The 129,262-nt window shown below is 33.3% G+C and overlaps 25 protein-coding genes across 25 annotated transcripts; 14 read left to right on the top strand and 11 right to left on the bottom strand.

Annotated features, from left to right (window-relative positions):
- Window positions 1-17,680: 17,680 nt before the first annotated feature.
- Window positions 17,681-17,884, top strand: CORC01_03051 (uncharacterized protein; the record flags this gene model as incomplete). Its single annotated transcript, XM_022614701.1, has 1 exon — window positions 17,681-17,884. A coding segment is annotated over one exon (204 nt), but the record flags the coding sequence as incomplete, so codon positions are not given.
- A 1,486-nt stretch (window positions 17,885-19,370) lies between these two features.
- On the top strand, window positions 19,371-19,520 carry CORC01_03050 (uncharacterized protein; the record flags this gene model as incomplete). Its single annotated transcript, XM_022614700.1, has 1 exon — window positions 19,371-19,520. A coding segment is annotated over one exon (150 nt), but the record flags the coding sequence as incomplete, so codon positions are not given.
- An 8,154-nt stretch (window positions 19,521-27,674) lies between these two features.
- CORC01_03049 (uncharacterized protein) lies at window positions 27,675-28,043 on the top strand (the record flags this gene model as incomplete). Its single annotated transcript, XM_022614699.1, has 2 exons — window positions 27,675-27,789; window positions 27,865-28,043. The coding sequence occupies 2 exons, from the start codon at window positions 27,675-27,677 to the stop codon at window positions 28,041-28,043; spliced, it is 294 nt and encodes a 97-aa protein (XP_022478701.1).
- A 12,497-nt stretch (window positions 28,044-40,540) lies between these two features.
- Window positions 40,541-43,567, bottom strand: CORC01_03048 (uncharacterized protein; the record flags this gene model as incomplete). The annotated part of the gene is made up of 6 exons (XM_022614698.1): window positions 40,541-41,363; window positions 41,448-41,798; window positions 41,878-42,241; window positions 42,329-42,486; window positions 42,554-43,289; window positions 43,357-43,567. The coding sequence occupies 6 exons, from the start codon at window positions 43,565-43,567 to the stop codon at window positions 40,541-40,543; spliced, it is 2,643 nt and encodes an 880-aa protein (XP_022478700.1).
- Window positions 43,568-44,700: 1,133 nt separating this feature from the next.
- Window positions 44,701-45,655, top strand: CORC01_03047 (C6 zinc finger protein; the record flags this gene model as incomplete). Its single annotated transcript, XM_022614697.1, has 2 exons — window positions 44,701-45,031; window positions 45,123-45,655. The coding sequence occupies 2 exons, from the start codon at window positions 44,701-44,703 to the stop codon at window positions 45,653-45,655; spliced, it is 864 nt and encodes a 287-aa protein (XP_022478699.1).
- Window positions 45,656-47,026: 1,371 nt separating this feature from the next.
- CORC01_03046 (RTA1 like protein) lies at window positions 47,027-48,015 on the top strand (the record flags this gene model as incomplete). The annotated part of the gene is made up of 2 exons (XM_022614696.1): window positions 47,027-47,216; window positions 47,336-48,015. 2 exons carry the CDS (start codon window positions 47,027-47,029, stop codon window positions 48,013-48,015), a joined length of 870 nt encoding a protein of 289 aa, XP_022478698.1.
- A 14,254-nt stretch (window positions 48,016-62,269) lies between these two features.
- On the top strand, window positions 62,270-65,715 carry CORC01_03045 (uncharacterized protein; the record flags this gene model as incomplete). The annotated part of the gene is made up of 5 exons (XM_022614695.1): window positions 62,270-62,388; window positions 62,448-62,730; window positions 62,846-63,341; window positions 63,417-63,739; window positions 63,814-65,715. The coding sequence occupies 5 exons, from the start codon at window positions 62,270-62,272 to the stop codon at window positions 65,713-65,715; spliced, it is 3,123 nt and encodes a 1,040-aa protein (XP_022478697.1).
- Window positions 65,716-67,939: 2,224 nt separating this feature from the next.
- Window positions 67,940-69,331, top strand: CORC01_03044 (uncharacterized protein; the record flags this gene model as incomplete). The annotated part of the gene is made up of 2 exons (XM_022614694.1): window positions 67,940-68,026; window positions 68,114-69,331. 2 exons carry the CDS (start codon window positions 67,940-67,942, stop codon window positions 69,329-69,331), a joined length of 1,305 nt encoding a protein of 434 aa, XP_022478696.1.
- Window positions 69,332-69,575: 244 nt separating this feature from the next.
- On the bottom strand, window positions 69,576-70,680 carry CORC01_03043 (RTA1 protein; the record flags this gene model as incomplete). The annotated part of the gene is made up of 3 exons (XM_022614693.1): window positions 69,576-70,024; window positions 70,136-70,384; window positions 70,485-70,680. 3 exons carry the CDS (start codon window positions 70,678-70,680, stop codon window positions 69,576-69,578), a joined length of 894 nt encoding a protein of 297 aa, XP_022478695.1.
- Window positions 70,681-90,396: 19,716 nt separating this feature from the next.
- Window positions 90,397-92,089, bottom strand: CORC01_03042 (uncharacterized protein; the record flags this gene model as incomplete). Its single annotated transcript, XM_022614692.1, has 5 exons — window positions 90,397-90,718; window positions 90,788-91,134; window positions 91,197-91,260; window positions 91,318-91,864; window positions 91,921-92,089. 5 exons carry the CDS (start codon window positions 92,087-92,089, stop codon window positions 90,397-90,399), a joined length of 1,449 nt encoding a protein of 482 aa, XP_022478694.1.
- A 2,074-nt stretch (window positions 92,090-94,163) lies between these two features.
- Window positions 94,164-95,193, top strand: CORC01_03041 (glutathione S-transferase; the record flags this gene model as incomplete). Its single annotated transcript, XM_022614691.1, has 4 exons — window positions 94,164-94,412; window positions 94,482-94,747; window positions 94,800-94,824; window positions 94,927-95,193. 4 exons carry the CDS (start codon window positions 94,164-94,166, stop codon window positions 95,191-95,193), a joined length of 807 nt encoding a protein of 268 aa, XP_022478693.1.
- Window positions 95,194-96,107: 914 nt separating this feature from the next.
- CORC01_03040 (UMTA protein) lies at window positions 96,108-97,627 on the bottom strand (the record flags this gene model as incomplete). Its single annotated transcript, XM_022614690.1, has 7 exons — window positions 96,108-96,165; window positions 96,220-96,858; window positions 96,918-96,958; window positions 97,017-97,101; window positions 97,178-97,312; window positions 97,386-97,438; window positions 97,547-97,627. 7 exons carry the CDS (start codon window positions 97,625-97,627, stop codon window positions 96,108-96,110), a joined length of 1,092 nt encoding a protein of 363 aa, XP_022478692.1.
- An 833-nt stretch (window positions 97,628-98,460) lies between these two features.
- On the bottom strand, window positions 98,461-99,244 carry CORC01_03039 (uncharacterized protein; the record flags this gene model as incomplete). The annotated part of the gene is made up of 4 exons (XM_022614689.1): window positions 98,461-98,541; window positions 98,627-99,003; window positions 99,053-99,174; window positions 99,234-99,244. 4 exons carry the CDS (start codon window positions 99,242-99,244, stop codon window positions 98,461-98,463), a joined length of 591 nt encoding a protein of 196 aa, XP_022478691.1.
- Window positions 99,245-100,274: 1,030 nt separating this feature from the next.
- Window positions 100,275-101,144, top strand: CORC01_03038 (bacterial extracellular solute-binding protein, family 3; the record flags this gene model as incomplete). The annotated part of the gene is made up of 1 exon (XM_022614688.1): window positions 100,275-101,144. One exon carries the CDS (start codon window positions 100,275-100,277, stop codon window positions 101,142-101,144), a length of 870 nt encoding a protein of 289 aa, XP_022478690.1.
- A 267-nt stretch (window positions 101,145-101,411) lies between these two features.
- Window positions 101,412-102,473, bottom strand: CORC01_03037 (FAD dependent oxidoreductase; the record flags this gene model as incomplete). The annotated part of the gene is made up of 2 exons (XM_022614687.1): window positions 101,412-101,952; window positions 102,004-102,473. 2 exons carry the CDS (start codon window positions 102,471-102,473, stop codon window positions 101,412-101,414), a joined length of 1,011 nt encoding a protein of 336 aa, XP_022478689.1.
- Window positions 102,474-103,086: 613 nt separating this feature from the next.
- Window positions 103,087-105,467, bottom strand: CORC01_03036 (GDSL-like Lipase/Acylhydrolase; the record flags this gene model as incomplete). Its single annotated transcript, XM_022614686.1, has 5 exons — window positions 103,087-103,209; window positions 103,264-103,368; window positions 104,442-105,038; window positions 105,101-105,159; window positions 105,257-105,467. The coding sequence occupies 5 exons, from the start codon at window positions 105,465-105,467 to the stop codon at window positions 103,087-103,089; spliced, it is 1,095 nt and encodes a 364-aa protein (XP_022478688.1).
- A 1,942-nt stretch (window positions 105,468-107,409) lies between these two features.
- CORC01_03035 (uncharacterized protein) lies at window positions 107,410-107,943 on the bottom strand (the record flags this gene model as incomplete). The annotated part of the gene is made up of 2 exons (XM_022614685.1): window positions 107,410-107,450; window positions 107,502-107,943. 2 exons carry the CDS (start codon window positions 107,941-107,943, stop codon window positions 107,410-107,412), a joined length of 483 nt encoding a protein of 160 aa, XP_022478687.1.
- Window positions 107,944-108,594: 651 nt separating this feature from the next.
- On the bottom strand, window positions 108,595-110,508 carry CORC01_03034 (uncharacterized protein; the record flags this gene model as incomplete). The annotated part of the gene is made up of 8 exons (XM_022614684.1): window positions 108,595-108,741; window positions 108,799-108,968; window positions 109,031-109,531; window positions 109,593-109,751; window positions 109,827-109,983; window positions 110,042-110,060; window positions 110,117-110,287; window positions 110,345-110,508. The coding sequence occupies 8 exons, from the start codon at window positions 110,506-110,508 to the stop codon at window positions 108,595-108,597; spliced, it is 1,488 nt and encodes a 495-aa protein (XP_022478686.1).
- Window positions 110,509-111,087: 579 nt separating this feature from the next.
- Window positions 111,088-112,997, top strand: CORC01_03033 (uncharacterized protein; the record flags this gene model as incomplete). Its single annotated transcript, XM_022614683.1, has 2 exons — window positions 111,088-111,268; window positions 111,454-112,997. 2 exons carry the CDS (start codon window positions 111,088-111,090, stop codon window positions 112,995-112,997), a joined length of 1,725 nt encoding a protein of 574 aa, XP_022478685.1.
- Window positions 112,998-113,120: 123 nt separating this feature from the next.
- CORC01_03032 (uncharacterized protein) lies at window positions 113,121-114,743 on the bottom strand (the record flags this gene model as incomplete). The annotated part of the gene is made up of 3 exons (XM_022614682.1): window positions 113,121-113,568; window positions 113,641-113,688; window positions 113,746-114,743. The coding sequence occupies 3 exons, from the start codon at window positions 114,741-114,743 to the stop codon at window positions 113,121-113,123; spliced, it is 1,494 nt and encodes a 497-aa protein (XP_022478684.1).
- A 3,590-nt stretch (window positions 114,744-118,333) lies between these two features.
- CORC01_03031 (uncharacterized protein) lies at window positions 118,334-119,808 on the top strand (the record flags this gene model as incomplete). The annotated part of the gene is made up of 2 exons (XM_022614681.1): window positions 118,334-118,565; window positions 118,619-119,808. The coding sequence occupies 2 exons, from the start codon at window positions 118,334-118,336 to the stop codon at window positions 119,806-119,808; spliced, it is 1,422 nt and encodes a 473-aa protein (XP_022478683.1).
- A 1,714-nt stretch (window positions 119,809-121,522) lies between these two features.
- CORC01_03030 (uncharacterized protein) lies at window positions 121,523-123,051 on the top strand (the record flags this gene model as incomplete). The annotated part of the gene is made up of 4 exons (XM_022614680.1): window positions 121,523-121,791; window positions 121,850-122,626; window positions 122,683-122,755; window positions 122,809-123,051. 4 exons carry the CDS (start codon window positions 121,523-121,525, stop codon window positions 123,049-123,051), a joined length of 1,362 nt encoding a protein of 453 aa, XP_022478682.1.
- Window positions 123,052-123,863: 812 nt separating this feature from the next.
- On the top strand, window positions 123,864-125,816 carry CORC01_03029 (uncharacterized protein; the record flags this gene model as incomplete). The annotated part of the gene is made up of 10 exons (XM_022614679.1): window positions 123,864-124,081; window positions 124,141-124,251; window positions 124,310-124,440; window positions 124,497-124,552; window positions 124,608-124,647; window positions 124,700-124,762; window positions 124,818-124,971; window positions 125,044-125,382; window positions 125,440-125,584; window positions 125,679-125,816. 10 exons carry the CDS (start codon window positions 123,864-123,866, stop codon window positions 125,814-125,816), a joined length of 1,395 nt encoding a protein of 464 aa, XP_022478681.1.
- Window positions 125,817-126,388: 572 nt separating this feature from the next.
- Window positions 126,389-127,327, top strand: CORC01_03028 (phytanoyl-CoA dioxygenase; the record flags this gene model as incomplete). The annotated part of the gene is made up of 1 exon (XM_022614678.1): window positions 126,389-127,327. One exon carries the CDS (start codon window positions 126,389-126,391, stop codon window positions 127,325-127,327), a length of 939 nt encoding a protein of 312 aa, XP_022478680.1.
- Window positions 127,328-128,225: 898 nt separating this feature from the next.
- Window positions 128,226-129,122, bottom strand: CORC01_03027 (uncharacterized protein; the record flags this gene model as incomplete). Its single annotated transcript, XM_022614677.1, has 2 exons — window positions 128,226-128,750; window positions 128,802-129,122. Coding segments are annotated over 2 exons (846 nt in total), but the record flags the coding sequence as incomplete, so codon positions are not given.
- Window positions 129,123-129,262: the final 140 nt, after the last annotated feature.

Genomic DNA, 129,262 nt, shown 5'->3' with positions numbered 1-129,262 from the left:
AATCTTTTTAATTCAAAAGAAAATCTATATAAAAAGCTATAATAATTTTAAAATATTAATAATAATTTTTATTAATAATTGTTTTAAAACTTACGTTAAGAAAATAATTTAAACCTAAATTATTTTTTTAACGCTTTTATATTAATACAAATAATAAAAAGTTTGAAATAGATTTATTATTATTTAAGTTTAATTACTATATTAAAATACATTATGTAATATTTTATTGATTAATAATATATATTAAAAACTGTTTATTTTATTTTTTAAAACTTTATTATAATTAATAACTTAGTTTTTTTAATAAATAAAAGCCGATATTATAATTAAACAAATTAAAAAAGTATTACGGCTAGCTAGTCGTAATAAGGTTTATATTAATAGAAGTCGGGGCTATAATACTTATAAATAATAATCGTTATAAGAATAACTTTAATAAAACTATTATTTATAAATTATAAAGTAAATAAGGCTTCGGTAATTAATTATAATCTTATTAAATAAATTCTTAATAAAAATAACTAAAAACGATTATAAGATTTAATACGAAATTAATTATTAAAAAAGTTATAAAAATTATAAACGTAAGCCCAGCTTAAATCTATATTATATATAAATCCTATATATTATTAAATAGTTTTTTTATATTTAAAACCAATATTATAAAATTAGTTTTTTAAAAATAAACCGATTTTTATTTTATTAATTTATATTTAAAAACCGCTTATCGTCCGTCGGTCTTTTTTATTATTACGTAACTTCCTTATAATTCTTCCGATTTATTAAAGTAATATATATATTTTTATTATTCGATTATATATATAGCGAGGTAGCCGCCGTAGAGCAGCGGGGCAGGTCCTTAGTCTATTATATATATTAAGTCGTAATAAATAATAGCACTCTTTTAATAATAAAAATATATTTATTAATAATAAAAAATATAAAGTCTTTAAATTAACCTATTATTTTATTTACTTTTATATTAATCCTCTTTTTAAAATAAAACGTTTTTCTAAATTATAACTTTTTATTATATTTTAAATAACCGATTCTCTTTTTTTTTAAATAATTAAAATCCTAAACTTATTAATTCTTAACGATTTAAAATAAACTTATAATACCCTTTTCGACTAAGTTAATATTTTTATAAAAGTTAATAAATTTAATATTATAAAACGGAATAAATATAAAATTCAAAGCCGAATTATTTAATATATTTTTTAATATAATAGGTTTAATAAGCTTAGGTTTATATAAAATATTAATATTTAATAATATAAGTTTTATAAATACGGTTATAAATAGTAAATTATTACTAAGGCTTAAAAGAAAATAAATAGTTTTTATATTATTATTTAAATTTTTAATATAGTTAATATAACTATAACTTTAATTTTAAAGTTTTTATATACCTTTTATATCGTAAGCTTATTTAAATAGTTTAGGATATTATTAAAATTATAAGCCGATAAGTTAAGATTTGGGCTTATAATATACGTATTATTATTTAAAAATAGTTTTTAAAATCCTTATTTATTTAGCGAGATATTTATAACGCTAGGGCTTATATAAGTTAAAAGAAATTAATTAAATATTTACTAATTATAACGTTAATTAAATTATTTAATAAGTAAAACATTTTATACGTAGTGAAATAAGTAAACGACGAGCTAAATCGTTTTATTAGCTTTATTTAGACTTTTTTTTATTATCTTTAAATATAAAAGCGATTCTTTAAAATAATTAGTTTTAATAATATTTATAATATTAATCGTTTTAAACTCCTTTTTTTTTAAATTATTAAATAAACTTATTTTAAATTTATTTATAACGCTACGTTTAGTTTTATTAATAATAAAAAATTAAAAAGTTTTAATTTTTTTTGATAAATATCCGCTAATTTATAAACTAATGTTTAGTCCGTTATTTTATTATTATTATTATAAATTACAATAAGTAAATAAAAGCTATACTAAATAAATAGTTCCTAAACGTTTAGTAATAATTTTATATTTACTATATTAATTTTAACGTTATATTTAAAATTAAATAAAAATAAGTTAAAAAATATAACTATAATAATAATAATAATAAGTTTAATAATAAAAGATATTAACTATTAATATAAATAATAACTATATTAAATAATAAGGATAAGGCTTATATTAATATACTTATTAATAAGCCCCCTTTTTACATATATCGTAAGGTCTTTATAATATAAAAGTTTATTATTTTTATTAAAATTAAATATGCTTTTAAAAAACTTTAAACTAAGCTTTATAAAAAGTTTAATAATTAACGTTTAATTTTTTAATATTTTTATATAATATACTTATTTTTAAAAGTATAATAAGCCCGTTATTTTATTTACAATTATTAAAATTTTAATATTCGTATTATTTTTAATATTAAATTAAATAATAATAATATTAAAAGTTATTTTTTAAACGGTTTTAATTATTTATATTAATTTATCGAGATTATATAAGATATAATTAATAAATAAAAAATATATTTTAAATAAGTTTATATTAAAAATAAAGTATTTATAAGCCGGGAGTATATAAATATTTATTTTAAATATTTAAATGAACTTTTAATAATACTTTTTTTTAAAATATTTTATATTAATTAAAAAGTAATACCGGTTAATAAAAAAAATAATACTATTTAATAAAAAGCTATTTTTAATTTTTTTTAGAAATTATAATTTAAACTATATTATTTTAATTAAACTAAGTATTTTATATTATTATAAAATCTATTTTAAAATAGTAAATTTAATTATTTTTAATAAATAAAAAGTATATTTTCGATAGCGTTTTTAAAAAACGTTTTTTTTAAATTTATACCGGCGGATTTTTAATTTTAAGATTATTATATTTTTTTATAATAAATTAAAGAATATAATATAGCTTATTTTATTATAACTAGCCTTATTTAAAAAGGGCTAGTTAGTTAATTAAACTTATATTATTTATAATAACTAAGGCGTAAATAATAAGTAACGAGGTCGCTTATTTAAAAATAAAAATAAGTCGATGTTAATTAAGTTTATATAAAAAATATATTAATTAAATGAAAATTAAATATTAAGCTTATTTTAATAATAAATAAAAAGCTAATTCAGTATTTTTAATAAAAGGAAGATAATAAAGGATTATATAAATAAATAGTTAATATAGCTTAATATTTAAAAGAAACGGAATTAATAAAAAATAGTTTATAATAATAATAAATCTTTATAACTATATCATAAAAAATAATTAAATAATAAGCCTTTTAAAAAGTTATATAGTATTTATTTAAAATTCATAAGATTATAATATAAATAAATTATAATATATATTTTTAAAAATCTTAAATAAAAGCTTTAGTTAAAAAAAAAGTAAAAATAGCTATATTAATATAATTATTTTTACCGTTTTTATAAAAAAGTATCGTTTTTTTAAATTAATTAAAAAGCCGAATAGCGACGTCGGTATAAGAGCGACGTTGGTGTATTAATTTACGACGTTAGTATATTAATTCCTTTATTTAAATAAGCTTATAATATAAAAAGTATATAAAAGTTTTAAAGTTAAAGCTATAATTATACTAACCATATTAAAAGTTTAAATAATAATATAAAAGCTATTTACTCTTTTTTTAAACCTTAATAATAGTTTATTATTTATAACCGTATATTACGACCTAATTGTTACGACCCAATACGTATTGCTAGACCAGGGCCCTGCCCCACATGACCTACGGCGGCTACCACACTATATATACAATAATAAAAACCTAGACGGCCCCCCTCAAGATAAAAGAATTATAAATAAGTTACGTAATTACGATTATATAATAAAATAAAAAATAAATATTTATAAATAAATAAAACGGACGATTATAAAAATATAAAATAGATAACCGTTTAATAAACGGTTAGATAATAGTAAATAAGATATTATAAAGGATATATTTATAATTAAGACTTATATATAAAAAAGCTCGAGCTGGGCTCGAGGATAGATTTCTATAGCTTCTTTAGTAATTAATTTCGTATTAGATCTCACGATTACTTTTAACTATCTTTATTAAAAACTTATTAATAAGATTACGATTAATTACCGAAGCCTTATTTACTTTACGACTTATAAATAATAGCTTCTTTAAAGTTATTCTTACGACGATTACTGTTTACGAGTATCGTAGCCCCGACTTTTATTAACACAAACCTCACTACGACTAGCCGATCGTAATATTAATACGTATTGCTAGACTAGGGCCTTACCTTATAAAACCTATGGCGGCTATTATATTATATATATAATAATAAAAACTTAAATAGCTCTCTTTAAAACAAAAAAATTATAAATAAGTTATATAACTACGATTATATAATAAAATAAAAAACAAATACCTTTAAATAAATAAAATAAACGATTATAAAAATATAAAATAAACGATTCTTTAGTAAATAATCGAATAATAATAAATAAAATATTATAAAAAATATATTTATAATTAGGATTTATATATAAAATAGCTTTAAGTTAGGCTTAAGGATAAATTTCTATAGCTTTTTTAATAATTAATTTCTTATTAAATTTTATAATTATTTTTAATTATTTTTATTAAAAACTTGTTTAATAAAATTACGATTAATTATTAAAATTTTATTTATTTTACAATTTATAAATAATAGTTTTTTTAAAATTATTTTTATGACGATTATGATTTATAAATATCGTAGCCTTAACTTTTATTAATATAAACCTTATTATAATTAGCCGATCGTAATATTTTAATTATTTTTATTTAATAAATTAACTTTATAGAAACTTGTTAAATAATATAAACAATATTTACTTAATTCTTTTAATAAAAATAAATAGCTTTAAGTTTTAAATACTAAGCTCTCCTAAATTAAAAGAGATTTTAAAATACTTAATATTAAATACGACTCTGATAAAAATATAGTTTTTAATAAAATAATATATATTTAAATACGTAAAACTAATAAAAAAAACATTAAATATAATAAAAAACTAAATAAACTTTTTAATATTAATACCGCTCGATTAATAAAAGCTTAAATTAAAAACAATTATAATATCGCTTATATATAAAAACTATTTAATATTATATTTAAAAAACTTAATATTAAATATAATAAAGCCTTAGAACTTACTAAATAAATAAATACGCTCTAAAATACTATTAATATTATTATTACCCTTTTTAATAAAAAATAATAAAAACTTAAATTTAATATATTTATTATTTTTAATAATACTTTTAAAATTTTAAAAAGATTTTTAATTTAAATTAAAAACTTTTAAAACTTTTATTAAAAAAATTCTAATAACAAAATTAAAAAAGTTATATATATTATTAGTTTTTTTAAAAAACGAATTTTTAAATAATTTAAACTTTTTTAAAAAAAGAATTTTAATAAAAAAACTTTTAACGAATATTTTATTAAAATACGAGATATTTATTATAATTTTAAAAGATTTAAAAAGATTTTTAAATTATTTTTTTAAAGTTTAAATAAGAAATAATAAGTTAAATATAATATATTATAATTTTGATAAATTAAGGTAATAAAGGACTATTTAATTAAGTTTAAACGACTTAATACTTAATTTAATTTTATTAATAAAATTAAAATCTTTATATTTTATTAAAAATTAAAAAATAAAATTAAAAACGAAATTATTAAATTTAATAAACTAAAAAATGTTTTTAAATATATTAAACTCGTAATTAAAATCGATAACCGCTTTTATAAAAAAAAAAGAATAATAATAAAAACTATTAGAATAATAATAACTGGGACTAAACGTACGGTATATTAAGAGTAACTAAACCTCTATTTAGTCACGTAGATATTCCGATACGTAACTAGCTCTAATTACGTATATAAATATATTCCGAAACGCCTTCCTTATTATATAAACTTAGGAAGATTATTATAAAATAAAATCACTTTTTTAATTACTAACTTATTACCGGGATTTATATATATATCCCCCCTTAGTCCGTTTAATATTAATTAGTAAATTATATCGGATAATTTATAAATTAGCTAATACGAAAAGATAAGATTTAAGTTTGTAAATTAAGCCGTACGAGCTTTTTATACTTTATCCTTAAATTAAAATTATATTATCTTATTAATAAAATTAGGTAAAGGAAGTTCAGGACGATTTTTAATCTTAATTTTTATATAAAGAGAACTTTTTATTATCGCCTTAAAATAGAATTAAATAGAGAATTATTTTTATATAATTAATAGAATTAATAATATGCGCTATTATATGACAAATTTAATAAGATATTATACGATTCGATACGATTACTACCTATTAAGATTATATCGGTATTATTTTTAGACCCCTAATTATTAAAAAAAAAAAAGATAGAACTAGCCTAACTAAAGATTAAAATTAACACCCTAATAAACGAATTTTTAACTAAATTAGACTCTAAATTATAAGCGATATAAACGTATGAAGACGTTAGCGATAGGAGTGTAATCCTTTTAAAAAACTAAATTAATATTATTAATTTAATATTTTAAAATAACTCCGTCGACCTCTATATAAACCTATTAAACTTATAGATAATTACCTATTTCGTACGAGCTTTAATAGACATTATCTAATTTAATTTAATAAAAGGATTATTATGAACTTTATTCCTTAAGGATTTTAAAGGATAGATAAGGGATTACTTCTTTTAAATAAACCGTATTTTTTTAAAAAAACTCGTATGAATTTTTAAAAATAATGATTTTTTTATGCTAATAAGTAGGAACTATATTAATCGATTTATATAATTTATAAGTACCCTTAAGGAAAAGCTAAAAGAGGCTTTACGATAATAAAATATGTAGAGATTAATCTTTTATATATCGATAATCTTTATACCTACTCCTTTACTGTTATAAACTATAGCTCGAAAAGGAACCGAATAGATATATAAATTAAAACCTATTAGGTTAAATATGATTAACTAATTAACCTTAAGCGAGTTTTTTAAACGAGTCGTATGATAAACCCTATTAGGAGTAAGGTTTTCTTAAAAAGTTAAAACTTTTTTATAAATATTTTATCGTATAACCTTAGATTAAGAAAAATTTATATTTATATACGATTTTTTATTAAAACGACCGATTTAAAATAGCCTATATAATCTTATTATAATTATTTTATTTTAAAAAGGATAAAAAAAAGAGAGGAACTATACTAAGAAACCGTATGATATTTTTTATAATAAAGTTTAGGTATTTATTAGCTTTTACTATCGCTTTAAAATTATAAAGGATTAATACTATATAGTTTTCCCAAACATATTTGCCGATCGTACGGAAGAGTTCTATTTATATTATATTAGACCAGATAAGAGATAAGATTAGATTTATAATATGCTGGACAGCCACTTTAATACTAATATTAATTATAATTTTTATTAAACCGATTAGATAATATTTATATTCGTACGAGTAAAAAAGGAAAACTTAAATAAAACACTTATAGAGGTCTTAAAGATACTTTTAAATAAACTTTAAATCGTATAACGTACTTTAAGAAAAGGATATTAAAAAGAAATTATATTTTATATAATAATAATTAGAGTATATTGCGGTATTTTAAAACTAAAATTAACGATAATTTCTTAAAAGCTAATATATAAAGCGTTTTTTTTAGACTTATAGGTATCTATTTAAGTAGCTATAGATAAGATTTTTATATCGTACGATATTAATTATATTAACCGCTGCTATATTTTAAATTTTCGCTGCTTTTAAAAGCTATTATATAATTATTTAAAACTACTTTTTTTAAGGAAGTTATTTTAGGAATTAAGGAATAATACGAAACCTTTTATACGATTATCTAGTTTAACGCTTTAATACTAAGGGTTTTTAAATAAGAAGTGCTTTGTATATAAGAAGGTAGGGTGCTAGTCTCGGAATTACTTTATAAAAAAACGTAATTAAACTAAAGAATAATTCTTTTAAGATTATTTATGAATATAATAAAATTCGTATAACGAGTTCGAAATATACTTATTAGAATATAAAGGCTAATTAAAAGACGCCTTGTATAATAAGGAAAAAAAAAGTAGTAATAAATTTATTTTAGTATATTTTACGATATTAATATTTTTATATCGTACGACGGGATAAGATATGTTTATTATTTTTAAAATTATCGATATTTAACTTTTTTTATTATATGATATATATTTTATGATATATTAAGGGGAACTATAGGATATAAGAATAGTTAAGTTTTTAATAATAAAGAAACCTTAGTTTTAAATATATTTAAAAGAATACCCCCGTACGAAAGTTAATTAGAATTTAGGATTTATAAATATACGATTTGATATAATTAAAAGTGTATTATTTATAGGGTTGGTTGAAATTAAAAACCTTATCGAACGAGTTATTTATTATATTTTAAATATTTTAACGCCCTTTTTATTTTTATTATAAAATATAGACCGTTTAAGGGCGTATTTTAATAATATAAATAATGTTATTATACGACGAGACGGTATAATAATCCTAGTCCTAAGGAAATAGGGATATCTATTTTTTAACCTTAATCGTACGGAAATAAGAGTGTTTTTTATAAAGGGTTAGTTCTAAAGATTATATCGATGTTTTAAGCACCTTCGTACGAATCGACTATACCGACTTCTAAAAGATATTAAGTATAATAATATAAACGAATTAATCTTTTAAAAAATTTAAACCTTTTATTATTATTACTAGTTGTACGACTTAGTATTAAAAAGATTTAAGTTTTTTTTGAAGGATAATTATTATTTTAATTACGAAATTGTTATAGATATCGTACGATTAAAAGATAAGAATATCCTATATATTATCGATATTAAAACTAGCTTTTAAAAGGTAATATTTTTAAAATTATTTTCCGTACGAGATATTTAGAATATATTATATAAGTACTAGATTTATATATATATAAGACTATTAGACTATATTTCGTACGACTTTGGGATAAATTTTATGTTAACGGAGTTTAGGATATAAGTAAAGATTATAAGTATATTATACGAAGAGATATTAATCAAAATATATTAAGTAATAGGAAAAGTAGAAAAGGTATATATACTTTTACGACAAGCGTACGAAATCTTATTTAAAGAACTTAGTTATAATACGGATAAGGAAACGATTTTTTAAATAGTAATTAAAGTTTTAAACGATATTACTAGACCTAATAGAATTATATTAACCTTATTAGTTTTTAGAATATACTTAAGGATTAACTTCGACTCATTACCCTTACTAGATATTATATAATAGGTAGAAGTAATTTAAAAGGTTATAAAGATACTTAGAGTAATTAAAATAGATATTAAAATTAATCGTACGATTAATATTTAAAATAGACCTAATATTTAAAAAGTTTTTTCGCTATTTTTTTAAAACGACGTCTTTATTTAGAAAGAAAACTAAAAGTAAATAGGACTTTATAAGGTTATAAGTATTGATTGTACGATAATTACGGTGGATATAGTTAATAGCCTTATTTAATTTCGTATAATATATATTAAGCTATATTATTAAGAAGAGGCTATATATAAAAACTAGGACTTAGACTAAAGAGAAGTTTAACTATTATAATTATTAATTTAATTAAGGCTAAGAAGGAGGTTAAAAAAGAAAATAATATAATAAGGCCTTATATGATAATCGGTACGACTTTATTTAATTTAAAAAAAAAATAATTACGATTTAACTATTAAATTATAATAAAATAATATTATTACGATTTTTAAAGGACCGTACAAAGAATTTAATATTATTAAAATCGACGCCCTTATTATTTAAAAGGTTTTTACTTTCGTACGATATAACTAAAAATAATATAAATCTTTTTATATTTATAAAATTAAAATAATATAAAAGATTAAAAATAAATTTATAAAATTAATTAAAAAATCGAGACTGGTTATTTAAAGGTATAGGGATAAGGAGAAGGAAAATATTTTTACGTAAGTACTTACCGTTTAGAGAATAAGCTAAAGATTAGTTTTAGCTTTTAGTCCTACCCTTGTACGAGATTTTAAGGCGTAAAGCGAATTACGAGATATTACTTAAGCTTATATATAATCGTATAATAAGCTTAGTAGGACTATCGTTACTTAACTCCTTAAGGAACTTTAAGATAAATATTTTAAAGGAATGTTATTATATATCTTTAAACCCCTATACGGATTAGTAAAGTTAGGGCTATATTAATATAAAACTTATTACGCTTATTATATTAATAATCTCGATATAATATAATTATTATACGACCTATATTTATTTTATACGACAAAGAACTTAAAGGATTTTAGGCTTATAATAATATAAATTAATAATACTTTTAATTTTATTACCGTACGATTTTTAAAAAAGGAGGAGGAATAGCTTAAACTTTATAACCTTTATATAAAGCCTAAGATAATTCTAGCTTAGGACTAACCGATTGAATTTAATAAAGGCCGTATTTTAATTTTAGATAAGGATATTTTATTTAGTTAAAAAGGATAGATTAAATAGTTTTATACGATTAATAAAATAGTACTTAATATTTTTTAATAATATGTTATATAGCGAGTAAAAGGGGTATATGTATTTTTTATATATTAGCCCGAAGTTATATACGACTTTTTAATAGCGGCCTAGTTTAAAAAACTAACGCCGGAAAATATAAACGATTTAAATATACGATTATAATAGTAAATTAATAATTTAGACCGAGGGTTAAAATATGTGCTATTAGATATATTTCGTACGAGTATTTATGTCTTTATTGATAGATTATTTATTAATAATTTTAACTTTTTTTTTTAATTTAGATTTTTAATTATTTTTAGCGAGGAAACTTTTTATACGACGATAAAGTTTAAAATTAAAAGGAATATTATTTATTAGAGCTTTATAAAATATAAACGTGTTATATAAAGCGTTTTAGTAAATAAGTTTTATAGAATAGTAGCTGGGTTCGATAGTATTATTATTATTCGTACGATATTAAATAATATCTTAGATACCTTTATATATCTTAAAATTCCCTTTATTATCTATTTTAATTTTCGGTCGTTGTACGAATGCTTAGTTAAATTAAGTATTATAAATAAGAAAAGATTTATAATTAATATAATATTATTAAGAGAATCGTACGAAAAGAAAGAAATTTTAAAAGTGAAATAGATTAATAGGAAAGATAATCCGTTAGACGCTTTTATAAAGAAGTTTTTAAATATAGTACTTAAACGATTTATTTTAATTAACTACTTAAAGATTAGAATTAAGGTATATATAAATAGGTTAGAAGGAGAGGAAGAATATATTACTGGTCGTACGATATAATTAATATGTATAGAGATTGTTTTTGTTTTAATTAAAAAAAATTGTTTTGTTATTTATATCGTACGCCTAAGTATATATTTATTTTATTAATTTTTTCTTATTATTTCTTTATTGCACGAACTAAACTAAAAACCTTAAATCCTTTATTTTAGTATAATAAGATGCTTTTTAATAACTCTAGTACTTTTAATCATAAAACGACCCTTAATCGTATTACGAGGATAATTACTACTAAACCGACCTCTACTAAACCGACCTTTACTAGACCGACCTTTACTAAAACGACCTTTACTAAAACCGCTACTTTTATTATTATTATTATTCTTATACGAACTACGACTAATATACTCATAATAAGTATTATAAGATTACTAAACGTATTCGGTATAAATTCCGTTTTAATAATTATGAACTCGTACGTACTTACGGAACTAAGTATTAAATTATTAATATTTTTAAATATAACTTCGTACGATAGAGCTACAGGACTAAATTAAAATAGCTCGGAAGTAACTTTTATAACGGATAATATAAGTAAATAGGAAATAAAAATCCTTATTAGTAGGGAGACGTATTTAGATATTACGCGAAGGTATTTAAGTAACTTAGCGTTTTTAATTTTAGAAAGATATTAATATAAGTTAAAGAATAATAAGGAAAAGACTATATAAATATTAATATAAAGAGAGATTATAAGGTTACGATTTAAATTAGATTTAATAAATAAAGTAACGTAATAAATACCTTAAGGATCTATACGAACTTTAATAACTCTTATTAAGGTAATAAACTAAGTATTTTAGTTACCGAGAACGAGCTAATTAGTAAAAATAAAAGATATATTAATTTATATAAAGTTAATATAAAAAGTTATTATTAATATGTAATAGAAAAAGTTTTATTATTTAGGTTATTTATGGAATTAATATAGAGGTAAGAAAATAGAGGGCTAAAAAGGGGGCAAAGGCTATTTTTATATACTTTTTTATATAAATATTTAAGTAAATATTTATAAAGGTAATAAATTAGTATAAAAGGTTTATACGGGTAATTTATTATAGCTATTTCGGATTAAATAAATTAGTATGATGATCGTACATATAATTTACTAATAAGTTTAATCTTAATATCGACTTATCCGTTAGTTAGTAAATAACTATTTTATTTTTATCTAATTATATAACGGATTGTTATTATATTTATTTAGGTTAAAAGCGTAGGAGTTTTATTTATTATTTTAGAAAATAAGTAATTATCGTCGTACGATAACTTACTTATTTAGTTATTAACTAACTCGATAAAACGATAATTAATTTAATTTAGTTATTAACTTAGGGGATGGCGTACGTTTATTAATAAAAAAAAAAAAGTTCTTAGTGTTAGAATAATAATAACTGGGACTAAACGTATAGTATATTAAAAGTAACTGAACCTCTATTTAGTCACGTAGATATTCCGACACGTAACTAGCTTTAGTCGTATATATAAATATATTCCGAAACGCCTTCCTTATTATACAAACTTAGGAAAATCATTATAAAATAAAATCACTTCTTTAATTATTAATTTATCACCGGGATCTATATATATATCCCCCCTTAGTCCGTCCAATAAAAACTTAACTTAAAACGTAAATATTAATAATAATTTTAATATAATTTTATTTAAAAATACTATTATAACGAAAATAATAATTTTTAATAAATTACTATTTATAAATAATATAACGGATTTATAAATTTTAATATAATAAAATAAAACTAATCTTATTAAAAATATTTTTAAATATTATAATTATAATAAGCTAAAATATATAATTTAAAATTATAAATAGCCTAAACGAATTTAATAACGACTTATTCTTAAAAAATAAATTAATATTATTTTTTAAAAAATACTTTATTAATTACTTTTTTAAATTATATATTATAATAATAATTACTTAACTTATCGAGATAATAAAGAATAATTAAAATAATATTTTAAAAAACTTTTTAATAGAACTTTTATTATAATAAATAAATAAAAAGTAATTTAACTTTTTAAAATTATTAAAAACTATAATAAAAAATATATTTAAATATTATTAATAATATATAAAATAGTTAAGATATAATTTATTAATTTCCTTAATTAAACAAAAACTTTTATAATAATAAAAAATAAATTAAAAAAAAGAATAATAATTAAAACTAAAAACGACTTATTTTAATTAAAAAACGAGATTTTAATTTATAAAATACGGATTTTAAATAAATTTATTTATATAATAAAACGAGTATTTAATAAAATAATTTAATATTATAAATATTGCTTTTTAATAATAAAAAATTATAACGAAAATTAAATTTATATTTTAATTAATTATTATAAAATTAGCCGATTATTAAAAAGAAATAACTAAATATAAAAATAATATTTACTTTATTTTAATAATAATTTTAAAAACGACTAAAAATTAAAATAAAAAAAAACTTTTTTTAATTAAAAAATAAAATTAATAAAAAAATAAACTTAATTTATAAACTTTAAATATTAAAAAAACGTTATTAATAAGGTATTAAAAAATTAAGCAAAGCTTATTATATAATAAATATTTATATTTTTTAATATTTAATTATAAAAATAGTTTTTATTATTTTATAATAATAAATAAATAAATAGTTTAAAATAATAATGAAAAACGATATATTTTAATTATAATAAAACTTTTTTATATTTAAAAAAAGTATTAAACTAAATAGTTTAAATAAAAAAATTATTAATAATATATTTACGAAATTTAATATTAAAAGACTAAATTACGACCCCTTTTTAAATGATATTAATATATTAAATTACGAATAGTTAATAAGTTAATAATTATTTTATAATTTAAATAAACTTCGCGACGTCGTTTAATAATATATTTAATTAAAGATCGATTATAAAATACTATTTAATACTAATAATTTTATTATTAAAAAGGAAGCTAATTTAATTAAGTAATTAAAATAATAAAAATCTATAAGCTTTTAAAAAGAGCTAGATTAGCTTATTAAAAACTTAAAAAACTATTTATATAACCGATATATTTTAAATATATAATTTAATATTAAAATATTTAAAAATTATAAATTATTTTTTAAAAAAAGAAAACTTATTAATAAAGAAATAAATAATATTTATAATATTATTAACGTATTATATTTATTTATTAAAAAATAAAGGCGTCCCGATTTAATAATTAATTACGAACGGCTTATAAAAAAAGGACAAATATTAACTCTAAAAATATTAAAAAACTAAATAAATTAATTTAAAAAAAATAATAAAAAACGACTAAAATAAATAAGTTTTTATATTTTATAATATTCTTTAAAAAGGAATATTTATAAATTAAATTCTAAATAAACGAATATAATATAAGCGTTATTATTAATAATAACGCTTAGGAAATTTTTATTTTATTAAAAACGGTAAATAAATATAACTTATTATAAATATAAAAAATAAAACTATATATTTTACGAATGAAAATAAATAAATTAAATATAGCGACGGATATATTAATCGGGAGATTATATATTTTATAATATATATTAATAATTAATTAAAATAATTAAAATAAAATATTACGAAAATCGGAAATACTAACGTTATTTTAAAAATTTTATAATTACGAAAATATAATTTACGGATAGATTTAAAAAACCGGTTAATTTTATTAAATAAACTTAATTATTAAACGATTTAAAAAAATAAGTTTAAATAAGTTTTATATAATACTTAACAAATAAAAATAAATTAAATATATCGCTTTTATTAAAATAATAAAATATATTAAATTATTTATATTTAATATAAGTAATTAAAAATTAGACTTATTTTAAACTATATTTAAAAAGTATTAGATCTATATAAAACTATTCGTTTTAAAAAAATAAATAAGATTATTAAAATATAATAATTAAAATATTAAAACTTAAATTAAAAAAAGGAATATGATTTAAGTTTTATTTATTATATTTCATAAATTAATTTAAATACGATAAACTTAATAAATATATTAATAATAAATTTAAAAAGGGTTATATTAAATTATTATCCTTTTTAAAAAAAATACTAATTTTTTTTATATTTAAAAAAAATAAAAAAAGCTTAGATTTATAATTAATTATAAAAAACTTAACGAAATTATTAAAAGAAATTATTATTTATTACTTTTTATTATAAAATTTAAAATAATATTATAAAAAGATTAATAATTTATTATAATAAATTTTAAAAAAGTATTTAATTAAATTAAAATTAAAAAAAAAACAAATAAAAAATAATATTCTGAACTTATAAAGAATTTTATAAATACTTAATTATACTTTTTAAACTTATTAATATACCCGTTATATTTTAAATAATAATTAATTACGTATTTAAAAAATATATTAATATTTTTATAATTATTTATTTTAATAATATTTTTATTTTATTTTTAATTTCGAAACGTATAAAAAATATATTTATATAATATTTTAAAGATTTTAAAATATAAACTCTTTATTAAGTTTAATAAATATAAATTTTATATATAAAAAATAGATTTATTTAATTATATAATTATATTAAAATAAATTTATATATAAATATTTAAAATAAAAGTAATTAAAAATTAGTTTATATTTATTAATATTAAAAATATATAATTATTTTTAAAATTCGTTAACTTTTATTAATAATTTTTTAAAAACTATATTAATATTATTAAATCTTTTAATAACTTAATAAAAAATATATAATATTTATTTAAAATAAAAAATATAAAAAAGCTTTTAAAAGAATTAAAAATTTAATTATTTTAAAATTAATAATTATAATTTTAAATTTAAAAAAACTATTTAAAATTAAAATTAACGCTTCGGATTTTATTAAAAAAATCATTTTAAAATAATAAAATTAATATAAAATATTTTATTTTTATATATTTTATTTTGAAATATTTTATAAAATAAAATTAAATTTATAAATTTATAATAAAGAATTAATAATTATTATTAAAATTTTTAAAAAAAAAAAATTATAATTTTTAAAAATTAAATATAAAATTATTATTTTTATAAATTATAAGAATTTTGTAAATTTTATAATAAATAAAGATTTAAATAAATAATAAATTAAATAAAACGAATTTTTATTTAAATTTAATTTTTAGATTATTTATTAAAAAGGTTTAAAAAATAATAAAAAAATACTTTTGATAAACGATTTAATTATAAAGTTATAGTTTTTAAGGAAATATAAATAATTTTTAAATACAATTATAATAATATTTTATTTATTAAAAAACTTTTTATAATAATTAAAAAAGTTAATATTAGCTTATTTAAAAAAATAATTTTTAAATTTATTATAAAAGTTTATAATATTTAAGTATATAGTTTTTAAAATATTATAAAAATATAAAAACGGATTTATTAATATTATAATAAATCTATTATAGAAATAGAAATTACTAAGGTTATTAAAAATTATAATATTTATAAAAAAAATTAAATAACCTTTATAAGCCTTATAAAAAACTATAACTATTATTAATATTATTAAAAATATAAAATTTCATCTTTTAAAACTTTATTATTAAACTATTAAAATTTAAAGAATTATTTATAAATCTTTAATACGATAGTATTTTAATTATTATCGACCGATTTATTAAATTTATTTATTTTATATTATATAAAAAAATAAATAATATTAAAAAATAAATATATATTTTTTTAAAAATAATTATTATTAACTACGGTTTATTTAAAAAAATAATTTTTAATAAAAATAAGCTATTTACCGTTAAGTTTAAAAGACTTTTAATTTTATAATTTAATATAAATTATATACTATCGATTTTGTTTTATTTATAAATTAATAAATAAACAAAAAAAATTAATTAAATTTTTAAAATATACCTTTATTATTATATAAATTACGATTAAAATAATTAAATATTATTATTATTAATAGCTTAGTTTATATATAATAGCGTAGTTAACGAAAGTATAAAAGAATCTTTTTTTTACCTTAAGTATAGATTTTAATTAATTATATATAAAAAAGTATATAAAGGATTATAAGTTATAAAAACCGTAATAAACGTAAATAAATTTAAAATAATTTAAAAAAAAGCCTTTTTAAATTTTAAATTTATATAATAGTATATAGAAAAATACGCCGATAAATTAAAGATTAATAAATTAATTTTAAAAAAATAATAATATATATCTCTTTCGTTATAATATTAAAACGAAGTAATTAAATAATAAATTAAATTATAAAAAACTTAGACTTTTTAAAATTATTAAAAAGGTTTTACTAATTAATTTTAAATTAAAACTCTTAAATATAATACGATATTATTTAGTTTTTTATATTTTATTTTTAAAATTAATATTTAAAAGATTATATATTAAAAATCGTATTATTATTCAATTTAATAAATTAAAATATAAAGTCGAATAAGTTATTAATTATTAAATTAAAAAAGGATTTAAAAAGTACTTTATTAAATAAAAAAATTATAAATACGAAAATAATATATAAAAACCTATTATAAACTTTTAGAACTCTTAATAACTTTTTAAAAAATATTAAAATTAAATTTAAACTTAAAACCTTTAATTATTATAACGTCCTAATTAATAATGCTAAAAATATTATTAACTTACGCCTCCCGGGCTATTAAAAAAATACTTTTAATATCTTTAAAAAAAAATTTTAATACGATATAAATTTTTTTAAATACTATTTATTTTTAAAAATAAAAGTATTTTAATTTAAAAATAACTTATTTAATTTAATTTAAGCTTTTTAATAAGTCTTAGTTTTTCTTTTATAATTTTATAATTCTTTTTTAAAATCGCGATTTTTTTATTTATTTTTTATAATTTAAATAATCGGATTTTATTACTAAATAATTTATTATATTTATTAATTAAGACTTTAAAAAATATTATTTATAAAAAGTTTATAAATATAAGTAATATTAAAAAAGAATTATATAAAATACTTAAATAATAATATATTTTATAAAAATTAAAATTAAAAAAAGTTAAATAATAAACACTTTAAAAACAATAATTTAAATATAATATTATTTTTATATTTTTATTAAAAAAATAAATAATATATAATAAACGGCGATAAAACGTAATTATTTGTAATTTTAATTTTTTAATTCGATTTAATATAATATTAATATATTTTAATAAAAATATTTAATAATTTTTTAATTTAGGAACGAATAATTTATTTATAAGCTTAAGGACTAGACTTTTTAAAAAAAAAGTTAATATTATAATTTAATATATATTATTAAACTAAAGCTTTATTTTATAAAGTTTATAACGGCTATTATATTATATATATAATAATAAAAACTTAAACGGCTTTTTTTAAAACGGAAAAATTATAAATAAATTATATAACTACGATTATATAATAAAATAAAAAATAAACGTTTATAAATAAATAAGATAAACGATTATAAAAATACAAAACGGATAACTGTTTAATAAATAGTTAAATAATAATAAATAGAAAATTATAAAAGATATTTTATAATTAAAACTTATATATAAAATAACTTAAGCTAAGTTTAAAAATAGACTTTTATAGCTTCTTTAGTAATTAATTTTTATATTAAATTTAACGATTATTGTTTAGTTATTTTTATTAAAAACCTTATTAATAAGATTACGATTAATTACCGAAGCTTTTTTATTTAACGACTTATAGATAATAGCTTTTTTAAAGTTATCTTAACGACGACTATTGTTTATACATATCGTAGCCCCGACTTCTATTAATATAAACTTTACTACGACTAACTAGCCGTAATATAAAAGTATAATATTTAATTTCTTAAGACTCTATTATTAAACTATTAAAATTTAAAAAATTATTAACGAATATATAATACGATAGTATTTTAATTATTATTAATTGACTTATTAAATTTACTTATTTTATATTATATAAAGAGGCGAGTAATATTAAAAAATTAATATATATTTTTTTTAAAATAGTTATTATTAACTATGGTTTACTTAAGGAAATAATTTTTAATAAAGATAAACTATTTATTATTAAGTTTTAAAAATTTTTAATTTCGTAGCTCGGTATAGATTATAAATTATCGACTTTTTTTTTATTTATAAATTAATAAATAAATGGAAAAAATTAATTAACTCCTTAAAATATATTTCTATTACTATATAAATTACGATTAAGATAATTAAATATTATTATTATTAATAGCTTAATTTATATATAATAGCGATGTTAGTAAAAATATAAAGAAATCTTTTTTTTATTTTAATTATGGATTTTAATTAATTATATATAAAAAAATAAGAATTAATATAAAAGTTTATAAAATTAATATAAAAGTATACACCTTACAACGGCATACATATTTACTATCTTAATTTATTTAAAATTATAATATATTCCTACAAAAGCGGTAAAAATACTTATAATAACATTTTAATAACTTAATAACTTAATAACTCTTTTAAAATAATATATATTTTAAATTATTCCTTACGAAGTATTTATAAAATTTTTAAAAATAATAAAAAAATAAATAAATAATTACCTTTATTTTAATTATAACGTTAATTTATAATAAATTATTTAAATAAGAAACAAAATAATATAGTTGTAAATTCTTTTATTCGCTGTTATTTAATATTATTTTTTATTTATTTTATTACTTTTAAATATTAAATTATAATAGCTTTTTATTTATATAACCCTTTATTATTTTCTTTTATTAAAAATATTAAACTAACTTTTTATTTATTATTAAGATTAATTTAAGGCTTAATTAGAAATTAAATAACCTGTTTTTTATAGATTTTTAATTAATAATAATTTATTACGGCTTCCTAGCGGGCGGCTTTATTTACAACTAGTCGAGTTTTAATTATTTTATATTATAATAATTTAATTTCGAAATTATTAGCCTTATTAAAATAACGTAAACTTTATAAAAACTAATTATTTTATATTATTTAATTTATTATAAAAAAATATTTTAATTTTTAAATTTAAAATCCGATAATAAAAATGAAAAAAAGATATTATTTAAAACCGCTATCGTAAATAAACTTTTTATTTATTAAAAATTAATAATTCCGTTATTTTTAAATTTTTTTTATAATAATACGGAATATTTAATTTAATTAATATAAAATAATTATTATTATACTCTTTAATAAAAAATAAAAACGGCCTTTTTTTAAAAAGTATTATTTTATATATAAATTAATATTATTTAATAATTAATTTAAAATATTTTAATAAAATTATAATTCGAAATTTATTAAAGTATTTTAAATAAAGGCCGAAATAATCTCGGCTAATAAGTATTTTATTTTTTATATAAGCTTAGTAAAAATATAATTTTTAATTATTAATTATATTTTATATAACGTTAATAAGTCAATATAAATAATTAAAACTATTAAAAAAATTGTTTTTAATATTATTAAAATTTAATTTAATATTAAAAATAATTTAAATATTAAAGTTTTAATATTAATAGATAAAATAACGAGCTTATTATATTTTTATAAATAAATATATTAAATATAAATATTATAAAATTAAACATTAGTCGTCGAACTCATGATAAAACCTTTTTTATATTTTCTTAAAAAATTATTTTATTTTAATAAAAATAATAGGTTTTTATATAATAAATATTTTATAATAAGTATATAGGATAGTTTAATTTATTATTATATTAATATAAACGTAGTTTTTTTTATTAAACTTCGTTATTATTTATATTATTAAATAAAAATCTTTTTTATTAAACTTATTATTATTATTATTATTACTACCGGCTTTAATTTATTTTTATTTAGTTTTAAATATAATATTAAAATTAATATAATAAATATAAAACTATTATTAATTATTTAAAAACTCTTCGCTAAATATAACTTTTATTTACTTATTATAATTTATATTAATAATTATAAAATAACGAATTAAATATTACTTAATTAATTATTTTATATTTTTAAAAAGAAATTAAAAGCTTTTTAACCTTTCGTTATTAATAAAACTAAATATCATATTATAAATAAATCTAAAGTACATCTATTTAATTATTTAAAATAATAAAAGTTTAAAGCGATTAATATTATAAATATTATTAAAATTATTTATTTTTAAAAATCGTTTTTATATTTAAAATAATAAAAAAAGGTTTAAATAAACTTAATAAAGCGGTCCGGCTTATTATTAGCCTATTTAATAATATAAAAAATCTATTGGTTATTAAATAATTCAATTAATACGGCCGTTAATAAATAATTATTTAGTTTTTTTTAATTTAAATATATTTTAATATTATAAATATGATATTAAATAAGTATAAAATTCGGGAATTACTTTTATATAATAATACGGACGTTATATACTTAAATATTAATATAACGGCTTATATTTTTAATAAAGTTTTTAATAAACTAAGTAAACTTTTAATATAAAAAATAAATAAATATTTTAAAACTTAATTAATAATTATATTAATTATAATAAAAGTTTAATAAATAATATAAAAACTAATTTTTTTTTTTTTACGTTTTTATAATTATTTATTATTAATAACCGTATTTTTAAAACTTTTATTATTAAATACTTACGCTTTTTAAAAAACCGGGTTTATTAAATTAATTATATTAAAACGAATATTATATAAACCGATTTATTTAAAAAATATATTTATATTATTTTATAATACCGAATCCGTTAGGTTTCGTAAATATATTAAATTAATTAAAAAAAACTTTTATAATAAACTCTAAACTATTAAAAATTAATAAATTTAAAATAATATTTAAAAAAAAAGATTTTTTAAATTAAATATAATAAAAAATTATAATTTAAAAAATTAATAAATTTAAAAAAAAAGTCTTATTAAAAAATAAATATAAAAATAATAAGTTTATTTAAAAACTTTATGTTTTTTATTAATAACGGCTTAGTTTATATTATTAAAAAAGGGCGGTTATTAATTTTTTATTAATATTAATAAGTTATTAAATAAATTTAAAAATATTATTAAAATATTTTAATATACGTTATTAAAAATCTTGATAACTATTATTAAAAAATAATAAACTCCGTTTTAATAAAATATAAAAAAAAATAATACGTTAAATATTTTATATTTTTTTTAAAAAACGGCGTATAAAATAAAATATAAATTTAAAATATTTAATATTAAAAAGGGGGGCGTTATAAATAAATAAAAATTAAAATAACATAATAAATTAAAAAGAATCGGTTTTATTAAAAAAACGGTATTTAAAATAAAATCTTAATTTAATTTTTAAATAATAAAGCTAATAATAAAATAATAATTATATTTTTTATAATAACTTAGCTAATAAATCTTTAATTAAATTACTATATAATCAAAAATTATTAATTTTATAAAATTAATTAATATTAAAATAATTATCGATAAAAAAAAAATAATAATATATTTATATATTTACGTTTTAAAAAATAAATTACGTTATTAAAACTATATTTTATAATTTAATAGCGTAAATTGCGCCGGGGTTTAATTATTAAAAATAATATACGTTAATATTAAATATAAAAATTATAATAATAAAAGAAATTTAAAATAAAGAGAATACATAAGAATAGACCGGTAGAATTTAAATATATTAATAATAAAATTTTAGGTTAATTAGGATAATAGATATATATATTATTATAAAGTATATGCCTCTATATTAATTTTATATGCCTCTATATTAATTCCTTATAATAATTATAAAAAAACTAAATATAATATATAAAATATTAAATAATTTAAAAAACTTTTAAAAAAAAGGTTAATAAGTAGTTTTAATTTATTTTATATAATATAACTTTATTTATTTATACAAATAGTAGGAAGGAATTTAAAAATAGCCCGCTTGTTACAATAGCCCGCTTATTATATAAGTAAGTTATATAATATTATAATAAACGGATAATATTTCTAAAAAGAAATTTCGAAAATCTTTAATTATATTAACGATCCCGTTTTATATTAATTAAAATAGACGGGATATTTATTACGGGCCGTTTATTAGTATTTTAATAATAATATATATATATTTTTACGTTTCTTACTTTTAAATTAATTATTATTAATTAACCTATAATTTAGAAATTTTGTAAGTCTATAACTTACTATTCGAGATTATAAATATTTATTTTAAGTTTTTTTTTTATATTTCGTTATATAATTAAAAATATTAATTTCGTAGTATTTAAATATAGGTTTCTTAATATCATTTAATATTACGGTTAATTAATTATAGTAAAAGTTAATATTGATAAAAATCAAGGCTACGATATTTATAAATAATAATCGTTATAAAAATAGCTTTAAAAAAGCTATTTTTTATAAATTATAGAAGGAATAAGGCTTTAATAATTAATTATAATCTTATTAAATAAGTTTTTAATAAAAATAACTAAAGGCGATTATAAGATTTAATATAAAATATTACGACTTAATATATATATAAAACCAAAGCCTTACGTTACTATCTTACGGCGGCTATTTTACTCTATATATAATTAACGTATATACATAGCGAGTCGCCCATCATAACGAGTCGCCTACTTCTAAATACCCTCCTACTATTTATATAAATTAATTAAGCTATATTATATAAAATTAATTAAAATTACTCATCAGCTTCTTTTTTAAAAATCTCTTAAACTACTTAATATATTTATATATTATATCTAATCTTTCCGTAATTACTATATTACCGCCTATACGATTTAACCCTTTTCATACGAATATCTTTTTAATATATATTTTTATTTTTAATATTAATAACCCTTTTTTTTATTTAGATTACCTTGGCCTTAATAATATTAAATAAGCTTTTAAAACGTAATTATATTTTTTTAACCCTCCGACGCTTATTTAATATTTTATTTATTATATAAAGCCTACGGTACTTAGTTTTAATAAAAGCTAGTTTATATATTAATTTATTAATACCTTTAGTTTATAAATTAATAACTTCGTATAAATATATTAATAAACTATATTAATAATTATAAATCCGTTTTTTAAATAAAATAAAGCTTTATACGGCGTTATATATTATAATTAATATCTTTAGGTCCTAAAAGCCCTAGTTATTTAAACGTAAATTAAATAGTATTAGTATTTTTAACTTAAAATCTAAGCGGGAAATAACTATTTTTAAATTAAAAAATATAATTCTAGCTTATTTAAAACTAATTTATACGTTTTCTTTGCCTATTAAAATAAAAAAAGCTATTTTAAAAATAAAAAAAAAGTCGTCTTTAATAATATATATAATTTATATCCGTATTATCTTTTTAATTTTTTTACTATATAAAGCTTTTAATAAATTAAAATAATTAATATTAAAAAGCTAAAGCTCGTATAATAAATAAAAAAGTATATAAAAAGTAATAATACTATACTCTTTATAATAATTATCGAATTTAATTAATTTATAATTATTATAATTATTAAAGATTAAGAGCCGCTTAATACCTTTCGTACGAAATTTTATATATTTTTTAAAATATTCTAACTAATCTAAGCCGATTTTATTTATAATTTATTTATTTTTATTAAAATAGATACGTTATTTAGAAAGGAATTAGTTATTAATATATTATAAAAAAATAATATTTACTTTTTATAATAACGTATAAAAGTAGCGTTTAGTTATCCGTATATATACCCTAAATAATAAAAACCTATTTTTAATTATTAAGCTATTTTATACGAAGCTTTCTATAATAATTAAAAGTTATAATAACTTTTATATATAAAAGTATTCTTATTAAAAAGCCCGTTTTATTAAAATTATAAATATTATAATCGTATATTCCGTATTTTGTAATTGTATTTTATACGAAGGTAAATTAAGTTTAAATAATTATAAAATCCTTAATTAATACTTTTTAATAATTAATTCTATATCGAAAATACGTTTTTAATTATAATTAATATTATATAAAGTTTTCTATTTATCGCGATTTAATATACGTCGCGTTGCGTTTATTAAAAAAGTAATCGGTTATATCTCGTACGTTATTAAATTGTAATAAAAATCCTCAATTAATTAAATTAATAACTCGTTTGAAAATTATAATTTTTTCTAAAAAAATTATTTTTTTTAAATTCGTACGAGTTTTATATTAAAATAATAAACTAGTACGTCGGTCGTAAAATATTATTTTTAAAATATTATAAATAAAAGCTACTTTTCGTACGGATAAATTTAAATCTTTTTTAATAACTTAAAATATAAAAATAATACGACTTTTATTTAAAGAAGAATTTATAATCGTACGTAAAGAAAAATAGTTATTAAAATAAAAGGTATAAAAGGAAAAAAAAATAGGCGACTCGCTATAATAGGCGACTTGTTATGCATATACGTTAATATAAAAAAATATATATTTCTTTTATAAATTAGAAGAGTTATAAAGAAGACATTTATAAATAAAATAAATTAATAAACGCTTGTGATAAAGTTATAAATACTTATAATTAAATATAAGCGCTTATAAATTCTACTAAATACTCACTACCTTATTTAAGTAATTATTAATAAAAAAATACTTAAGAACGGGATTTATATATAATATAGCCTTAAGTAAGGGTTTAAAAATAAACTCTTATAGCTTTTTTAATAATTAACTTTATATTAAATCTTATAATTACTTTGAGTTATCTTTATTTAAAACTTATTTAAAACTGCGATTAATTATTAAAGTTTTACTTACTTTACGACTTATAAATAATAACTTTGTTAAAACTATTTTTATAATAATTATTACTTATAAATATTAAAGCTTTAACTTTTATTAATATAAACTTTATTATAATTAGTTAACTGTAATATTTTTATAACTTTTATTTAATAAGTTAATTTTATAAAAACTTATTGAATAATATAAATAATTTTTATTAAATTTTCTTTTATAAACAGAATCGTAACGTTTTTAATTTTACTTTTTTTAAAAATTTTTTAATTAACTTTTGAAAAGAAATCCTTAGTAAAAACTTAAATTATAAATTTTTTTTTAATTAATTATTAAAGTATTTTATTATAATAATATTTTAATATATTATTATTCTATTATACTAAACTTATATTTAATTTTATATAGCTTTATTTTAACAATTTTAATTATATTAATTATTTTTAATTTATTTTAGTTTTATTTTAGCTTTACTTTGACCTTACCCGGGCCTTACCCTGAACTCACCTAGGCCATCGCGGAAGGTGAGTAAAAGTAGCGAAACTCACCTAGTTCACCCTTTTGGCTAAGGGGGTGACGTCCTGAAGAAGCTACGAATGTCGATTTCATGGAATGGCAACACTCCTGGCAAAAATGAGACTCTCGAATTGTACCCGCTTGCTTAGCCTAAATTTCGCTTGATTATGATCTGACCTGGCTCGGCAACGACAATCTTGAAGAAAAGTGAGGCACAGCTAATATGGGTCGCTATGGGCCGCTGGGAGTGGACTTTGCCAACGCACCAACACACCTTTCCGTCAGAGACGGAACCCTGGACCCCATGGAAAATTGCATACTGGGCACAGGCATATACGAAGCCGCCCCACAAGTTATCCGTTCCAGCAGGCAGACGTTCCAAAAGTCCACTCGGGACCCAAGAAATTCTTTCCGTCGTAGAACAAACTTCATAGTTATGTTCATAGGGACCAAGTAACCACAGTAATATTCAGACATTGTTTCCCGTGTTTTCATTTCTCCATATCAGTGCAAAATAGCGCGGACATAGCACAATAATCGTTGCAATCTTCAAGTCCATGGATCTTTCCTTGCGATGGCAATGGGACTACAGAAGGCTACTTGGCGATAATATTCGCTGCCTAGAAGCTTCAATAGTAATTCACACATTCCTATTTGAGCCTAGACCGAAGATAATGGTCATGATGGTGGGTCTGTTCATGAGTTCATGGGAGCTAGACTATGGCCTCACACATTTAGTCACGTAAGGGGCACAGCGGGCGGCTAAGCTCATTATCCCAGCCAACGAAGATCAGAGTGATAATGATCCAGGCCTTCTTTTACAAGTATATAAAGCCAGTATTGTCTGCCGTCGGAATGCTCAGACTTTCTTCATTATCAATCCCATCGTAATACATATTCCCAGCCCTCTAGCAACATCTCCCAAGCCAAACATACAGCATTCACCATGCAGCTCAGCACTGCCCTCATCTCTGTCGGTCTCCTTGTCACAGCTCCCCTTATTGCTGCCGACAACTGCAATGCGCCCCTCGACTACTGCGGCTCCAGCCTACTGAAGAAGGGTTAGTCGACCACCAGTTCCCTGGACTTCTCTCGCAGAGTTCTTTTCTATATCATGCTCATCACTCTCTTGACAGGCAATTACAGAGACCAAATCCTTCAAGCTCTCCTCGTTTCTGGTCAGTCAACTGACTACAATCACATCAACTACTCTCTCTTCAACTGTCTCGGCGGCGAGGGCGGTGCCATCAAGTTCATTACCTTCTGCGGAGGCAGCTGTAAGGATAACGGTCAGGGCAAGAGCGACAAATGCTAAGCCCCTCGCTTTGATTCTTGGCCTTGATAGTCCCTGACTTTGCAGGGACAATTAGAGCACATGGGATTGCTCGATTCACATCTGTCGAATAATAGGATGTGGGAAATTTGGGTTGTGCTGTCATGAAGCACGGATGAGCTCATAGATCGTTGGCTTTGAGCTGTTTTAGTTTCGCAATACAAAGACACAGTAACCCCCATGCTGTATTCTGTGACCCTAACATATGTACATATGTTGGGAACTAGACAATCCAATTACATGCAGGAGTACCCTTGATTAATGAGTGGCATGCAGCGGTGGAATTAAGATTTAAATCAATGACAAGCTTGCGTGTAGGAGTCATATCTAAAGTTTTGCTGTCCAGGAAGTGCTTTTTAGCTATCCGGGAGATGGTCCACCTATTTTTAGCTCCGGCCAATGAGAGCGCTCGGGGTCCCTAATGGACGTCGTTATCTCGATTTTCCAGTCGTTTTGGTCGCATTTCTCGACAAAGAAGACGGCGCTTTCGCGCTTGCGCTCATGATGAGAGCGTCAGCGCCCCATCAACAGAAATTCTAAGCTTGAATCACTGGACGGTGCTCCTGAAAACTCTTCTCCATCTCTGACTTTAAAAATGGTGAGGGGAATCGCCTCGGAGTACACTGCAGCCGCGCGGCACCTGCCCGAATCCGAACGCAGGGAGATGGCTTCTTGGCTCCCGGGCTCTGTCGCTCGACTCCGCGACAACAACGACCACGATAACAAACATGCGCTTCGTCGTCAGATTAAGGCATTTCTATATCGGTGCCCGAGACCAGAGAGAAGGAATGAAGAGGAAGAATTGATGTATCTTGATGGTCAGTAGTTAGTACTTCAGTACCCACGTCATAATTACCATTCTCACCCTGTCATATGAGAGCTTATGTCATTACGAGGTTAATCTCCTCGCCTTTTGGTTGAGGGAATGAGGGAATCAACAAGTTCAAGTTGAAAGGCGGGCGCTCTGAGGCTCGTCTCAACCCAGTGCTTGCGGTGATATTAATGCACTCCTCATAGCACGGCGTCGTTATTGGAGTGAATGGATCTCCGATATTTTGCCGACTGCTAACATTTCCGATCTTATAGGCAGCTATCAGATCATCGGCAGCTACGATAGCGCACAGCCTCGCTGCATCGCAGCACGAGCTTCCTCGAGAGACATGATTCCTATAGGACAAGTTACTAATATTTTTACAACCACAACAGCGGAGGGCACCCCATATTCACAATAATGGATCGTATTGAGGCTTGCTAGGCGGTAACCGTTAGTGCCAAATTGTAGATTCAACGCAATTCTCGATTGGAGGATGATATGGGGCTTTCCCCTTTACTCCGTGTCTGTCTCCAGCAAGCCTAAGAATGCATTATTAAGAGGCGGTAGGAATGCGGAACTATGTGTGTATAATGTTTACGCTGCTTGTGAGCCTACTAGGGACGAGTGTATATTTACTTTTTGTCGTCCGATTATACGGGATATACTTCGTGGGCCGTGTATTTATACCCGGTAGGCCGCCTGCTTTAAATATATACGTATTTGATAGTAAGCCGTAAATTCGGCTTTTTTGGTTTGCTTATATTAAGTAGATAAAAGCCCGTTTTAACGTACTCGTGACGGCCAGCTAGTTATAGGGTAGTAAGTTAATAGAAGTTAAGGCTACGAATAATTGCTAAGTAGTGTTCGTAGTCGGAATAATATTGCGAGTTATGTTTGTAAGTCGTAAGGCTTTAGTAATTAATTATCGTTTTGTTAAGTGAGGTTCTTAATATAAGTAAGCTAAAAACTATATTAAGATTTAATATAAAATAAATTGCTAAAGAAGCTACGGAACTTATCCTTAAGCCCGGCTCGAGTTTATACTTTTGTCGGATTAGAAGCTTAATTCGACCTTGAGTCAGCGCCAGCGCAAAGGCCATCTAAGGGTCTTTATATTAGCGTTTGACCGGCGATTTAACCCACGGTTGAAACCTTTTTTTTCTACTTTACGTAGAGATTAATATAAAAATAATTAACTTTTCGTGACTACGGTTCGATTAAATAAATTACTTTATAATTACATAAACTAATATTAATTAATAATTAACCTATTATTATAAATTAATAAAGTTATTAAAAAAATAAAAAAAATAAACTTTTATATCGAATAGGATAAAAAAATCGCGTTATCTTAACCTTTTATAAAAATTAAAAAAATAACTTTTTAAAACCGGACGGAATAAAAGTTTTATAATTTTTTTAATTTTTATTAAAAAAGAAGCGTTTATTACGTTAATAACGCTTTTAAACGGTTTATTAATAGAACCGTTTAAATTAACTATTAAACGTTAAAAAAATCTTTTTTTATACCTTTTTTAGTTTTAAAAAACCCTTTTTTTTAAACTTTTTTTTTATTTTTTATAATAAATATATAAATTTATAAATTTTATATTTATATTAACCGTAATCGAATTATATAATATTAATACTTATTTTATAACTTACAAAATATAAATATAAAATAAAAATATAAAAAGTAAATTACGTAATTTATTTAATTTTATAAACGTAAAAAACAAGCCTTTAATAAAAATATATTAAAACGCCGTGCAATTAAGATTTAAAAAAATCTTTTAAATAGATTTTATTTAATAAATATAAAACAAACCTTATAAAATCTTATTTAATTTACCTTTTTTTTTAAATTTTTTTATTACTTTTTAAAATAAATAAACGGAATACTACCTTAACGACGATTTATAAATAAAAACGAGGCTATTATAAAATTTCTAAACTTAACTAGCCTATTATAAGCATTTGCCGTATAAAAATAAAAAAGAAATTAAAAACGGGTTTAAAACGTATTTTCTTATACTTTTCGAAAGGAAATAAATTACCAAATAATAATAATCCATTTAATAAATATATACGCCTCCCGGGTATTTATTTAAAAAGAAACGTAGGTATTTAAAACGTTGTTAAATTATTTATATTTACTATAATAAAATATAATAAAACCGTTTAAATTAAATAAAAGGAATTTATAATAGTAAGAAACGGCGTTAAAAACCTATTTATAAAATAAAAAATAAATATAAAGAATATTACGAAGTAAACCTAAAATATAGGAACCTATTTAACCTTTAATAACGAGTTAAGTAACGATAGGAAGCTGCCGCCGCTGTTTTTAAACGGGTTAAATTTTAGCATATTAAAAGCCTATATAAAGATTACTTTAAGTTCGAATATAGGCTATAACTTAACTTTTAATAAATTAAAATAATTAGCGCGAATAAAGGTACTTATACTTAATTAATAAATAACTAACCGTATCTAAGCTTATTAAAACGATTAAGTATATAATACGAAAAACGATTTAAACAGCAACTAAATTAATACGGCCTTACTCTTTTTAATTTAAATATACTAATAAAAACAAATCTTTAAATAGCACTTATTTCACTACGCAAATAATAATATTAGTAAATAACTAAACGATTAATTTAAATTAATAAACGAACGGATTATTACGGAATTTAATAAACTTTTTTATTATAATAAGGTATTACTAAACTAAACCTTAGTAAAGGACCTTTATAAAACTTTTATAATAACGGTAAAAATAATAGATTTTATATTTTAGTTTTAAACGTAAGTTAACTAGGCCGCTAGCCGGTTTTAGTAGTTTATTTAATAAATTAAAAGGCTTAAATTCTTATTTAAAATTATAAACGGAGCTATCTCGACTTTAAAATCTATATTAAATAAAAAAATATAATTAAAAATAAAGTTATTATTGTTTTTATAAACTTTTATTATAATTAACGGATCGTTAGTAAGAATAAAGCTATTTAGCTTTATTTAATTAAATATAAATATTAAATGACGATTAATACATTATAATTAACGCGGCTTTAAATTTTATTTTAAACCGGTTATAAAAGTCTAAACTTAAAAGCGGCTAATATACGGTAATTAACCGATTTAAATAAGATTTTTTTTTTAAAAAAAGAAGTACTTAAAAAGAAAATATAAAGTTTTATAACAAACTTTAATTATATTTTATAATTATTTTAAAAAAACCGGGATTTAAAATTATTAAGATTATTTAGTAATTATTATTGTTTTTATTAAAAAAGTTAAGGAATATTATTATTAAGTTATATATATAATAATCGATCGGAACGATTTTATTATAATTATTAACGCTTTTTAAAACCGTTTTAAAACATTAGATCGAAGCTTAAGGCTTTTTATTAAACTTAAAATTTTATTATTTAGATCGATAATAAGAGAGATAAAAAGTAAATTAAAAATAAATTTTTTTAAAAAGCTTATTTATAGATTAATAGGTTTAATAAAACCTAATTAATAAAAAGAATCGATAAATAAAAAGTCGGTTATTTATTAATTATAATTTAATAAATTAATAAGGTAAAATACGTTTTATAAAACTATTTTAACGATTATAAGGCGCTTTATTTTTAATTTAAAACTAATTTTAATATTGATTTTTGTTAAAATAGTAAATACGTTCACCTTTTTATTTACCTTATTTAACAGTATTATATAAGCAAACTATATATTATATGAATTTACGGAAAATATAAATTAATATTAATATTAATTATATAAGCAAAACTGTTTATATAAGCTTACGTAAGTGATCGAATATATTAGAAATTAACGTAACGCTTTCGAGCTTTCTTTTTATAGGATTACGTATTACGATTACGTAATCACTTATAAATACGCTTATTAATTCGATCTTTATTAACAAGCCATGGAATATTCTAGTAAAAGGTTTTTATATTTATATAAAGGCGTAGTTTTACTTACTTAGACCTTTCTTTAAATAAGTAACTCCTTATATAGTAATTTAAATATATTACTCTTTTTACTTTTCAAAGACTTTAGTTATTTACGTATTACTACCCTTTTATTTATATATTCTTATTTCTATATAAATATTATATATTCTTATCTTTTTATAAGGATATATTTGTCTTTTACCTCTTAAAGTAATCGTATAAAAATATTTAAACTTAATTTAATATTATAATTTTTAATATATTACCTATTAAGACGCTTTTTTTTATATTTAATAAATATAAATTACTTTAGTATTATAGTTAAAAACTTTATAAACAAGATTATTAATAATAAAGCGTTTAAAATTATTAAATAACGATAAGGCTACGCTTTTATAAAGCTCAAGACTAATATTTTATTAATTTAAGATTTTATAAAAACTAAACTACGGCGTTTTTATTAAAAATTCGGTCATTTATTAGTTTAAAAACTTTATACTTTATTCAAATAATTAAATGATGATATTCAAAGTATAATAATAAAATATTTAATTAAGTTTTATTATTAATATTAAATAAATACGTAAAGCCTACAGCGATTTAAATTTAAAATTTATAACGAATTTAATTTTAATTAAGGAATAATAATAAATATTTTCTATTTAAATAATTAGCTAGTTCTTTATATAATTAATTCAATTACTTTTTTCTAAATAAAGTAGTTTTTTATTAATTTTTAAATAAAAACGGTTTAAATAGTATTAAAAGCGTAATAAATTAATACGTATTAAAGCTTATTTAACGATATATAAATTAATACCGGAATTGATTTAAAATTTATTGAATTTAAAAAGAATATTAAATTATATAAAATTAAATTAAAAATAGTATTGATTAAGGCTTATTATAATATTAATAAAATATAACGACCCTATTAATAATTAAAAAAAGCGTTTAAAATTATTAAAAATAAAAGCTTTAATTTTATAAATAACGATTATTTATAACCAATATTAAAATATTATAATAATACTACTGGACTTTAAAATTTAATTTTAATATTTTTAATATTTAAATCGTATTTTAAAACTACCGTTTCGTTATTATTATTCTTTAATTTTATTTAAAAAGTGTAAGTAATTAAAAAAGTAATACGAGCTTTATAGAATCTAAAAGTAAAAAAGTAAATTAATAAAGCCTTAATAATATATAATAAGCCCGATATATTATAAAATCTTAATATTTTATTAAACTTAAATATATAAGTTTAAAAAGATATTTTAAATAAATAAACTAAATTATATAAACTAATTTTAATTAATAAGCGTTTTTATATAATTATAAAGGATCGAAATTAATTATTTAAAATTATGATAACAACGATCTGTTTATATAACTAAATAAATAAAAAGATAATTTATAAAGAAAAAAAAAGCTAAAAAAATTAAAAAAATTACTATTTATTTAAAAAACCGAAAACCAAATTAATTAATTAAAAATTGATTTTAATAAGATCGTTATAATTAATAAATTAAATAATTAATTACTAAATCCGTTATAATAACGGCGAGGCCGGCCTTAGAAAACCTTAATTTTATAACTTTTTAACTATAGCAAATTAATTAACGATTATGCTAATATTTTTTATTTAGTTAAAAGAAAAATAAATTTTAAATTAGTTTTTAATTTATAAAAAAAAAGGATTATTATTATAAAAAATTAGCCTTACGAAGCCTCGGATCTCATTAAAATAAAAAGCTTACGAGATTAAAAAATATATCGCTTCGTTTTATATAATTTAAATAAATACGTTAATTTACGGATTTTTAAATTATATATAATTTAAAAGATTAAAAATAAAAAAATAAATACGTTATATAAAAAATCTCGTTATATAATCTAAAAATATAGCGATATTAAAAAAGTAAAATTATTTATATAATCGCCGATAGTTTGAAAAAATAGTTAATAATTAATATTAACTTTAATCCTTTCTTTTATTAGAGTCGGATATTACGTATAAAACAAAGATATTACCTAAATATATACGTAATCCGTTATTAATTTAATATAAAAATCTTTACTTACTTTCTTAAAAAGAATAATTCATAAGTATTTAGAAGGTACGATTATTAAAGTATTTAAATTATATATAAGTTAATAGAATTAAGAACTTATTAATAAGTAACTTATTGCAATTTTTATATTAAATAGCTAAGTATAATTATATTAACTTATAACATATATTTATTTATTTTTAATTATTTAAAAGGAGTTTATAAAATTGTTAAAATATAAATAAATAATACGCTAAGCGTATTTAATATCGAATTTATATAAAAAAAATAAAAAGTTTAAAAAGGCTAGATTTATTATCAAATTAAAAGAGATCTTTATTATTAAACTAAGAGGTAATAAAGTAAATAAGAAGTGAAAGTGAGAGAAAAGGTTAATAAATAGTTACTAAATAAATCGATTGTATTAATGATGGATTTAACTATTAAACTGAGAAGAAAAGTCCTCTATATATAATCTAATAATTATTATATATAAACATATATATTACTTATATACGAATTAAGTTTAATTAGTTATTAAATATAGTTTTAATCAGTTTATTTAGTTATATAAATATTGAACTTTATGAGAATACGAAACCTTATATAAAAGATTTAAAAGGCCCTTTTTATTAAAAAGGTTTTTTAGTTCGAACGTTATTTAAATACGTATCTATAAGAACACGTTTAAATCTATAACTTTAAAACAGAGATATATATTTAAAAGTATATATTTATATACAAAATATGAATCATTAAAATTATGAAAAATCGTTAATTTTAAATATATTTATTATAGATTTTAATCTTTTATAATAATTGAGATATATCTCTTTATATTTAATATATATTCATTATTATATTATAGGGTACTTAGAGTTTTCTAGGGTACTTAGAGTTTTCTAGGGTACTTAGAGTTTTCTAGGGTACTTAGAGTTCTCTAGGGTACCTAGGAGGTATAACTTTATTATAAGGTACTTGAGAAGTATAAATCTATTCTAGGGTACTTAAGATATATAAATATTAGAATAATTAATATTTATTCTAAGTATTAACTATTTATTAACGTTTAATAATAGAATCTTTATAATTAAAAGTAATATTATCGTTTTTTATTAAAAAAAGTAAAGTAAAAAAACTACTTTTATTAGCTTTATATTACATAATTAATAGAAAAGATATTAAGTAGAGTAGGTAAGAAGATCGTATATTATTAATATTTATTAACTTAAAGTAACGTTTAATATTATAAAAATAATATAGGCTATAAATATAATTAAAAAAGACGTTACTATACTAAATAAACGGTTAAGCTAATAAGTAATAAACTTAAATCGTAAGCTAATTTATTATTTATTAAATTTAGTTTTTACTAAATTTTACGTTTTTGTTAATAAATCGTTTTTAAATAACGTAAATTTAATTTTTTAATTTAAATATATTATTATTTTAATAAACGAGGTGATAAAGGACGACGAATTCACGATTTATAATAATATTGTTTATTATTTAATAGTCAAAAATAAAAGAGTTATTAAAAGTATTTTAGTTTTAAAAGTTTATAAAATAGTTAATAACGTCGATTTTACTTATAAAATCTCTATTATATTTAAATAAATTATAAACCGATTAACCTTATTTATAGTACTAATAATCGTTTATACATATTTAATTTATTATATAAATACCTCATCAAGTTAAGTATTTTGTAAAAGAAAAGGCTACTAATAAATATTATAGTCTTATAATAATTATATAAGCGATATAAAATTCTTAAGATTTATTGAATTAATAATAAAAATAATTTAATAAACGCTTTTATTAAATAGAACTTAAACCTAAGCTTAGAACAATTTATTAATAATAAAACGATTTTAATATATATAAAAGAATAAGTTATATAAAAAAGGCTTAAAAAAAATAAAAAAAGAATTATAAATATTATTTTTATTAATATATTATTTATTATTATGAGATTATTAAATTACTTTTTTAATTATATGAGTTTGATAATAAAAGAAAGATAGTTAGTATCGGATTAGAAACTTAATTTAATTTCGAGTTAGCGTTAGCATAGGGGCTATCTAAGGGTCTTTATATTAGCGTTAAACCGGCGATTTAACTTACGATTAGAACCCACTTTACGTAGAGATTAATATAAGAGTAATTGACCCTTCGTTATTACGATTCGATTAAACAAATCACCCTGTGATTACGTAAACCAATAACTTTATTAAAGTCCCGTTTTTATATAAATACTTTATTGGTAATTATGATTGATTTTTGAATTTTCCTTTGCCCGGTTTTCAGCCGGTCTTATGTTAGTAGCTATGCCTAGATAACTTAAGCGCTATTGAAAATCCTTATGTAAATATACAAGTCTCTTCCATACTACACTCTAAGGCCTTTACTAACCTTTTTTAATAGACTTACTAAATTAAATTCAACGGCCACTACGATTTAAACTATACTACTTTATTTTATTATGAATTTTTATATTCTTACGATATTTTATATAAAAATTAAACGATTCTAGCCGTCTTGGCCCATTATAAAAAAAGCGGAAGCGTAAAAAATTATTTATTTATAAACTATTATTAAAAAAGGCTTATGTAATTTTTTTTTTTAGTTTTGTACAATAGCTCTGAGAAGTAAAGAGTAAATATATTTTTATAAAAAAAAGAAGAATATATAATATTTATATAGAAATAAAAATATATAAATAAAAGAGTAGTAATGCGTAAATAACTAAGGTTTTTTAAAGTAAAAAGAGTAATATAGTTAAATTACTATATGAGGATTTGCTTATTTAAAGAAAGGTCTAAGTAAGTAAAACTACGCCTTTATATAAATATAAAAACCTCTTACTAAAGTATTCTATAGCTTATTAATTATAATAAAATTAATAAACATATATAAAAGTAATTACGTAATCGTAATACGTAATCTTATAGAAAAAAAACTCCCGAGCGTTCCGTTAATTTTTAATACTTTTGATTACTTACGCAAGCTTATATAAGCAAGTTTATATATATAATTAATATATATATTAATTTACATTTTTCATAAATTAATATAATATATAGTTTACTTATATTATAATTTAAAATAAGGTAAATAATAAGGTAAACGAATTTACTATCATAATAATTTATAATAATTAAAACTATTTATAATAAAAAGCTATTCAATTTTGTTTATATAAAGTTTTTAATATTTTTTAAAATATTCTAATTAATACAAACCAATTTCTTTTTAATTTCTTAATTTTTATTGAAATAAATATATAATTTAAAAAGAAATTAGTTATTAATATATTATTAGAAAAAATAATATTTACTTTTTATAATAATATATAAAAATAACGCTTAGCTATTTAAATATATATTTTAAATAATAAAAACTTATTTTTAATTACTACGCTATTCTATATAAAACCTTTTATAATATATAAAAATTATAATATTTTTTATATACGAAAATATTTTTATTAAAAGCTTATTTTATTAGATTTATAAATATTATTATAAAATATTTTAAATTTTATAATTATACTTAATATAAAAGTAAACTAAGCTTAGATAATTATAAAATCCTTAATTAATACTTTTTAATAATTAAATTTATATTAAAAACATATTTTAAATTATAATTAATATTATATAAAGTATTTTATCTATTACAATTTAATATATATTATATTATATTTTTTAAAAATATAATTAATTATATTTTATACGGTATTAAATTTTAATAAAAATCTGTAATTAATTAAATTAATATTTTAGTTTTAAATTTTACTTATTTTTAAGAAAGTTAATTTCCTTAAATTTATATATGATTTTTATTATAATAATAAATTAATATTAAAAAATTAAAATATTAGTTTTAAAATATTATAAATAATAAAAACTTTTTAAATAAATAATTTTCAATTATTTTTAATAATTAAAAATAAAAAAATAATACGGTTATTATTTTTAAAAAAAAGCTATTATTATAAAAAAAATATAAATAATAATAGAAATAGCCCGTTTATTTTAATAACCCGCTCGTTATATAAGTATTTTATTGTATTTAAAAGTTTTAATTTAAAATTAATTAATAAATCCTTTTTAAAAGTTTTAAAAAAAACTAAATTTTTTATAATTCAATTTATTATTTAGTTATTTTATTTAATAGTATAATAAAATAGATATATTAATTCTTTTAAAAATAATTTTTTAATTTTTAATTTATTAGCGTATTTCCTTATATATTATTAAATAAAATTTAGATTTTTTAAAACTATTTTTTAAAATTTTCTTTTTAACGCTTATTATAATCTTTATAATTTATTATTTTTATTTTAAGTTTTTATAAGTGGTCGGTTTAAAATTTTAATTAAAATAGAATAGTAAATATTTAATATTTTTATTTATTATATTATTATATATAAATTAAATTATCAGAAGTAATTTAATTTCATTATCTTAATCGTAATTGATTTAATAACGGAAATTTTATTTAAAAATTAAGTTTATTTTTTTATTTTGGTTATTAATTTATAAATAAAAAAAATCGATAAATTATAACATATATTAATTTACGAAAAATAAGCTTTTTAAAACTTAATAATAAATAATTAACTTATATTCGATATACTTTTTATTAATAAGCTATGATTATTAATAATTATTACAAAAAATTAATACATTAATTCTTTAGTATTATTTACTTTTAAATAAAATATAAAATAAATTTACTTATTAAATTAATCAACTATAATTAAAATATTATTAAGATATGTTTTTATAAATAGATTTTTAAATTTAAGTAGCTTAATAATAAAATCTTATAAAATGAAATATTATATTTTTAGTAATATAAGTAATAGTTATAATTTATTATAAAGCTTATACAAGAGATTTCTATTTTTTTATATAAATTGTAGTTTTTAATTATTAAGGCGATTTTTATATATATAACGGTTTTATTATAATATTAATAAATTTATTTTTATATTTTAATTATTTTTTAATAATTAGTTTCCAGAGGCGGTAGTCTTAATCAAAAGGAGATACCCGAAATAACCGAGGAAATGGGTCCACTCCGGCTTACATCTCCAGGTGAAGGTACACGAGACAAGGGCAGGAGCTAACAAGGGGTGAACTCCTTGGGCACCAGACAGCGCATTTGTAGTAAGGCGATTGTGAATTTCTGTCAATTCGTTGTAAAATAGAACTTGGTGCGTATATAGTTCAGGTTTGTATGTACACATACATAGTATTTAACATAATTTATAGCAGGCAAACGCTGCTTTTAAAGGCATGGAGAGTGGCTCACCATAAACGCTCGAAAGTATGAGCACTGCAACTGCATCTCCCTTGACAAATCTTAGCATCGCGGAAGCTTTGCAGTGACGGGGATACTGATGTAAGCGGGAAAGGAGAAAATGGATTTACGTTTATGAACTGGAGTAACTTAGTGGACATCGTCTTTGCAATGCTCATTCCTTCAAGTAATAAAGTCAATGCATTTACTTTCTCAACCTATGAATCGGTGATCCTACCAATTCACAGGAGGCTTAGTGTGATGAAACTTATGAATGCTGATCTACATGTCTATCGCTAATGTCTCTTAGGCCTGAACAACTGTCTAGCGGAGGCCACGAAGGCGGTTGAACGAGGCGAGCACCTCTCCCGCGTTCACCTCAGAAACCGCGTTACCATTGACTAGCCATTGCCCCTCCGCGTGTTTCTCCTCGGCAATTGCCTTCCTCGTTCCAGTGTCCATCGCTGACCTCAAGCCCTTAGCAATGCCAGCGCTAGGATATGCAAGTAATCCAAACATGCCCGCGCCGCTTTTGGCTACTAAGCTTGCAGCACCTTTCCCAAACCCCTTGAAAGCACCAAGAGCACCTTCGTTCTTGCCTCCTCTGATGGGCTCCATGACTAAGTCACTCACACCGTCCACGAAGCCCCACGCAAAGGTTTTGCCTGCCACAGCGGCACCGCTCTTGGCATTGGTGACTGGGCCGTGGTTGCGTACCTCGGTGCCGAAATGCTTCGGAACTGTCCTCAATCCTTCGGTTATGGCGAGCGGGATGTCCAACAGCATGCCTTTGGCCGCTATAGGTGCAAAAAGGCCAATGCTCTTCGCTGATGCCCCAGCCACTTTGCCCGCCATCGAGTTTTGTTTCCCTTTGCTTCTTCCGTTACCAGTGGAAGCAACCGAGCTGCAGTCATCAATGGAGGCATCCCGCTTGAAGCCGGGGCTGTCGCTCTCCCGCTGCTGTATCTGCTGCCGCTTCAAGTTACGGGCTCGGCGTCGTTTCTCGCCTTGATAGACTTCCACAGGCTTCGTGACCATGCCCGTTATCGATCCTGTCAAATCCACCGCCGTAGCCATGACAGCAGACGCCCCGCCAGAGACAGGATCCCACCGTGTGACATCGATGGTGATGGGTTTGCTTTGGTATCTATGCAAGAGGAAGAGTCAGCCGCCCGAAGTCTGTTGGCTCCTTGGCAAATTGCCATGGATTGGAAATAATGAAGAAACTAACATAGAAAGCTGTTTCGGCTGCAACGCATCATGAGACAGAAGAACTTCAGTAGCCAGCTTTGACAGTTTTATAGGTGTCTTGGACTTTGTGAATGCCCATGCGGCGGCCTGACTGGGTAGAAGATCGCACTGCATGCGTTTTTGGGGCAGCTGCTTCCACCACGAATTCACGGCGCTTTGAACACCTTTCTCAGCTGCCATCTGTGTCGCTATAGCCTGTGCTGCCGACGCGGCTTGAGGCGTCAGGCAGTACTGGATAGCAGCACCGAGGTTATCTAGGTTGAGATCTTTTTGGTGAATAGGTCTGGGGCCAGCGCCAGCGTTGGCAACCATGTCACCCCAGAATGGCTGGCTGAGTAGTGTCGATGTTAGCACGAACCGGCGGTCTTGGTATGATATCATGTCATGTGAGACTGCAAGGATGAACCTACTCTCCAAAGAAAGGAACTATGGTTGTCGGTTTGCCATTCCTTAATCCACAAGCCGTCGTGCCAGCACCTCCGTGATGCACCACAGCCGCTACCTGTTGAAACAACCATTCATGGGGGCAATCGCCGATCCAGTACACAGACTCGCTTTGTGAGCCAGCCAGATCTGACCAGCCTTTAGAAATGATGGCTCTCACCCCTGCAATTTTGACTGCACTCAGAATAGTGTTAACCATGCGCTCGGGGTTGTCTAGAACGATACTTCCGAATCCGATGTACACTGGCGGAGGCCCGGCCTTGAGAAATTGAAACAAGTCTTCCGGAGGGGAGTACTCGGGCGTGTCGCGAAAGAAAAAACCACAAACATCTATAGGAAACTTAACGTCAGCAAATCAATGTGGTCATATTGAATCTACCCCAGCTCCAATGTGTGTCCGTCTGAGGAGAGTCTCACCGATGTGGGAACCCCAATCTCTAGGCTTGGGAACGAGAGCTGGAGACCAGCAGTATGTGAAGGGGATTTTCAACGATTTAGTCAGCATTGGTCCATCAAACATGGCCACCTTCTCCAAGTCGAGGCTTTTGCGCCACTTGTTAATCACATCACCAAGTCTGCAAAGTATTGTGAGCAATTAAAAGCGCCTGAAGTGTTGCGGACGAAGGAGGGAAGGGAACGTACCCTTGCCAAGTCATGTGGTCGACCACCCCATAAGAGATATAGTTCGCCAGCGATCTATCCCCTCCAACGTTCTTCAAATTGGCTAGTGGGTGAGGAAACGCCGTCGTGCTTGTCCAGGGCATAGTAAACATGATATGGACAGGAATACCAAGCGCCTGAGCGCAGTGGATGTGGGCGAAACTGGGAGGATTCGAGATGATTGCGTCTGCTACAAATGGAAGACCTGTGACAGTGTCCGGCCGTATGCAAGCTTCCCAAAAGCCTTCGAGCATCGCTCCAACCATTTCACGCTTCTGTTGGATCTCGCCGGCCTGGAGGCTCTTCATGCTAGGGATTAGACCTGGGTTCTTGACCATATAAGCCATCAGGGCCGCAGGGTCACCACCAACTGAGTAGTGTTCCAAGCCGGCATCCCTGACGAACTTTTCAAAGAGGTCGTGGGTAGCTAATCGGACACGATGACCGCGTTGCTTAAGCTCGGCGCCCAAAGCGACGAAAGGTTGAACATCCCCCCGACTACCCACGACTTGTATCAACACGTTGAGTTTGATTGGATCTTGATGACAATCCGTTCCAGCTGCCCAGCCTTGGACTTGCTCATACGGCGGTAAAGACGGACTAGGCGATGGTGGCCTGTACGCCTGCTTTTCTTCCGATCCTCTTCTCGCTTGGGACATCAAGCTCATGGCTCGTACCAACTTGGAATCGCAATCGATATCAATTCGGCCATCATTATCTGTATGGTGCCAAAATGCAACGTCAGTCCGCTTCTTGTGGCGGCTTCTGGTAATTGCACTGTTCACCTCGAATGCCAATCTCTCCTCCCCAGAGCTCGCTCGGTGGCGCAGGTGAATACGGCGTCTCGGTAGCATCAGTTGGTTGGCCGCTAACATTTTGGGCAAAGAGATCGCCTGTGCTGGTGGTTTTTCTGGTGTCGTTGGAATGCCAAGTCGTATGGTTGGCTTGGTCGTCTCTAGTAAGCTCATGACGGATGGTTCGTCGTTTTTCATCCATGTTGGCGCTTGATAGATCGTTCCGCTTCCTTCCGGTTCCTCTGCTGCTTGTTGCTTCTGCCTTACGACTTTGGCCCAAAGAGTTCGTTTACTGTTCTGAGCTCGACTATCTTCTCAGGGCAAACAGCGCGGTGAAACGTTGGTCGAAAGTAAGTCAAAGCAGGAGGGAAGGAATGAACAGGAGTCTCTTCCTAGGAATAAGGTAAAGACAGCCATGTCATTAGCAGTGTGTCAAATATAAGTGAATTTGAGAGCTTTATCGGTTTCCTTTGCCTCGACCGGGACTAGATCCGGTTCGAAAGTCATTAGACGCTTCTGGTAAAACTTAAAACTTCAGTGAGTGAACAAGTCCGGCAGGTGGGACATCGTTTACGTGGCTTTGAAGGCACGTTCGTGGATCATCGCTGCACGAATCTCTTCTCGAAAACAAGCTGCAATGTCGGGTTCAAAGCCTCGTATCTCGTTAACCACTGGCAACCAGCCCTGTGCTCAAGCTCGTACCTCGGTATACGAGTCGACCCGAGTATTACGCACAGACAACATCCATCATGCTTAGACCCACTTCAACCAAACGCCCATCATAGTCTCAATGACCTGTTCAGGCAGTTTAGGGACCCATCGTTTACGACTGTGGCGTCTAGTAAACCGAGCATGGCAGCGTATTAGGCCGAACCAGCAACAAATCCGGCCCCCATTGATACAAAGGTAAGAACGGAGAGTCACTAAAATCTCTTTTTATCAGGAAGCCCACTCAGCAATGCTATTGTACCTGAACAGCAGACATGATGGCAGAAGGAACTAACCACTTCGGCGTTCCAGAAGATTCAGTTTACTTGGGTACGTCACCACCTGCGGGTCTACCGGAGTCCCAGGAAACGGGGAACAAAAGCACTGGCAAGAGAATAATTTACAGAAAGTCGCCAACTGGTTGTCAAAACTGCAAGCGCAGGAGAGTCAAGGTTGGCAAATTCCTGGGCGTCTCCTTCTTGTACAGACATTAATCATGTGCATGATGCGATAGATTGCAGCTCCAGTGCTTATACATGTTTCCCGGCAAACAATCATCGCATTATCACCATGATGAAGTTACCATCCCGCGCCTGCAACGAAAATCGTCCGCTTCTGTGCTCGACGATGGGGAAACCAAGCTTAACCTCCTACAACTTGAGCTTCTCCACACATACGATACGTTCACATGGACGGCACTACCATGGTCGCCAGTGCTCGGAGACTTGGAGAGTTTCGGTGCGAGTCTTGTTCTCAAACGTATATCTGATGAAGGCCCTTCTTGCCATCTCGGCTCTACAACTCGCGGAACTGCGCGCTGAACGGAGGGGTCTGTACATTTCCACCGCTCTCGGGTATTATCGTGTTGCCTCAGAGACTGCGAGAGAGATGCTGCATGATGTCTCCGAAACCGATTGTGTTCTGTTGTTTCATTTCTCTGCATTGATTGAGTCAATGGGTGTGTGCCGTATCGACCCAATCCAGGCGCCATCAAGTCTATCTCTGTCAAGGTTTAGGCATCCCACAGAGGTCTGCCATAGGTACTATTGCTGACGATGACGCGGGTTTCTATGACTTGATTGGCATTTTACAAGGAATGGAGGGCCTCCTTGACGACTTGTCGCAGAACACCTCAAAGAGTACATTAGCACCCCTCATCAGCTATGGCGCAGAAAGACGGGCTTTCCAACAGCATCATGATCAACCCGAGCTCGATTCCCAGCAGAGTAAAGAACCTCTCGATGACTTCCATGCTCTCCTCGGTAATCTGAACTTGGAGAGCGATATATTGGCTATGTACATCGAGGTAATAAAGAGGCTGCGTGACGCGAGCAAGGGCGTGCACGTCTGGGAAGGTGCGGATGCTTTAGTCTGGATATACAGGTCCTTGGAAGATTTTACACCGTTGTTGGAGGTGAGGGAACAGGAAGCCTTAGTTCTTCTAGCCCACTTCGCCGTTGTCTTGAATAGTTGCGGAACTCAATGGTCGCTGCATGGCTGGGCATATCATATCATGTCGAGCATCTATCAAAACCTTGATGAGGATCACATGACATGGGTTTATGAGCCGGCAAATGAATAGGCTGGGTTTTTCCCCAGTACTGTGAATAGAACTTTAGAGTCAAAGTTGATGTACAAGACGGGCTCGAGTGAGATTTCCCTTTTGTTGGTCTGCAATGCTGCACGGGAATAGATTATAGCAAACGTGCTGCTGCTCGTACGCATAAGTAACCTGACAAATAAACGTTGCAGCTACTACACCACGGACGAAGACGGGCAGACTGCACGTCATTCATATTCAATTTTTATGCGACCGGATTGCTAGGGGCAAGATGGTTGGCATTCACAGTGTTCATAGAATGCCAGAATCTGCACAATCGCCAGGACAAAGAGAAGAAATGAAACAGGAAATGAAAACCCAACATCACTGCTGAAGCGGACGGCAGGAGCAACCGGAACCGAAGTGATGACGCTGTCTGAATTTAGAGCATGGGGCTCGTGAGTTATCCATATCGACATGCAATTGACATTCAGTGGTTTCTAGATCGAGACTGCTGTAAATGCCCACGCTTTTGGAGCGTTTCTTGTCTCTGTAGTCTCAGTCAGTGACAACGACATTGCCTGTCCAGGCGCTGGGAAAATTCGCGCGATCGGCAAATTGATAACGGGGGCCCCAAATGGTCACACAATAGCTGCGACTGGCAACAGCAGACTGAAGAGGATAATTACGGATACCCAAAGGCAATTTTATGGCGGATGTTCCTCTCTGGTAGTGGCCTCGTACTTGAAAAAGCTGCGGGTCAACAGTTGGCAAACAATTCTGCGCCTCACGAGTGACCGCACTATGGGTCTCGTACTAATCTTTGCTGCCGGCAATTAAAAAATAAAAAAAAAAGGGAGAAAGACAGAAAAAACCTGGTCCGTGGCATGGGGCATTTTCTCGTTCTTCGTTTAACCCATCGGCTGAGTGAGATCTCCATACCTCGTATCTCGTTTACAGCGCAGGGATGTAAAGCCAGGACTTGGCGAGATATGGAAACTTGGGGGGGCTGCACAGGCGGGGCTATGGCTGCTTATAGACCGCCTGCACTGCCCAACGCAGTCCTGCTGTGTCCGGTTTGGTCCGCACAGCCTACGGGTTTGTGCATTGCTCTGGTCAAAAGACATGCAACTTGACCATTCCAATCTCCCTTATGCTGCAGGCTCAGGATTGTGATGAGTGACGTTGTCCACTGCACTCCACAGGTGGACAAGAGGAGCAGAATGTGCCTAGCCTCGGCGTAGGAAAAGAGCATAGCAAATGAGAAATGTTTAAGCCCAATTGAATCCCTTCGAACGACTCGGCCCAAGTCTCTTCTTTTCGGCTCCTTCATTCTCATAACGCAGCTTTGTCCTTATCCAAGTTGTCGAAACATCTCTGGCAATTCTTTTCACGCTTGCATCGACGGCCACAATGGCAACGGAAGCCCAAACCTCCCAGGATCCCGGTGCGGGCTTCGACTTCAAGCTCTATCGGTATACTCCATCACTGCCTGCGGCTATTGTCAGCGTCGGTGTCTTCGCCATCCTCACACTGCTTCACACCTGGCGTCTATACAGAGCACGGGCTTTCTACTTCACCGCGTTCACTGTTGGCGGATTGTGTAAGTTGCTCTTGAACCCAACGCAGGTAATGATTTGTGAATATACAGATGCGTAGGATGGAGGAGTTTGAATGACCAGATTTGAATGTGACAACTGACAGGCACAGTCCAAACCACAGGTTACTGCGGTAGAATATGGAGTCATTACGACAAGTTGTCAATCGGCGGTTTCATCATCCAAGCTATCCTTATTCTCGTCGCTCCAGCCCTATACGCCGCTTCAATCTACATGATACTGGGTCGGCTCATTCGATCAGTCAGGGGCGAGCATCTTTCGTTAATCCCGGTTGCCTGGGTGACTCGGATCTTCGTCACTGGGGATGTGATTGCATTCTCCTTACAGGCGGGAGGCGGAGGCATACAAGCAGCGGGGACTTTGGACCTTTACCTCGCTGGAGAGAAAATCATTGTCGCAGGACTGTTTGTCCAGATAGTTGTTTTTGGGTTCTTCGTCCTAACCTCCCTTCTCTTTCACTACCGTCTCGCGAAGAACCCTACGAGCACCGCGAGTGGGAGCACGCCCTGGAAGCGGTACCTTTGCGTGCTTTATATCACGAGCGCCATCATTTTGGTCCGAAGCATCTTCCGAGTCGTCGAATATCTGCAGGGAAACGGCGGTTATCTCATCTCGCACGAGATATTCCTTTACATATTTGACACTGTTTTAATGGCCATAACGATGGCCATTTTCTTGATTTGGTATGTTGCACAGCTAGAGGACAAAAACCAGCGAAAGTCGGAGGAAGACAACGGAACGTCAGGATCGAACGAGTTTATGTTGGAAGAGAGACGCAAGTGAGATAAACCTCCGACATCGCGTGCCAAATAGTCTACATTAATTTTGAGTTGTTTTAAGTTATCGCAATATTCTTCAACGCTTAACTATTACAGCCTACTAATTGTAATAAGGGTTTATATTAATAAAAATTAAAGCTATAATATTTATACATAATAATTCTTATAAAAATAATTTTAAGAAAATTATTATTTATGATTTATGAAATAAAAAAGCTTTATTAATTAATTATAATTCTATAAAGTTTATTATAAAAATAATAAAAAACAATTAAAAAATTAATATAAAACTAATTATTAAAGAAGTTATGAAAGTTTTTTTTAAACTTAATTTAAATTTAAATTATATATAAGTTTTGATATTAAAATATTTTTTTATAATATTTTACTTATTATTATTTAATTATTAATTAAATAGTTATTTATTTTATATATTACGATTTAATACGTATTACTAAACCAGGGCCCTGCCCTATAGGACTTACGGCGGCTATTATATTATATATATTATAATTAAAACTCAAACGGCTCCCTTTAAAACAAAATGATTATAAATAAGTTACGTAACTATAATTATATAATAAAATAAACAATTATAAAAATATAAAATAAATGATTATTTAATAAATAATTAAATTATAATAAATAAAATATTATAAAGGATATATTTATAGTTAATATTAATATATAAAGTAGTTAAAGCTAGGTTTAAAGATAGACTTTTATAACTTCTTTAATAATTAACCTTTTAAATTAAATTTAATTATTTTTAGTTATTTTTATTAAAAACTTTATTAATAAAATTATAATTCATTACCGAAGCTTTTCCGCTTTATAATTTATAAATAATAGCTTTTTTAAAGCTATTTTAATAACGATTATTATTTATAAATATCGTAGCCCCGACTTTTATTAATATAAACCTTACTATGACTAGCTGGCCGGAATATTATATTTTTAATTACCTTTTAATTTATTTATTTCTAAGTATCCCTTCTTTATTTTACTATTTAATTTTAATTATATAATTTATTTATAAATTTTTTATTTCTAAAAGAATTATTTAAGTTTTTATTATTATATTTATAATATAATAACCGTTATAGTTTTAATAAAGTAGGGTTATAATTTTATAATATATTATTACGACCTAATATATATAATAGTACCAAGGACTCGCCCCGTAAGCCTACGGCGGCTACTATATTATATATAATATAAGACATAAAAATATATATATTATCTTTATAAAATAGAAAAATTATAAATAAATTAACTTATATATATAACGAGCGGGCTATTATAGCGAGCGGGCTATTTCTAAATACCTTTTTATTATTTATATAAGTTAATTAAACTATATCGTATAAAATTAATTAAAACTATTTATTAACCTCTTTTTTAAAGGTTATTTAAACTATTTAATATATTTATATATTATATTTAATTTTTTTATAATTACCGTATTACCGTTTATATAATTTAACCCTTTTTATATAAATACTTTTTTAATATATATTTTCGTTTTTAATATTAATAACCCCTTTTTTTATTTAAATTACCTCGGCTTTAATAATATTAAATAAGCTTTTAAAATATAGTTATATTTTTTAATCCTCTAGCGTTTATTTAATATTTTATTTATTATATAAAGCCTGCGGTACTTAGTTTTAATAAAAATTAATTTATATATTAATTTATTAATACTTTTAGCTTATAAATTAATAGTTTTATATAAATAACGTATATATATAGCGAGTCGCCTATTATAATAAGTCGCTTATTTTCCTTTTTTTTTATACCTTTTATCTTAATAACTATTTTTTTTATACACGATTATAAATTTTTTTTTAAATAAAAATTATATTATTTTTATATTTTAAATTGTTAACAAAAATTTAAATTTATCTATATAAAAAATAGTTTTTATTTATAATATTTTAAAAATAATATTTCGTAATCGATATACTAATTTATTATTTTAATATAAAATTTATATAAATTTAAAAAAAATAACTTTTTTAAAAAAAACCGTAATTTTTAAATAAATTATAAATTTAATTAATTAAAGATTTTTATTATAATTTAATAATATATAAAAAATAATCGATTATTTTTTTAATAAACGCGACACGACGTATATTAAATTATAATAAATAAAGAACTTTATATAATATTAATTATAATTAAAAACGCGTTTTTAATATAAAATCGATTATTAAAAAGTATTAATTAAAAATCTTATAATTATTTAAACTTAATTTACTTTTATATAAAATACGATTATAAAATATAAAATATATAATTATAATATTTATAATTTTAATAAGACGGGCTTTTTAATAAAAATATTTTCGTATATAAAGGTTATTATAATTTTTAATCGTTATAAAAGGCTTTATATAAAATAATTTAATAATTAAAAATAAGTTTTTATTATTTAAAATATATATATAAATAGCTAAACGTTACCTCCGTATATTATTATAAAAAATAAATATTACGTTTTTTATAATATATTAATAATTAATTCTTTTTTAAATAACTTATTTATTTTAATAAAAATAAATAAATTATAAATAAAATCGGTTTAAATTAATTAAAGTATTTTAAAAAATATATAAAATTTGTATGAAAAATATTAAATGGTTTTTAATTTTTAATAATTATAATAGTTATAAATCGATTAAATTCGATAATTATTATAAGAAGTATAATATTATCGCTTTTTATATACCTCTTTATTTATTATATAAGTTTTAGTTTTTTAATATTAATTATTTTAGCTTATTAAAAACTTTATATAATAAAAAAATTGAGAAGATAATACGGATATAAATTATATATATTATTAAAAACGATTTCTTTTTTATTTTTAAAATAACCTTTTTTATTTTAATAAATAAAAAAAACGTATAAGCTAGTTTTAAATAGGTTAAAATTATACTTTTTAATTCAAAAATAGTCATTTTTTATTTAGATTTTAAATTCAAAACGTTAATACTATCTAACTTATGCCTAAATAGCTAGGGCTTTTAAGACTTAAAAATATTAATTATAGTATATAACGTTATATAAAGCTTTATTTTATTTAAAAAACGGATTTATAATCATTAATATAGTTTATAAATATATTTATATAAAGTTATTAATTTATAAACTAAAAGTATTAATAAATTAATATATAAATTAACTTTTATTAAAACTAAGTACCGTAGGCTTCGTATAGTAAATAAAATATTAAATAAACATCGGAGGGTTAAAAAAATATAATTACGTTTTAAAAACTTATTTAATATTATTAAGGCCGAGGTAATTTAAATAAAAAAAAGGGTTATTAATATTAAAAGCGAAAATATATATTAAAAAAGTATTTATAAAAAAAAAGGTTAAATCGCACGGGCGGTAATATAATAATTATAAAAAAACTAAATATAATATATAAATATATTAAATAATTTAAAAGATTTCTAAAAAAGAGGCTAATAAGTAGTTTTAATTAATTTTATACGATATAGCTTAATTAACTTATATAAATAGTAAGAGGGTATTTAGAAATAGGCGATTTATTATAATAAGCGACTCGCTATATATATATTATATATAATTTATATCCGTATTATTTTTTCGATTTTTTTATTATATAAAACCTTTAATAAACTAAAATAATTAATATTAAAAAACTAAAGCTTATATAATAAATAAAAAAATATATAAAAAGCGATAATATTACATTTTTTATAATAATTATTAAATTTAATTAATTTATTATTATTATAATTATCAAAAATTAAAAGTCGTTTCATAATTTTTATATAAAATTTTAAATATTTTTTAAAATATTTTAATTAATTTAAATCGATTTTATTTATAATTTATTTATTTTTATTAAAATAAATATATTATTTAAAAAGGAATTAATTATTAATATATTATAAAAAAAATAATATTTATTTTTTATAATAATATATAAAAATAATATTTAATTATTTATATATATATTTTAAATAATAAAAACTTATTTTTAATTATTAAACTATTTTGTATAAAACTTTTTATAATAATTAAAAATTATAATAACTCTTATATATAAAAATATTTTTATTAAAAAGCCCGTTTTATTAAAATTATAAATATTATAATTATATATTTTATATTTTATAATCGTATTTTATATAAAAATAAATTAAATTTAAATAGTTATAAAATCTTTAATTAATAATTTTTAATAATTAATTTTATATTAAAAACGTATTTTTAATTATAATTAACGTTATATAAAATCTTTTATTTATTACGGTTTAATATACGTTATATTATATTTATTAAAAAAATAATTAATTATATTTTATATATTATTAAATTATAATAAAAATCTTTAATTAATTAAATTAATAATTTATTTAAAAATTACGGTTTTTTTTAAAAAAATTATTTTTTTTAAATTTATATAAATTTCATATTAATATTACGATCGGCTAGTCGTAGTAAAGTTTGTATTAACAAAAGTCGGGGCTACGATATTTATAAATAATAGTCGTTATTAAAATAGTTTTAAAAAAGCTATTATCTATAAGTCATTAAATAGAAAGGCTTCGGTAATCAATCGTAATCTTATTAATAAGGTTTTTAATAAAGATAGTTAAAAGCGATCGTTAGATCTAATATAAGAATTGATTACTAAAGAAGCTATAGGAGTCTATCCTCGAGCCTAGCTCGTAGCTATTTTATATATAAATCCTAATCGTAAACATATCTTTTATCTATATATTCATTTAACGGTTCCCGTATTTTTAAGATACGGGATCCGTTTAATTAAAAAGCGGATTTTATATACTAAATATACAGAGTTCCTTATTTTATTATTATATAACTTATTTATAATTCTTCCGTTTCGTAAAGGTGATATATATATTTCGTATTTTATACTATATATAATATAGTAGCCGCCGTAGGCCTACGGGGCGAGTCCCTGGTCCTATTATATATGTTAGGTCGTAATATTAGGTCTCCCTTCCAAAGGTCTAGTCCTATAGACTTATAAGTACGCGTTTATTACCTAGGTCTTATAAAGTAGTTAATCATACTTATTATAATATGCTAACACGATATTAGGTCGTGTTAAAAAACGTACTTTAAACAAATCTAAATTAATAATACTTCGAACTATTTATAACAACGTTTTTAATTATTTTAGTTTTAACAACGTTATACTTTATACCCGTTACTTTTATACGAAGCGTATTTACCGAATAGCTAAAAGCGCAAAGACTTATTAAAGTTATAAAAATTTAAAACGTATTTACGATAGTTTAGTCGTGTCGTCGAGTCGTAAGTGCATATTCTATTATTTATTATTATTTATAAAGTTAATTAATCGTAATAAAAAGATTAAGCGATTAGCGTTAAAAATAAAAAAAGAAAAAGGAATAAGTTAATAATATTTTATTAAATCTTTATAAAAAACTAATTCAGATCTAATCCGAAGTTACCGAAGCGGCTAGTCGTTTTACTTAAATTCGTATTATTCGTAAAAAAGTAAAGGAGCGTTATATTAAGACCTTTGCTTAAGGAATATAAGAGTTAAAGGAGGAAGATATCCTTTTAACATTAAATACTTATAAGAGGTAAGTAGTAAATAATCTTTAAGCTATTAGTATTCTTAATAATCTTTCTTAAGGCGACTACGGTTTTAGCGAGGAGTTTCAAAAGTTAGGTCCATTAATTAAAGCTAGTTTTTTTAATAATCGTAAAGAAGTTATTAAAAGTATTGGAGGTTCGTAATAGGTTCTTATATATTATTTTCGTATCTATAGTCTTTCCATTTAATAAAGAATTCTTGTTATCTATCTTAGGTTCGGTGGTTAATAATTTATTTAACTTCGTATTCTAATTTATTAAGTTCGACGATAATATAGTCTTTTATATATAAGCCCTTAGGTGCTAGCTTTAAAAATAAAATATAAAAAACTAAGTAGTATCGCATCGTATTTAAAAGTTTTAATTTAAAATTAATTAGTAAAACTTTTTTAATAATTTCGAAGGGTCTAAGTTTTTTATAATTTAACTTATCGCTTAGTCGTTTTATTTTAATATTACGGCGAAGGAGATATACGCTATCTCCCTTTTTTAAAATTAGTTTATTAATTTTTAATTTATTAACGTATTTTTTTATACACTGCCGTATAAACTCGAGGTCTAAGGAGGCTTCCCTTTGGATTTTCTTGAGTTTATTTACGTCTATTACGGCTTTTATAGCCTATGGTCCTTCGCGTACTTCTCTATATACAGTTAGTTAAAATCCGTAGTTAAGATAGAAAGGGGATTCTTTTATGCTTTTACTAACTACGCTGTTATATATAAACTAGGCTATTAGTAGTAATACTACTTAATTATTTTGGTCGTAATTTATATAATAGCGGAGGTATATTTTAAGAATCTGGTTAATCTTTTCTATTTGTCTATCGGTTTACGAATAGAAAGAGGTTAATAGTTTATAGTTTATACTAAGCTACGAGATTAGAGATCTCTAAAACTTAGCGGTAAATAGCTTATCTTTATCGGAAATTATTTCTTTAGGTAAACTATAGTTAGTAATAACTATTTTAAAGAAGGTATATATTAATTCCTTAGTATTACTTGCTTTTTTATATAGTATAAAATAAGCAAATTTAGTGAGTCGATCGATAATAACTAAAATACTATCGTATTATATATTCGTAAGTAGTTTTTTAAATTTTAATAATTTGACGATAAAGTCCTAAGAGATTGAATATTATATTTTTAGTGGTACCGGTAAGGGTTGTAGTTCTTTATAAAGCTTATAAGGGTTATTTTTACTTTTTTTGTAAATATTATAATTTTTAATAGCCTTAGCAACTTCTGCTTTTATAACGGTTTTATTATAGTATTAACGAATCCGTTTTTATATTTTTATAATACCTTAGTAACCGTATACTTAAGTATTATAAACTTCTATAATAAGCTTAGGAGTTATTTTTCTAGACGGGCTAGTATTGACTCTTTTAGCTATTATAAAGAGTTTTATAATAAGTATAAGATTATTATTATCGTTATGTTTAAGGATTACTTATATTTCCTTAGGGACCGTGACTTCGTGGTTAGGTCGTTTATTAAAAGCGTTTATTTTACCGTTTTTTAAGCTTTTTTAGTAGATAATTCGGAAATTAAATTTTAATAAGAATTCGCTTTATCTGATTTATTATTTATTTAAATTCTTATTTATTGTGAAGTTCGTAAGGTTTTTATAGTCTATATAGATAGTGACTTTGTGTTTAGTTCTTAAGAGCTGTGGTTTTTATTTTTTAAAAGCTTTGATTATAGTTATTAATTTTTTATTATGAATTTGTTAATTTAGTTCTGCTCTATAGAACGCTTTAGAGTAGAATATATAAAGGTAAAGTACTCTTTGTTAGTCTCGCTATCTTAAGATAGTTTTTATAACGAAGTCCGAAGCGTCGGTTTTGACTTCGAACGGTTTCTTTAAGTCCGGAACTATAGTTATTAGTTCTAAAGTGACTAAGTCCTTAACTTTATTAAAGGCTTTTTTACATTTTTTATCCTAAATAAAGGTTATGTTTTTCTTTATTAGGTTATTGAGAGGTTTGATGATATTAGCGTAGTCCTTAAGGAATCGCTAGTAAAAGTTGACGAATCTTAAAAATAATTATACGTTTTTAATACTAGTAAGTATAGGTTAGTCTTTAACTATTATTACTTTAGATATTTATATATAAATTTATTTTGGTGTGATCGTATAGTTAAGGAAATCCACTTTTTATATATGAAATTTATATTTATTAAGCTTAGCGAAAAGCTTTGCGTTTTAAAGTTTTTAAAATATTATATAAACGTATTTTTTATACGTCTTGAAATTAGGGGAGAAGATAAGGATATCGTCGAAATAAACGATTACGAAAATATCGACGTACTTTTTAAATACGTAATTAATTATTATTTAAAATATGGCGGGTGTATTAATAAGTCCGAAAGGTATAACTAAATATTTATAAAATCTTTTACGGGTTCGGAATACCGTTTTTTATTTGTCTCTTTCTTTAATTTTAATTTAATTAAATACTCCTTTAAGGTCTATTACGGTAAACTATTAAGCTCCGTATAATATTTCCTTAAGTTCTGCGATAAAGGGTAATAAGTAATAATTTTTTTTAGTAATTTCGTTGAGTCTTTTATAGTTAATTATAAGTCTAAGCTTTTTTTTACCTTTTTTAGGTATAAAGAAGATTAATACTCCTGCTAGAGAGGATAATAATTTAATATAACCCTTTTTAAATCTATTATCGATATATTTATTAAATTCGTTGCGTTCAAGTTAATTTATAAGGTATAGTAAATAAAATTTAAATTATATTCTTTTTTTTAGTTCGATCTTTATATCCTAACTACTATATTTTAATAGTCCTATTTTTTCCTTTAGGGCGAATAGTTTTATATAAATCCGGTACTCTTTAGGTATAGTCTAAAGTAAGTCCGATCCTTAATCGTCCGTACTGGGTACGAATATCCTAATAGGTTCTATTATTTTAATAAAAGCGATATATTTAGTTTATTTTCGTTCGTTAAGTATTATATAAAACTCGTTTAAACCTTTTTCTTTAAGTCGTTTAATAACTAGGTCTATTTAATAAAGTTAGCCGATTTTTTAATTTATTTATAGATTATATTTTTGTAACTACGAGATTCTTAGGATAATATTAGTATTTCCGATCTCTATAATATCGTATTTTAGTTATTTTAATTAATTATTAATATATATCGTGAGGTATATAGTCTCCTGGTTAATATATTTATCGTTATAATTAACTTATTCTCTTTTTATCGTTTATAAAGTATACGGGTTTATTTTCCGTATTTATAATAATTTATATTTATTTACCGTTTTTAATAAAATAAAGATTCTTTAAGCGCCGCTATCGATAATAACGTTTATATCGTATCCGTTTATTTAGAATTTAAGTCGTAAATATTCCTTATTAAGGAGTATTATAAAATATAAAAACTTATTTATTTTAACCGCTTTTTATCGTTCTTTTACGATTAATATGCTTAGTTTTTTAATATCTTAAGGGCTAGTACCCGTCCTTCTTTTATAAGCCGTTCGTAATTAGCTATTGAATCGGGACGCCTCTATCCTTTAATAGGTAAATATAGTACGTTAATAATGTTGTAGATATTGTTTATTTCTTCGTTAGTAAGTTCTCTCCCTTTAAAAAATAATTTATAATTTCTAAATGTTTTAATATTAGATTATATATTTAGAATATGTTAGTTATGTAGGTAGTTTTTTAAGTCCTTAGTAAGCTAGTTTAGTTCTCCTTAGAAGCTTATAGGTTCTTACTATTCTGATTGCTTATTTGAATTAACTTCCTCTTTAATAATAAAATCGTTAATATTAAGTAGTATTTTATAATCGATTTTTAACTAGGTATATTATTAAGCGACGTCGCGAGGTTCGTCCGAGTCATAGGGCAATTATTGGCCTATTAGCTATTCGTAATTTAATACATTAACATTATTTAGGAGGGGGTCGTAATCTAGTCCTTTAGTGCTAGATTCCGTGGATATATCGTTAATAGTTTTTTTATTTAAATCGTCCGGTTTAGTACTTTTTTTAAGCGTAAGGAAGTTTTATTCTAAGCGGAGTATATTATCTTTTATTATTATTTTGAATTGTTTATATATTCGCTATTTTAAAATAGTAAGGACTATTTTTATAATCGGATATTAAGGAATATAGGCGTTTATCGTATAGTAGGCCTCGCTTAGTTCTTTAATACGTTACTAATAATATTTTTTTAACGTTTAAGGTTCGTAAATTAGATTTATTTTTTTATCGATTTCGTCCTTTAGCCGGAGGAGGTCTTCTTTTATCTTAGCCTCTAGCCGTCTCTAGAGTCGTTGCTGGAGTAAAGCGAATATTACTTTTACGTTTAGTTATTTTTTCCTTAATAATCAGCTAGTTTTATAATAGTTAATTAAAATACGGATATAGTTTTTATTATAATCTTTTATTGTTAAAGGGTATTGTTTATAATATTAAATTATTTTATTAGGTGCTCGTTATATTATATAAATAGATTTACTTAGAATCCGTACTTTACGAACTAAGATCTCTTTTTTTAACTAAAATAAGTTATCTTTATTTTTAATTATTATTTTTTTTTCTAATCTACTTTTTACTATCGTAAGGGTTTACGCTCGTTTAGGAAAACTAATAGGTTATACCTTAACTACTTCGTATACTATTAAGAGTATTTAAATATATTTTTTATTATAATTTTCGATAGTCTTAGGGCGTTAAACTACTTTTTATTTATTTATTATAATAAAGGTTTTGCTAAAGGGCTTTTTAAGGTATTATCTTAATTATTCCTTATTATTTTAGTAAATAAGGTAATTATCGTCGTAATATATAGTCTATAAGAGCGATTTATAGGGTACTTCTTTAAAGGTAATATTGATTTGCTTTTTAAGGATAGGTCGTTATTGAATTCGTTTAGGTTATTTATAATCTTTAACTATATATCTTAGCTTATTGTAGTTATAATATTTAAATTCTTTTTTTTAGCGGGATTAATCTTATTTCGCTATACTAAGGTTTATAAGTCCGTTATATTATTTATAAATAGTAGTTTGTTAAGGATTATTATTCCCGTTATAGCGGTTTTTTTAGTTAAAGTTACGTTAAGGTTATTATTAGTATTTGCGTCCTAAGTTAAGTTCCTATCGTTGTTTTTTCTTTTCTTTTTTTTTCTTATAAAGGCGGTTATCGATCTTAATTATGAGTTTAGTATATTAAAAGAAATCGTTTAGTTTATTAATCTTAATAAGTTCGTCCTTAACTTTATCTTTTAGTCCTCAATAAAATATAAAAATCTTAGTGTTATTAATAAGATTAAGTTAAATACTAAGGCGTCTAAACTCGGCTAAGTAGTCCTTTATTAATTTAGTTTATCGGAGTTATAATATATCGCGCTCGGCTTATTATTTTTTATTTAGATCTTAAAAAAGCGATTTAAAAGCTTTTTCGAACTTATCAAAATTATAATAGATATCTCGTATTTCGATAAAGCATTCGTTAAAAGTTTTCTTTTTAAAATATTCTTCCTAAAAAGGTTCGAATTATTTAAAAACTTATCCTTTAAAGAAGCTAGCGGCGTATATAACCTTCTTAATTTCGTTATTAAAATCTTTTTAATAAAAGTTTTAAAAGTTTTTAATTTAAATTAAGAATCCTTTTAAGGTTCTAGGGGTCCCGTTAAAAGTAATAAATATGTTAAATTTAAGCTTTTATCGTCTTTTATTAAAAAAGGTAATAACGATATTAACGGCATTTTAGAGCGTATTTACTTAGTTAGCGAGGTTTAAAGCCCTTTAGCGTTCGTTCTTAAGTCTTTTGAACATAGCGTTAAGTATTCCTTATATCTCGATAATATTACGGTCGTTTTTGGTTTAAGCTTCTATTAATTAGGTAATAGTAATATTAAAAAAGTCCGTTAATTCTTTATTATATTAAATACCTTAATTAACGACGCGGCGTATCTAAACGTATATTATTTTATTAAAGACCGCGTCCTTATTAAAATTATACCTAACGTTAAGTATTTTTACATCTCTTTCGGCTTAGGCTAGCTCGGCGTTTAAAACCTAGGGCTTTTTACCCTTATTAAAAAAGGATTTAATAGATATTATTCGTACTATTTAATGAGTTTTCGTAAAGTCGACTTACTAAACAAGAGTAATTAAAATATTACGATCGGCTAATCGTAATAAGGTTTATATTAATAGAAGTCGGGGCTACGATACTCATAAATAATAATCGTCGTTAAAATAGCTTTAAAGAAATTATTATTTATAAGTTATTAAGTAAAAAGGCTTCGGTAATTAGTCGTAGTTTTATTAATAAGGTTCTTAGTAAAGATAGCTAAAAGCGATCGTTAAATTTAATATAAAAATTAATTACTAAAGAAATTATAAAAATTTATCTTTAAGCCTAGCTCGTAGCTATCTTATATATAAATCCTAATCGTAAATATATCCTTTATTTATATATTTACCTAACGGTTCCTATATTCCTAAGATATAAGATCCGTTTAATTAAAAGGCGGACTTCGTATATTAAATATATAGAGTTCCTTATCTTATCGTCATATAACTTATTTATAGTTTTTCCGTTCCGTAAGGGTAATATATATATTCCGTATTTTATATTATATATAATGTAGTAGCCGCCGTAGGCCTATGGGGCAAGTCCCTAGTCCCGTTATATATGTTAGGTCGTAATAATTAAATTAATAAATTAATATATCGATTATAAAATTTTATTTTTGAAATATTTTAAATAAAAGTTATTTTTTATATAAATAAATTTAAGTTTTTTTTAATAATTTAAAATATAAAAATAATATAATTTTTATTTAAAAAAGAATTTATAATTATATATAAAGAAAAATAGTTATTAAAATAAAAAGTATAAAAGGAAAGGAAAATAGGCGACTTGTTATAATAGGCGACTCGCTATGTATATACGTTATTAAAAAAATTATTATACAAAAAAATTAAATTATATAAATAATAATATAATAATTATAAAAAAATTAAATATAATATACGAATATATTAAATAATTTAAAAGATTTTGAAAAAAAGAGGCTAATGAATAGTTTTAATTAATTTTATATAATATAGCTTTATTAATTTATATAAATATTGGGAGGGAATTTAGAAGTGGCCCGCTCGTTATAATAGCCTGCTCGCTATGTAGGTACGTTATTCTATATTGCCGTAATTATTATAAATACTTTAAGATTTTTATCTATTTTAACGCTTTTATTCTCTACGTATTCCTTTATTGCTTATAGCTCCCTCGACTGTCTACAGCTTGTTCTTAACCGTAAGTAAGTACTCATTAACTTTACGAAGCTCTGCCTAAACCTCCTTATGCCACGTTTCCGACTTCTTTTACGTTTTAAATATAATCTTAATTGCTATATACAGCTCTTTTGTATGCTAACCTATTGTCACGAGTAGCTTCTTATCGTCCTCTTCGTTGCTTTTATTTTGTTCTTTAGCCGCTAATATGGCTCGCGTAGCAGTGATCCGCCTGCCGCTGGCGGCGTTCTCGGTCGCTTAACTAATCATATCACTATTGGTCTTTTGGTAATTCTGGTTTAGCTGAGTTTTGACGGGTGGTTTCCGCAGCCTCTGTAATGGCTGGTTATTGTCGCTCGCTTTTGTTGCCTCTTTCGCGATTGTAATGGCCGTTATATCTGGCTTAGAATCCATCGCGTCGCGCTACCAGGTGGGTTGTGCTAGTGCCACGTGGCGCGTTACAAGACGTTTCGACCGCCAAAACCACCGTAGCCTCCAAATGCCTCTCGACTCTTTGTTTGCTGATTTAAGCTTCGCAACGCATCGGTAAAGAACAAGTGACTCTAGCATCGCTGTTCGTTCAGTTCGGGGTGCACATGGTCAGTTCGAGTCCGACACAGTTACAATTCAGCTCTTTGAGGATGGCCGACTCAGAACTGGTAGCCAGCTTAATGCCACTAAGAATCTCAAGGCTAAAAAAAATCAACAAAAGCGCGTGCTCGGATTCCGCCGTCCACGAACCCGCGTATTCGCTTTTGTATGCCCCTCATCGCCGTACCATTCTCGGCCATTGCAGGGACGATCTCGATCCATGACGACGGGTGCTAGCTTTCTGGGATAGTGGTCACCTCCGGCATGGTGGATTGGTTGCATGAGGGAGTGATCTCACTGCCTCCCGAGGCAGTCACCCGCTAAATGTCGGCAAAATTAGGCCTCTCGAATCACCGGGCACCTCGGTCCCTTTCACTGGAATTGGCCAGGCCAAATACCAAGGCAATAGCATATCCGCTTCCATGACTTCAATTTCTTGCGAAGTGGATAGACATGTCGGTGAAGCCGAGACCCAGGGCCTGGTGACAACTACCAGGTGGTATGCTCGAATGGATTCATCCGCAGATGTAGGTCCGTAGCTTCAGGACGAATCGGCGGCCTCGTATCCCTCATGTTTGCTAGCAAGTCCCTACTGAAGACTTCGCCTCGAAATGGCCAATGTGCAATCTTAGATCCTCGCGTTGTATCGACGAAGCCCAACACTTATTAACCCGAACCGCCATTCAGGCCTGATTTTGCGCAGCAAGAGACTTCTAGCGGAAAGGCCTCACTCTTCGATCTTCCAAGACAACACTATGCGCTGCTTCGGAGCCTTTGCCGCGCTCGCCACGTCGACAGCCGTGGTATCTCAAGCTCACAGCCTCGATAACTTCGCCTCCCCTCCGAATATCTACCGTCCAAAGTTTAGATACTGGTGAGGTTTCTCCCAGCCAAAATCCCTTGCACACTCAACTGAGTCGTCTTAACCGAAAGGCTTCCCGATGCCGAAGTAGAAATTGAAGAAGTCACCCGCGACGTGGCCGAAATAGCCTCCGTCGGCGCCGGGGGCCTCGAGTTCCTACCCTACTACCAATTGCACTCGCCATCGGCAAACTGGTCCACCTACGGCTACGGCGGAAAGGCGTCTCGCGCCGTTTTCCGCGCCGCGATGGAGGCCGCTGTCGAAAATGACATCCTCTTTGACTTTTCCATCGGTGCGAATCAGGGACAGGGCGTGCCTTCGGAGCCGGGGAGCGTCGGGCTGGCGTTAGAGTTGGTGAGTCTCGACGGTTCTCAAATCCTCACACTACCATTTGCGCAATTTGAATTCTTGCTTCCTCGTGAGGCTTTCATGAGATCGTGGGGAACTTGGCTTATAACAGTCCTTTCAGGCATACGTCAATGTCACAGTCAAGCCAGGAAACTTTTACAACGGCACCCTACCCCTCTCAACCCAACCCGCAAGCCCATCCCTCCGCCTCTTCATGCATCCCCTCGAAGAATTCGGCCAGCAAAATCTATCCTACGTCCTCGCCGTCGAAGAAACGCCGCCATCAAACGGGTCATTCTCTACAAGCGGGGGCACTGCCGTCAACCTCGTCCGCGTAATCGACATCACAGCGCTGGTCAACCAGCCCACGAGATCCATCTCATGGACACCTCCGGAAGACTCACAGAATACCTGGCGTATCATGGCCTGGTATACCCGCTACACCAACCAGCGCTCCATCGACGCCGCGCCTGACGCCGCGACATGGGTGCAGAACGGGTCTTGGGTCACTGATCACTTCAGCGCCGCGGGCGCACGGAAGCTGACGGGTTTCTTTGACGAGTATATCATCCCCGAGGAGAAGGACAAAGAACTCCTCGCCCGCGTAGGGAAATACGGTAATTGCCCAATCAGCGAACGCGACGATTCACTCATCAAGTCTAAATGTCGTAGCTAACATGGCTACCTCCAAGCCTGGGAAGACAGCATGGAAATGGACACCGCCCTATGGTGGACGCACAACTTCGCCCACACATTTCGCTCACAAAGGGGCTACAATATCGCACCCTGTCTCCCTTTCCTCATCCAACGTGAGAACTACTGGGCCGCGCAGAACGTCCCCTACGGCGAATCTTTCTACTCGCAAAACACCACCCTGGCCTCACGCTGCAACGACGACTATCGCCTCACGCTCCAACACGGCTACGAGGAATACATCTGCGCAACGTCGGAATGGGCTTTCGAACGGGGGTTGGAATATTCGAATCAACCAGCCTATAACCTCCCCCTAAACATGGTACGTTACTATCAACATCACCCAAGCAGAAGACATTTCTCCCCAAAGACCAGCTCACCAACTCCAAACAACAGCTCGACTCAATCCCATTCGTGAACGCCCCAGAAGGCGAATCCCTCGGGTTCGACGACTCTCCTTCCCTCTACCGCCACCTCTCCGGACCAGCCCACATGGCCCTTAACCCAGTTATTTCCTCTGAAGCCGGCGCCGTCAACGGCGCATCATACACCCAAACAATCCCAGACCTCCTCCGCACCGTCCGCCGCGGTCTCGCGGGGGGTATCACGATGAACGTCTTCCACGGGTATGCGTACTCTGGCACCTTTGCCCATACGACCTGGCCGGGGTATACCGTCTTCGGGTATACATTCACCGATATGTGGGGACCGAGGATGCCGGCGTGGCGTAGCCAACACGGCGGCGACCACGGGAACGTCACCGGTTTCCTTGCTGATACGGTGGCATACGTCGCGAGGAATCAGTTTGTGGCTCAACTCGGTACCGCGAGGGTAGATCTCGCATTCTATCAGTACGCGGCACCGTTCGCCAAGACCGTCTACAAGAGTTATAACCTCGAGATGTTGGGTTTCACGTACGACTACCTCGGACCCGCAAGCTTCTCCTCTCCAAACGCCGTCGTTGGTCAAGGAGGCATTCTCGCGCCAGATGGTCCGGCATACAAGGCCCTCATCTTCGCCAACCAAACAAAGTTGACACCGGACATGGCGGCGCAAACCAAAGCGTTCGCGGAAGCAGGGCTGCCCATTTTCGTTGTAGGGAGCGCGGACTTCCAGAGTGTCGGTGTCAACGGGGTCAACTTCGTCCCGGAGACCATGGCGCAAGTCCTCGAGATGAATGGCGTTACGGTGATTGAGTCCCCAGAAGAGTTACCAGGTGCCCTCGCTGCCCTCGGCATCCGGCCACGGGTCTCGTTTTCACAAGATAGTGAGGTTGAGAAATGGTACTCCTTCTCGCGGAGGACAGAGGACGCAGAGGTCGTCTTCCTCTACAACGACGGCGAAAACTCCATGACACTCAACGTCAGCTTTCTTGACATGGCTGGGACGACACCATACGTCCTCGACGCATGGACGGGCTCGGCGTTGCCGATCTTGCATTACACTCTCGAGGAAAACAACATCGTCGTACCGGTGACACTGGCCGCGAACCAGACTACCATCCTCGTCTTCTCCACCCAACCCTCAACCGCAGATGACGGTCACAACCCATCCTTATTGCCTCGTTTGCTGGACACGCACATAACATCCACCTCAGGCCCCCTCGAAGCCCTCCTCTTCATTAGCTCCCAAGATCTCAACACCACTACGACTACCAACACCCGCGTAACAGCACACTTATCCCCCGGCACCTCAACAATAACCTTCGCCACCGGCCAAATCCTAACCTTCACTGCATCTCAGCTCCCAGAAACAACGGTCCTCGACGCATGGAATATCACAGTCATCGACTGGCGCAGCGGAAACGACTCTTTCCATATGGAAACCGCCATCACACCACACCAGTTCCTCAAGCACCCACTGGCTCCCTGGAAGGACCTGGACCCCGTGAACCTGGGTAACTCGAGCGGCACGGCAGACTACGAGACCTATTTCCGCACCCCGTCACCATCCGTCACGGGACAGCGTCTGGGGGCCCGTCTTCACCTGGGTGCCATCACTGACGCAACGAACCTATGGGTGAATGATGTCAGGATCATTCTCGACGTAAACAGCTCGCCCGATGTTGTCGTGGATATCACAAACTGCCTGAACCCGGCAGGCGTCGACAATATGGTGAAGGTAGAAGTCGCTTCAACCCTGTATAATCGCGTGAGGGCGGAGCAGGATAGCATCATGACGTTTGGAGTTTCTGCAGCCGTCACTGGTAGCAGTTATTTTGAGGTCAACCCGGCCAAGGAGTATGGACTCAAGGGCCCGGTGTCAATCCAATGGGTCGAGGTTGTCAACGTCATTTGAAGAACTGTGGTCTAAGTCTGGGCGCTCAAAGGGCTCAGGAGAGCGGGCTCACGTTTTCTAGCCAATTCCACTTTTCGATACCACTTTCCACAGCTAAAAACCGCATCATTTGTCTTCTTATATTGTATATCAGCTTTCCAGATCACCTTTTGCAGGATTTCCAGGCAAAATTGTCACATACATGTCACTGAGCAGAAGCATGATAGTTTAAATACATATTCTAGGTTGCTATTACCTCTTGCAACCCACTGTGCGAGTCATATCATACTTCGAACTTCGAGTCTGCAAGTAAGGGTTAGGGTTACAGCTCGAAACCCGAGGTGGATTGGTTGGTCAATGGCATGCGCGTCGATGCAACGACGGCTGATGGTCACTTTTTGCATAAAAAGTCGAGTAAGCCACACGATGCTCTCTATAGATTGTAGATACACGCAGGAATGTCTGGCGAGAACAGATCACGGCGAATGCCATAGACTCAAAAAGTTGTTCCCGCTGCTGCCAAGACGCACGGGTTCTGCCATGGTGTCCGCTCGTGAATGGATTTGCGGTAGCCCCTCGTATCGAGACCAGTTTGGGCTGGCGTTAGTCTCGTCGCTACGCCTGGCAGATGTTCTGCCGCGCTTCGGGCTTCTGTAATTCACCGTCGTTCCAATTGGTGCCAAGTAACCCGCATGCCTCGAGAAGGGACGTGTTCTAAGAGAAGGTGGTGAGAGCATCTGCCGTCACTGGTCGGTGCTGAGGCTGGCGACACACTGGTGTCCAGTCTGTTCGGCCCTTTCAACTGTAGACTCTCGACACTGGCAAGAATGGATAAGGGCACGCATTGCGGCCATCAGAAGCTATTTCCGTCGATGCTGCTGTACACCTTTTTTGAGCGCTTGGTGGCATTCGCATGGCAGTCAAACGCAGCAAGGGACGTTGTGGTCGAAAAGTGGCAGCCATATGCTTGTGTGATAGTGTTTAGCCCGCCCTCCCATCTCTATGCTGCTACCCTGCCATTTAGGCATGCCGGTATGGCAATTCGGGCGGCAGCGTGTGTGATCCGCGACCGTCTATTCGCGGGATCGGGAGAGTCGGTTTTGTCGGTTTTGTCGGTCTAGTCGGTCTAGTCGGTCTAGTCGGTCGGTGGCTTCGGTTCATTGAGACACGGCAGAGAGCCTCACTGTCGAATGCATCTCGGTGTCTCAGAGGACGGCCACCACCCTGGCCAGGGATTAGGCGTGCGGATGGACAGGCAAGACCGTGGTGAAAATGATTACGATGACGATGATGGGTTGATGCAGTGGGGATCTCCCAGCGGGTTGCGCTCCCGGACGCCCAGCTTTCAGATTCCTGTTAGCCATGGATACTATTTTCTGTGAGGCAGCGAAAGCTTGAGCAAGACCAATTGCTACGACATTGGTACGTAGTTCCGATGACATGTGGTTCCCATCCGAAGAGGGAATCCGATTCATATCATCTTCTTCCCCGTGTACATGTGCAGTGAAGAAAATTGATGAGGAATATGACGATGAATAGAGCCATGAACGACAGTGACCCAGCCGCGTGACCCAGCCGCGTGACCCAGCCGCTAGCCCCCATTTAGTTGGAGCTGCCGCGGACCAACGACGAATATTCGGCGCAAGGGGCGTGATGTGAACGTAGGGAAACCAAGGGTCCTTGGCGGTGGGGCAAATCGATCGATGTCCAATGCTCCTATCCGTAGATATTTGCCAGTGCACAACACGAATCGTGATCCAAAACGCAAAGTTTCGGCGGAATGGAAAGGCAACGGGGCTCTGAATGGATTGCAACGTTGCAGCGAGAAAACCAGCAATGGCCTTATCATCCACTACGGTGCTTCTGAGTAATCAACTTGACGGACGAGATTTTCAGGGTCCCCCTTCTCCACTGTTCCTTCGGTCTGGAAGGCAGGAAGGAAGCACAAAGCTTCGGGGAGCTTAGTCTCGAGAGTCTGGAAGAGCTATTTCTCACTCCTAAGATTTCCACGTCTTCAAGGTTCCCTGCAACGGCTATATTGTCAGCTAGCACGGACCCAGTGCTAGCCGGTATGCCTGCCATACTCGTCCAAGTCCGTCATTTCTTAGATAATTGTGGCGCCGGTGCATTTTGCATTCTCCACCTATCATTTCGGCTCTTCGTTCTTCGTTCTTCGTTCTGTACATCCCATCAGCCTTTCGCTCCGAATTCACATCTTCCTCGTTCAACGCCCTTAACGAGCTCCATGGCAGCCCCCCATGCCTTTCTCACCGGAGACTGCGAGGCACACTCCAGAGAAGCGACGGAGGCCGCACCAGAAATCAAGGACTGGGTGCTTTGATTGCCGGAAGCGCCGAGTCAAGGTGCCACCCGCCCACCACCTCGTCTCCGCGCAACTTGGACTAACCCGACATCTCAGTGCGGCGAAGAGAGGCCGAAATGCGGATCCTGCATCCGGCGCGAGGTCTTGTGCGAATATCCCGGGGAATCACAAGCCATCAACGACGTAGCAGTTGACACTCCCACAGACCGGGTTGGATATGCATGTCCGCCGCAGTTCACCTCCGGAGGCCATTCGAGCCGCGCAGACTTCAATCACCGGGGACGAAGCGCCAGAGGACCTCCGGCGACAGGGGTTGCAACCCCTGGGACGGATTCTGGTGCATCAGAACCATCAGTCGCCACTGGCTTCAACTTTAGCATCACAGATTTGGCATTGCTACACCATTGGACCGTGTACACGAGCGTCGATGTTTACAAGACCCCAGAACTCAACCCCTTGTGGCAGGTCACCTTCCCCCAAATCGGCTTCCGATATCCTTTCGTGGCCCATGCTATTCTGAGCCTGGCTGCGCTACACCTTGCCTACATCGAAGGGTCGAAAAACGGCGAGTATGTCATGAAGGCAACCCGCCATCACGAGGAAGCTCTCCAGGGATTTCATGCGATCGTTCGTCACGTCAGTATCGAAAATAGCGAGGCGCTACTCGCGTGGTCACTTATTAACGTCCTTTACGTGTTCGGTATTACAAAACAGCTCGCCGACAACGTCGAGGGCAGCTCACCTCGTCTGCGGAGGGACCGCGTGCTGGGCGCCGAGTGGATCCCGATGATTCGCGGTGTCGATGCCATTCTTGGCCCAACCTACGCCTACCTGCGAGCTGGCCGAATGAGCCAGATCATAGACCTTGGAAATTGGTCGGAGTTGGACCCTGACGATGCCAGTGCGGAGGAAATGGACATTCAGGTCTGTCGTGTGCGAGAAACGTGGAAGAACGGCAATGATGCCGAAATCTATGAAGAGACACTCAGAGTTCTACGGAAATGCCGCATGTTTGTTTTGCAGTTTGACACAATGGAACCTCGAACTCTACAGCAATGGAGCTGTAATCGGGCCTGGGCTGGGCCGCTTGCTTTTGTCCACTTTGCGCCACAGTCATACTTCACTCTGCTACATCAACGGCAACCCCAGGCCCTAGTTCTTTTTGCTTTTTTCGGTGCACTATTGCATGGGTTGAATCGCCACTGGTTTATGGAAGGATGGGGCAAAGACATTGTCGAAGTTGTCGAGGAGTTGCTTGGCAGCTACTGGAGGCCGTGGGTAGTGTGGCCGCTTGGAGTCGTAGGGATGAATTAAAACTGAAACGGGTCGTATTGAAAATTTTATTCTACAAGAAGTACCAGGCCCTACATACAACTTGTGCAGAGATTTGCCGAAGCAAATATCGAAGAGCCCGTCATGAGCTGATCCTACTCTCCATAATCGTAAGCCAAGCATAATCGGCCAGTATTCTTTGTGTTTGCTCTCTTTTCTGGCTCGAAATTCGAGAGCGCCAAGTCCATTGATAGAGCGTTTTAACGCTGCCGAGCATCTCAGATTGTTAACCCAGTCGCTCGTGACGGTGCCGAGGCAGGGTGTCCATCTTCAACTCATGGACGTATCCACCTCCAGCAAGAATTGCGACGATTTCAGATGGGTGTATAATGTTGAACAATACCATGACGAGAAACATGAGTAACGCATCAAAGATGTATAAGTATGCCTCGTGGCTGAGGAGGTAACCGTCAAAGCCTTGGAGGTACTCGGCGGCACGGAAGATTGAACGGACCATGACCAGAAAACTTCCAAGGTATAACGCCATCATGTGCTTTCGCCAGGGAATACTACTGTTTGATCGACCGGTGGGAGCGCTGTTGATGGAATAATGAAACGCCACGGCGATGACGACGAAGAACCCGAAGCAGATGAGCTGTACAAAAAGCCCGACAATGATGATCTTAGCGCCGCTGTTCAACGCATCTAGGGTTCCGGAAGCTTGGTAACCGCCCCCTAATTGGTGATGAAAATGGATTAGCTTTGGGCCATGAACTGCACAGAAGGTCGAGGGCCGAGGTGAACAAAGAAGCATTCCGGTTTTCTCGATGGGAACAGAAGACTTACCTCCTCCTTGTAGAATGAAGGATAGAACATCCCCCGTGACGAAAATTTTGGTCATCCATTCTTTTCTGATCAACGCATGGCCTTCTCCATCAATGACAGTAATGATTCTGCCAAGTTCCATGTAGATGGTGGCAGCGTACAAAGCTGGTGCCACGAGCAGCAGAATCGCTTGCATGATGTACGGACCCAGGGTGTAGTCGGGACTTTCATTACCAGACTTGGCACGCGCCGCATATCCAGTCACCTGCACTGTCGTCGAAACATGATTAGCTCTGCTTGATAGCACACTATGGTCGGAATAGCCGAAACAGGTTCAGCTGTTACCGATCACTGCTGTGAAACAACTCACTTATACCACCTATGGCCAGAGGGAGTAGGAACCAACATCTAGCTCGTACTAGTTGCCAAAAATGAAAGAGCGAGCTTCCCAGGAATAGGAGAATGAAAATGACAGCGCCCACAATCGTAGGGTCATAGTGATACAGTTTGAAAGAGTTCTGTGCCGCCAAGTCGGCTTCCGTGGCATTGCGGCGAACCAGGTCCATAGCGTCCATTGAGTGTTGAAAAAATTCGATCAAGTATGACTTCCGACTGACATGCGCAGATGAGGTACGGGCGTGGGATTTCGGTCCCAGGATTGACGAGTACCGACACCTTGAGGCTCGTAGAACACAATAAGAACAAGAAGCGAAGGAAGCGAAAGTAATGGGTCAATGATAGGAGAAGGAACGAGAGTTAGAATCGAGTTGCAATATCCAGAAATCACTTAAACTCAAACCAGGCTCGATTTGGGTTTTGAATGCTTCAACATCAAAGAAGTCCTCCCTCGTTCACACATGAGAAAGGGGCTTACTTCATGATATGACGAAAAAAACACAGCCCCATCATACCATGCAAGGCATACTGGGCCCTCTTATGGGAAGCGTAAGCAATGGTTAGACTGGCAGTACGCGACAGTACGCGATAGTACCATGGGTGGCTTAGCGCCGTGTCGACCTGTTCCAGGACTCGATTCGGTTGAATACCTCTGCTCACAAGCCGCGTATTCGTTCCCGGTTCGCTCAGGACCCGCTCCTCGTTGAGCGCTCGTTCTATTCCGTTCCGGGTCTCCGAACACAAATTATTTCAGTTTTCACGAACGGAACCTTTTGGGGCTTAACCTACCCTCAGAGATTTAGAGTGTCAGATATATTAGCGATCTACTAAGTAGATGAACCACAAAGGTAGGTGCCTCTCTTAGTGAGGCTCGCCTCCTGAAGTCCACCATTCAAGTATGATGTCTCGCGCTAAAAATGGCAAGGATTTCGGACATGATGAAAGAGGCAATGTCAAACAAGTATAGCATGGTAGAAGGATACACGTGGCATGCATGTTTAGAGTAGCAAGCAGGGCACGGTAGAAAGGGCTGAACAAGGCTTAGTGAACTATCGTATCCGTTTACTTCAAAAACGTAACCCATTTCCCCCCCTCGATAGTCTTTCACGACCCAACCTAACCAAACCCACACATAGTTTTCTGGTTTTTAAAGCATGCGAGCTCTCGAGCTCTCCTGTTAATGTGTCTAGTCATTTGTGCTGAACCTGAGGGCCTGACATATCCTGCCTCTTCGTGACCACGGCCAGCAGTCTGAGACGTGTAAATTCCACATGTCGTCACTACACATTTGGGGTTGGGGGTGGGGGATTCAAAGTCCCTCCATGGGATAGATCATCGAGCGGTTCGTTATGTTTGCCTGTTCGCCAGGAGGCAAAAATCTAATATACAATCGACAGCCACAGTTAAAGTAGGACCGTGGCACATGAACTCATAGTAGCTGTGCCACTGAATCGTCTCTCCATGTCTGGTATGCATGGAAATCGCATCAGCTTGGCTTCGTAAGTATGACATTACGTGCGTTGCTCGACGCTTCTGCCAGGCCAGGAACCTCCTCACTCAGTGAGTGTAAGGTCTCATCCCTAGATAATTATGACCTTGATGCCAATGCCATACGCGAATGAAGGAATAAAGTACTCGATAAATGCGTATACTGGTCACGTAGACCACTGATAAAAAATTAACATCACAGAAGGAGCTTACTTCGCTCCATACTTTTGGCACAAAATGTGCGTCGAATCCAAAGGGTAGCTCTCTGCTTCGACTAGAAGGTAACTTTTCTACCATTGAGTCGCTAAGGCACCGGGCCGTGACCAAAGCCGTAGGGGCTGATTTATGACTGATGAGGGCGTCATAGCTCCTCCGTCGGATGAGAACGATGACATTAGAGACATAGTGGAACTAGCGGCCGAGCTATTTATCATTATGCCATTCCGGGATATTAAAAGCCCGCCTATATTAATAAAGGTAATAGCCCGTTTTACAATATTACCGTTAAATACCGCCGTAAAGGAAGTATTCTAAGGAGTAGATAGTATTATCGCCTAAACGGTAGGTACTAAAGCCGCGCTTTAAGGCTTTATTAATAAATAAATAAATACTAAACCTAAGCCGCCGTTAAGGCTAAAAGAGTTAAAGTTTAATAATTATTATGAAAATAAGTTTTAAAACGATTAGTAAATAATATTTTTTATTTCTTTTAAAACTTATTAATTAAGATAAAATTTAACTTGAATTTTAAGTAGAGAATAAATTTTATTAGATTTAGACTGGATTTAAGTACCGTATCTAGGTACCGGATTTTATTTATAAGTTAATAAAGTTATTAACCAAGCTTTTAAAAGCGAGTCAATTTATAATACTTATCTTTTAAAGCTTAATTAATAAAATATAATTACGAAGTATTTTAATTTATTAACGTCGCTCTTATACCGGCGTCGCTATTCGACCTTTTAATTAGTTTAAAAAATAATTATTAATATAATTAAATTCTATTAAATATTTATAAAATATCTTGACTTTTTTGTTTTATTAATCCTTTTGTTTTAAGGTTATATTATTAAGCTTTTAAATTTAACTTATATTATTTATTTTTAAAAAATTTTTTAACTAAAGTTAGAGATATTTTATAAAGCTAATTTTAAAGTAATATTTATATTAATAAACCTCTTTTTTTATAAGAGGGATTATTAATTAATTATAACTTTTTATTATTATTTAATTAACCGTTATTATTATTTTTTTAAAAAATAGCCGCCCAAGCGTTAATTAATTTTATAAAGTTAATAATTTTTAAAAATAGCGTAGTTTTATTACTAAGTTTTTAGCTAATATATTATAAAATACGTAACTTTTTATAAATAATTATTTTAATATAAAGTTTATGTTATATTTTATTTATTATTTTTTAAAAAGAATAATAAAAACTTAACGGACTACTCTTTTATAACTTTTTTTAGAGTATAGCCTTTTTTTTTTTAACGAATAGTTTTAATAAATTTTTTATTTTATAATAAGGTAGTTTAGTAATGCTCTTTAACTTATTTTATAAGTTATTAAGATTAATTAATAGCTAATAATAATACTTTTTTAATATAAAAAATATATCCGTTAATAGTAAGAAATATAAGGCCTTTAAATTAATTTATTACCCTATTTACTTTTATATTAATTTTTTTTTTAAAACGAAGCGTTTTTCTAAACTATAGCTTTTTATTATATTTTAAATAACCGATCTTTTTTTCTTTTTATAATTAAAATCCTAAACTTATTAATTTTTAATAATTTAAAATAAATTTATAATACCCTTTTTAACTAAATTAATACTTTTATAAAAGTTAATAAATTTAATATTATAAAACGGAATAAATATAAAGCTTAAGGCCGAATTATTTAATATATTTTTTAATATAATCGGTTTAGCGAGCCTAGGCTTATATAAAATATTAATATTTAATAATATAAGTTTTATAAATATAGTTATAAATAATAAATTATTATTAAAATTTTAAAAATAAATAAATAGCTTTTATATTATTATTTAAACTTTTAATATAATTAATATAATTATAACTTTAATTTTAAAGCTTTTATATATTTTTTATATTATAAGCTTATTTAAGTAGTTTAGGATATTATTAAAATTATAAACCGATAAGTTAAGATTTAGGCTTACGATATACGTATTATTATTTAAAAATAGTTTTTAAAGTCTTTATTTATTTAATAAGATATTTATAATGTTAAGGCTTATATAAATTAAAAAGAATTAATTAAATATTTATTAATTATAACGTTAATTAAGTTATTTAATAAACGAAGTATTTTATATAGTAAAACAAATAAACGATAAGCTAAACCGCTTTATTAGCTTTATTTAAACTTTTTTTTATTATTTTTAAATATAGAAGCGATTTTTTAAACTAATTAGTTTTAATAATATTTATAATATTAATCGTTTTAAACTCTTTTTTTTTTAAATTATTAAATAGATTTATTTTAAATTTGTTTATAACGTTGCGTTTAGCTTTATTAATAATAAGAACTTAAAAGGTTTTTAATTTTTTTTAATAAGTATTTGCTAACTTATAAACTAATATTTAATTTATTATTTTATTATTATTATTATAAATTACGATAAATAAATAAATAAATGCTATATTAAATGAGCAGTTCTTAAACGTTTAGTAATAATTCTATATTTATTATATTAATTTTAATATTATATTTAAAGCTAAATAAAAGTAGGTCAAAGAATATAGCTATAATAATAATAATAATAAGTCTAATAATAAAAGATATTAATTATTAATATAAATAGTAACTATGCTAAGTAATAAAAATAAAGCTTAGATTAATATATTTATTAATAAGCCCCTTTTTTATACGTATTATAAAGTCTTTATAATATAAAAGCTTATTATTTTTATTAAGACTAAGTACGTTTTTAAAAAAGCTTAGATTAAGCTTTATAAAAAGTTTAATAATTTATATTTAATTTTTTAATATTTTTATATAATAAATTTATTTTTAAGAGTATAATAGGCCCGCTATTTTATTTAAAAATATTAGAATTTTAGTGTTTACGTTATTTTTAATATTAAATTAAGTAATAATAATATTAAGAGTTATTTTTTAAACGGTTTTAGTTATTTATATCGATTTATCGATATTATATAAAATATAATTAATAATTAAGAGATATATTTTAAATAAATTTATATTAAAAATAAAGTATTTATAAGCCGGGAGGATATAAATATTTATTTTAAATATTTAAGCGAATTTTGAATAATACTTTTTTTAAAATATTTTATATTAATTAAGAAATAATATCGGTTAATAAAAAAAGTAATACCGTTTAGTAAAAAGCTATTTTTAATTTTTTTTAAAAAACTATAGTTTAGATTATATTATTTTAATTGAATTAAGTATTTTATATTATTATAAAATCTATTTTAAAATAGTAGATTTAGTTATTTTTAATAAATAAGAGGTATACCCTTAGTAGCGTTTTCGAAAAAAAAATTTTAAATTTATATTAGCGGATTTTTAATTTTAAAATTATTATATCTTTCCGTAGTAAATTAAAAAATATAGTATAGTTTATTTTATTATAATTAGTTTTATTTAAAAAAAATTAGTTAGTTAGTTAAGTTTATATTATTTATAATAAATAAAGCGTAAATAATAAATAATAAAGTCGTTTATTTAAAAATAAAAATAAATCGACGTTAGTTAAGTTTATAAAAAGAATATATTATTTAAATTAAAATTAAATATTAAACTTATCTTAGCGATAAATAAAGAGCTAGTTTAGTATTTTTAATAAAGGGAAAATAATAAGGGATTATATAAATAAACGGCTAATATAGTTTAATATTTAAAAAAAACGGAGTTAATAAGAAATAGTCTATAATAATAATAAACTTTTATAACTATATTATAAAAAGTAATTAAATAATAGGCTTTTTTAAAAATTATATAATACTTATTTAAAATTTATAAAATTATAATATAAATAAGTTATAATACGTATTTTTACGTATTTTTAAAAATTTTAAATAAAAGCTTAAGTTAAAAAAAAGGGTAAAAATAATTATTTTAATATAATTATTTTTATTGCTTTTATAGGGAAGTATTATTTTTTTAAGTTAATTAAGAAGCCGAATAGCGACGCCGGTGTAAGAGCGACGCCGGTGTAAGAGCGACGCCGGTTTATTAATTTACGACGCCGGTATATTAATTCTCTTATTATATTACGGGATTATAATTAAAAATAAGTCTTTTTTATTTTATAATTTTATAATCCGGAGTACGACGTTTTATACCTTTTTTTTATAAAAACCTACATATAATTTTAAAATATAAATAAGATATTTATAATAAGTTTAAACGGTTATTAAAGTAATAAAAAGTTTGTAAAAGTATTTATTATCGTTTATAAGGTTAAATATATTACGTTTACTTAACGAAGCTAAGATAAAAAACTCTTTAGATCGAGGCGTTGCCAAAGTAAACGTCGCCGTGCGATTAGTAACAACGCTATTTATCCTACTTATTCTATTTAAGTATAGGAGGGGTATTATTATAGTTAGCTAGTCGTAATAAGGGTTTATATTAATAAAAATCGGGGCTATAATATTTATAAATAATAATAATTCTTAAAATAATTTTCAAAACTTATTACTTTTAAATTATAAAGTAAATAAGGTTTTAATTAATTATAATTTTATTAACTAAGCTTTTAATAAAGATACTTAATAGTGATTATAAAATTTAATATAAAATTAATTATTAAAAAAGCTATAGAAATTTATTTTTAAATTCAATTTAAGCTATTTGATATATAAATCTTAATTATGAATAAATTACTTATTTTTAAATTAAGAAATCGTTAAATACTTTTTTATTACGACTTAATACATATTATATAACTAAACTTTACTTTATGAAACTAATAACAATTACTATATTATATATATAATAATAAGAATATAAATAACTCTCTTTAAAATAAAAACACTATAAATAATTTACGTAATTATAATTATATAATAAAAGAAAAAATAAAAGTTTATAAATAAATAAAAAGATAATTATAAAAATATAAAACAGACGACCGTTTAATAAATAGTTAAATGATAATAAATAAAATATTATAAAAGATGTATTTATAATTAAAATTTATATATAAAATAGCCTAAGTTAAGTTTAAAAATAAATTTTTATAGCTTTTTTAATAATTAACTTTGTATTAAATTTTCTAATTATTTTTTAGCTATTTTTATTAAGAATTTATTTAATAAAATCATAATTAATTACTAAAGCTTTATTTACTTTATAACTTAAAAATAATAATCTTTTTAAAACTATTTTTTTAACGATTATTATTTATAAATATTATAAATTTAATTATTATTAATATAAACTTTATTATAATTAACTAACCGTAATATTTCAATTATTTTTATTTAATAAGTCGACTTTTTAAACATTTATTAAATAATATAAGTAACTTTTTTTTAAAAATAAAATAAAAAGCTTTAAGTTTTAAACGCCGAGCTTATTAAAATTAAAAGAAATTTAAAAATATTTAAAATTAAATATAATTTTAATAAAGACGTAATTTTTAATAAAATAATATATTTTTAAATACGCCGCGCTATTAAATAAAGCGTTTATATAATAAAAGATTAAAAGTATTTTTTAATATTATTATTATTTAATTAATTAAAAAATAAATTAAAAATAATAATAATATTCTTAAAATATAAAGAATGTTTATTAAAATATTTTTAAAATTCAATATTAAATAATAAAAAGCTAAACGCTTAATTAACTAAATAAATATATTTTAAGAAGCTATTAATATAATTATTATTTTCTTTAATAAAAAATAATAAAAACTTAAATTTAATATATTTATTATTTTTAAAAATATTTTTAAAATATTAAATTATTTTTAGGTTAAATTAAATATTTTTAAACTTTTATTATAAAAGTTTCTATAACGAAATTAAAAAATTATATATAATATTAATCTTTTTAAAAAACGAGTTTTTAAATAGTTTAAGTTTTTATAAAAAAGAATATTTTAAAATAAAACTTTTTAATAAATATTTTATTTAATATAAAATATTATTATAATTTCGAAAAGTTTAAAAACGTTTTTAAATTACTTTTTAAAAACTTAAATAAAAAATAATAAATCGAATATAATATAATATAATTTTAATATATATAATTAATAAAAAACTATGTAATTAAGCTTTAATATTTTAATATTTAATTTAACTTTATTAATAATATTTAAATTTCTATATGTTATTAAAAGAATTATTAAAAATATATATTTTATAATAGTATATATATTTATTATCGTAATAAGTTTAAAATTTTATTATTAATATATTTAAATTTTATTATTTTCTTATTATATATTTTTTTTATTTTAACTTTTTTTTATTGCTATAATTTTTAAATTTAATATTAATATATATTATTTTTAATAATTAAACCTTAGCGTAATTTATTTTATTAAGCTATAGAATATAGCTTTAGTAATGTAATATACTTTTTAAAAGGTAAATATATTAATATATTATTTTTTTTAATTGGTAATTACTTTAATATCGGTTAATTTTATGAAATTAATAGATTTTAATTATATAATAATTAAATTAATAACTTATTAGCTGAGCTATTATAAAAAATATAATTATTATTTTATTATTAGCTTTATTATTTTAAAATCAAATTGAAACTTTATTTTAAATATTATTTTTTTAATAGAACTGACTTTTTTTAATTTATTATATTACTTTAACTTTTATTTATTTGTAACGCTCTTTATTTTAATACCGAATATTTTAAATTTATATTTTATTTTATATACCATTTTTTAAAATAATAATAAAATATTCAATAAAATAGTCTTTTTTTATTTTACTAAAGCGGACTTAATTATTTTTTAATAATAATTATTAAGAGTTTTATTGATTTATTTTAAAATAGTTTAATAATACTTTTAAACTTATTTAATAAATTATTAATATTAATAACAAGTTAACGACCGCTTTTTTTAATAATATAAACTAAACCGTTATTAATAAAAAACATAAAGTTTTTAAATAAATTTTTTATTTCTGTATTTATTTTTATAATAATACTTTTTTTTAAATTTATTATTGTTTTTAATTATAATGTTTATTATAACGTACTTTATTAATTAACCGCGTATATTAATTAGCTACGTACTTTTTTTAACCTTTTAAATATTTTATAAATTTATATAATTATAATATAAAATATTGATTAGCTTTTATTAATATTTAAATTATTAAACGATTTTATATTTTTAAAATATATTTATATATTATAATTTATTTTATTATATATATTGTAACTCTACTAAACCGACCGACTTTTTTTTAATAGACCTTTTTTTTTTTATTTTTTTAAAACGCTAAGTATTTTTTTTTAATATAATTTAGGATTTTTTTATATTAAATACTTTTTCAAATTAAATATATATTTCTTTTCTAATATTTAATAAACGTTATATTAATATTTTAAAATATACGTATTTAATTTATTAAAATTATAGTTAAATACGTTATTATTTACGTATTTTTTATTAGCCGGTTAATTATTTTAATTATTAATATTAAAAAGCTTTTTTAATAAATTAAAAATTAAGTTTTAATAAAATTACATTATAAAAGCGCTTCATAACGATTAAAAAGCGTTTGCGATTATTAAATTAATATTATTAAAAAATCGGTTATAAAAAATATAAATATTTATATATATATATTAAGCTTTTTAATTATATAGTTTAGGTTTTATAATAAAAGTTTAGTTTTATAAAAAACGAATTTAATATTTTTATTTAAAAAGATTTCATTATAGGCCTTGCGGAAAGTAATAAAAAACTTAAATCTTATAATATAATTAATAAAAGATTTAATAAATAGGTTAATTTAGTTTTTATATATACGTTTTAAAAATAAATAAGACGTAATATTCAATAGTTAAAATAAATAAAATAAATACGGAAGTATATTAACGATTATAATATTATATTATTTATAATATTTATTAAATTTAGCCGATAAATAGCTTTTATATTTATTAATTATAAATATTTAATAAATACTTTTTATATAAGCTTAAGTATACTTATCAAAATATTTAATTTAGTCTAAGTTAGTTTTATTATCGATTTATTTATTAATAATTAGCTTAATTACTTAGTTATTTAAAAACCCAGATTCTCTTAATTAATTAATAAAATAATAAAAGTTTTTGTTGGAATAATAACAACTGGGACTAAACGTACGGTATATTAAAAGTAACTGAACCTCTGTTCAGTCACGTGGATATTCCGACACGTGACCAGCTCTGGTCGCGTATATAGACATATTCCGAAACGCCTTCCCTATTATACGAACTTAGGAAGATTATTATAGAATAGAATCACTTTTTTAATTACTAACTTATCACCGGGATCTGTATACATATCCCCCCCCAGTCCGTCCAACAGTTTTAAATAATTAAAAAAAGCGGGATATATTACTTTTTTAAATTAATATATTTAATAATTATAATTTATTTATAATTATGAAGCTAAGTGGATTTTGTTTTTTTATGTTTATTAATATACGTAATAATTATTAACTTAGTAATAATGTTTATTGTAAAGCTAGTTTTGTTAAAGTTATATAGATTTTTATTATTAATATTGTATTTAATTATTATATTACTTAATAATATAAACTATTTTAAAATAACTTTTAGATCTTTTTAAAGGGCTTTTTAATAATTATATAGACGATTAAATTTAGTTTTCAAAATTGGTTATAAATTAATAAATTTTTTAGCTTAAAACTTTTTAATAAACGTTTTATTTTATATTCAAAATAAAAGATTAGTTATATTTTTTATATTAATAAGTTATAAAAAAAACTTTTTAAAATCCTGTTTAATAATATATTAAAAAAGTATTTTTTTTAATTAAATGAAGTTTATATTATTAAAATTAGATTTAGTTACGGCGTAATTAATTATTTATTTTATTATGTAAAATATTTTTAAAAATTATATATTTTATAGCGCGTCGTATATTAAATTTTTAATTTATAATACGTATAGTTTAGATCGCTTTAATAATAAGAATAATACTATTTTTTTAAATATAGATTAATATTATAGTTATTAAGTTATTATATATTAAAAGTTTAAGTAGTTAGGAATAAAGCGCGTTATAAAAAAAGTGCGCGGCTAATTAATATGCGCGGCTAATTAGTAAAGTACGTTATTTAATTTAAGAATATGTTTTAAATACTATTCTAAACTTATTAATTTTAAATACTTTAAAATTTATTATAAAATTCTTTTTTAATTAATTTTATATATTTATAAAAGTTGATAAACTTAGTATTATAAAATAATATAAATATATTGTTAAAATATGTTGGTTTATACGATATTTATTTTAATATAATTAATTTAATAAACTTAATTTTTCAAAAAAATATAAGTATTTAATAGTAAAAATCTCAAAATTATAGCTATTAATAATAAATAATTATAAAAATCTCAAAATTAAAAAAATAGCTTTTGTATTACTTATTAAGCCTTTAAAAAAATTAATATAATTATTAATTAAGTTTTCAAATATTTACTTACTTTTTATATTAAAAACTTATTTAATTTATTAAGACTTTTATAAAAATATAAGCCGTCGTATTAATATTTCAATATATTACGTTTATATTATTATATAAAAATAGTTTGAAAATCTAATATTTATTTAATGTAATATTTATAATATTAAAATATACTTAAATTAAGAAAAACTAAATAATTATTTATTAACGGCTAGATTAATTAAATTATTTAATTAGTAATAGATTCTTTATATTAATAAATAAATTAATAATAAACTAGATTGTTTTACTAAGCTTATTTAAACTTTTCTTTACTACTTTTAAATATAAAAGAAATTTTTAAAAATAATTAATTTCGATAATACTTATAATATTAACGTATATACATAGCGAGTCGCCTATTATAACGAGTCGCCCACTTCTAAATACCCTCCTACTATTTATATAAATTAATTAAGCCATATCGTACGAAATTAATTAAAACTATTTATTAGCCTTTTCTTTAAAAGTCTCTTAAACTACTTAATATATTTATATATTATATTCAGTCTTTTTATAATTACCGTATTGCTATTTACGCGATTTAACTTTTTTTATACGAGTATTTTCTTAATATATATTTTTATTTTTAATATTAATAACCCCTTTTTTTATTTAGATTACCTTAGCCTTAATAGTATTAAATAAGCTTTTAAAACGTAGTTATGTTTTTTTAGCCCTCCGGCGCTTACTTAATATCTTATTTACTATATAAAGCTTACGGTACTTAGCTTTAATAAGAGCTAGTTTATATATTAATTTATTAATATTTTTAATTTATAAATTAATAATTTTATATAAATATATTAATAAGCTATATTAATAATTATAAATCCGTTTCTTAAGTAAAATAAAGCTTTATACGGCGTTATGTGCTATAATTAGTGTCTTTAGGTCCTAAGAGCCTTAGTTACTTAGGCGTAAGTTAAATAATGTTAACGTTTTTAATTTAAAATCTAAGCGGGAAATAACTATTTTTAAATTAAAAAATATAATTCTAGCCTATTTAAAACTAGTTTATATATTTTCTTTATTTATTAAAATAAAAAAAGCTATTTTAAAAGTAAAAAAGAAGTCGTTTTTAATAATATATGTAATTTATATCCGTATTATTTTTATTATATAAAGCCTTTAGTAGGCTAAAATAATTAATATTAAAAAGCTAAAACTCGTATGATAAATAGGGAGGTATATAAAGAGTAATAATGCTATATTTTTTATAATAATTATCGAATTTAATCGATTTATAACTATTATAGCTATTAAGGATTAGGAGCCGTTTAATACTTTTCGTACGAGACTTTATATATTTTTTAAAATATTTTAATTAATCTAAGCCGATCTTATTTATAATCTATTTATTTTTATTAAAGTAGATACGTTATTTAGGAGGGAATTAGTTATTAATATATTACGAGAGGAGGTGATATTTACTTTTTATAATAACGTATAAAAACAGCGCCTAGCTATCCGTATATATATTTTAAATAATAAAAACCTATTCTCGATTATTAAGTTACTTTATATAAAGCCTTTTATAATAATTAAAAATTATAATAACCTTTACGTACGAAAGTGTTCCTATTAAAAAGCCTATTTTATTAAAATTATAGATATTATAATCGTATATTCTATACTTTATAATTATATTTTATACGAAGGTAAACTAGGCTTAAATAATTATAAAATCTTTAATTAATACCCTTTAATAATTAATTTTATATTAAAAACGCGTCTTTAGTTATAATTAATGTCGTATAAAGTTCTTTATTTATCGTAATCTAATATACGTCGCGTCGTATTTAATAAAAAAGTAATTAATTATATTTTATATATTATTAAGTCGCGGTAGAAATTTTTAATTAATTAAGTTAATAACTCGTTTAAAAATTATAATTTTTTTTAAAAAAGTTATTTTTTTTAAATTCGTATAAGTTTTATATTAAGGTAATAGGTTAGCGCGTCGGTCGCGAAGTATTATTTTTAAAATATTATAAATAAAAGCTACTTTTCGTATAAATAAATTTAGGTTTTTTTTAATAATTTTTAATATAAAAATAATACGATTTTTATTTGAAAAAGAATTTATAATCATATATAAAAAAAAATAGTTATTAAAATAGAAGGTATAAAAGGAAAGGAAAGTAGGTAACTCGTTATAATAAGCGACTCGTTATATATATACGTTAATGATATTAAAACTTTATTATTTTAAATACTTAAATAAACGTATTTTCAATATATTTATAACGTAATATTTAGTTTTATTAATAATAAAAAGTTAAAAAGCTTTCGATTTCTTTTTAAAAATATGGAATAATTAATTAAATAATACATAATTCGTTGCTTTATAATTATTATTATAGATTATAATAAATAAATTAAAATTATATTTAATAAAAAGTCTTTAAATGCTTAATAATATTTTTATATTTATTATATTAATTTAAGAGAATTAATACACGGGCATAAACAATTAATACACGGGCATGACTCTTACACAGGCATGACAGATACTCACTATCATTAGCCTAAAAAAGCTGTTACCTTATTTTAATTCTGTTAGTCTTACCTAAAATATTTAAGAACTTTTTTAATATATAATCGCGATATATTATTTATTTAATTAAAATTTTATTATTATATTATTTATATTAAAATCCTTTATATTTAAGTCCGCTCCTTTTTTATTAAAATATAACCCGCTACGTTAAGTTAAAAGCTTAAGTTAAAATAATGAGTTTAATTTAAAACGGCGACGTAATAAATACTTTTTTATTTTATAACCTCTTATTATTAATAGTTTAAATATAAATATTAATAATTATTATAATTTTAGCGATGATAATACGTTTAAAAATATTTTTATTTTTTTTTTAAACCGGTTTTATTAAATTATTCAATTTTATAACTTATATAAGAATAACGTAATACTTATTAAAATATAAAATAATTATAAAATCTTTTTTTATAAAATATTTTTAATAATAATTATTTAGACTTATTGAGTTATTATATTAATATTTAATTTAAAATATAGTCTATTTTTATTATATTTTATTTTTAAGTTTATTTTATAAGACGAAAAGTATTGACCTATATACACTATTTTTATAAAAAAGTTGAAATTTATATTACGTTTCTTAAAGAAATAGTAAAAAAAAGGTAATAATTAATTAAAAAACTTTTTAATTTTCTTAAATAAGTTCGACAATAACGATAAAGATAAAGTTATTTATTATACTTATTTAATATGTTTATTTTATTATTTTTATTTTTATATTCCCTTTTTTACTATTTAAGGTATTTTTTTATTAATTCTTAAGTAAACTTAATAACTTTATTATTATAAAGTTTTTATTTTTTAAGTTAACGCTCGTTTTCGTTTTTACTTAACTTAATTTTAAATTCATAAATTTTTAATAACTTAAAGCTTATAATCGACGCTTTATTTAATTAAATTAACGTATTTATTAAAAAAAACCGGGTTTAATATTATTTATTAATATAGATATATATATAAAAGTAAGAAGATAATATATATATTTTAATATAATTATTTTAATAAACCGCGGTTTATTAAAAGTATAAGGTTATATTAATAAAAATTATAAAAATATAGTTATAAATAAATAATTATTATTAAAACGAAAAAAAAGGCGCTTAGTTTTTATGATAATATATTAAAATTAAATATATTTAATATAATTATAAGCTAAGCTTTAGTTTTTTAGTATATTTTTTATATTAAAGGTTTATATTATTAATCAAAAACGTTATTAAAACTATTTACCGCTAGGTTAGTATTAAGGCCTACGATTTTTATATTATTATTTAAAAATAATTTTTAAATTTTATATTTATTTAATAAAATATTTATAATATTAAAGCTTTTATAAATAAAAAAAATTAAATAATTATTTATTAATAACCGTTTTAATAAAGCTTTTTCACAAGCGAAAGGTGCTTTATATTATAAAATAAGTTAATAACGAGCTTAACCGGCTTATTAACTTAATATAAATATTTTTATTTTATTTTTTAATATAGAGGCGCTTTTTAAAAATAATTAGTTTTAATAATATATATAATATAAATTGCTTTAAGCTTCTATTATTTTAAATTATTAATTAGATATATATTAAATTTATTTTTAACATAATATTCGGCCTCGTTAATAATAAAAAATTAAAAAGGTTTTAATTTTTATAAAAAATATTTATTAATTAGTTCATTAATATTTAATTTGCTTATTAAATATTATAATTATTAATTATAATAAATAAAAAAAGGCTACCTTAGTTTATAAGTTTATTAATATATAATAATAGCTCTATATTTATTATATTAACTTTAATATTATATTTAAAAGTAAGTAAAAATAAATAAAAAAAAAACGGCTAAAAAATACCGGTAATAACTCGGACTATAAAAATAATATTAAGCTTTTAAAAATATTAATAATAAAATTAAATAATAAAGACTAAACGTATATTTAAATACTTATTAATAATTTAAATTTTTATATATATTATAAAGTTTTTATAATATAAAAGCTTATTATTTTTATTAAAACTAAAATTATTTTTAAAAAAATATAAAATAGTTTTTATAAAAAATTTAATAATTAATAGCTGATATTATATTATTTTTATAAAATATATTTTTTTATTAAAACTTAATAATCTCGTTATTATATTTAAAAATATTAAGATTTTAGTATTTATATTACTTTAAGGATTAAATTTAATAATAATAATATTAAAAACTATCTTTTTAATAACTTAAATTATTTATACTAACTTATTAATATTATATAAAATATAATTTAAAATTAAAAATTATGGTTTATATAATCTTATATAAAAAATAAAGTATTAATTATTTATTAATATATTAAAATTAATTTAAAATATTTAAATAAATTTTAAAATATATTTTTTTTCAAATATTTAAAATTAATTATAAAATAATATTAAATAATAAAAATAATATTACCGACCCATAATTATTTACGGCTTATTTTTATTAAAAATTATATAAATAATTATTTTATTTCAATATAGCTAAGTATTTTTTACTATTATATAATTTATATAAAGCTTATAACCGGGATATTTTTAATAAAATAAGACATTTATTTTTATTAAAAATTAAGGGAAACGTCTTTAAGAGACTTATATTATCGGATTTTAAATTTTAAAATTATTATATCTTTTTATAATAAATTAAAAAACTTAATATAACCTATTTTTAATTTATTAATTATATAAGAAAATAATAATTTAAGGGCTTAACATAGGAAAATGTTATTAATAATTTTTAAAATAATTTAATAAAACCGTTTGTTAAAAAGCTATAATAAGGCGATTATTATAAAACTTATATAAAACAAATAATAAAAAAATAACTAATCTACGGCCTTATTATAATTTTAAATTAAAAGTTAATTTAGTAAACCTAATATAAGGAAATCTATAAAAATATAAATTAATAGATAAGTATTATAAGCGAGTATTTAAAAAAGGAGGTATAAATAAAAAATATTAATTAATAATAATAATAAAGCCGTTTTTTAATAGACGCGATTATTTAAATAAAGCTTTAATAAGATTTAATACTAATTTACTATTTATTATATATTATAATAAAAAGATATAAAAGCGTAAAAATTAAAAATAAATATAATTTAATTTAATATAAAATAATTTAAATAAATATATTAAAATAAGAAAATATTGATAAAGAAGCTTTTATTATTTTTAAGACGAAGTATTTGTGGTTTATATATTTCTTTAGGCTAATAATAGTGTGTAGCTGTTATGCCCGTGTAAGAGTTATGCCCGTGTATTAATTATTTATACCCGTGTATTAATTCCTTATTATTAATTATAATAAATAAATAAAAGCTATATTACATTAATAAGTTTTAAGCGTTTAATAATAACTCTATATTTATTATATAAATTTTAATATTATATTTAAAGCTAAATAAAAATAAATTTAAAAACGTAGTTATAATAATAATAATAATAAATTTAATAATAAAAAATATTAGCTATTAATATAAATAATAACTATATTGAATAATAAAAATAAGCTTTATATTAATATATTTATTAATAAGCCCCCCTTTTATATATATTATAAAGTTTTTATAATATAAAAACTTATTATTTTTATTAAAATTAAGTACGTTTTTAAAAAGGTTTAGACTAAGCTTTATAAAAAGTTTAATAATTAACGCTTAATTTTTTAATATTTTTATATAATACATTTATTTTTTAAAACATAATAAACCTATTATTTTATTTAAAAATATTAAAGTTTTAAAATTTATATTACTTTTAATATTAAATTGAGTAATAATAATATTAAATATTATTTCTTAAATGGTTTTAATTATTTATATCGATTTATTAATATTATATAAAATATAATTAATAATTAAGAAATACGTTTTAAATAAACTTATATTAAAAATAAAATATTTATAAACCGGGGGTATATAAATACTCGCTTTAAATATTTAAACGAACTTTTAATAATACTTTTTTTAAAATATTTTATATTAATTAAAAAATAATATTAATTAATAAAAGAAATAATACCGTTTAATAAAAAATTATTTTTAACTCTTTTTAAAAACTTTAATTTAAATTATACTATTTTAATTAAATTAAATATTTTATATTATTTTAAAATCTATTTTAAAATAATAAATTTAACTATTTTTAATAAATAAAGAATATATTTTTAATAGTGTTTTTAAAAAACGTTTTCTTTTTAAATTTATATTAACGGATTTTTGATTTTAAAATTATTATATCCCTCTATAATAAATTAAAAAATATAACGTAATTTATCTTATTATAATTAACTTTATTTAAAAAAGGCTAATTAATTAATTAAGCTTATATTATTTATAATAACTAAAACGTAAATAATAAATAACAAAGTCTCTTATTTAAAAATAAAAATAAATTAATATTCATTAAGTTTATATAAAAAATAAGTTAACTTAGTTAAAATTAAATATTAAACTTATCTTAATAATAAATAAAAAACTAATTTAGCGTTTTTAATAAAAGGAAGATAATAAGAAATTATATAAATAAACGGTTAATATAACTTAATATTTAAAAAAAACGGAGTTAATAAGAAATAATTTATAATAATAATAAATTTTTATAAATATATTATAAAAAGTAATTTAATAGTAAACCTTTTTAAAAGTTATATTGTTATTATTTAAAATTTATAAAACTATAATAAGAATAGGCTATAATATATACTTTGAAAAATTTTAAATAAGAACTTAAGTTAAAAAAAAATAAAAATAGCTATATTAATATAGTTACTTTTACCGCCTTTATAAAGAGGTATTTTTTTTTTAAATTAATTAAAAAGTTAAATAGCGACGTTAATATAAAAGCGATACTAATATATTAACTTATAATACCGGTATATTAATTCCTTTATAAATATCGTAACTTCGATTTTTAGTAATATAAACTTTATTACGACTAGTTAGCCGTAATAATTATTTAATATAGATTTAAAGTTATTAAGTTATCAAAATATTATTATAATTACTTTAATTATTTTCATAAAAATATATTATAGTTTTAAATTAATTACGATAGTAAATACATATACCGCTATAAAATATATACTTTTATATTAATTTTATATATTTTTAAATTAATTCTTTTTTAGTTATTATAGTTTTAATAATAACTTTTTAAATTTTATTATTGAAATCTAAATATATAATTTTTATGGAAGAATCTAATGCGGATTAGGTTTTTTAACTATTACGGGATTCGTAATGTTACTTCCTATTTACCTTTTGTATCCGAGCTTTATAACGGAGGTCTATAGTGTCGACCTTACGAAACCGATACTGGATAAGGCATTTCAAGAAATTCAAGCTGCTATGGCAAAGGTTTATTCCCATCTGTAGAGAGTGTCTCAAAGCCTAAGCTGAGGAGATTGATGTAGAACGGCGTCCTGATCTTTCCAGAGACCGGTCTAGACGACAGGGCTCGCGTCGCATATGCCTGTCGATTCGGCGAGCTCTGGCGCCTCAAAGATACAGGAGCTCAGTCGCAACTCAAATTACCCAGGTCAATGGATCAAGACCACAACCAACACCAACGGAAACCATCATCAGTGCGACAGATCCTGTAGATAAATTCAGCAAAATAAGAAACCCCGGTAAATCTTTCAGAAACTTGACGAAATTAAAGACAAGATCTAAATGTCTTCATCAAGGAATAGCACTGTTCCACTGCAACAGCAGCTTGAATGCTCGCCGAGCTAGCCTCCATCTTTTGAGCCCGGGAGACCCCTCCCTTCCGGGGCAGGGAATAACATATACTGATCTGGTAGTAAATAGGTGTCCTTATAGATCCTCTCTAGCTGCTATGTCTTGCATGTGATTCTCAATTCCCCCGCAACGGGTCACGCGCTTGTCTGGCATACCACTGTCTAGCACGCGCCTGTCTGGTAACATCTTCTTCCTGACACTTTATAAATTCTATGAAACCTCTATAATCTAGTCTAGCCTGGTGTAATCAGCCATGAGATTCCTGACAAGGAGCATCTGCTTGTAAGGCTCAGGATCCATGTCATCAGGAACTCACCAACGACGATGGTCTATAACTCTTCTTTCTAAACCAAACCCCAGTCGCCCTCAACCCTCAGGTCCTCCACAAACACACCGGATTTCTCCTTCTCGAACTCTTCTTCGATAGTCCAAGGCTGCACCTTATGACCAAGGGGAATGTTGGTATTCTTGAAGGGCTTGCCAGTCTCAATAGCAATGACGGCTTCTTCAAACCTTTCGGTCGCGTATTTCTCGGCGTTGTGGGTCCAGACCCATTTACCCATCAGCATGGGTGGTCGTTTGTCTTTGACAATCTCGGCCATGTCGCGATGGATCTGGCGTCTGTTCGCGAAACCATTGTGCTGCTGAAGCGAAGTACGCTCCCACCTAAAGCCAATTTGATCAGAAAACAGAACTATCTTTGCACGGTGGCTTGTCGTCCGATGTCATGCTCACCTGAGAAGTTGATGGGCCCGAGTAGCCAGAGCTATGCGTTCCTTGCCCCCGAGTCTCAAACACTCGGGAAGAGATATGCCATCCTCGAGGGCCATGGAGGCGCCGCTGCCAGAAGACGGGATGAAGCTGTGGGCGGCATCACCGAGCTGGATGATGTGGCCACCGTCGGACGTCCACTTCTCTTGAGGGTTACGGCAGCAAAGCTTCCACCGCACAACTGTGTTGGGAGGCGTGCAGCGGATTGCCTCCATGACCTCGGGATCCCAGTTTGCGCTGTCAGGGATGGCTTCTGCGATTTGCTCCGTTGTAATGGTGGATGACCAGGATTCCACCGCAGTACCGTCGTCCTAAAAAATTGTCATCATTGTGATCAGCCGGTTTATTCATGGAAGGGCGTCGTCGTACGTACCTCGTGCGTAATACCCAGAAAGAGGCGATCCTTTGCCAAGAGGAAGACAATATATAATTCGGGTCTTCAACCTTATCAGTACAAGCATTTGACGTGTGGATAGTGAAACGGCAGTACTTACGCACTGTACATGCGCAACTGGGGTCTTTCGAGTTCGTCCAGTGCCTTCTGAAGAGCCGGAGCATCCTTGACGTGCTCGGTCGAGTACATGACTCGATCGGCACAGTAACCCGTGCTGACAGCCCGAACGGGGTGACCCAGCGTGATGTTGTAGGCTTTACTGGCAATTCCATCTGCTGCCACGACGACGTCGCCCGTGAACTTGCGGCCGTCTGAAGCGTGCGCCGTGGCAGTGCCTTTGCCGTCTTCTGAGTAGTCGATTATGTCGACGTTGTAGGTCACCGGGATGCTGAGCCTACGGCACTGTCCAAGGAACATGAGGGCAACGTCCCTGCGGCTCACCATCGGCTTGGCCCTGATGGGCCAGATGGCGTGGGTGGCGACCCCTGGGAGGTGATGCTCGAATTCCGCGACCGGAAAGGCGAATCGACCGTCCGGGTAACGGAGGCTCATATTGGCGTCGTACGCGAACTTGTCCCACTCTTGCAGCATCGTGGGATACTCCTTCAAGGTTGCGTAGCTATTGGGACCGAGCCTCACGACGTCGCCTAGACGATAACTTAGCCAATTAACCGGAAGTGTGAGGGGGTGTCTGGTTTCATACCGGCCTCGGAGATTGCTGGACCTTTTTCGAGGACTTGGACATCGTGGCCCTTTCTCCAACATTCAACTGCCGCCTGCAGTCCACCAAGGCCTGCGCCGACGATGACGACTTTAATGCCCGTAGGAGGGTACCGCACGACTCCGTCTACAATGACGCCGGATTCAGGCATTGTTAGTTTTCGGTTCTTGATTTACTCGGTTGGGGATGAGTTGAACTGTAGAGTTTTGATGCTCCATTGTTGTTCGATATCGCGGCTCGAAACTCTATGTATATATACTCTGCAGTTGTCTTGTTTCAACCATCCACGGCGGTGATTTCTGTCCGCGGGCCGTTATCGAAGCCCGACGCCGTGGAAACTCCACAAGAGCTCGAATATTGCCTCAAAAGTTGCAACGCCTTGTCTTTGGCATCGACCGCTGATCCATATGAGCCTATGAGGGTTGCTATACTGGCAGTCATAGTGTCGCATTATCACTGTACTATGTAGTACTCGGGCAGTGTTCCCGCCTTTTGTGGCCAATCGGATGAGACACACCCATGGCCTTGCTAATTGCCCCGTCTTTGGTGAAGCCTTCCGCAGGCCATCTTAAGTCTATCAGGCGGATCAAAACCCCGTGAGTCAACGTTCGCCGTGGGGATCTGCTACAAGGGCTGAGATTCTGCACTAGGCGGACTAGTGGCGGGCCGTTGATGGACGCCGCGGACCTTTGATAGATCCCGCAAGTGGGCCGTTGATAGATGCCGGGCGATTAAATGCCTAAGATGACATTGACTGGTCACTTTACCAGATCTCGCCCTCGAGGCCTTGGCAGGGCTGTAAAGGGCAGCTCAATCTGCGCTGCGTCGGTTATCTGATCAAGGTCTCCTCCTTGACCGCCGTTTTGACCAAGATGTGATGCCCTTACAAACAGTACCGTCAGCAACCTTGGCAAACCACAAGCAGGGGGAATGCGTCGCATGCCACCAAGCTGTCACTTGAATGTCTTGACTCAGTGCGACGGCAATAGCATGTCAACATGCTCGTCAACGCAGGCAACATGGCCAAGGATCTCCGACCAACCACAGCTCCTCAAGTCTGCCCCACCTTGGCATCGGCTTTTTTAGTTCGAATCAGTCTGGTTTCAGGATTCATGACTAATACCTAGGTGCTAAATAGTGGGTCCAAAACGTGATGAATCAGAATACAATACGCTACCGGCTCAAAAGTCTGGTTACACCATTAAGCCCCCTCTTTTATCCACCCCTTTCTTTACACTACGCCGCCGGGTCTACTATGGTAGGAATGATTCCTTAAACGCTAAAGCGCTATTTTCAATAATGAATTTAATATGAGAACTCTTAATTTAGAAGATAATTAAATATACTATACATAATTAAAATCATGGGATCTTGAGGGTTTGTGGTGGGGTGACCCTTCATAGTGTAACCAGGCTTTTGAGCCGGTATTGTAAGTTAAGGTTGTTTGCCGAAACCCCGGTTTTACTACATGTATGGACTGAAAAATTGGTTTAGTACATATATTGGTTACTTGGGTGCCGGGTCTCCAGCATGCCGCTAACAGAGAGGGGTCGGTGAGTTGACGTAAGCGGACACTGACGCCGGTCTTCGCGGCGTGCCGGACAGACCATTTTCAGTCCGCGATTCGCCGGTGATTCCGGAACAACTTTCAAGGCTTTATCCGAGTTTAAATGACGACAATCCCCGCCCGCACCCACCGATCACCATTGAGACTTGTTCACATCGATTGGCGAGCGGCCCTAGTTAAATAAAGCAACAATAATAATGGTCAGTCAAGCGGCCCCCCCTATTCTGACGTCAGTCACTGCGTCGCGCTTCTGGTGGGCGGTGATCGAGTGTTACCTCACGTGGCTTCCAGCGAGTCGTGATCGACTGGGCTGATCGACGTGTGGCATCAGAGTAACGGCGTGAAATTCATCAAGTGGGCCACTCCCAAGGCGGAGAACCAGCCATTTCGCAGATTCATCTCACGCGATCCTGCCGCCGAGTTCCCCGCCGAGAGCGGGCGCTACCATCTATACGTCAGCTATGCGTGTCCATGGGTATGTCTCTGCGCCTGAAAAACACGAGCTTGTGATAGGCTCTGCTGACGGGGGACAACTGCAAGGCACATCGCACCTTGATCGCCCGCAAGCTTAAGGGCCTCGAGGACATCGTCTCCTTCTCGGCCGTCCATTGGCTGCTGGGAGAAAATGGCATGTTATTCGGCGTTAAAACAAGGGAAAATGGCGCGTAATGACTGCGGGGCTGATGATGAGTTAGGATGGCGCTTTGCGACTCCGGATGACACGGAAATCGACGGCGAGAACGTCATACCCGATCCGAACGGGACCTTCAAGTACCTGAAGGAGCTCTACTTCGCCTGCGACCCCAACTATGCGGGCCGGATAACGGTGCCGGTGCTCTTCGACAAGAAGACAAAGACCATAGTGAACAACGAGAGCAGCGACATCCTGCGCATGTTTGGAACCGAGGTCAGTGGCGGCGGGTGGTGTACCCGAAATGAGAGACATTGGCTGACATGAGGCGACTTACTTTCACAGTTCGACGACCTTGTCGACGGGGAGTATCGAAAAGTCACCCTCTATCCCGACGATTTACAAGCGCAGATCGACGAGGCACATGGCTGGCACTTCGACACGATCAACAGCGGTGTGTACAGGTCCGGCTTTGCAACGACGCAAGAGGGTTATAACGACGCCGTGACGACCCTTTTCGAATCCTTGGATAAGGTTGAGGCGCATCTGGCGTCGGTGAAGTCGGGACCGTATTACTTCGGCGAGATTCTCACAGAGGTGGACGTCAGGCTGTACGTTCTCAAGCTTCCAAACATGTGAGGCATGCTAATACGTCTGTCACAGTTATGTCACCATAATTCGGTTTGATGTTCGTCTCATTCCGCCCGATAACTCCTGCCACACATTCCTACCCCCTTGGCAAGCGGTTTCGGACTGAGATTTTGACAGGACAAGACTGACAACCTCGCAGCCCGCTTATGCCCAGCACTTCAAATGCAACATCCGCGACATCCGCTCCGGGTATCCACTCATCCACAGATGGTTGCGCAGGCTCTACTGGAACAACGCCGCCTTTAGGGATACAACCAACTTCTTGCACATCAAGTATCACTACACCAAAAGCCACGCCCAAATCAACCCGTTCGGGGTCACGCCGATTGGTCCCCTCCCAAACATTTTGCCCCTGGAGCAGGAAGTCGCGGCGGCGGAGGCAGCTGGCCACGGAGGTAGAAAGTAGATGGCAACTGTGATTCGGACACGAGCAATGACTTTGTTGCACAAGTTGCTCTTACTCGTTTGTTTGACAAGTTGCATAACTAAGCATCCCGAGATTGATTTCATGTATGCGGCCTGCGACACTCCTTCCCTTTACATCAAGCGCATGATACGGACCATACGGTTCCGCCAGCGGAACTGCTGGGGTTCTCCATACAAGTATTTAGGATGCATAGTAAATGGATAGGGGTTATGAGTTGCTGCATTCTTTGAATTGTGTGCAATGAGACACAGACAAGCAGACGTGATACTACTCAAAGCAGCAGCCCCCAACTTCTCACAATTCCGGGCGGCTTACGCTTGCAACCTTCCTTTTTTGCAGAATCACAACCTTTTGAATGCTACGAAGAGCTTGCGGTCAGTAAACGACGAAGACCACAATATGCTTAGGGAAGTCGGACTCGATTATCCTGGCCATGATTTCTTCCGTGTCCTGGTCGACAGCGCTGGTGGCCTCATCAAGAATCAGAATCCTGCTCGAATGCTTCCGGACTATCGCCCGAGCCAAATAAAGAAGCTGCTTCTGGTCCTTGGACAGCGGTTGCTCAAGGAGCGCTGCAGTCCGCGGACTTGGGTGTACTCCCCCACCAACTAAACTGTCGGTGGTCGATTAGTATTTATACATGACAATTCTTCAAGGGGATATGGATTTAAGATGAGTTTCAGTTGGTTTATTCCTTAGCGACAATAGAATGTCGCAACATAATTTAATAGATGGATGGCTACCTAAACAGAATCAAAATCCGTCCCACCGCTTCATGCAAGACAACAGTTGAATCGACAACATTCACAGTCGTCGAGATTTTGCTTTCGCAATTCATGCGTCTCTCTTTCTCCTAATGAATCAAGACTGTGCTTATCCATCCTTTTCGGTCTTCAGCTTTCGACCTGAGGTTCTCCCTCCGTCTCAGGTTTCCGGGCATAAACAAGATGGCTAAGACTTGAGGTTAGCTTGAGAGATAAGTACTTTATCATGGTAATGACTTACAGGTGGAAAAATGCCTGGAGCTTGGGGTCTTTGAGAGCCTGACGCATCTCAGCAACAAAGACGATGATTTCGGCATACTCCCATCCCATAATTTCCTTGAGTAAGAAGAGGGCGAATCCCTCAAGAGACTGATCATTGTATAGCCAATTGCACTCCCCGACCTCCTTCATCTTTGGATCTTTGGGCCAAGAACCAATGGGGATGGAGTATCTCTTCTCCACGATGTCGACATAGCCGACTGCTTCGAGAGCTCTGGCAATACCGTGATTGTGGGTCTGGGTCAGCGTCTTGCCGAGCTTATCAGTGGCTTCGAAAAAGATCTTTGCCCATCGATGGAAAATATGATCTTTGGGAATATCGTCACCGTAGAATTGTGATCGCGTAGTGATGTCAAACTCCTTGATCTCGACATAGCCTCCAGGGGTCAGATGGTCGAATGCTTGCTTGTACAAGGCTGGCCAATCCGCAATGCTGGCCTCAAGATGGCGAATGTGAATGAAGTCAAAGTCTTTCGACCATGTCCACGGCTGCTCAATGTCGTCGACCTGGAACTTGCAGTTTGGAGGAACCCAGCCGGGCTGAATGGGTGAGATGTCGACACCAGTGACTTGCGCAGATGGGAACTCGTCGGCGAAATCGCTAGGTGGAGGCCATTAGAAAGGTCTGGCAACATCTTGGGATCCAAATTGGAGGCTTACATGGCCCAGATACCCGTGCCGGTTCCGACATCAAGGACGTTCTATGCCGCATATCAGAAACCAGAGAAATGCTGGTGCAAACTCGATGAAAGAACTCACTTGCGGGTCTTGGGCAAGAGGTGCTAGGAACAGTTTGTCATCAAAGAACAAAATCTCCCAGTAATGTCTTAAGGTAGGCAAGACACTGGTGTTAGCTGAGCCAGTCTCAAAGGGATCCAACGGCGCCGGCTGCGCAGTTGGCGGACACTGTCTATACTCACGCAATTTCCAGCGCTTCATTCTGCTTCTCGTCATTGGGACCCCAATAATCCGTCTTCTGGGAGAAAGTTCGGCCGTGGATGCGACGGTACTCTGTGATGCTTTCGCTTATAGATGCTGTGGAAGTAGTCCGGACACTGCAAATCCCGGTTTTCATGCAGTTAGTCTTCAGCCTCAGATCAATGCTTGAAACGCCAGAGTAGAAACTACCTTTCTGTATCTGCCAGTGAGTTTTGGTCCTCATCAACTGCAATACCCTCGTCCTGCACTCATGTCAGCATGCTGTTGGCCTTCTTTCTTGCCGTCCTACGAACGGTAAACTTCCATCTTCCCCCAGTATTTTCAGTATTGCATGCAGGGACATAACTCACATGGCTGTCCGCGCCTGCAACTGCTGCGTTCTCATTCGCAGGAGTGGCATTCGTCACGGTCGCAGGGTTTGGGGCCTGCATTTCGCTTGGGTTCCGTATGTGAAGGTTTGTGGATAGATTGTCGAGCAGATGATCTGGATGGTGTGTGACGAGAGGCAGAAAGTAAAGCGACAACGATCTGGGAGGAGTTGCCCCTCACTTTAAGTGAGCTGTTTTGCTCTATCAATTCTTGCGTCAAGGCTATCCACTCGATGACATTTCCGGCGGCAGCCTCCGCATATGCGAGCGAATGGGATTCATTCTCGCAGTCACCCGAAATGCAGGATTTAAGCGATTTGTGGAAGGTAAAGGCTGGCTTCTACGCTCACTGAGAAACCAACAGAGGGCCAGACACAGAAAGTGTGACATGAGAAGACAGGGGGGCCAGGCTCTGTTGGTTCCAACCGAGGCCATCTGGAACGAACGCTTGCAGCACTAGTCAGACTGGCTTGACCGGACCTATGTACTGGAATGATACTATTTGATGTTCATGGGGGTTTTGACAAAGCTTCTGTACACCAAGAAAACGTTTCAAGCAACATCAAGTGCTATAAGCCCCAGGAGCATCGGGGTGGTGACTTGAGACTATCTACGGCTGCAGTGAGACCCACAATTGGCCTTCAAAGGTGCTTGTGCTGATTTCGTGCGAAACAACGAAAGGTTTTGGGGAACCCAAAAAGCAATCAGTGGTTCTGCCGGTAGTGTGTTTTGGGCCTTGGCTTGATCCCGAAGCTCCGTTCCAAGACCTTCTCAACATGAGGAATATTGCTTCAAGTTCGTCGATGCCAGCATACTTTTACAAGAGAATGAGGGTCTGATGCGAATAGTCAGAGACTCAATTTACATTCTCCGTCCAAAAAAGAAAGCTGGTCTTCCTAAATGCGCTTCCACGCCCTCTTGTTGTCATCGGATCCTGCCACCTCTGCCAAGGAGATCAAGTTGCCACAATCAGGGTCCTTTAAGGGTTACCAGAGTTTGATCACTTAATGAAATCAGTCGAAAATAAAAAACCATATTCTATCTACTTTTGATGTGGCACACATCCAGGCACAGGCGAAACATGTACACCCATTGAACTCTTGGCACCATTGGTAGCGACGCCTTGGCCCATTTGCTGTCTTCTTTCAGCTTCCAGTTTTCCAGCCCACTATCGATGGCTCCAAATAGACCAGGAACAGGTGTCACGTTCCAATCTTCTTCCTTCTGGAGGCCGAATTCCGCTTGCTGATCATGCCACCGTCCCAGCAAAAACCTCGCCTTCCAAACCCTAAGTAGCTCTTGCTGCATTGGCCACTGAGCCGAACCCTGATCAAGTCCCTGGAAGAAGCCTTTGGTCTGGATATCCTCTGTGGAGCCATAGATTCTGTTAAAGTTTGCGTACTTCCCTACCCGTTCATGGTCCTCTACTGGAACTAAGGCTACATCCAAATTAGCTTTAGTGAAACCTGGAAGAGGGAATGGTCTTACCAATACGTTCTTCGCCATTGAAACCCCAAAGACCAGATTGCCTCGCTGCGTCGACCCCGGCGTGCACAGCGACTATCTTTTGGCAGACCAAGAATGACTTGATATTCCAGAGAGTACGAAAGCTTTTTCCATCGCTCAACGGGGGGAATAGTGTGCGCAGTACCTCTCCCGTGACACATACCGTTTGAGCATGTGTCGCAACGGGCGACAGATATTTAAAAGGACCCGAAGGAGAACGAGCAGACCAATAGTGGCCGCAACTTGAGTCCCAGTCGAGGAAGATAACGTTCCTGCTCGAAGCTTGATCAAACCACAAGTCCCTTGGTTTCCCGCTGTCAATAATGCTGTCCGTTGCCTGACGTTCTCCATGTCGTTTCACAGGGTGCCCGGCTAGCTGTCTGGACTCCCGACAGACTGCCGCAATGACAGGAGGGAGAGAATTAAAGTTGTAGGTCATCCGATGAGTGCACTCCTCACTTTCGTCGCTTTGACTTATAGAGCCATGGTGTATGTACCCTCCCTTGTGAGGTTTGTTCATCTCGACAACGCGGACGCGAGGTAGGCATTCATCCCAGATGGCTCGGCGGAGCTCTAGGGGGAGCTGGGGGAAGAGTTGAAACTCTTGAGGCTGAATTGTCGTCATTCCTGAGTACGTGTATTCTCAGAAATTTTTTGAAGGTGCATTTCTCAGAGTTCTCACGGGATGTTGAGCATGTGCAGTCGGGCTTTAGATAATATGTCAGGAGGCGGTTGCATGAGTCTACTTGTGACATTTGGGAACCCCGACAACGAGGAGCGCCCTTGTTGAGAGGTGGATCCTCTGCAGGCCGATGTGTCGATGCAACCAAGACCAATCCCAGGATCACGACGTCAACTCCGCCTAGCCTCAGAAGCTGCTTTCTCCCTAGGGAATTTAAATAACCGGACAGAGCATTACATGAGTCTTTACCTTGCTTAAGCACAATCAAATTGCGCAAGCGACTCGACTAGCTGGGACTTGGCACAAGTTGACAGGTTCAATTGACCAATAACAAACCACACGCTATCACTATCGTAATTAACGTTCAAAGCCGATGATAAGAATCTCTTCCGAAATGAGTTTGCGGGGCCCCGGGATCGGCCCTGGACGAGGACCTTAAAACTTGTGGTTACTCGCTGCTGCGTCTCATGTTGAGTCACGCCCGGGCATCGAATCTTTCTATCTGTCTGATTTTCAGACGCAATGGTGAACATCTGGACGTCTGCGCTTCTGGGCGCCTCCGCGCTGAGCACGTACGCTGGAGCCCAACAACACGGCGATACAACACAACTACTCTCGTACGCCAACGTCACGTCTCTCCTCGACACCATCATTGCTCGCGGGTACATGAACGTCGGCACAACAGGAGACTATAAACCGTTCACGTACCTCGTGACAAACCAGACCACTCTGCCAAACACAACGGCGATCAATACGACCTACATTGGCGCCGACATCGACGCCGCGCAGTCGCTGTCCAACGCCCTCGGCCTCCCCAAACCTCCCCGCCTGGTCGCGACAAAGTGGGCAAACATCACGAGCGACCTGTCGGCCGGCAAATTCGACATCGCCATGGGCGGCGTCAGTCTGACCCTCGCGCGAGCCAAGACCGCCTTCTTCTCCACCGCCATCCAGAGGGTCGGCAAAACGGCGTGCATCCGCTGCGCCGACGCGGACAAGTATACCGACCTCGCGTCGCTCGACCAGGCCGGCGTCAAAGTCGCCGTCAACCCCGGTGGGACCAACGAGGCGTTTGACAGGGCGAACCTCAAGTCTGCGACGATTGTCATGGTGGAGGATAATAATGCCGTGTACCAGGCGGTTTTGGATGGCTCGGCCGATGCCATGATTTCTGATCTCATCGAGGTCGAGTTGCAAGTCAAGCTACACGAGGGCGAGCTGTGCATTGCCAACCCGGATGAGCCGTTCAACTTTGAAGAGTTGGCGTATGCGGTCCCTAGAGATATTGTGTGGAAGCATTTCGTCGATGCTTGGGTTCATGTTCAGCTTGGCAGTGGTGGTTGGAATGGCACACTCGAGAAGTGGTTGAACTACAAGTGGCCGAGTGTATGAACTCCAAGGCTTCCACTTGGATGTAGCAGTATTGATTAGTGTCTAATTTCGTGAACGATGATGGGATCAAAAGACATGGAATTGACGCTTTGGTAGTACCATGAAGCAGTCACTAAATAATAGACCATGGATGTTTGAGCTAAAGCTTAGATAAAGGTGGTCCACTCGCTAATTGCGATTTCGCGAGTTTCACCGCATGTGCTGCCATTCCCCTAGAGTATTGATTAGAAAAGAAACGTCACCGCACGCCGTATCTGGTATGGGAACTCACCAAGATGCCTGATAGCCTGCTCCGGATGCCCCGTAGTTGTGCACAATGAGCCCCTCATCTGTCTTCTCAGCCTCGATTCTCGGCCCACCCCTGCGATTCGGCCTCAGTCCGACGCCATGCTTGATAATCTTCAAGTCTTCGGGCCGGCCGAGCTCGGGCGCCAACGCGCAACAACGCTGGAGGATGGTCTTTGTCAACTCGGGGTCGACCTCCTTGTCCCAATTTCCGTCTTGACGACACCCGCCGAGGACTATACCTCCCGCCAGAGGCCGCTGGAAGATGTAGGTAGTGTCGTTGTCTACTCTCCGAGGAGAACGAAAGTACATTCTCTCGAGGGGTTGGATCGGCTGCTCAACTAGGATAGTCTGTCCACGGGTTGGATACATGGACTTGTCTTCTACCCCGCCGAGGAAGTAAGATCCTAAGCCGGTGCAATTGAAGAGAGCAGTTACATTTGGAGAGATGCGAGCCTCCTTGATGTGACCAATTTTCTGACGGACGAGAACGACTTTACTCTGTCTGCACTGCTCTAATAGCCTGGTTTAGTCAGACTTTGAGCTGACCATGAAAGATGGATGGGAAACTCACCACTGCAAGTAGATCTGAGTATTGATCACAAAAGTGCTGGGCACGTCCAGTCCAAAAACTGCCTTGGCGGGCAGCTCGTCTGCGTGCAGTGGGACGGTACCTCCCACCAGATCATCATACCACAGCTTGCCAGTCCCTACGCTTAGAATCCCTGCGTCCTCAATCTTTTGATCGAAAATCATCCGCAACGGCGAGCTCTTGACCCCCGCTTCTGGGGCATTCTTTGCAATCTTTTTGAAACGCTCAAACGCGACGCGGTCAAAGGACTCGAGGAGGCCGTTATCGTTGGCCGAGGAGCACCAATTCCCCCCGGCCCACGGCGAACAGTAGTCAATGTTGTAGTCGCCGGGGAAGTACTCTGCCAGAATGGTGATCTTTGCCAAGGGGAATTCGGCCGTGAGGGTCAGTGCAGTGGTGAGGCCGATGACACCGGCGCCGAGAACGACAAAGTGAGGCGGAGGAGTCGCCATTATGTCGTGGCGGACCACGCGAGGTTGATGGCTGCCGGTTGAGGATGAGGTTGACGCCGCCGGGCTCGTTGGAGACCTGGAGTTGTTGCAGCTGACAGCTCCGGTCCGGGCCGGTGGGCTCGGCGGGTGATTGATGCGCTGATGAACGTCCGAAATCGGCCTGCGCCACGGCGAAACGGCGCCGATATGTACCTAGGTAGTTAAGAAATCAATTCATGTTGGCTTCTATCTCCACCCAGCACTCCCCTAATTAAAAGTGATATGGCGCCAAGAGGCTCCTTTATTCATCGCGTGTCCCACTGCAATGAGACACGAAGGAACCAGACCAGACTGATATCGAAAAGCCACAAGTCTCGTCTTGTCGGATTCCTTCAACGCATATACTTTGCTCACTTGTGCGGGTGGACTATGCAGACAAATAGCAACACTTGGTTTCAGCAAGGGTTGCTCTAGGAAAGAGCCAAATCTGTAACTTTTCGTTTTGCTCCGAGGCAAACTCTCTGATATACACAAGTCACATACAAAGTCCCCGACTGCAATTTGGTTGTACGCAAACGCCTTTCGCGTCAATCCTAGCCTCAGAGAACATAAATCAGCCGCAAAGCAATCACAATCACGCCTTTTGGCCCGCATTGTCTTGCCCTATAGGGTGAATAGGCTGCATCCCCTCCAGGTTCACATTTTTCTTCTGCTGCGACGCCATCGATGGCATCGTGTTTGGATCTCCGCTGTGCCTCTAAAGAACTTTCAGCCAAAGAGCATTCCCGCCGTTCCCAAACGGGAGACCTACTCTCTCCTCCTCTACTTCTGCGTCGTGGATAAAGTCGTGGCCGGCCTCCACGGCATCGTCCGATAGGCCGTGTTCCTTCAAGCCATGGTCTTTTCTGTTTGACATCTTGCAGTGTCTAGTAAGAATGATGTAAAATCTGTGTGAATGTAGGTTGCGTTCCGATTTTTTTCAGGGGAAAAAACTTGACATTGATGCGGGATGTAGAGGACCGCCCCGTTTTATGCCTTTCAGTGTAAGATAGGGAACGAGGGCACTGGGCGTCATAAAGGTGTCCAAGTGAGGGGTCTATGGTTCCTTTCGCAAAGCATGCACGACACCATCAGCGAGGGCACGGTGAGCAACCCCGCATGGATCACGGTCTTTCGACCACTCCCAGGCAAGCCCGCAAGGATGACCGGACATAAAGACTTACTTCTATAGACGTCGAACCGCGGGGTCAGCTTCATCATGACGGTCTACGCCGGGCTGGACAAATTCGCCAACCAATCGTTGACACATCCATCTGAAGTTAATCAAACGTAAATGCGGTTGCGGGGACGGGGAAAGTCAAGATGAGAGCCGGATGATCGAGTAAGCCGGCAGTGATCTCAAAAGCAAGGGGTATAAGACGGAATTTGGCCATCTTACATGTACTTACTAAGGGAACGCGATATAGAAAGTTCCCTTGAATCAAGAGTTCTTCCAGGAAGCGATGTAGTCCTAGGAGGATGGAGGCGGCAGGTTATAGGGTTAGGAGTCAAGCACAGCGCATAAGAGAAGGATAGGGAAGGACCAACTTCTGGCTCAAAGACCTTTACATTTTACGGTTTAACGGAACAGTCCGCTTAACCCATGTTCTTGATTCGGCTGTCATGATAATTAGACGATACTGGCCAATAGAACTTGCCGTACGATTCCTCGGGATGGCTCCGTATTGCACTTGTCTTACTCTTGGACTAAATTCTCCATACATGTGCCTAAGTATCAGCCAAAACCTTCTCTGAGGACATACGACACGATTATCAGACAAGTCATGTCTGAAATAAGAGCGGGAAGGTTGAATTGCCCGTATGATTTCTATTATTGCCATCACCGCCAAAGGTTCAGACTGCTTCTTCAAGACTTGCATGCAACAGGCTCAACAAAGATTGCTCGTGGCTCTTGTGTATTACGTAAACTCATTGATACATTAAACTTACAGTCAAAATTAATGGAATCATTAGGAGCATTATCCAACTACCAGACAACACGCTGGCGGCGCTGCTGCCCGACACATTCTTACTCGCCCGCCCAGCCTCGTCCTTTGACCGATCCGGGTCATCGCCCACGGGCTGAGAAATCCAGTCCTTTGGAATCTGCGCGATGAAGTCGTACCAGTAGTCACCCATGGTGCGGTACCCCTCATCCGAAGGGTGAATGCAATCGTCTCTCAGAATGCCAGTGCCCAAAGCCGCAAAGTCTACCGCCAGCACATGGTGGCTCGCGTTTCTGCGCTGCTCGACGATGCCGGGGATGAGCTTCTGGTACGCTACCGTGGCGAGCTCCTGGACGGCGTTGCACGTGTTGATGATTTGGGCGACGAGGATGGTGGCGTCGGGGCAGGCGGTGATCATTTGGTCGATGAGGGAGCCGAGGCGCTTGGCGGCGGCGGCTGGGTCATTGCCTTCGGTGGAGATGGCCGGGTTCGGGTTCATGTCGTTGGTGCCGGCGTGGAGGAGGATGATGTTGGGTCTTTGCACCAGGGATGGGCCTACGTTATCGGCGATGTACTGGATCGTTTTTCCAGACCAAGCAGCCTGAGTCATTTGTCAGAATCAGAGACGTTGGAAGTCGATCAAGATTCGTCTTCTTGACTCACATAGTATCCGTCGGTCATGTTTCCGGAGTATACAGTACCGGCGAAAACTACGTCGTTGGCTGCCAGGGTTGTCAGACATGGGTCTCATTATTCTTCATGCTCCTGCGTGTGGTAGAGTGCATGGTTGAACTTCTCATTTGCGGTGAATGAACATACCGGACAGACCCTCGTCAAGTTTAAGCCTGTAGCCATTCCCATCGCTGCTCAGATATCCCACAGTGATAGAATCGCCCACCGGAAGTATTCGGAGTTTGACACCATCCTTGATGACTTGTCCCGCTGGCGTTGCATTATACTCAAGAACATCTGCGGCGGCGAGCGCCAGCGGGGTAATTAGGGCGGTGATGCTGGCGATAGAAAACCTCATCTTGAGGGCCGAGAGCTGGGGAAACGAGACGACACCATCCCGAAAGCCCTCTCAAGAGGCTAGGCAACGGGGTGTGGGTATCGGGCACTTCAAATAGTCCCTCATAGACCACATCAAGGTAGTCGTCAAGCCTGATGTGATCAGCTCACCCGCGGACCGACCAAGGCAGTGAACGCATCCCTCGGGCACAGCTAGCCGCGATCCACCACGACCAACTCAAATTTAGAGGGTCAATGCCAGGCACCATCTTCGCTAAGCAGCGAGCTGGTCGCATTGAGAGCAAAGTGACCGAAGGGTCCCGTTTCTCGACTCCACCGGCAGTGGACACCATGCCGCGTGGTTCAGGGCCTGGGCCGTCTGTTGAAGCAGGATCTGCCTTTGGCACTCTGCACAGCACATCACTGGCCATGGTCGTCATGTCACGAGGGAACTCTCAAGGCAGCCAACGTGATGGAGAGGTGTTGAAGCCGTTGGACGGCGTTTTCAAACGGCCTGCCCCCCACCCCCCCCTGGTGGCAATCTCACCTGCAGGACCTTTGCTACGGTGTCAATGGCTGCTACCGGCCGCGTGGTGGGCTGTCGGCAGTTTGCCAAGATGGTCTAGCTAGCTACTGCTAAGGTGCCTATGTGGCACGGGAGGGCTGCAAATCCTCGTCATCTGCCTTTCGGGGCGAGACGACGGCGTGGCCGGGTTAGCCGGGCGCAAACAATGGGAACATTCGGATATGAGAAAGCGGGCGGAGGAAACGTGGGAAAGGAAATCCCCCTCGTACCTTGGTCTCACTTTATTACCGCTGGTTCCAGTAGTGCCTTTCTACAATTATTAAAAAAAGAGAAGAAAAAAAGCTTGCCGTTTGCCTTGCCCCTGGTGCCTTTGTGCATGATTACTTCGGCCCGCTCCCTTGCGCCAGCACGAACGCCGTTTCTCTGCGCGTCAACTTGTCAGATGGCAGCGCATGAACCACCTAACATGAGATGCTAATGCGTCGGGGGTTTTTGCTACAGGATGGTCCTGGTTACTTGAGCCATCCCCCTTTTATTTGCCAAACTTTCTCGTCTCCAATGCCCAACGCGATTTTATTTACTATTTAATATCATGCCGGGAACCATCATTGATAGGCAGAACCATGAGCCCAAAAGATAACCCGAGAGAGATATGGAAACGGAGAGCAAGCATGCTTGCAGTGCACTCGGCCCCCGCGTGACGCCGATACCTTAACAAGACGTGGTAGACCAGGTACATGTATGTATGGAGACCAGCACCGATGACTTCATGAATTGACGTCGCTTCTCCAACCAACTTGAAAGCTTAGCTATCCCACCGCTGCTGCAAATCCCCCCATGACAAGTGGGCAACACCCACCGCCATGTGCTCTGACGTCGCTAAGACTCTTGCACCACTACCATCGGCAGTCTCGGCGCGTCCACTGGTTACAACGTCAGTTCGCCCACATCAGATACGCGTCGCGCGCCATGTCCGTGCCAGCTTCGGGTTTGGTTAGTGGATTAAATTGACCGGAAACTTCGAGTACTATTATTCAAAGACAGGAGACACGACTCTTTAGTTTTCCGCTAGTGGCTTGCGAGAGGGGAAGATTGTCCCAGTTATCTCTGTCCTGTTAGTTTTCCTTATCTTTATAATCAGCCACTATCATCCCATTCTATTGATGCGACAAAAGAAGAGAGAAAAGGTGTCAGTACCCAGTAGATCATCATCTTTAGTCATTACAGCATTGAACTTTATATAACACCAACAATCTTGTGACATGGTCAGACAAACTCTACTATGTAGAGCACGTGTGCAATTTGCGCAACCGCCTCGGCACTCCGAGGCACGTCAAGAGAAATGCTTTGAAGTCGAGGACATGAAAAAAACATTTATAAATTACTGAACCATGTACTATCGCGACTAAACAGCAAATCCCCCAACTTCAGAGTCATACTAAGAACATGCCATTCCATAATCGATAACCACGGAGAGTGCTAGTGATATCAGCAAGCGCATCGAGCACATCCACATGAATTATCACTAACCAGAGTTTCCGCTGATATCCGCATCATAGTCGGTATCCGTTTCTTGGCCGTCGGCAATAACGTTCTCAGCCTCCTGAGTCCGCGTTGGCATATCGTGCAGAATGGCAGCCGCTCGGTATACACACAAGTTGTCGTCACTGCACTCACCCATGGCACAGCAGGTCCACTCCACTCTAAATTCTGCCTCCTCAACGGGATGATCTTTTGCACATGCATAAGCCCGAGGGATGCTACCGTCACTCAGCATGACATGTTGGGGACGGCCAGAGTTGGAACAGAGGCTGCAATAGATACGGCGGCCAGCGTATCCCATAGCCTTTCGCGAGGTGGAGCTGGAGAGGCTCACGTGAGCTTTGCCATTGTTTGCTACGTCGGGGCAGTCGTCTGGGTAGATGGTTATGAGAGGAAGTCCAATAAGATTGATGTTATTGCGGTATCCCATTCTCAATGCCTTTTCGCAGAGGTAATATAGAGGAATTGGCTTGGGCACGAGGCGAAGAATTGACAGACGGTTTCCATCCTGCGCAGAGAGGCAGTTTTCGCTGCAGCAAGAGATCATGACTTCGATTTGCCAGCACATCTCGACTGATTGGAGCTGTAAACTTGTAATTGGATTGGATTCTGGAGTTTGTCCTGGGAATAAGGTAGGCGCATTGCTGGTGGAGTGGTGTTTGGAGAGCTGTTGAGACTAAGACTCGAGGAGGGCACGAGAAGCTACGCATGTATATAATTGTATGAACACAAGGGGAGTTGAATTTCTCATTCGGGTTCACCACTGGCATTCGTAACACAACACTGAACAGACGAGTTGTCTCTGCAAGGCAGCAAAAGCCAATCATACTGCTATCAGCAAGGATAACAAAGAACCCGGCGTCGCAATGCTGTATCAGTCTATCAGAACGACAAAGAGAATCCTTGATATCTAAGAGTGGTCCTGACCGAGAAAAGAGTTTGTTCAGACATTCACAAGAATCGAGAGCAGTACCATTACTTTGTAAATCGGTCAAAGGTTATACGTAGCTCGAGACTGTGGCACAACCGAGGCAAGTTCATGAGAGGTTGCAACTGAGGATATACCTCGATATCCATCGTGTCACAGTGTATACAACCAGCCTTCCATGCCCTCGTTTCTACGACGCCCCGCTTTTGCTGCTTTGTTGCAGCGCCACAAGTAGATATCCATAATGATAATCATCGTGATACTAGCCATAGAGATGGCAAATGTCGTCCAGATGCCGGTCTAGATGAGCATGGTCAGGCGATGGGTTTCATTGTTCAAGTTTTGGCAAGGCCTTACAGTGTAGTGGGGACTCTCTTTCGACATGAAAGCTGTGCTTGCAATTATGCCGCCGAGGCCGCCTCCAATGAGGCATGTTGCACTAGAGACGGCCCTCTTTGAGTGCGAGGTGATGTTGTTCGCTTGGAAGGTGAGCACGCCAGGTACGCAAAACTGGAGAAATCCGATACCTGGAGATTGTTGGAATCAGCAATGGCTCACTATAGCCTCTGCCTCGGACAGAAAATCTCACCAAGAAATGCTCCAAAGTAGCGAGCACCGTTAGCCTTGCCGTACACGGTAATCAGCATACCGACTGCAGTCAAGGCTTGATGTACTGCGATGATGGGACCTCGAATCTTGTACTTGTCACCGAGGTAGCCAGAGGTGTAGGCCACAATAGCTGCAAGAACATACGGAGGCGCAGAAAGCAGTTGCGCCTCTGTACTGCTGAAGCCCATACCGTTGCGAAGGATGATGGGGAGGAAGTAGGAGTAAGCGTATCCTGGGAGGGTCGAGGCCATGAGATTGAACGCCCAAAAGTACAGCCTCCAGTCCATGAGGTGGTGCAGAATCCTGGCCAGATTGATGCCATCCTCCTCGGCATCGCCGCGATCCTGGTTGATGCGGGCAATAATGAACTCTTGCTCCGTTGGTTTCAGGAACTTGCCGGCTTGGGTTGGGAAGTCAATGATGATGAACCGACCTAGAGCACAAACCAGCACGGTGATTGCGCCCTCGATGATGAATATCCCTGTCACGTCTGATGAGTGACAAGTTCTCAGGTTTTCGGACAGGCTTGCCCCCCAACTTACAGCTCCAGCCGTTCAATCCACTCTTCCCGCGGAGAAGGGTGAGAACATATGCAAAGATTGCAGAGAAGCCGCTGGCGAGGACGGAAAGGATCCAAAAGCCGGACAGCCTCTTGCCTACTTCGAATCGGGTGTACCAACAGGTAATCAGATAGGTGCATCCTGTCAATTTTGAACGTCAGATTCGGTTCCCATAGCCCATCAGAAGCGCCGAGATTTTGTAGAATGTGACCATACCTGGCAGGAAACCTGCTTCTAGTATTCCCAGCAGAGCTCGACACACTGCCATCGCGCCCCAGCTCTTGGTGAAGCCCATACCGATGAGCACCACTCCAAAGCCTACACCGAGGAACGAAAGCCAATTGGCGGGTCCAGCCTTCGGAAGCACGAGATTCTGCAACAAAGATTAGCTCAAATCGTGATGAGTTTCGAACGAGAACGCGAGGCCATACGCTTGGTATCTCGAAGAGACTTGAGAAATTGTTAGCCAGTGATGTTCACGATTGGATCACATCGTGGAAACGAACATGTATGCAACAAAAAACACCATCACAATGACGGTGTACCTGTTTCCCACGGCGAGTCCCAGATCTTCTTGCATGCCAGCGACCAAGGCAAGCCCAAGGTTTGTTCGGTCTATGAGGGAGATGGAGTACATGATGCCTAGAATCGGAAGCAGACGAATGTCGATGCGGCGTCTGGCGACACTGTTAGAATTGTCTATTCTAAGTGATAGAGGTGACGAGTTGACAGACATGACTTTCTTCTGCTCGGCTTCGGTCAGCCCGCAGATCTCTCCGATATCTCTCCCCTTGACGTCCTCTACGTGAGTCGAATCATGAGTCTTCTCGTCAATGGCACGAGTACCAAACTCTTCATCTCCTTGTCGAAGGTCTCTGGATGCTCTTGTTTGCTCCATCTCAGCTCATCCGTTTTTGTGTTGCTTTGCCGTTGCAAGTAGATGGAACAACACAGTGAATTTCTTCCACAGGTCAAATCCAAAATCCATTTTACAAGGCATACTGACCATTCCCTTAAGTACTCACAAGGGTCGCCAACAAGAGTCATCGCCAAGAAAGACATATCCACCAGAATATGATGGTGACCTGCTTCCATCAACCACCAATTGGTCTAATTCAGACTCAAGCAAGCCTCCAAGCAAGCCTCCAAGCAAGCCTCTATTCCGCTCAATACCTAGCTGATCCGGGAGATAGGTTGGGTGCGGGGTAATCCGGGGTTGTGCAGGAAAAAGCAGTCTCTGATGCAAAGTCCCACAAGCAGCCAGATGATTCGTCGGACAATAATCATGAGAGTGGAGTGGGAATGACGCCACCGAGTCAGGGCGCTAGAGTCAGAGTCGCAGACTCTCGGACCATTTGTCAGTAGCTCAACCTCCCCTCATCAACACACCTTAGCAACCACTAGCTCAACGCCAGCCAAGAGTTGGTTAACCTTTTACTCGGGAGAAGAGACCCGGAATCCTGGCTCACGATTGACGATGGCTTTGTTGCACACTTCTAGCCCTTGGGCTGGTCTGCTGATGTGGCTAGGATGGAGCGCTGCAATACTACCTTTTGCTCTCGCAACTGCGTACCACCCCAACACTTTCGAAAAGTGCATGGGAGATATTGGAGATTCCACCTCGAATGGAGAATTGAGGAGTTCACTTGGCATAGATGGTAAGGCCCCCCCGCAATGCTGCCTGGCTCCATGAGGCAATTCACTCGCGCTTCCATTCGCGTGCATCTGGTTTGGCGGAGTGTCTTGACAGTTGCTTGAATAAGAGCTCGTCTTGGTAGCAATTGCCTTCAGGTCTTTTGGCTGATTTCCGTCGTATTACTGGGTTTTTTTCTAACAGTCTTAGGCCAAACGGTGCTTGGGTCGCCCCCCAAAGGTTGTAGCAATCCCCAGCCACTTGCCTGCAACAATCTCGAGATACCGCCTATCGATGGTTTTGATGTCACACTGGTCGAAACCAACGAGGTCCACGGTTACCCATTACCAACACAACCAGCTTCAGATATCAACTTTTGCAACTTCACCTTGACACTCAACCACCAAGGTGCAGACGATGTCGTCTTTGTGAGCATCTGGCTGCCCCTTGGAGACGCCTGGAACGGTCGCTTCGTCGCCAATGGTGGTGGCGGTCTCGCTGCAGGTACATTTGCCGCGTCTCTCGCTGGCCCTGTATCCAAGGGATTTGCTGCTGGCTCCACCGATGCCGGGCTGACGTTGAACCACACCATCGATGCGAACTCTGGCAAGTGGGCTCTCAGAGCCAACGGCAGCATCAACGAGCCCTTGATCGACAATTTTGCTACCCGATCTATTCATGAGATGGCGCTTATCGGCAAAGCAGCGGTCAAAGCATTCTACGGCACTAAAGCTCACCACTCTTACTACAGTGGCTGCTCGCAAGGCGGAAGACAGGGTTACTTCGCTGCCCAGTACAATCCGCATGACTTTGATGGCATCCTGGCCAATGCCCCAGCCATCAACTTGCACCAGTTATGTCCTGGATCCTTCTGGCCTTCGGTGGTCATGGGTAATCTTACCGCGCCACCGCAGTGTGTATTCTTGGAATACCAAAAGGCGATTATTGCAGAGTGTGATCCTCAGGACAGCGCAGAAGATGGCCTCATCTCGGCTCCCGAGAAGTGTCATTTTGATACGAGGCGGCTTGTTGGACAAAGCATCAACTGCACTGATACTGGCGGACTTGTTGTGATCACGGAAGACTATGCCGAAGTTGTTGCCCAGACATTGGAAGGCCCAAGGACGACATCAGACAACTTCTTGTGGTACGGTATCCCGCCAGGTGCATCATTCAGCGGTGTCGCCAACACGAAGACGGCTGACAGTGTCACCGTACCTGTGCCTTTCTCCCCCGCCGAAGCGTGGATACGATACTTCGTGGCCCAGGATCCGGATCTCGATACCGCGTCTCTTACCTTTGGAGAGTTTGAGGAAATTTTCAATGAGTCCGTGGAAAAGTATGTGAAGTCTTATGGATCAGATGATCCCGATCTCACAGAGTTCAAGAATGCCGGTGGGAAGCTGTTGACCTGGCATGGCATGGCTGATCCGCTCATCTCCCATCTTGGATCGACGCTATTTTGGGACAGACTTCAAAAGAGAATGGGTGGTTCGGAGTCTCTCGAGAGCTTCTATCGGTTGTTCTTGGCACCGGGGGCGGGACATTGCGGTGGCGGGTACGGTCCCGTTCCTGTTGAGCCACTCTCTATACTCGTCGATTGGGTCGAAAATGGCAAGGTGCCAAACACCCTCTTTGCTGTTGTGACACAAGATGGCGTGAACACCACCCGGAACCTTTGTCCCTATCCCCAATCTATCAAGTACAAAGGAACTGGGGATATGAAGAATGCCTTGAGTTTTGGGTGCGAATAGAACATGTAGATACATGTAAACAGCAAATGAAGTACGGTAGGCTTCAAGAGGGTGAATGCTAGTTTTCCTTAGATAAGAACTGGTAATTGAGTGACTAAGATTCGGCGCTGCAGAGAAATCAAGCTAGGAACCTGAAGTATTTGAAAGTAGAAAGTCAACTGCAGGCCAATTTTGTAGTGCTGTCTGGTTCAGCATCTCCATGTTAGAGTTCCTCCTGCTCCGTGGCGAGCTGGCGGTCTCGAGCTCCTCAATCCGTTCCCTGTGCCGTTGGCTACTCTTGCCAACATTCTTCCAAGTCAAACCCCTTGGCACTTCTTGATATGCCGGAATGTCAGCGTACATCTCTGGGAAATGGTTGAAAAAGTCTGACGACATGGTCCAGGAGTTGATATCGCGAATCCTGTCCTCGAACTCTGGGGCTACGCAGTACCGCCTAGTCTCAATGTTTCGCCTGTAACAGTCACGGAACTCAAAGGGCCACATAATTCGGAAGCTGCTTGCAAACACCTCCCAGAACAGGTTCGAACAATACTGGTGCTGCGAAAACACAAAGCGTTCTCGAACGCCCGGCCTATTTTGGAAAGCGGAGCAACGATCAGTAACTTTTCATCGCATGAAAATCTAATGTTTGGAGGAGACTCACCAGACGAAGAAGTCTATTGCGGAGGAATGAGGTAGAGATTGAGATGGCCTTTGTGTATTTGTCAGAGAAGTCATACAATAGCTGTTGGCTAACCTTAGTGCTTACCTGCTTAGATACCATGCCGGTAACTTGGCGCATTGTTCGACTGTGGGCTCGGCTTGGTACCGGAGCAGGCGGTGCATGAGTCTTAGGATAGCCAGCCGTTCGGTATCCGGACAGTTGCTGAACTGGAGGGTATCGGTCTGGCGCAACCTTCTCCATAGGGGCGGTAGTTTCCCTGACCTTTCTACGCCGTCCCATCCTTCCAAGATGACGCGGACTGGAATGTCATCGCTCATCTCGTCTTCCATATTCAAAACGCTTTTGGGGAGCATCTCCCTCGCGCCGAGAGCTTCGTTTGCAGATCGCCATAGGCTTGTCGTAGCTTGTCCAGGGCTTTGAGGATCCTGTCTTGATCCTAGGCACTCACAGGCACGATCCGGCTCCGGCACGATGATACCATCGCCCTGAGTACGAGGCGGAGGGGTGTCGGATAGAGATTCCAGATGAGGGTTCCCTGCCAGGGTAAGGGTTGATGGGGCGGAGATTCCGTTGGATGGTTCCGTCTCTGTTGCAATAGTATGGCGGGCTGCGTCTGACACCGGGAGCCCCCAAGTCATGGCGGGAATGCCAGGGGTGAAGACATCCAGCGGCACATCTTCAACGTCCAGGTCGAAACTGATTCCGCCCTCATGAGTGCCAGACCAAGGCTGACAGTTGGAAGCCGTATCACGGGGTTCTGATAACCGGTCCTGCAAGGGATTGACGCGCTCGTCTTGACGGTGGATTTCGATTGTTGTCTCAAGTGAAGATAGTGTCTTCGAAAGGCTATCCCTTTGTCTCGTCATGTCGGATAGTTGGTTCATCAAACTGGCAATCTTTCCATTTTGTTCTTGCTCGCTCATAGCCTGGAGAGTTGCTTCCAGGTAAGCGATGCGATTCTTGTTCCGTTCCCGGGCAGCCCGCTGCGCACGTCGGTCGAGCTCCCTCTTCTTCGCGCGACGTGACGCGGCGTCATCGGTCACGGCAACAGGGTTCGCCGAGCTTATATGTTCTGTGGCCATGGTTTATTGCTGCCGCTGCCGCTGCACATGCGATTCGTGATGCGTCTTTGCCAATGATACGATGGGGTTACAATGGGACGAAGATGGTTGGACGATGCAGAAGTAGCCTTCGACTCAATTTGGGGGCACATCCGGACTGCGGGGAACCGGGTTCACGGGGTCACCCTGAATCCGGGGGAGCAGCAGAATGCGGGGAATCCAGCTCCCAGTCGAAGTTAGTCATCACCCGCCATGTAAGAGCTCAGGGTTAATATCAACAAGCTAGTCATTTGGTATGGGCCAATATGGGCCAACAATATCACCAGATATGATAAGCTTTCTCTTGGCGCGGAGCCTGTCCCAAACAGCAGTCCACACTAGTGCCAATGGTGGTGATCAAAGGGGTCAGAGCATTTGAAGAGGAAGAAGACGCTGGAAACACCAAGAGGGATTATGTCCCTTGATTTGAACAAGGGTCAAGAGCAATGGCAAAACCATGAATTGCGAGAGGCTTCATGAATGATAACTCGGAGGACGGAGGGTTTTTCATCAACGCCAGAAGGCAACTTACGCTCCGTGTCGGATTATGCCAGCCCATTTCTTGCAGAGCATACCCAAAATTGTCTCCCGCAATCGATGGCGAGGTTTTTGCCTCCTTAGCTTAAGGTAGGAAGTTTCCCAGGTATGCCCATGGATTTAGTCCCAAGGATGTTTGCGAGTAATTTGAGTTCAGATGTTGGGACGTCTGTGAGCCTGTCAGTGTCACTGCAACAATGAAACCAGAAATCAAACATGTGGTGTTCGCCAGCAGTTATTTTAAGCCTCCAGGCCGTGAGTGATCGTGCAGATTGAAACTCTATTGGGATGCGTCTACAAACAAGATCGGTAGTTACATTTTGATTATTGAACAGACGGTAATTCTGTGAATCTAAGATATTCTTTCAACTGAAAAGAGGCATTCTCTGCTGCTAGCTTGCTGGGCTTTCTAATAGTGGATAGTCTTGATGGTTCCACTGGGAAATGATCCAGATAGCGAGAATGAGCGTCGGCTACAAGAGCGGATCCTCGAGGGGGCAACAGATGGAGAATTGGAGTTTCGCACCAAGTTTCACCAACACCAGCATCACAGGTCTGATAGAGTGTCGGGTGTGGGACGGCTGGAGCGTTGCAAGTGCTGACACTAGCGATGAATGCACGGTTACCACTACACTGAGCCGGAGGACGAGACAATCATCCGTCGTATACCCTAGCTCTTTACATTTTGGATAACAGCGTCCGTTTTATTGGAAGCCTTGCGAGTCAGAGTTTCCCGACAAGGTCTTGTTTTCTCAATATGAAAAGATAAGTACTTTTTTGCCTGTCAAGCAGCGAGACACACACGAAAGCAACCCATGGATATGGGGCTCAGGTGTTACAACAGCAGACTGATCAAGCTGATTCAAGTTCAATTCATGCATCGCCACCGTACTCTGACAACTTGTTCCGAAGGGCATCCACACAAGGGCTTAGGTGATCTACCGAGAAACATTGTGCTCGCAACATCTAAGTTATGTGTGGCGACAACAAGAGATCAGGAGATAGACTTCAAAGACCGTCCAATTTTGTAAGGCAGACATCCTTATCACATCCGCAATGCCTTCGTCTAACCTCGTGAAATATAGCCTTTTGTGGGTGTGATGCCAGCCGGCCACTTCTAAGAAACATGCTTTCTCCGAGACTTCCAAAATGACCGGAGTATTTTGACCAATGACAATAACTCAAGTTTGTAATTATGTCTTCCCAGAGGTTGTTGCAATCAAGATTGACACATGGCTTTATAAGTATATCGAATTACACAAGAGTAGGCGAGATGTTTTTTGGGTCCGTGATATGGGCCGATTGGTCACTACTTTCTTGTCGAGGGCTCTTCACATCTCTACTCAATTGTTCCCGAGAATGATTTATGACTTAAACAAGTTTGCAGATGTCAACCATCATATGATTCGTGAATCTTTCAGGTTTTAGAGCCAATGGAAGTAAACAATTTACTGGGCCGTTACTCATGCCTACCGTTCGTCATTCAGGGTTTTTTGATTGTAAATGGGGGGCTGGAGGTTGACTGAAAACTCACATTGGCAAATTAATCTTTCAGATGACCGAGGCGGATGAATCAACCCAACTTACCCACAAACCTGACTCCAGGGTATTCCGGCTGCACAGAGTTCCTGTTCCAGGCGTGTGGTCCAGTGGCCCCGAAGTCTGAGACGATCTGTGTCCTAGATGACACTGATAGTGTGTTAAGACAGAATGCGCAAAGCTACACCAAGATCTGTTAGAGCGCTATGAGATCCCCCAATAGAGACAACGTGAAACAGGTTTGCCGACTTTTAAATAGTCGTCTGATGGCATTTGAGTTTTCCTCCCAGGTTCACTTCTATGCAATGTCAATCCCTCTTGGCACACATCTGCAACTTGGTGTGACAGGACGCTCAGCCACTCCTGAGGGCCACAGTTTGCACTCAGCGATGAAGGCATTTCGGGTGGGATGGCCCCGAACTGAAACAATTCTTCCTCAAGCGACTCTCCTCCACCAGTCCGAATCTGTCGATAGTGCTGCTACGGTCAGACATGGCCACCCGTCTCCTCCCCAGCAATGGAGCAAATTCCCCTTTTTGCGATGGTGCCGGCGGTTCTCAAGTCTTGCTTGGCCCCCCTTCGCATTGGATAATCCTGCCGTGGAGGATGCCCGACATTTCTCTCCCCTACATCTGGTCGACCTCTCCTAGTTTGATCACAGACAAGAAACCCCCCGCACGCCTGTTTTGAGGAAACGGCGCCTTTTTACAAGCCTGGAGCAGCACCTCACTCAGGACTGGTCCCGAGCGCAGATCCCTGCGGGCCGCCGCAACGTTGACGTGAATAAGCTTGTCTACAAGCCTTGTCCGCATTGTCCGTGTCCTCCCTCAAGGGGATTCCCTTGGCGATCGCCTCCGAGCACCTACCATGCAGTCCATAAATGAGTCCGGATCGTCTCGACTCTGAGTCTAATTTTGGACCTGCAGGCCTGTCGAGGCCTGTCACAGCGCCGTTTCTATCACCTGTCCTCAAGCCAGAGACTCTCGAGCGTGGTATCGAACCGTTCTGTGGCGAGCTGCTCTCCTTTACCCTACCACTTCATTCATGGCACCTGGGCCTAGATCTCGCACTCGGTCCAGCTGGGTCGGTCATCCTGGAACTTACGATTTTTTCGTTCACCAAATTCTTCAAACAGGCCCCTGGGCTTTACCAACTAGTGTCTGGGTCGGATAGCCATCAGTGTGGCGGTTGTCCGGAGAAGAGAAGATTCAGCAGACTGAGCCAAAGGTAGTGTAGCATCACGCAACCACACCTCTTCGGCGAACGATCTTATATCTAGACTGAGACTTTCGTCTCTTCTCTCTCGGTCCAGATCTTCTGCTCTGACCTACTTGTTCGCCTCACCATCTTCTCTTCATCTCGTTCTTTGCTTTTAATAGTCTACTGCGTAGACTTCCTTTCTTTTCTTTTCCTTTTCTGCTAGGCTTGACGCCACAGAGGGTCCCACTTTACAATCATTACCAAGTTTTTATGTTCGTTTAGTGCACTAAGTCTCGATGACATTCTCTCTCTCATTGCGCCAAGCCGCCGTGGCAGCGTTGCTCTTCAACGTGGCGGTGACAGCCAGCTACGATAGTCGGCGAAGTAATGAAGCCTCGGAAGATACGAAGCGGGCTTCGATTGTTGCTTCCGTAAAGGCTCGAAACCTGAACGTCAGAAACTTTGTACAAAAGTTGGATGTCGACAGCGTATTGTCTGCCCTCGGTAGCAGTAATAATAACGCAAAAGGTCTGTCTCCCTACTCACATACCGCGTATCATCCAAAAGCTGACTCCGTACAGGCGATGAAACTCCAAATGTAGCTACCTTAGCTGCTGATGAGGCTGTTCCTGCCGCTCCTCAGGCTCAGCCGGCAGCACCACCAGCATCGGCCGCGGGACAGGCTCCTCCTCCTCCTCCTCCTCTGGCGAACGGTGCGCCCCCTCCGCCTCCCGACCCAAACGCCGCTCCTCCACCGCCGCCTCCCGCTAATGGCATTCCTCCTCCTCCTCCCCCTCCGGCGAATGGTGCACCACCGCCGCCGCCGCCCAACGGGGCACCTCCACCGCCTCCTGACCCAAATGCTCCTCCTCCACCTCCTCCGGACCCGAATGCGCCTCCTCCTCCACTCCCTGATGGTGCACCACCGCCACCGCCTGATCCTAATGCAGAACCGCCACCACCACCTCCAGATGGAGGGCCAGCTCCCGACCCAAACACTGCCCCTCCGCCACCTCCTGATGGAGGTCCTGCACCTGATCCGAATGCCCCTCCCCCACCACCTCCACTCGGCGAGGCGCCTCCCCCTCCGCCTGATGATGGCCCTCCTATGCCGCCTCCAGATGGTGGGCCGGCTTCCGACCCGAACGCTCGCCCTCCGCCGCCGCCTGACGCTGAGGGACCACCACCACCCCCTCCTGAGGCTGCTCCAGCTGTGAACGGGCAACCTCTCGCGCCACTGGCTGTTGGAGCACCTCTTCAACCTGCTGTGCCCGCAGCTCAATCTCCCCCTCCCCCGCTCGCGGCAAATGGAACTGATCCAGCCGGGAAGAAGAGGAAGGACAAGAAAGGCAAGGGAAAGGATGACGCCGGAAAGAAAGCAAGGGATGAAGCCAAGAAGAAGGCTGAGGGACAAGTAGTAGGTGCTACTGGTCCTGGTATGACGGCCGCCAATGGAACAGCCCTTGCGCCTTCTGGCAATAAGGGAAAGAAGGGCGAGGACGCCAAGGGCAAAGATGCGAAGCAATTGAAGGACGGAAAGGGTACTGGAGCAATCCCAGGGGCGGCCGTCAATGGTACTGCAACGGCAGGCTCAAATGTAAAAGCCAAGGGCAAGGGTAAATCCGATGACCCCGAGGCAAAGAAGGCAAAGGAAGCAGTCCTAGGCGGAGAGGGGGCAGCAGCAGCAGGGAAATCAACTGGGACAGCATTCGACAGACGCCGGCGGTTGAGCTTAAAGCGGCGAAACCTTGTGGCCAATTTCGGCTGGTGATCTGCGATTCTATTGCCGCGGCCCTATTGAACTCTCGCTCACTTTTGAGTCCACTGGGCGGCTTTTTGCGTACAATATTTTGATCCTACTTCGTTATGTCACTCGTTTATATACACATAGAAAACTCCTATCACTGTCTGGCACAGAAGATTCACAAGTTTGTGTACGTGCGTATGACATGTGGATAACGAGAAATCTTGGTCCAAGAGATGTATGAGCTCGTCTATTACAAGTTCAGATACTAGATGAAATCCAACCAAACAAAAAACGCAAAAGTTGGAGAATAATAACTCCACAATCGTAGATTTGAGAGGACATCGCCTTTCTGATGCGGGAGATTGACTAACGTCTGATTTGACGGGAGATGGGTTAGACTTTCCCGTCTGATCAAGATTCAAGGGCGCACGAAACCGTTCTATTTTAAGAACAACAGACACAAACCCACTAAGGCAGCGCAAGCACTGTTCCTGGAAAGTATGCCGTTCGGCCAAAACACCAGTTGACGCCGATAGGAATCAAACCCAACTTAACCTACCTACTAAGCGTACCCCCGCTTCACACGCCTGGGTCGGAGGCGTCATCGTCAATGACTTGACGGTCACTGAAGGTTTCGGCACAAGTTCATCAGAGTCATGACGCATTGACACGACTTTGATTTGACAGTCCGGTAACAGACGTGGAATACCTGTTCCGATTGGATGATTCTGTCCCGATAGAATGTCCGAATGCGAGCACTTGACCAAAACTATCGGCATAGTCTCGAGCCATACATTCGGACTCAACCGTGCAATTCAAGTCAATGAGCGTGGCGTAGAACTCGAGATTGGTTTCACACTTGCTCCAACTGTCTCAATGCCGTTGTAGTGGTGGATGGTCCATTACGCCGGGAATGCTGGGGCCAAGAACTCTGGAGTATAAAATTCAAATCCTCGCTCCTGACAACTTCGTCTGCAGAGTTTTGAAATCGGCCGGGCTAGATTAACAACAGTGTGGCAGCCAAAAGGGGCGAAAAAATTTCTGAATCAGATACTAGGCAATAAATTGACTTGAGCGCCTTAGATCAGCATCTTCGACAATTTCAGACTATTTTGGTCATTCTTATACCGCGATGAAAATAACTTGGAGAACTCTACTCCCCTGTAAAAATGAAAGCAATTTCATCGCTAATGAGACAATTTCGAGCGCCAGTATTTGAACTCTGGAGACACGGTGGGTTATCACTGGATTCAATGGAGTTACAAGGCTGCAGATTCTCAGCCTCCAAGGCTTCTCGACGTAGAGTCTTCAAAGACGTCACCTCCAAGTAAGTCTCGAACTTCGCAAGCTGAGAAATACTCGCACTGAACGGGATGACTGTCCCGAATTCAATCATAGTGCCAAATGGTCTTGTATGTTGTTCCGGGATTAGTCCGGAGTAGCTCGGCGGAGGCGGGCCCGACATTCCGGTCCACTCCGGCTTCTTGCGGGGAAACCTACCGTTATTGGTCGAGGCCGCACAGTGCGACTCAGTACGGGCTCCATATGGCCCGCCGGAGTTTAGCCCATTGTCCCCTTCAGGCACGACAACCAGCCCGGCCGCAAAGGTGGGGCCGTTGTTTAGCCGTCCCTCCCCAGACTCCGGATCCGTCCTTCATAAAGCATAGGCTCGTCTTCTCCTCGTGGCTCGTCTCACAAGTTATAGGATAGCCACCTCGCGCTTATTCTAAACTACATCATGACCACTATCACCCAGCAGCCGCATACAGTATCTGAGTCTTACCAACTTACGGATGCGCTTGAGCAACCTCGCAATGAACGAGTTCTGGGATCCGACGCCCCTCCTGAGACGGACCAGAACGACAAACTTGACAATGCCACCCTCTTGAAGCTGATCGCTGCTGGTTTCGCCTTCTTCATCTCCGGAGTTAACGACGGCAGTGTCGGTCCTCTCCTTCCGTACATGATCCGCGACTATAACATCACTACAGCAGTCGTGTCTATCGTGTGCGTCACGAAATCTTTGTATTCAAACCTGGGTTATAGTACTGACGCCTAATTCAAGCTACGGAGCAAACTTCCTCGGCTGGTTTCTCGCGGCTCTCACAAACACCCATCTCCGCCAAAACTTTGACCTGGGCGGACTGCTCGCTTTTGGCGCCTTCTTCCAAGTGCTGGCCCATGCTCTCCGAGTATGGCGGCCCCCGTTCCCGTTCTTTGCTGTCACATTTTGGCTCGTATGTCTCGGGCAAGCGTACCAAGATGCAGGTGCAAATGCCTATGTGGCTAGCGCAAAGGCCGCACATCGATGGCTTGCTTTCATCCATGCGTTGTATATGGCAGGATGTCTTGTAGCCCCATTCGTTGCGACACCAATTGCTTCGGCAGGGGAAACATCTCGGTGGTATCTGTTCTACATCTTCCCCCTCGCTATTGGTGTCTTGAACTTTGGCTTGACCTGTTACGCCTTCCGAGATACCATCAGGTTTGGACGAAAACGAACGGGTGTGGACAGGCCAGAGGCCGAAGTCAACGGTGACGAGAAGAAAAGCGCATCCCAACTAATGAAGACCGCTCTACGATCCAAATCGCTATGGATGGTAAGCATTTTCTTCTTCTTCCTACTAGGAGCAACCATCACAGCAAGTGGATGGATCGTCGAATACCTTGTCGAGATCCGTGGCGGCAACCTCGGCGCAATGGGTTATGTCCCGGCAGGCTTCAACGGGGGTGCCATGCTAGGCCGCCTCCTTCTGGCCGAGCCAACCTACCGTCTTGGAGAAAGACGGATGATTCTGCTTTACGTGGCTCTCTGCATCGTCTTCCAGTTGGTTTTCTGGCTGTAAGTACACAGGTCATCAAATGCATGGCTCGCAATCCATCTGACCTTTGCAACAGGGTACCCAATATCATTGCCGCTTCAGTAGCGATCAGTTTCTTCGGATTCTTTTCTGGGCCGATGTTCGCAACGGTAAGCTACGCCCCGAGACTCGCAGCAAGACCCAGACATCTGACAATCCCTAGGGCATATCTGTCGGATCTAAACTCTTCTCGCCAGAGGTTCAGCCGACAGCTCTCTCGTTCGTATTTGTAATTGGGCAGATTGGTGGATCACTGTTCCCCGTCATCACCGGTGTCATTGCATCTCGTAAAGGTGTTAGCGTTCTGCAGCCTATCCTGATTGCACTGATCACAGGCACAGGTGTAAGCTGGATGCTGATCCCGAGACCCAAAGAGTCGGCAAACACCTCCTTACATCAGGAATAAAGAATGCGCAGGAAGGCAGATATGAATGAATGAATGATGCCCAAGAAAGCAAAAATTCCATTTCCAAGATGAGGTGACAGTTAGATATGGTACTTATCTGGGAGAAAAGTGCAGTGGAGTGTCGAAAACTGGGGAGTTAAAGCCCAGCTGCATGGGTGTTAGGTAAAAAGTCCAACCATCTCTTGATCCGGGGATATCACAATACCGACCAATTCTCAAATACTCCTTCGAAAATGAACCGAAGTTGATCAGCGACACTTGGTTCTTCATCGCCGTCTTCTAACTCTTGGATTTTGTCTCATTCAAATGAATGGCTGATATTTACAGCGACCGACGGGCGCTTTATAAGGCTTGGCAAGAACGCGTTCTTTTCGGCCAAAGAGTGGTCGCATACTTGTGTTTTCGCTCCCCACATGCAGCAACAACGAAGATTTTAATTGCTCAAATTGCTACTGAACGCTACATGGGCCCCTGAACCTATCGTCACATCGTCACAGCCAAGAATACTTCGACTATCTTTGCACTTGATGTGGAGACATAATAAGCACGCCATGATAACTCAGATCGCGACACACTCAACCACCGCTATCGGTAAGATAATACTAGGGTGTTGATCAGATTCCATCTATAGCTTGAACCATTTCGAGACTCCTGTATTTCATCGTGGACATCGACTCTTGAGTATCGCGGTACAGGGCAGCCTCAGATGAGCATTCGAATCTAGTTTCGACCTTCTACATGATTGAATTCTATTGAGTACTTTATTATGCCAAGCTGCATCTTTTTATTCGTCCAATCATAATCTTGCCATCATGGTCAATCCAAAATCTCAACCCCGCGAAGAAAACTCAGCCATTCGGGAGGACGTCGTACCGGAGTTTGGAGAACAGAGCATTGGCAGACGAACATGGTACCGAACCGTCTTCTTTCAGGCCACGGTGATTGGCTTTTGTGCATTCTTTGCCCCAGGGTTGTGGAATGCCATGCAGTCAACGGGTGCAGGCGGCCAACAGACTCCTTACCTCGTCATGTAAGTCTCTAGTTGAAGAAGTTAGCGCCTCATGCTTCATGGACTAACCGAACCCCCAGGTCCGCAAATGCGGTTCTAGGCGTCATGATGGTTGTAACATGCTCCATGGGAAGTGTCGTTGCCAATAGAATCGGCCTCAAGAATGCCCTGATATTCGGCACGACTGGATAGTAAGCTACCTCCGGCCTTCTTTTCGACATTTTCTTGGACAATGTTGACACCGAATAGTGCCATTTACTCGGCGTCACTTTACACAAACAATCGTTACGGCAATGAGTGGTTCGTCTATGTTGGCTCTGCCGCTTGTGGCATCACTGCCGGTGTGTTCTGGGCAGCCGAAGGCGCGATTATGATTAGTTGTGGGTATCGGAAAGCCGTATTAGCTAGCTGAGGTATATCTGACATCTACATGTAGATCCAGAAGACCACAAGCGCGGAAGATATTTGGCATATTGGCTGGCATACAGAAACGTGAGTGGTGGTGTGCTGACGTTGTGGGCAGCGGACAATGCTCACAAATTTTCAGGGTGGATCTATCGTTGGGGGTGTCATCAACCTTGCATTCAGTCAGTACGAAGTATTCTGCGATTACACGTATCATTACTGACGACGTCTCAGATTCCACTGGTAAAACGACGGGAAAGTTGGACTATAGAACCTACATCGTCTTTGTGGCCTTGCGTAAGTTCCCTGACTCTAGTATGCGGCTCCGCTACCAGTATCTCATCATTCCCAGAATGCCTCGGCCCCTTTGTTGCCATGCTTCTGTCTCCGCCCGAGAAGGTTCAACGTCAAGATGGAAGAAAACTTATAAAGGCTGAGCGAATCCCCACGGTCTCAGAGCTGAAAGCCGTTGCCAAGATCCTTATCCGCAAGGATTTCTTGCTGGTGTAAGTGTTGAGACGACGAGACAAACTCTGGCTACGATCTTCTGATAAATGATACTAACGAGACTTGCAAAGTTTCCCCTACTTCTTTTACGTGACATTCCTGCTGTCCTATGCGGGATCCTACTTGTCCCTCTACTTTTCCGTCCGTTCCCGCGCTCTGGCATCTTTGGTCTCGGCGCTAGCTCAAATCACTGGCAATTTCATTTTTGGTAACTTTTTGGACTGGAAGCGATTCACCATCAACCAGCGTGCGCGGCTCGCTTATTTCGGGACAATGTCATTGTTTGGGGGCACTTGGGTATGGGCAATTGTCATCCAGCGTGAATATGGTCTGAAAGCTCCTGCACTGGACTGGGAAGACAGTGGTTTCGGTCGTGGATGGGCGCTTTACATCCTTCTGCAGGTCAACTTGTGAGTCCTGGCCATCTACAATCTTTCACACTTTCATTTGGTACTGACGAGTAGCAGTGCGTTGGCATACAACTATGGATATTGGCTTGCCGGGTATATGGCTCGCGACAATGCGGAGATTATCCGCTTTACGTCAACGGTTCGGGCGGTTGAGGCGGCCGGAGGTGCAGTGGCATCCGGTATTAGCTCTACCCACGCTCCCGTAAGTTCGCCTCACTGGTTGAAATTATACATGAACGAGAAAAGATATCCCATTCTTCTACATATCATGAGGAAGAAGCTAACATCCGTCAAAGCTAATTGCCGCCGCGAGCGTGAACTTTGGCCTATGGGGTCTAGCGCTTATCCCAACTTACTTCGTGGTTCGTACAATTGGTACGAGGCCATCAGATGATGTCTTGGAGGAAGATTCGAGGAAAAGTGTTTCAGTTTGAAATTGGAGCTAAAATCTTCATCGATCCTCCTGGTGTCCTCGTCGAGAAACATGACAAGCCCCTTCATGGCCAGGAGGAATGTGAATTGGAAATTGGAAATACTGCTATCCTGTGTCTTCAGTAGATAAAGTAATATATGAACAGAATTATCCAACCTAATTCGCTGTGAAACGCTGATACTCCACATCGGCATGGTCGACAAAACTCAATCCAGGATGTTCAAAATTCGATGCTTGATTTGTTAGCGCTCCACTAAACAATCGAAACAGAAACCACATGCGGTTGAGCGACGCCGACCTCGCAGGAAGCTCCGGGTGTAGTAGTGTGATGACGGGTGACAATCAGCCGAAGTGGATGCTTTGAGAGCACCTCATCAGTCGGCAACGTTTCGTGCTCTCCACATGAAAGTAGAGAAGCATGCTCCTCTCTATCTGGCGCCATCGACCGATCCCAGGAAACAAGAACCCCTCAACCAAGTCAATGCGACAGCTCCTCCTACGAAATTAATCGCACGAAAGAAAAAAATCAGTACAACTTTGGAATTCATACAACCATCGACCCTCAAAATTGAAATGGCGAGACCAGATTGGTACAACCAATTCGAAAAGGATGGCTTCGCTGTCATACCATCCGTGATACCCCACGACAAAGCCATCGAGTATCAGAAGAAAGCGTTTGCTTGGCTCAAGTCCTTTGACAACCCCGCCTTGGATCTGACAGACTCTGCGACGTGGACGCCCGAAAACCTGCCATTCATATCCGGAATCAACACAGTCAACCACTACGGAGTTGTCCACGAGAAGTTCATGTGGGATATCCGTCAGGAACCAGGCGTCATTGACGTCTTTGCAAAAGTTTGGAACACGCGCGAGCTCATCGTCTCATTCGACGCCCTCAACATCACCCTCCCACACAGACCAGGCCACGTCCCCAGAGACAAGTGGCCGCATGTCGACCAGAGCCCATACAGACAAGGCCTAGAGTGCGTGCAGGGCATAGTGAACCTCTCAAGGGCTGGGCCCGAGGACGGCGGATTAACGGTGTACCCGGGAACGCACAAGATCACAGAGTCGTTCTTCCGCGAACACATCGACAAGTCGCAGTGGACGCGAAGAGACATCTTCAGCTACACCCCTGAGCACATTGCCTGGTTCGAGAAGGAGGGGTATCGTGAGCACAAGGTGGTTGCGCAACCAGGAGACTTGATCATCTGGGACTCACGACTGATTCACTTTGGAGCCGAGCCTACATTAAACAGCAACACGATACGGACTGTTACCTATGTATCATATGCACCTGCGTCTTTCGCGACGGAGGAAGCCCTGAAGGCTAAGAAGGAGGCCTTTGGCAGTTGGCTTGCTACGACACACTGGCCTCATGATAACATTGTCCCAAGAACAAACCGGCCGACTCTACCGGATGGATCAGTTGATGACAGAAGATCAGAGCCATTGGAAAAGCCTGAACTCTCACTCAAGTTATTGAGGCTGGCGGGGGTTGAGGCATATTAGACCTCCAACCCCGCATGGCGCCACTTCTTGCTAGCCTCAGCATTGATCGCGCCGAGTTCACGGGACCAGTCTTCTTTCTGTTGGAGTAACTTGTCGTGGGTTGCTGCGTCTGCTGGTCAAATCGCCCAGCCAGAGGCAACCGGTATGGCCTGAATTAGCTGAGGGTTTATGTCTGCCTTCTGCGCAACATGTGTTCGGACCGCGAAGCTGGTTTGTGTCCTCGCTTGTGCCCCCGAATAAGATAACATCACAAGGGGCAGAGGCAAAGACAGCGCTGGGGAAGGCGATAAGGAAGAATGTGGAGGCAGGCTTTTTAACGTTTAAGGGCATGACCGTGGAGCAGGCCAAACAGCTCTCCGACAAGAAACTGCGAAAGATATTTGAAGGGAGGACGACTTAGTAGCTCCCAGGACAATACTTGCACAGCCAGGCATAATTCATGTTGTAATCCTCCCTCTTCGAACCCGGCACGCCCTGTGAAAGTAAACTCTTTCCCTTTCTTTTTCAGCACGTATTCAGGCTCAGCAGTGATTTGTCCTCAACTGGTGCCCTGCAAGGGGCTAAGTCGTACGGCGCAGGGTCGATTCTCGCGCGCCCATCGGTTCCGAAGAAACGCCGAACTGTGTTACCCGTTGGCCAATGACTGTGTGCAGTCCGATTTCCATCCTATCTCGGCCCCTTACGCCATTGCTGCGACCTTCTTTGTCTCCGTAATCGCAGTTCTCAACCTCAATAGCGTGGCTTTCTGCTTGGTCATCCTCATCATCGTGGTTATTACAGATAGATAGGATACTCAGAATGACACACGTAAGCATTGTCGAGGATGAAGCAGAGAATGATGATGATAATCCTATCGAGGGTTGAACATAGATACAATCTCAGGTTGATTCCGCTCTCCTCATATCATGTATCGGAAAGCCGGGTGTTTGGAGCTCAGCTCCAGCGTCTCTGCTTCCGTCAAGCCCTCGAGTACATGATCGCGCTTCCCTGAATCTCTTTGCTTGTTCTCCCATTTACAGTACAGCAGTAATCCGACGGCACAGGCCCAGGAGCCGCACAGAAAGCTCAACAATATGGCGTGGCCGGTGCGGTAATTGGGTGCATCGCCAGGCAAGTAAATCCAAGGAGCAAGTATACCACCCAAACTTCCCATGGTGAAAACGATTCCTGAGGCCGAGGCTCGGACGGTGGGAGTTGCACAGTTGTTGACTGCCCAGGAAAGCCAGATTGGCAAGAATGCGTAGATGCCAGTTGCCGCAAGGTAAAGTGCACCGTACTTGGCTCCCGGCTGGCTCGCAGGCAGGAAATCCAGCATGAAGAAACCGATGATTCCCAATGGAGCAGAACCGATGATCAACACAGCCCTGGCTTTGTACCTGTCTGATAGCCAACCGATCAAGACGGAGAAGATGCAAGCAACCACCTGTCAAATGTCAGTCGGCATTACGCCAGGCTTTTCACGCGGTAGACTTACATATGGTCCAACGGACAGTAGCTGAGCTCGTGTGGAGGCATATCCCATGTCCTTGATGATGCTCGGCGCAAATACCGAAAAGGATTGTGCGGCCGTGTTGCCAAAGAAGAAGCCGAGGCCGCACACAAGAACATGCGTGCTGGAAAGAGCCTGCCTGACATGCTTCCAACGAGTCCGTCCACTCTCCGTCGTGCCTGCGCTATCGACCCGCAACCTATTCACCGCCACAACCTTTTCCTCCTCGTTTAGGAATTTAGCCGTCTCGGGACCTTTCGGAATCTGCCAATATGCGAGCGCAGCGATGAACAGCGAGATGAAACCCTATTTGAATCAGACAACACCGGCCTCGCTACCCACGCCAACTGGTACCATCCCGACCGGCGTCTTTGCGTCGCTGTGCCTTGGCGTCTGACCGTCTCACCCGACGCCTGCTATTCATCCTCCCCCGACTCTCTTCCGCG

This window comes from Colletotrichum orchidophilum (genome assembly GCF_001831195.1).
Source record: "Colletotrichum orchidophilum strain IMI 309357 chromosome Unknown Scaffold_18.1, whole genome shotgun sequence".
In the NCBI taxonomy this organism is placed as follows: domain Eukaryota; kingdom Fungi; phylum Ascomycota; class Sordariomycetes; order Glomerellales; family Glomerellaceae; genus Colletotrichum; species Colletotrichum orchidophilum.
Note: the sequence above shows the minus strand (reverse complement) of the source record. Positions and strands in the feature narration are given on the sequence as shown.